Genomic DNA, 132,438 nt, shown 5'->3' with positions numbered 1-132,438 from the left:
TTGAACTTAGGCCACAGCTCCGTGAAGCTCCACTCTTTCACTTAGACCACAGTGGCATTTTGAATCCTAGGAATTAGTGTCAGTGTTTTTCAATCCCTGAAAGGCATTTCCTTTTCTCCAGTGTACAGTTGCTATAGTAAATGGTGAGAAACCCCTTTGGGAAAAGCTGGGTGAAAGATTCACAGTTTGTTCTTAAGGAAGTTCGGCAGGATCTCTTACGCAGGGGAACTTGTCTCTCCTTCAGTCAAAGAGATCTCTGCCTATGAACCGGCTTAGGTGTGGGAAATGGGTGAGAGGCTGTGACTCCTCACCGCAGTGACTCAAGTTATGATCTTGGCTACCAGATCTGGAGTTTTCTGGTTAAATAGATCAACTGAATTTTAGTAGGCTCCCATCTATTTCACCCCTGAAACCTTTTGAGCAAATGTTCCTATGTTTCAAAATACTGTGATTAACTTTTCTCCCCTACTTCCCAATATCTTAAACATCCACCCACCTCCTCTTTTAATTAAGGTTATTGAAGTGTTAGCAGATGCCTTATGGCCTCGACTATTCCAGAATTCCATCATGCCACTGAAGTTAGAAAGCCCAGGTCAATGACAGCATATGCCCTCACTGTACCTGGATAAAAGGAAACAGCCATGCTATAGTTTAGCTCTTGAGCATCCCAAAGGCCCTGTGTTAAAGGCTTGGTTCCTGCAATGGCACTTTTGGGAGGCTGAGGAACCCTTGGGAGGTGGGTCTGTGGGAGGTCTTATAGGTCCTGTCAGAGTGGATGGTGGATCCCTGGTCTCTTCCCTTTCCTCTCTTCGCTTGCAGGGCTCCTGATGTAAGTGATTTTGCTCTGCCACACACTTTGACCATTCTGTGCCGGGCTGCCTACCCACAGGCCTCAAACAATGGAGCCAATCTATCATGGACTCTTACCTCCAAAACTGTGAGCCAAAATAACCCTTTTCTCTTTCTTAGTTAATTATCTCAGGCATTTCTTTACAGTGACAGAAAGGTTTTCAAAGATGCTGGTTCTGTCCTCATTGGTACATTTGTCAGTATCTTAGAGAGTATCCTTTGACTGTCTTAAGGAGTATATTGGAAAAGGCTGATGAACAGGTCACACATAAGTTCAGTCCAATATTTCATCTAGGGATTGTCTCGATTTTTAACATACTTATTTTAAATTCCATCATCCCACTGAAGTTGGAGAGCCCAGGTCAAAGATAGAATATGCCCTCACTATATCTGGTAAGAGAAGACAGCCATGCCATAGTTTGGATCTTGAATGTCTGTTTGGATATGATTCATCCTCCCAAAGTTCATGTGCTGAAGCTTGGTTCCCAATGTAATGGTATTGAACGGTGGTGGGACTTTTAAGAAGTTGAGCCTAGTGGGAGGCAATTGGGTCATGACTGTCCTCAGAAGGGATACATGGTGGTCTCAGAGATTGTTTTGGGTCTCACAGTAGTGGGTTGAGAGATCGTGGGTTGTTATAAAAGAGCAAGTCAGGCTCCTCCCTGCTCTCTTACTTCCTCTGTCGCCATGTAACCTGTTTCTGTCTCATGTTGTGCCATATCAATCCACTAAACCAATCCACTACTGTGAGAACTAACACACTATTGCCATATGATACCATCTATCATGTTGTGACACAGTCGGAGGACCCTAACAGATTCCATGCTGTGGATCCTTTCCAGCCACCAGAATCATGAGCCCAATGAATCCTTTTTCTTTATACTTTACCCAGCATCAAGTATTTTGTTATAGCAACACAAAACAGACTAAAATACGGATAGTTCCAATTTCTGTTCCACATAAGATTTCAGCTTTTATATTGCTTTATCTCTTCAGACTGTGTTTTATCTTGACATTTTATGTGGCTTTGATTTTTTTTGTTGTTGTTGTTGAAAGTTGGAGGTGTTGTATAGGTCAGTAGACAGGGGTAAGTATTTTTATGCTTGGAGATGAGTATATTTTTCCTTCTGCTAGGTAGGTCTATAGTGTGGGTTAACATAGTCAGCAGTTGGATGGTGTTTGAAGCTCACTCCCTGCCTGGTTTTGGGTCTTCCCTTTTGTGCTGCTCTTTTGGGGGAATGGATTTCTTACTCTTCTCTCAGTTGCATTTCAATTATTTTTACATGATGCTTGTAAGCATGGAGGTAGAGAGCAGGGATGCAAAGATTCTTTGTGTATTAATGTAGCCTCCTCTAAGGAGGTCTGGTTGAGTTTGGGCAGTGGCTGCTGTTCCCCTTCCCCAGTGAGCCTTGGGGAGGGAGATTTCTCAAGATTCTTCCCTGTGAGAGCCAGGATAGTCTGAAGGGAGGCTGCGGACTCCCCAATTTATGTGCCTTCCCACTAACCAGGAGCTTTTCTCTTTCAGGCTACCCCAACCGTGTCCTTTATAATTCATTAAACATATCTAGTTGAATCTCCTCACTGGCTTGCATGACATTCAGTGGCATCTAATCCAGGTAAGCAAATACTCTGGACTTGTTATTCCCCATAGGTTGCTGTCTTGCTCAGATATTGGGGCAGTTCTTTGTTCGGTGATTGATTTCAGATCTCTCAGGGATTTAAGAGAAGTCATTAATTTCTCATATAGTGGGAACAATGCTTTCCCGCCTCTCTACGTTTCTAAGCTGAAGCTGGAAATCTCCACTACTTATTTTAACAGAGATAATTTAATGTAAAGAATTGTTAGCCAGGTATTAAGCTGTGAATTAGGTAATGGAAGAGGTTAAAAAAAAAAAAGAACATTCGGGTATCATAGTTAGAGCCATTGCAGGAGGCTGGTGTAACTAGATAGGGCTGGAGGTACAGAGCTAAAAGTCTGGAGGAGAGATTCTGAAAAACTGCAGTTTGGACTTCAAGGAGGGGATTCTGGCTGTTTACTGCAGGTGTTTCTGGGGGGTAAAGCATGTGAAGTTGGTTATTGAAGTGTTAGCAGATGTCAATAGATTGGCCTAAGGATTGGGGAAGGCCCTGCGGCTCAGCACATTATTAAAAGAGCAGAAGTTCCTCATCCTGTGACTCTGCTAGCACACAGGTCAGTGACTGAACAGAAACTCAACAAAACAGGAGACTAAGAAATAGAAGCTTATCTCTCCTTTGCATAAGTTAATTTTGAAGATAGGCAGTCCAGTCCATGCTTGGTGGCTCTATAATCATTGGGGATCTATTTGCCTTGCCAATCCATCATTCTAATCCACAACTTCTATCTCAAATTATATCATTTGCAAGAAAATGAATGGAATTTGAGACCACTTGTGTTGCACAGAATAAGGCAAACTCAGAAGGTCAAAGGTTTCATGTTTTCTCTCATATGTGAAAAATGGAGAGAATGAAGGAAAGTGTGTGGTATGTCACATGAAAGTCAAAGGTTGTCAGAGTAGAGGAAAGGGAGGGGTGCATGAGGAGAGAGGTAAAAGGGAAAATACTGGGGAATGATTTTGGCCAAATTATATTGTTATATCGTGTTCGTGAACGAGTACGTAACAATAGATCCCACCATTATATACAACTATAATGCACCAATAAAGACTATTGGAAAAAAAATCATATGGACATATTGGTGTGGGCCTATTTCTGTTTTTTTTTTTTTTTTAATTTCATTCTTTCAACCTATGTGTTTATTTCTCCATGAATGCTGCACTATCTCAATTACAGCTGTGCAGTAAAATCTTAATATTGAATAGTGATTCTTTCCATTTTTTTTCTTTTTCAAAATTATTTAATCTATTCTGGATCCTGGGCCTTCCCACATAATGTTTAGAATAGGCTTGCCAATATCTACAAAAAGTGTTGCTGAGTTTTTGGCAGAAATTTTATTAAATCTCTGGGTTAATTTAGGGAGAACTAATTATTGAAACTTCCAAACCAAGATTTAATCCATGAATCATCCAATCCATATTTGATTTTATTCATTCATATTTTATAATTTCAGGAAACAGGTTATATATATTGTTAAATTTATGTATTTCTTTTTCTTTGATATAATTCAATAATAGTATTGTGTTTTTAATTTTGATTTCCAAAGACTTGTTGATAATAATATATAAGTCTATTTGAATTTTGTGTCAAACTTGCTTAACTTATTTATTACTTCTAGGAGTTTGTTTATTTTGTGGATTCCTTGTCATTTTCTACTAGACAATCACATCATTACCACCTAGGACTTTCAGTAGTATGTTGAATAAGAGTGGTGAGATTAGACATTCTTCCCTTGTTCCCAATTTTAGGGGGAAAATATTCAATCTTCACCATTAAATATGATGCTAATGGTAGGTTTTTGTAGATACTCTTAATTAAGTTGAAGAAATTCTCTTCTACTCCTCCTAAATTCTTGAGAGGTTTTATCATGAATCGGTGTTGGATTTTTACAAATGCTTTTTCTAAATAAGTCGATACTGTGTTAGTCAGCTTCGTGTTGCTGAGACCAAAATATGGGACAAGAACAACTTACAGGAAGAAAGGTTTATTTTGGCTCATGATTTCAGAGGCTCAATATGTGGTCAACCAGTTCCACTACTTTGAACCCGAGGTGAGGTTGACCAGTGGCAGAGCACTGCTTACCCCATGGCAGTAGAGAAAGAAAGGGGAAGGCCACCCAAAGTGATCCACCTCCTCCAGCCACACCCTATCTACCTACAGTCACCACCCAGTTCGTCCATTCAAACTAAAAGGTCTGATTAAGTTATGGCTCTTACAATCCAGGCATTTTACTCTGAATATTCTTGCATTAACACAGGAGATTTTGGGGGGACATCTTATATCTATATCATAACACATTTGTTGATTTTCAAAAGTTGCAATCATTTTCAAGCCATTTGAATAAACCCCGTTTAGTTATGGTATACAATAATTTTTAAGCATTGCTGGATTCATTTATCAATATTCTGTTGAAGATTATTTCTTTCTAAGCTCCTGAGAGATATTAGTCTCTCTCTCTCTTTTTATTTTTTGTACTTTATTTGTCTGGTTTTGGTATGAGGGTAAGTAATAGCATCTTAAAATGAGTTGGGATGTGCTCCCTCCTCTTTATTTTCTAAAAGATAGTGTAAACATGATTCCTTTGAAAAATCTGTTTGAGCTGTTTGGATTTTCTCTTCTTTGGACTGCCTGTTTGTACTTTTTATCCACTTGTGTATCACATTGTTTGTCTTTTCCTTATATATATTTGTAAGAGTTCTTTTTGTATTTTGGGTATAAAACATTTATTTTCTCTGTGGATTACTCCTGTCTTCTCCCATACTATCTGGATCTTTCTAATCCATTTAGAGATCAGTGAAGGGCAGCATGATGAGGTGGCCAAGTGCACATCCCTCAAGCACTTGACCACCAAGGTTCAAACCCCTTCTCTACCTCTTATTTAGAAATTCTACTTCTTAAAAATTCTAAGTATTATAAAAAAGGAATCAGGAAAATACAATTGAAACACCAATGATTTATCATTTTGTCAGCCTGATAAAAGTTAAAAATTCTGACATTAGTGCAGATGCCAATGTAGGTAAGCAGGAATTGCCCATGCTACTGAGTTTAATTTGGTTTGACCACTCCATATTATTTACAACTGCTAATGTGTAGTATGTACGGTAGGAAAATGTGAAGTATGTGCCCTAGAGAAACTTTCACGTATATGCATGGGTGACTCTTGAGTGTCCATACTGGGTGGATGGGAGGTGAGTGGTACCCTTATAAAGGGGTAAGGGCACTGGAGGCTGGGTAGGGGAAGGGGTATGAGCTGGATATAGTTAGGAGGTGTTGAAGCCAGGTGAGAGTCCTGTGAGTAGGGGTGACTCTGAACTCTTACAATTAAAGATGGTCAGAGGATGGAGCATTCAGAAGAACATGGACAGGAAGCAAAGAAAAGTTTGCTTTCAAGAGAGACAATTGTAGGCAGGGCTTAAGCCCTCCTACCCCTTCCTCAGGGAGAGAGAGGGCCTGGTGTGTCATTCTGCTCCATGAGGAGGCAGCTCTGGAAGTTAGGCATTCACATTCCATATTGCTGGAAGAATTCCAACATAACAGTTTCCAACATACCAGTCCCTCAATAAGTTCCTTTTCTCTCCTAACACTTATAAAGCAGTTTCATTCCCTTTAAACCTCTTGGTGGGCTTCATTAGGGCAGGAGTCTTGATTCCCATTGTATAGTCAACGACAGTTGCTCAGAGAAGTTGTGACACAAGCAACAGAAGCCCTGGAATCAAACTGGGTCATTCCTTCCTCTCATCCAGAGCTTGGTTCAGAGTACCACGTTGCTTAGCGGATGAGTCGAGCATTTCTGTGTGGATCGTTTGCAGACATCTTCAGCCTCCCAGTGGTTCTGGGGCTCCCTGTTCCAACCACAGGATGCATCATTACTCAACAGGCACACACATGCCTTTATACAGCTGGATAATGCAATTAAATCTGAAAGCAGGAAGCAGGAGTGGCCCCGTTTCTAATAACCAAAGAACCCAGTTCTGGTCAGGGGAAAAAAAAAAAGAGTCTTTTTTATGTATAACCCTTCATAATTTTTCATCTCTGTACAGTGAATTATAGCAACTGAGTTTTGTTGTTGTTGTGAGTTCTATTGTCAGAACTGGTGCTTTAAAAGGTCGACGGTAGACGTGAACTTTCAGTGTTATGTCTTTGATGCCCATAGGCAAATCCTGCCTTTTTCCACCTGAACTCATTTGGATGATGACTCAACGGGGGCCCCTCAGGAGGACACACTTCAAATCTATTTCCACTTCAGGGAATGTATGAACAGTTTTCTGGGGGTCAGAGTCCAATGCTGATTTGGGGCTGAAGGAGCATTCATCTGGAAGAAAAGGTCTTGACTTCTCACCGGAGAAACTGGGAGTGGGCATCCCATCCATGTCATGAACATCCTATCTGAATAGGTTTAATGACTCAATCAATTTGCTTGAAGAACTAAAAAAAAAAAAAAAAAAAAAAAAAAAAAAAAAAAAATCAATAGCTTAAGTCTCCATGGAACACATCTTTATATCTAATCTCCCTGACCTTAAATTCAGTCTCTATCTTAACCTGTCACTGCAAACAGAGGGATCTTTATGCAACAGGAATCCAACTATAATTTGTAACATAATGGGGAATTTTTGCTTAGGGGGTCTCTTTCCTCCTCCTTTTGGTGACAATATCTTACTTTTTTTTTTTAAGGGAGCATGGGGGAGCTGTCAATCAAAATTCTCCTGCCTTTCTTCTTTACTGGAGCTAGGCCCACCAAATGTTCTTTTTTGGGAATTTGAATCCCGACTGGACACCCTCAGGGAAAAAGAAAACCTCTCTAACAACTGGTCCTAGCCTCTTGGAAAGACTCTCTAATGGTTTCTGCTACCCAGACACTTGCCCAGCCTTGGCTGCAATCCTCCTGTTTATTCAACATTTACTACCTTTCTGTGAGATTCTCTGTAGCCTTCTGGTAAATTCCTCTTATGCTGGAACTGGTTTGTGTTGTTCCTCTGACTGACACAAAAATTGATAACCGGAAATGGGTGTTACTCTTAACAGATCCTAATATGTGGCATTAGCCAAATTGAAGTGGGGTATAGGACACTGAGACTTTCTTATCCCAAGATCTAAATCTGGAAATTTCTATCATGTTCTTAAATGTAGCCTGTTGTATCTGGTAACCCAGCTTGCCTCTTGCTGCGACAATTTAAGGGACTTAAATTAAGGGACAATCTCTAGGATTTGGAAAGCTATAGGATACTTTTGGCTGGCATAGTAAAGTTACACAAAGAACAACAAACTCTGCCTAAGCTGACCCATATGAAAGCAGAGAGGAAGGTCTTTTTACTGTCTTATAGTCTTGTGCCTTGAAAAACGGAGAAAGATAGATTTCGGTCCTAACCTAATAATAGTGGGAAAGGCAGAAGATCTGGAAGTAGTGGTGTGTTGGCAAGAGGTCTGTTGCCAAAGGCAGCAGCACCCAAGTCCAAGTCTAGATGGAAAGACAATGAGCCAACAAGATCTAACAAATCTAAAATGCAAGAGAAAGAATTCTACTGGGGTTGTACAGGATATGCAATGCCAGAGAAACTTCAGCCAAGGCAAGTAATGACCCGTGATTGATCAAACCTGAAGACTACTTCCAGGGCCACCTGGTGCCAGCACAGGAAGTGAGGAGACTCTTCATTCCAAAGGAGGAGTCTTCCCGGATGTTTCTGTCTATGAGGAAGTAGGCCGTAGAGGAATTCTCCCAGACAGCAGGACTAAGAAAACTCTCCACTGTTAGGACAAGGGGCATATGCTTCAGGACACACTGTGGGTGTATATTTCTGGATGTGGTTTCTCTTTTTAAAAACAAGTTTTAAAAGATAGTGTGTTGATCTGATACTTTTGCATATTGATTGAATTGTTAGCTTTTGGGGACTGTGCTATGAGAGCTACTTCTGCACTGGTCAAGAAGACGGCATCTCACTCATTTGACAAATGTCTTTGGCACTGTTCTTGTGGCTGGGAATATATTAGTGAGCAAATAGAGTTCTTCCCCTCAGAGAGCCAGTTTTCTAGTAGGAAAGACAGACAATAAGCTAGTATATACATGATATTGCAGAGCCTGGAACAGGGTGTAAGTGCTGAGGATATGGCTGGCAATTAGACAGAAATGAGACATGTGCATATTCTGACTGAGGGAAAAGTGAGTTCCAAGGGTTCCTGTGCAGAGGCAAGAGCATGGTTGGTGAGTTTCAGGAATGGTAAGGAGGACGGGGTGGGCCAGACACAGCGAGCCAAGGAGGCTGGAGGGAACGAGAGGTCAGAGAGGAGTGAGGGCCAGATTATGTAAAGCCATTGTAATGACAGCTACTCAGAGCACCAGAGGAGCTGTGGGTGGGTTTTGAGCTCTGGCTGCTGTTTGGGGACAAAAGTAGCAATGAGGCATTGTTTGGAAGATTTGAAATGATGCTTGTATAAGACGATGGTTACTTGGGTAAAACTGAGATCCATTAAGGTGGTGAGGAGTGTTCAAAACTGGCTGTATTTTCTTGTTTATTTATTTATTTATTTTTAACAAGTGAAAAAAGAGGTTTATTCTAATGGCCCACACAAATGGACAGGTCCATGAATCATAGAAGTCACCAGTAAAACGAAAGAAGGAGAAAAATTATAAAACATTTAATTAAAGCCATGGAATACTCAAAGAGGTCTAAGAAAACTCAACATAATTAACTTTTATAGCCTTAATTAGTTCCAGGCACCATGCCCTCTCCTTCCTTTCAAGAAAGTTGCAGATCAGATGGGATAATAGGACACAAGCTAATAAAGGGAGAAAAAAAAAAGCCAAATAGTACCTATTACATGCCAGTAAACAATAAGGAATAATTGCAACAGCACATGAGTGCTACCTCATCTTCTTTGAGAACCAGAGAACCCACTTGTGTCTGGCTATACTGAAAGGCATAAAATAGACTAATAAAATGACATGTTGAAAGAGACTCCTTCAAAATACAGAAATTTCATCTAGTGGTATCTTCATTGAATGATGTTTGCACACCAAGTACACTGGCACTAACAACACTTAAACATAAAATCTAAGCTACCCTCCAGTTTGAAAAAGCAAATCTTTGAAGATGACATATTTGATTGAAAAATGTAAACCTATTCTAATAAAGTCTGCTTGATCCAGTGGCTCACTCACCCAGCCTCGGGCCTCCTCCTGTATTCCAAAAACTGGATGTATTTTTAGAGTTTATGGGATTTTCTGATCTATAGCTGAGACATTCTTGGCTTAAAGCTGGATGTATTGTCTGGCTTTGTCTGCATTGTCTCCCTTTGGGAAGAGGGAACTTGTGGCTTTATGTGGGACAGCTACATTGTGTTGGGTAGGTATTTTTGATATTAGGTGTCTGGAGAGAAGGATGTGTGTTGACGTTGGGCAGCGAAGGGTGGGAAGGTGGTAGACACCTATGGTTTTATCTTGCTCATCCGCTGTTTCCTCTTTTTATGGCAGAACTCTTCTGTTTGGGAACTGCTCTCAGCTTAGCTCCAGATTCCCAGGGTGAACACATTATCTACAAGCTGCCGGTATGCTGGACACAATATGTCTCCCTGGATTTTTGCTGAAATTATTGGGAAAGATTCAAGTTTCTACTCTGACATCAAAGATGTAAATGATTGCAGGCCATCTTTGCCACCACATGTGGAAAATCTGCCTTGGAATGGGGTCAGCATAGAAGAAAGCAGAGTGAAGAGGGAGAAAGAGGATATTCCCCTGGCACCATTTGAGTTCCCGAATCCAGCTACATCTATAGGTTGAAATTATTTTCTTCCTTTTTCCCCACAAGCTAATTTAGGTTGGATTTCTATTATTTGCAACAAAGGTTAAAATCTGGTCCAAGTGCACCTGTATTATTCCTATTCCTGTGCCAATTAGTAAAGCCAGTCTTCTAAGTGGTCTCCAACCTCTCTGTCCCAGCAGTTCTGGTCCTCCCTCCTTTGGGGTCTTTCTCTAGACCTTTCCATAATCCAGCAACCAGAGGGTTAGTACCTCCAGAAGCATGCTTTTGGTAATGTGGTCAGTCCTCACTAATTGGTTGGGTTCCTGTGCTAGGCAGATTGCTTGAGGTTTTAATATCACTCACGACACCATCCAAAGTGATTCAGGGGGATACAAACTTGGTTACCACTGGGAACATTCTACTCACTTCCCCATATCTTGGTTACATTTTGCCAAACTCTTTACCCTCTTGCACATCTCGGGCATCTTGCACATTTGCTATTCCCTTTCCCTAGAATTTCCTTTTAAAATTACCCACCACTAAACTCCTACTCCTCCCTTTACACTCAGCTCAAATAATCCCAGTCCAAGATATAAATGCCATGATCGAGAGGAGAAGACAGTAATTACTTCTGGGAAGAGAGAGAAGAATCTAAGCTGAGCCATTTAAAGTTTTTTTTTTTCTTATTTTTGAAATTGTGAGATACAACATACACACAGAAAAGGAATTAGACAAATGTGTTTAGCTTAACACATAAAGACAACACTTACGACGAAGAGTGTGTAATTAGTACATTGACAACATCCAATCACAAATGACTCCTTCCCTTTGTTGAGACCTGTACCCTGACTTTCATAATGACAGACTCTTGTTTTTCCTTAGGCATTCCTAGACAATACAGTTTAATTTTGCCTGTTTTTGAATCTCATATAATCAATCATATAGTAGATGTAGTTATGTGTCTGGCTTCTTTCATTCGATATTATGCTTGTAAGATTCATTTATAGACTGGTATTAAACTATCTGTCATTTTCATTGTTGCATAAAATTACATTAAAAAAAGATACAACAATTTATTAAATTATTCTACTGCTGATGGACCTTGGTTGTCTCAAATTGGGGTTCATTATGAACAATGTCCATAAGAAATATTGCACATGTCTCCTACATCACGTGTGCACAGGTTTCTCTAGTTTTTGTAGGAATGGAAAACCTGAGACACAAGCTTATGTATCTTCAACTCTTTTAGGTTAAGTTGAACTGTTTTGCAAAGTGCTTGCACCAATTTACACACTCTCCAACAGTGCATGAGAGGTCTTGTTGCTTCTCATTTTTGCCAATTCTTGATGTTCGTTGGTCTCTAAAAGTTGTGCAGATCTGATAGATGTATAAAGGCATTTCACAGTAGATTTCATTTGCATATTTCCATGATTACTAATTAGGTTGTGCACCCTTTTATATGTTTATTAGTTATTCAGATTTCCTCTTTTGTGAAGTACCACTTCAATTCTCTTACCATTTTCTATTGTGTTGTCTATTTCATATTGATTTGTAGAAGTTAAAAAAATCTTTGAATATTAGACTTTTGTTGGATATAAGTGTTGTTTTTTTCCCTCAGTTGTGGGGATCTAATCCAGGGCTTTATGCATTCTCAGCAAGCATTCTATTACTAAGCTATACTCCCAGCCCTTATGAGTGTTTTAAATATTTCCTTTTACTCTATAGCTTGCTTTTTAACTCTTAAGATATATTAGATATTTAACTCTTAAGATAATTAACTGATATTCTAGATTTTAATGTAGTCTAAGTCATTGTCTTTTACTTATTAGCTAGATATGTATGTATTTCTCTTTATTCTAAAATCTTAATAGATTTTCCTTTAACATTTTGATATACCTGGAATTGATTTTTGAGTATGGTTTTGGTAGGAGTCTATTTTTTTTTCCTTTTGAAACACAATTGTCCCAGCATCATTTATACAAAGATCCTCTTCTGCACTGCTAAGTTATCCCATCTTTTCCATATTTTAAGTGTTCATATATACGCTTGGGCCAATTTATTTTTGCTATAGATTCTCAGTAAGGTTGTATTGCAGTCTGAAATGTACACTTTATCCTTTTTGTCTTTTGAAAACTTTTGGAATCTTATTCTTTAGCTAGGCTCATGAACTATTTTTGTAAATGTTCCTTAGGTACTTGAATACGTGTTTTGCACTTAGTTGATAAATATTTGCACAGTATACAATTTCTATTCTTTTATTTTTATCTTTTTGCTAATCTGAGGTTTTAGGTATATCCCTTGGTAAACATCATTTATTTGAATTTTTAGAGTCCTACCTGACATTCTTTTTCTATATTCTGAAGTATTTGGCCCATGCATTTACATTTAATGTAACTATTAATATATTGGTGTACAAATATACTATGTTATTCTGTCTTTTCCACTTGTTATTCTTGTTCTACATTTCATATTTTTATTCCTTTTTACCTTTCTTTTTAAATTGGTGGAGTGTTTCTTAGCTGATTTTCCCCATCCTAGTTTTGAAATTATAGACTCTGTTTCTGTTTTGTTAGTGACAGCTCTAGTAATTAAGTAATGCATTCTTAATTTACCAAAGTCTAACAATAATGAAAACATTTTTTCTATTCTTCCATATAATAAAGTTTATGAACCTTACCCTATTTATGTCCTCCCAACTACCTGATATTATTGTCTGGGATTTATACAGTGCTGTTGATGTTTTTGATGGGATGAGGGATTTAAATAATCTACCCTTATCACTACTGGAAACCTTGGAATTGCTTTTTAATTAATTTATTTTAAAATGTTCAACCTGTGCTCAACTCTAAACTGAGTGTCTGTGTATTTTCATCCCCAGGACTTTGGAAAGTGACTTGACCTTGTTTTAAAGCAAATGCTTTAGTATACCAGCTTCTCCCTCTACTCACTCTCCTAGGTTGACTGAATGTTCTTGAATGGACTTTGCCGTCCATGTCTAAGTGCAACATAGTTTAGTGACATTAAAAAAATCAGGGCAGAGTTTATGATGGTAGCATTTATTAAAGAACCTGAAGGTCAGCACCATTGTTCTGTTTTTTTTCATATTCATATTTTTTTTTGTCTCCATATTCTGGGAAGAAGGGTTCTAGTGCCATCTCTGATGGTGAGGTTGATGATGTACCTTTGGCTTTCCATCTTCCTTGGATATCTCAGGTTTGCTGCCCTGGATATATAATTCCTATCTTGTAATCAAACCCCTGGGTAAACTTTGGGACTGAATCTAGTGAAATTTTCAACAATAATCTAGCATTTGCATTGGATACATTTCCAAAAGCTCCGAGTAATGCAAGATCTATTGTGTCCCTTTTCTAATGGTTCCCATTATAACTTGGGAAATGCATGTGTATGGGAAAAAATTGTAGAGTTTATTAGTTTCCTAGGGTTGCTGTAACAAATTATCACCAACTGGGTGGCTTACAACAGAAATTTATTCTCATATTTCTGGAGGCTAGACATCTAATATCAAGGTATTGTCTGGGCTTTTCTCTCTTTGGAGTCTCCAGGGGCGAATCCTTGCCTTCCTCACCTCCTCCTAGCTTCTGATAGTTACTGGAAATCTTTGCCATTCCTTAGTTTTCAGCTTCATCTGTCTTCACATAGCTGTCTACTTTGTGTGTGTTTCTGTGTTTCACATTGTATTCTTCTCTGACCAAACTTCTCTCATATTATATCACCAGTTATTGGATTAGAGTCCACTCTAATCTAGTATAACCTCATCTTAATTTGATTATGCCCCAGAAGACCATATTTCCAAATTAAATCACATTCACAGGTACCAAGAGTTAAGATTTAAATATATTTTTTTTGGGGGGGACACAATTCTACCTACACCAAAGGGCAAAAGATGTGATAAGTATGCCTTTGAGAATAATATTATCTACTTAGTAAAACTTGTCTGATGGCTGAATACATTTAATGATTGCAGCTAACACTATAAAAATAAACCAGTCCCCAAGCTCTCTGTCTTCCCAGCTGCCTTATAAACACTTGAGCTATTATCATTTCAGTTGATGTTTTAAGTGACCACATGGGATTGAGATGCTGAAGAAGCTGTATGGTCAATACCTGGGCATCCTGGTTCACTGACATTAGGGAGGAAGGGCCATTTGATTGAAATTGTCTTTCACATACAAACCTAATACCAGAGGATAGCTGCTTTGGGATGCTAATCCAGCACCATCTTATTTTGTATATGTAGGTGTTGGCAACCTCCAACAAGCAACTTGATAGCCTTTAGCTTCTAATGGGTCAACTGTGAGAAAAAGTAAACCCCAGAAAATTTGCTTTCAAGAGGCATATCCGATGGATCAACCTCTATGCTTTGTAATTGTACCAATGGAAAATTTCATAAAATGATCAAATATATGTCCAATTAATTGACCTGATGTTTGTTATTGTGGCTGGGAATGTCCCAAGTGTTAATACAAGACAAGATCACAGCTATTGTTAAGGTTCATTATGTCCTATGTAGTCACATGAACTCTTTGTTGTCCTTCATCTGCCTAAATATATACCCTTACTAAATAACTCTTACTCCATTCACTGCATAATTCCAATTCATCTCTTGGGACTTAACTCCTATTTTATCTCATGTCTGCCATATAATAGGACTTTAATAACATTTGCAGATGAATAAAAAGAACTACTGGCCATATCTTTTATTTACCAGATCATCTTTCTCAAAATGTCCCTTTTCTTTTGGTTATACTAATTATGAAGTACTAGTCCCAAGGAAATATAAATACCTTCCTTCTTAAAATCTGATATGAGACATAAAAAGGCTCTGGAATGTATCCAAAAGCTGCCTTGGTAGCCTCATAGCAGAAAGATCTGACCATGGGAATAGAGAGTGTTTTCCCATCTCAAGGGGACAGGGCACCACTGAATTATACAACACAATATTCAAAGGCTGTGCAAAACTAAATGTTTCCCACTCCCACTGATTTTTATATATGGGAAAAAGGTTCATAGGGGAAAGAACTTAGCTCTGGTCAGCCAGGCAATTGGTGGAAGAGTTAAGAATAGAACCAGACCCTCTAGATTCCAGGACAGTGCTCCCTCCTGCCCTCCCCAGCCTCAAACTCATACTACAAAATATCGGGATCCCTGAAAGTGAGGGAAAAATGACTTATAATACATGTCAGTATCACATTAAGAAATCAATCAAGAAAAAGTGATGATTTAACATATGACATCAGTCTTGACATACTTTTAAAAATATTAGTTTTAATGGAGATCTCAAAGGTATTTCATGGCATAGACCACAGGTGTTAGTCTGGGTTGGAGAAGTTGTCCAGCAGCTCTCAACATGCAATCATGCAAAAATCCTAAATAACTGCACATCTCTATGTGGTATTTGCAGGAAGACAACCTTAGACCTTCAGCAGTGCCCTTGCCATATCTTTGAAAGTTCTGGTCCTGAGAAATTTGTCTAGGTAGATAAAATCCCTGGTCACAACTAAAATAAATAGACCAGTGACGTTTTCCTGAAAGTAAGAGAACCCCATCATTGGATATTGAAATTCAGAAGTGAAGTCAAAGTAGAGATACTCTTGGCTTCTGACTATTGTTGTATGGAGACATTTTCAAAGGTAGGTACCAGCTACATTCCCTGCCCAGTTCTGACATTGTGACCAGTGACATGCATTGGTGAGGCTGTAGATGGGGGCCATCTGTAGTGGGAAAGTTATGGCAGCCAAGGAACACATCAGAGCTGGACATGTCCAGCTGGAGTATCCTCACTCAGGGTCAGGTGCCGTCACCTCCTTACTGGTGGCTTCACCTTCATTTTGCATTGAGCTGGATGTGCTCATGTTGACTCTATCACTGAGGCCTCTAGTGACGCTGTCATAGGATGGCGGGAAAGATGTGGCAGATGCAGTTTCAAATTTGTCTGGAAGGACACAATTGTCATTTGCCATAAATTCCACAAAGCCTTCATCTGGGTGTGACAAAGCCTCCTCTTCAGTCCTGGGCACTCCAGAGGGGTTGGAGAGTGTCAAGGAGCGATATAGCACATAACTCCGATAGGCTTTTTGAATGACAGTGGCTGAAATGTCTTCTTGTTTCCACCGGAGAGTGGTTGCTATTGGCTCATAGGATGCTTTTGAAAGATTAGTTGCCATAAACTTCTCCTCCATGTTTGCCTTTAGTGAATCCAACTCTCCAGATTCTCCCAGCACGTTCTTGGTGAAGGCAAAGAGGATGTCCAAACAGTGGATCTTATCTCCAGGGACCAAGGGCATGTCCATCTGGATTAATATTTTCTGATTGGGTTTTGGGATTCTCAAGGGGCCTGAGAGAGTGTCTGCAAAGTCTGAGAGGGCAGAAAAGGTAATGAACTGGGTGGCTTCTGGGTCAAATTTCTCCCAGGTCTCATAGAACATGTCGAAATCGTCCTCACTCAGGGGCTCTGTGCTCTCCTCTGTGGCTACATTGAAGTTCTCCAGAATCACTGCGATGTACATGTTGACCACGATGAGGAAGGAGATGATGATGTAGGTGGTGAAGAAGACGATGCCCACGGCTGGGTTCCCACAGTCTCCTCTAGTGCCATTGCTGTTGGGCAGATTGGGGTCGCAGTAGGGGGGCTCTGTGTTGAGGATGGGGCTGAGGAGGCCATCCCAGCCGGCTGACGTGGTGATCTGGAAGAGGCACAGCATGCTGTTGGCGAAGGTCTGGAAGTTGAACATGTCATCGATCCCGGCTTCCCACTTGACGTAAGCAAAGCTGGACATGCCGAAGATGGAGTAGATGAACATGACGAGGAAGAGCAGCAGCCCGATGTTGAAGAGGGCAGGCAGGGACATCATGAGGGCAAAGAGCAGCGTGCGGATCCCCTTGGCTGCTCGGATCAGTCTGAGGATGCGACCGATTCGGGCCAGGCGGATGACGCGGAAGAGTGTTGGAGAGAAGTAATTTTCTAGTGATGTAAGAATCGCAGAAAACACTAGACCTTTGAAAGAGGGAGGAAATTATCTAATTAGTATCTCAACCATGAGCCCTGACCAAGTTGGATGTAAGCACATTTCCTCATCTCTTCTCAGTCTGAACTTCCTCTCGGTTATCCACATTCGAGGACTCTGGACCCCCGTGAACCCGGCAGTATATGTTCACTGCCTTAATCCTCCCTTCATCAAGTTGATCTTACCCTTCTCACCATGTTCTTATCTTTTTCTCTACTTAGAACAACCTCTTTAAAGTCAGCCTCCAAGGTCGACACCCCATCCTCTGCAGTATTGTGCACATGCCCACAATACTTTATTTCCAATATGACACAGACCTGCTCTCCTCTGAGTTTTCAGCTTTGGCCATCCTCATTCCTCCTTCTCCGTCCTGTGCTGTGGGAAGGCTGGGACCCCCTGTGATTCATCTCCTTATATCCTGCTGTGAAAATTGACTCCATTCCTGGCACATGGTCCCATAGATAATTGTATGGAGCCTGAGGTTAATTATAAGGGGGAGCAGGAGTTGGGCAACTTGCTGACAGCTAAAGCAGAATGGCTTTGAATGCCCAGCTGTCTGCATAATGGTTTTAATTTCTTTCTTTCACTTCCAGCTGTGCTTGAACTCTATGAGAACCTAAGGATGGGCTTTTTAGGGTCAGCTACTGCCCCCAACCCTAACTATGAGAAAGGTTGAAAAGATGATGAATATATATGTCCCCTTACATGATCTTGAACATGAAGATTTTTGAAGCTTGGGTAATTGGGACCAAAGACCTCCACTGGGAATCAAGCAAGGCCTTTAGGGTAAGAGGATTCAAAGGAGGTAGAATCAATTTCTCACTCCTCACAGGATTCCCTTGACCCTCTTCCCTGCTATCCTTTGTTGTATGCAGATGGGTGGCCATGATATTGTGTTGAAGGAAACTGGAGGGAACTTAGGAAATCATGATAATTCTGGATTATAAAAACTTTGCAAAAACTCTTACAGTCCAGTTTAACTGGGGCATTTTTTAAATATAGGTATATTATGTGTCTATATAATCTATTAAAAATTTCTGCCAGACAACTGTCTACATCTTAGTTTTAATTTTTCCAGTACCTTATTTCAGGGTAGAATGAGTCCTCATACTTACAACAGTTTGACACTCAGTATGTGTCTTTATGGTGGGAAGGAAGAAAGGGAGGCAGGAATGAGGACAGAAAAGTTAACAGGTAGATTCTTCACTTGTCTTTTAAGTTCTCTGAGAGATTTCTTCCTAAGGAGCTGCTGTGTTGGCCTCAGAAACTGGTAGCTTAAGGTGTCCTCTTCATAGAACTAAGTATGGTAGGTGTATTTTATTTCTAAATTACTGATATGGGAAGTTACATAAGCAAGCTCCTTTCTCTAATATAAAAGCAAAATGGACTTTCAAATATCTCACTTCAGAAGGCCAACAAAACAAAAAAACAACAACAACAACAAAAAACCCCAAACAACCAACAACAAAACTCCTGTTATTCTAAGTGAGATAAGCCTGAGATGTTATTTAAGAGTATTTAGCAATCAACTACTAACTAAGTAATGTGGGAAAAATTTTTGGAGGCAATGGATATGTTTATGGCATTGATTGTGGTAATGGTCTCATGAGTATATATTTACCTGCAAATGTTTTAGATTATATACATTAAGTATATGTGGCTTTTTTGTATGTCAACAGTACTCAATAAAATGCTTTTGAAGAAACAGCAGCAATAGAAAACAAAACAAAACAAAAATGAATTTAAACCCTCCAAACAAATAAATGCAAACCAAGGCTATATTTCTGTACCAGGGTGGGAAGATTGATGAAATGCTGCCAAGCTGTGTTTAGATGCTATTAGCTCTTGAGGGTAAATCAATGGAAAATTAAGTCTACAGCTATGCCCTGACATGAAAAGCAAGCAGGTCAGAATATAACTGATTGGGATATACTTAAAATGACAAGGGAATCTGGGGAACTGGGATTTGACTTTTATAGCATCAAACTCTGGCTAAACCACAAGAAATCCAGGGATAGTCTCTTGGATGTGGGTGAGAAGCAGCTAGTTTATTAGAGGAACTTAGCCTTGATATTTATCCAAAAGAAATGAAGTCAGCATAGTATGAATATACATGCATGCCCATATTTATAGGAATGCCATTCACAATAATCAAGTTATAAAACCAGCATAGATGCCTGTCAATGAATGAATGGATACAGAAAACATGCAAAAGATGCACAATGGAGTTTTAGGCAGCCATAAAGAAGAAAGCAATTAAGTCATTTGCAGCAAAATCGATGGGACTGGAGAATATCATGTTAAGTGAGTAAGGCAAAATCAAAGTCAAAGGTCATGTGTTTTTTCCCTCATATATGGAAGAGAGAAAAAAAGAGGAGAAAAGACAGATTTTCATCTCAGAAGGGAATAGAGGTTGGGGATTGGAAGGAGGATACAGTGAAAGGAACCAGGGGGTAAACAGGAGGTAATGGGCAATAAAATTGACCAAATTATATGTTATGTGCATATACAAACATACCACAGTGAATCCTACTATTATGAATACTTGTAATGCATCAATAAAAAAAAATAAAAGAACTTAGCCCAGTCAAAATTCAGCTCCATTCCTTACAAGCTCTGTGAATTTGTATAACTTTCTTAATCTCTGAGGCTCAATTTTAAATGTTTCAAATGAGGACAAAAATATCTTTTTTATAGGGTTGCTCTGAAGATTCATGGAGCCCAGCCCAGTGCTGAAGACTCAGTAGGTACTCAGCTGTTGTGGCTCTATCCCCACATTAGCTTCTTACTCTACCAATTTTCTCTGGATACCGTTGGGTCCCCAAATACTGGGTCTTTCATTCAATGGTCCCTAGACTGGACCTTTGCAGCACTGATCTCTTGAAATTGATCACTTGACTTTTCTGACACTCATATTCTCTAAGAGGATAATTACATATAGATTTGACTTCAGACCCTCAATTTAAGAATCTTCTTTGAGGACTTAAAAATCAGCCTACTACAGTGACACAAGCACATCAATGTTTATAGCAGCTCAATTCACAATAGCTAAACAATGGACCCAACCTAGATGCCCTTCAACAGATAGATGGATAAAGAAAATGTGATATATATATATACACAGTGGAATATTAGCCTTAAAGAAGAATGAAATTATGGCATTTGCAGGTAAATGGATGGAACTAGAGAACATCATGCTAAGTGAATTAAGCCAATCCCCAAAAAACAAAGGCTGAATGTTTTCTCTGATAAGTGGATGCTGATCCATAGTTGGGGGTGGGTAAGGGAAGAGTGAAAGAACTTTGGATTGTGCAGATGGGAGTAAGGGGAGGGATGAGGCAGTGAGGATGGGAAGGACAATAGAATGAGACAGACATTATTACCCTATATACATGTATGATTACCCTACTGGTGTGACTGCATCATGCACAGCCAGAGGAATGAGAAGTTGTGCTCCATTTGTGTACAAGGTGTTAAAATGCATTCTACTGTCATGTGTAACTAATTTGAACAAATTAAAAAAAAAAGAAAGAACAAACAAACAAACAAGCAACATCAACAACAAAAAGAATGTCCTTTGAAGGATCTCCTTCTAGTCTTTCCCCACTTTGCTGGCAACCCACTTCCTTTCCCGGAAAGTATTTTACAAATCACTTCACATAACACCATCCACCCCAACTGCTTTGAAAACTATAATGGTAAGTCCCATTGGAAACTTCATCGTCTTAAGACTTAGGTGCTCAGGAGGAGTGATTGTTCCCTTAAGGTTCTGGCAATGGGCTGTGCACATAGTAGGTGACTGCAAACATTTCACCATAGTATGGAGAATACCAATGGAGCCCTTCATTGTCCTGAGAAAGCATCGTAGGGGAATTTCAAATCTGCTGCTCTTGGAAGGCTGCATGAATGGGGCTTTTCTAACACACGACACCTATTTGAAAAATTAGTTGGTTGTCCTCTTGGTTTTAAAAGAGCAGCCAAAACATTCCCAAGCCGAGCTGGGCTTCCCTATCACGTGGCCATACACTTACTCCCGATGGAGAGGATCACGACAATGAAGTCAAACACATTCCAGCCGTTGGTGAAATAGTATTGCCTCAAGGCGAACATCTTCAAGACACACTCGCCCGTGAAGACAGCCACGAAGAACTGATTGATTTTGCCGAGGATTTTGGTCTTTTCTTCGCTCTGCTCATCTGTCTCCACCATCATGGTGATCATGTTGAGGCAAATGAGGACCATAATGGCAATGTCAAAAGCTTGCCTGGTCACGACATCAAAGATGAATCCCTGGTACCTGTTCTGAGGAAACCAAAGGTGGTAGATCAGGACCTTTGTCCCCACATAAATCAAACATCGGGACGGCCTGACTTCTCCAGACATGAGTTTTAAAAGTCTGTCACCTTTGTCCCATTCACATTCCACCTCCAAACAGAAGCCACCTCCTGTTCACAGACTCACCTTTAGTTGATTCCACCTCACTGCCCTGTTCTAGTCCTCATCACCCTCCCCGATGTCCACCATCACCAGGTACCTCTTTTGTCCTCACCCACGATCTTCCCTCCCTTTGGAATGCTCTTCTAATGTCCCCTCTTGCTATCTCAATCCCAATACAGATTAAGCCATCTCTCCTAAGCTCCACTTCCTCCAGGGAGTTTTGCTTTATCACGTTACACCTGTCTCTTTGGCTTCCAGAGCCTTTGTAATCAGTCTTGAGCTAGGATTTCACATATGCCTCTCTTCTCTACCAGACAATGAGCTCTTGGAGGACAGGGGCCACGCTTACTCAAACTTGTGCTCCTGTAGTACCCCGTGCATAGCAACAGTTCAAGAACTGCTTGTAAGATTGTTGATTTGAGCTGCTCTGCTAAGTACAAAGTCAATTGCAATGGTTTGACCCACTCCTGGAAATGTTGCCTGAAGAGAACATTCTTAGGGTTTGTCAGATGTCTAAGCAAATGCAAGTGCAGGGCATGGGGTCAGGTTTCAGTCGTTTGCATTCTTGGAGGAAGGCAGAGTGGCCGGGGTAACCAGTAGATGATTTATATCCAGTTATCTTTATGATGGTTTTTAGAAAGTTCCTAGTGTGGCCCTCTCTACTTCCTGTTGGTGTTAACATTAATGCTCTGGGAGTTCTTGGCCCACTCTCACTCTCCATCCCTCCCCTTTACCCAAGTCCTTCTCCTGACCTCTGTGGTGCTCACAGTCCTCAATCAACAAAAACCATCTTCCACTCAAAGGCAGTCATCCACCCCACCCCACGTGCCCCAGGGTAGGGCTCAGGCCTGGGGTCTTCCTTGTTCCCCACGGTTCCTTCTCTTTGCTCTTCTTGTGTCTTGTAAAAGCCCTTCCTCCCTTGAAGCTCTGTCATCTAGCTGGTCCACCTTTACCTCTTCAAGACTACCACTTACCCACCTCCTGCTCCCTCTGCTCCATTCCTAAGAAATCAAGCTCTTGGCCATCCTTGCCCACTTTGGGCTATTATCCTAGGCATCTTTAACGTTCATGTAAATGACTCTTACTCTTTCTGTTCCTTGGACAATTTCTAATGATTTGGTTTTTCTTAACCTAAAACAAAATCCTCCTGAGCTTCCCACTCCAGGTCTCTCCTCACATGAACAACTGAAGTTTTTGAAACTGTCTCCCACTCACTCCAACAGAGCTTTGGCCCCCTGCCTGCCACCAAAATGGTTCTCACTAAGATCACCAATAACCTTCATAATGTTCAATGCAAGGACAGTTATTTGGCATTGCTCATGTCCCCTGCTCTGGGAAGCTCCCCTTTCTTAGTTTCCATCCATGCCTTACCCTCTTGGTTCTTGCCCTTCACATGGCTCTGTTTCAGTCTCCTTGACCAAATGAAGATATTAGCTCCATCAAGACTCAGTCCTAGACACCCTTTGCCTTTCACCCCATCCTCCCTGGGTTATCTCTTCAGCCTTGTGAATTATCTTATATGTGATTTTTTTCCTAATTATTCACCTTGGTCACAGACTCGTAATTTCCTGCGAGGGCAGGAAATTTGTCCATCTTTCTCACTGTTCTGCTCCTACTGTCTGCATAGTGCGTTGCATAAAATAAATTGGTGAATAAATGGAAGACAGAATGGACAGCTCCACCTTATGAGCTTTGATTAAATTTAATTCTATGCAGTGGGCGCTTACAGAATGGGTCCTATGTGCTGGGTTCTACGTAAGTGGCCATGAGGCAGGAGGAGAAGACCATGTCATAGTCTTGCCAGGAAGCTTCAAGGAGCTTCTAAGCAGGCTGGGGAGTGGATGGGTGGGTGGCTGGGCAGTGCTATGATGAGGCTTCTGCCTCAAGGCAGGGTGGGTTGCTGTCCTGCTTGTTTAGAGCAAAAAATCTGACCCAAGTGGGCCCAGCTCCATGAATAATGGCTGTCTGGCTCATATCTTTCCTGGGGTGAAGGGAAAATTTCTGAGTCACTAACCCTTTATTTAATCATTGAAAATGGTTAAAAAAAAAGAAAGGAAGAAAAATAAAGGCCCATTCATGGTTTCATGATTTCTAATTAAACAAAGCAGGCAATAGCATCTATAAGTGTCTAGGCATCAGGTTTGCCCTGGATATCCCAACTTTAGGGAATGCAGCAGCTTTTGGCTGACCCTGGTTTGGCCTGAGGGCAGAGATCACATCTTTGTGACTCAGTGCTCTCAGAGATGATAAAGTGGTGGGTGATTGATGATGTGATATTCTAGAAACTATTATGTCCCAATGAAGTAGAGCACATGAAACCTGCTTTTAGTGAGTTCTGTAGCAGGGAATGTTATAGAATAAAATATACTATTTGGTGGAACCCTTAGCTGTTGCTATGAGGAAACAAGGTTGAGACCCTGGGCTTTGCCGCAGGTGGGGAGTTGTGTGTGTGTGTGTGCATGTGCATGGTGGGGAGGTGCCTATTTGGTGTCAGTTTAACACTGCCATGAAACCTGGGGTGCAGAATTCCTCTGCCAAGGCTCTGCTTATCTAACCAGCTTTCCCTGTTGGGTCTCCCAAGAGAGAGAAGGAAATGAAAGCGGGGCCTGAGAAGGTGGATTCTCAGGAATGGGAATGCCTTGTTTTTCTTGGGTTTCTTTCTTGGTTCTAGACTTTAAGAAGCGTAGCTGATCAGGCTGGTTAGGGAGTGCCATGATGCTGCCTGCCATCTGGATACCAGACAGGAGTTAGGATGGGCCAACGCCTATGGGCTGTGGAGAGTTTTCATATGCAGTTGCTGCTCGAACCCTGCTCTGCTGGTTTCCCTAAGATTTCAAAATTTAAATGTTCCAGCCTTGCCTCAGCCTTGACAGTCTATGGAACAAAGGAAACAGTGTTTTTACATGCTTAGGCCATGTTATTAAGAAGAGAGCCATGTTCCTGCATTAAGGGTAGCATTGTGTTGGTGCCTCTCCCTGAAAATAGGTGGAGAATCTCAGGAACAGAGTTGGGCTCTGAGATTCCATCCCCCACCCCCATTTGCAGAGCCTCCCCTACTGGAGGAATTGGAGAGCTTTGGTTGTGGCTTAATTAAGGGAAAAGATGAGCAGCCTGGAGTCTCACTTGTGTGTTTTATTGCTTGGAACTCCAGCATCAGGTTCAGACCTTTGTATTTAGATGTCCTATCTAGGGTCCCTTTTTTGAAATGCAGCATACCCTATCCCAGGGACAAGGAGAGGAAGAGGTAGCCTGTGGGATTAATTGATAAGAGGAGAGAAGCTGGGATGTTGATTGGTTGATTGAGTAGTGTGTAAGGGAAGTGCTCCAAGCTTTCAAGATTTTGCCAAAGGTTTCCCTAGCACAGGACTCTGAGGTTCCAATGTGAATTCAGCCTGAATCTGGCCACAAAGAAAGGACTGCAGAGACTCATCCACTTGCTTCTCACTAAGTCTCAGGACTGTCTTCCTAGAGCCCTTGACTTGAGTCTCCTTGGCTGGGCTCAGTCTTTTCATCTACATCTTTTAATTTTGAGCCTCTTCTTGACCATTGGACTTCTTGACAGAGGGACACTCAGTGAACCTTTCACACTTTTACTCAGGCTCATTCAAGCCCAGTTATCTTGATTTTATGAAAGATCTGGGAGAAATTCTCTACCCCTACAGAGGTCTGAATCTTCTACCGCGCCCTATTACAATATTTCTTAGCAGAATCTAAATAGTAATAATTTTATGACCACTATTTCCAAATAAAGTGTGTCAAAAGTCATAACTTGCCAGGCATGGTGGTGCGGAGCTGTAATCCCTGCAGTTTGGGAGGCTGAGGCAGAAGGATTGAAAGTTCAAAGCCAACCTCAGCAACTTAGTGAGGCCCTAAGCAACTCAGTGAGACACTGTCTCTAATAAGATATAAAAAGGGCTGGGGATGTGGCTCAGGGGTTAAGTGCCTTTGGGTTCAGTCTCCAGTATAAAAAAAAATTTCATAACTTTAAAAAAAAATCTTGTAAATGTTTTTGAGACTTTGTGCTCACCAAATTTGGAGGCACTCATGTAAGTACCATTACTTGATTTAGAAATCTTAATGCCTTGGCCAACAAAATGAATGTCTTTTAACTTCCCAATTCCTTTAGGGAAAGACCTGTTTCTTTATTGAAGGTCCTTTGGCTTTGCCCTTGTGTGGGGAAAGGGTTAATGCGATTGTGTCGTAGGAAGTACCTGTAGTTTTCTTCATAAATGCTGTATCTAAGCTACAGAAAGGTTATGCAAAAGGACAAGAGCCAATTCCATTCACTGCAGTGGATGGCTCAGAAATTCTTTGAAGAGGTTTATCTGTAATTCCTAACGTATCAACATCTTCATTCCCAAACCTGTTCATCCACTCCCAACAGGGCTGCCCTCCTGGGGCCACCCAGAGTTTTGATATCTCCATCTTCCGGAGAGGACTGAGAAGAATTTAGGTGATATCATGTATAGTTTGGGTGCTGCTTGTATGTAATAGAGGAATAAAAGGACATGTGTCTTGAGGTCTTTAGGAAAAAAGGAATCAAAGTAGAGTCTGGTCCTAATTTTTCGTCAATCTTTAAATTTCAGAATGGGATATTTTTTTTAGTTCCTGTTGGGCCACTAGACTATGACCATGACTGTATCCTGGGGGGTGGATTTTGGCTATTTCCTCTCCAGTCTACCTATAGGCATGAGGTGGAATGTAAGATTAGTCTGGAGATCCATTACAATCTAGATCATGATGTATAACCACCCAGAGGTTTCAACTCTGGAGTCTAATCATCCTTGTTATCATTCAGCCTAATCTGTTTCCAAACCTGTGCTTGAATCCTAAAATTGCTGGGGAACTCAGTGCTTCCACGAACAGGTCTATTTGTAGCATCTTTAGGAGTTATTTTCACTCCCAAAAAACAGAGTTTCTTCTTCTAAACTTGTCATTCTTGGGGCCTAGGTACCCTCATCACCCTCATCTCTAAACACAGTCCAGATCTCCTCTACAGACAGTACTGGTCAGGCCTCTCCCAGCCCAGGCATAGGCAGTACTCATAAACACACCATGAGAGGGAAGCTGTGTGGCTCACCAGGGGCCGTGGGATGGGCTTCTGGGGCTTCTTGGAGCCCAGCTTCTTCATGGCATTGTAGTATTTCTTCTGTTCCTCTGTCATGAAGATATCCTGGCCCCCTAAGTGCAGGAGGGAGACATACTATTGTTATTAAAGTAACAGGATCCCTCTAGGAAACCAAAGTCAGAGCATTCTATATGAGAACCTTCTCCACTTCATGGTAGAAAGACATGCCCAGCCTAGAATCAAGGAGAGTCTTGCCTGGATGCCACAACCAAAGACAGAGTGGTAGGACGGAGCTCATCTTAGACTTCCTGCCTGGGTTTCTGAAGCCAAGCTTGTTTCTGTTCTCCAGAAACACAGAGATGCTGCATGGACAGGAGGTGGGGAGAGCTTGGGAACAGGACCCAAGGAGAAGATACATGCTGGTTTAATTCTGAGCCTTCATTTCGTTTCAGTCAAACTCAGAGGACTTCTAGAGTCAGTCTCTGCTGGGGGCAAGAATTTCTAAGTGCTTCTGGAGCAAAGATTGAGGACACAGGGCCTCAAGCCCTTTCTTGAGAGGAGTTGCTGAGGATAGTTCATACCTTGTCCTTGGGTTCTTGGTCTTTAAAGGACCTTGAATGGTTTTTTCCAGAGCCTCCGAGTAGCACTGCCCCTGCTGTTAGAGTGTCACATATGGTATTGATTGACTCTGTCTCCCTCCCTGAAGACTGAGTGTTAATTTTCTTTAGGGATCCTCTGGACCACCGTCATTCAATTCCTCACCTTTCAATTCCTATTATAATCTGAAAGCCCACAGCATGCCTGTGTAAATGAGTCTGCAAATGCTGAGAAATTGGGCTGATATCTATGGGATAGGAGAGGAAATATCAAAAGGCTTCTTGGGAAGAACATCTTTGGTGAGGCCAGGACAGGGGCTGGGGCAGTGAGTAGGTGAGCACTGGGTGGGGTCAGACTGAGACTTCTGGGCTAGGAGTCTGTGGTTGAAGTTCTTATCTCAATCTGATCATTGGCTTATCTCACTCTATCACATAACATGGCTAGTTCTGTTCTCTGGACCTCAGTTTCCGAATCTGGAAATAGGAGAAAGCATTGTTTGAATGCTCTCAAATTGCTGGAATGGAGTACTGATGAAGATGGGCACTGCTGACTTGCAGAGCCCCTCTGAGGCTCCTATAGCTCTCTCCTCTCTTTTCTAATACCTAGGACCCTGAGCGAGGATTTTCTGTAGGTGGGATGCCTGCCCCAGTGGATATACATTCTAAATTATAATAGTAACACTTAGTATCTAGTGCCCACTGTGTGTTCAGTTCTTAACTAGATGCTCTTTGTATATGGTTTTATTTTCTTCTCATCACACTCCTGATAAATATTAACTGCATTAAATAGGTAAGAAAACTGAGACCCAGGGAGGTATATGATATTTCCAATATCACCTATTCAGCTGGTGACTGAATCAGGAACACATATCTGGGCATATGTAATACCAAAGGCTATTCTGTGCTATGTGACTCAACCATGTGACCTCTTTTCTCTTCGGATCTCAGTTTATACAAATCTAAAATGGTGCCACATCTAACTCAGGGGTATGGAGAGTCCTTAAGGAAAGCATAGCATGAAAGCATTTTATGCCTTCAATACTCTTATATTTTACTATATTATAAATGCAACAGTTTCCTATTAATCTGAGTCAACATTCATGGAGCCAAGATCCTTCCTCCCCATCCCAAGGATGATTGGAATTCTGCCAAAATCTGGGTCTTGGCCCTTTTCAAGTTTTCCTGACTTAGTCCTCTGTGAGTCAGAGCCCCAAACAGAGCAGCAAATATTGGATCCTATTCCTTCCCTGTAGATGTTTCCCAAGGTGTCACCTATGACAGTCTCAGCACACTTGGTTCCAGCTGGGAAGACTGAGGTCATTTTGAGAAGGAGAATGGGGACCTAGGGAGGGGCATTTTTGACATGGGGTGCATTTCTTGTAGCAGCAGAAGCCCCAGGCACCAGATAGGGGTGAGGCCCACAACCAGAGGGCAAAGGTCAACTTGATGTTAAGTGCCAAAATTAGGTTCCGGGTTAGGCATAGAGGCCTATGAGTAGCGTTGACTTCAGCCATGAGGTCAGGCCAGGGGGCAGCAAGTATAAGCTTCCCAGAAACAATGGAGCTCCACATATCTTTTTTTTCTGTTGATTGAAGTTGTCAATTATGACCCCAACAAAGAGATTCAGTGTGAAGAAGCCACCAAAAATGATGAAGATGACGAAGTACAAGTACATGTACACGTTGTCCTCCCACTTGGGCTGAATGTCGACCTGTGACCAGATAAGAGGGAATAGGAGAAAGAGGTTGGGTGTCTTAGCTTAGGTTTACCCTAAAAGTCAACCTTGGGACAAGAACCTGAGAGCAGGTAATTTTCCCAGGAAGCAGGATTGAGGGAATTGGGGAGAATAAGCAGAAAGTGAAGAAAAGTTAATGAAGCAGGTGTTGTTAGGCAGACCATCATTGTGGGTAACTGATGCTCAATCCTGTTGGGGCCCCCTGAAGACTGTGTAGAACATACCTCAGAATGGAACCACCAAAGGACAGGGAAGCTGGAATATTTATTTATGACTCCCCAAGCTTATCAGTGAGGGTTGTGCCTAGGGATGTTAAATCCCCCGTCCTTGGGGGACAGGCTGCTGAGCACGGAACATGGGTCAGGGCATCACTGGGTCTGTATCTCCCAGGGCTGTACCTTTGGTAGGCCTGGCATACCAAAGCTACTTGGTTATCATTTGTTGACTATTATGGATAAATGGTGGAATGAGTGAACTCGTGGGTAAATACATGACAAATGTATAAGCAATTGTATCAAAACTTGAGTGAAAAGGGGACTGGAACACTGAAGAAAGTCTTGAAACAGAGAATCAGAAAGGCAGAATGCAAGCGAACTTGGAAGTGGGCTGAGGGAACACGGGTCAGGACATCACTGGGTCTGTCCACTAGCATCTCCCCCACCTCCCAATGCACCTGAGATTCTGTCTTATTCCTTCAATGTCCCTTTTTTCTAGCCATTGCCCTGGTTCCTATTCCTGTCTAGGAGTGGCCTCCCATATACCATCCTTCAGAGATTACCTGGTGCTCTCCTGGTGAGCGCAAGAAGAGTATGAGAGGCCTGGGAGTGTACATGGGAGGGGAATGGGCTAGGTGGGCTTAAACACAACCCAGAAGGCCAGCTGGACACTACTGCAGGGAGGGACAGTGCGAGGCTGATGGATGACCACACCTCTTCTGACACCAATGCCATTTTCGTTTCATTTCAATTACAGACCGACATGGACACGATGCTCAGAGGGGAAGGCTGTAGATACAATGAATTGATGAGACTCACCTCTCGGGAATCAACAGCCGCATACATGATGTCCATCCAGCCTTTAAAAGTTGCCTGGAAACAAGGAGCAGAGGCCACTCAGTGCCTGCCAATCTATCTGCACTGGACCCCTGCCAGGCCATGGTGGCCCAGTGAAAGAGCAGGATGCTTAGGAGGCTTGAGGAAGAAAGGGGTTGGGCAGAAAGTGAGAAAGGAAAGAGTCCTTTGGGTGACTCGACCAATCTTATAAGATGATTTAAAGTAATCCACATGTGGCTATTTCAGAATAGAGTGGCATCAAAGACATGGAACCTTCTAGAGTTTGGCATGATTGGCTATCTGGATGCTGTAGTACCATCTGCTGAGACTGCTCTGTGCTCTGGATCAGGCTACCTGTCTTGGGGCTGCCATTTTCTCAATCACTTTCCCACCAATGCACATGACATAAGAATGGGATATAGCCACCTCTGGAATATCCGGAAGTTGGGAGTAGAAGACCTCCACATTTTTGTCTCCAGTTTTATTGTTCTTGAGATCTTGAAATTTGGCATGCCTTTTAACATATGCTGGTCATGAAAGACATCTCAGGTCTTGCACTCCTAGGCCTTTTATAGCGTTAGATGGACTATTCCTATTCATGTATTTGTCTGTTTTTCTCATATAGCCTTGGTGCCTGAAACCAGTTCTGACTGTATCTCCCAGGGCTGTATCTTTGGTAGGCCTGGCATACCAAAGCTACTTGGTTATCATTTGTTGACTATTATGAATAAATGGTGGAATGGGTGAACTCGTGGGTAAATACATGACAAATGTATAAGCAATTGTGTCAAAACTTGAGTGAAAAGGGGACTGAATAAATAAGTGGATGAAAGCGAGGGATGAAGGAATAAATAGAAAGAAAGCATGAATGTGTTTGACTGTCATTATAACAACATCATATATTATAGTAAGAAACTTAATTAGACATGATTTATTACCATCCAGGAGATGATATAAAGTAGAAGACTGAGCACGTGGCTATACAATGGTCATTTTGTATAGGCAGTGTGTTCTAAGTAATCCCTTGTAATCTAAGTAATTCCCTTTATTCTATGCTCTTAACCTAGACTTGTCTAACTGCACCACTGTAAGATGGCACTCATTGGTAATGTCTTCTAGCTTAACGGGTATCATTTGTGTAGTCTATAGGAATGAAGAATGACCTCAGCCCACACTTAGTGATATCCCTAGCAATATCTCTATATAGCATCTTCTGGAAGATTCCAGACTTTCTTCTCTTGTTGGGCATCCAAAGAAAGACAAATGGTTGATCTCATAGTTGACTCACCACCTGAAGAAGTGCGAGGTAACCCATTGCAACATTGTCAAAGTTGACTTTCACGTTGACCCAGAAAAAGTTGTCACTGTTGTTTTGATTCTGACAATCAGAAATGTTATTCACAATTGACCAATGCACAAGAGAAAAGTCTTTGTTGGTATTGTTGATGCACCTCCAAAACTTCCCTGCGAAGAGGTTCACGCCCATGATGCTGAAGATGAGCCAGAAGATGAGGCAGACGAGGAGGACATTCATAATGGATGGGATGGCGCCCACCAAGGCATCGACCACCACCTGGTGGGAAATAGAAAAGGACCTGGGACACTGCAAATGCCCCTCCCTACTGGGTCCCATTTCCTTCTATACTCATTCAAGCTACTTCATGAGCCAGTGGCCTTTGGAAACAGCAAGAGAAGTGTGTTAATTAGTGCAATAATTCACACTCAGAAGATTAAGAGACATTGGGCAGCTGAAGATGGGTTTAGATCTTGTTCCCCTAACCTCACTGGAGGAAGGTGTCAGTATCTTTCCTTAGGACTGAGAATATGGATCATTTTATAAGCATAAGCATACTCATTTAGAGGTACAAGTATATGTGTTGTATTCATATATGCAGGCTTTTCAAACCTTACTTTATTATCCTCAATTTCTGCATTTTAGAGAATTCGTACAAACATCAGTGAAACTAAATCTATACTCACCAACTCACTCATTTGAAAATCAGCAAACAAGAAACTGGGTACAAGCTGGGCACAGTGGTGCATGCCTGTAACCCCAATGGCTCGGGAGGCCGAGGTAGGAGGATTGTGAGTTCAAAGCCAGTCTCAGCAAAAACAAGGCCCTAAGCAACTCAGTGAGACCCTGTCTCTAAATAAAATACAAAATAGGGCTGGTGATGTGGCTCAGTGGTCAAGTGTCTCTGAGTTCAATCCCTGGTACAAAAAAAAAAAAAAAAAAGGAATCTGGGTACAAAAAATTAAAATAAAATTCAAACTATTTCAATCTGTAGTTCCTAGTATTTGTAAAGATATAAATTACTTTTAAAAATCCCAAGTTAATTTTTGAGCCAATGGTGGAGAAAGGGCAAGGTGGAGGCTGATAATAATAGATAGGAGAAGGGTGGATGGAAGGGAGTAATTCACAGGACGTGGAGACTGTGTTAGGTTGGAGAGAAGGTGCGTTCCAGTGCGTGGTGGTTGAGCTGCTGAATTGAAGATGTCACTCTATTTAATTGGACCACCAGAGAAAAGACTCATTCATCAGGGAAAGGTGGAGAGCTTGGGACGTTCTAGAGATGTTGTCAATAAGAACAAGAGGCAGAGTTGGGAGACTGAGATATTAGATGCTGTGGAGCCTTGAGACAAGATCACTTCACAACGGGAGTGAATCCTGGTGGGTGTGATATCTATGAATGAGAAGGAAAGAGGGTCTCACACAGGGTCTTGGGGAAGACCTGGAGAGTTGGGACATGCAGTATCACCAAAGTGGGAGCAGGAAGGGAAGATGCAGAACTGACCTTTGGAGGTGGGGGTCAGTGGTATGAAGGCATGGGTAAGGGTTACCAAGTAAAAGTTTATAAGAGAAGTTCTGAGATAGGTCTTACCCGCATGCCTTCGAAACGCGACAGAGCCCGCAGTGGTCGCAGGGCACGGAGGGTTCGAAGGGCTTTGATGGATTCCATATCAGAATATTCCAGGATCTTCGCTATGAGGCTCGTCAGTGAGATCTGAGTGCAGGCAGAGAGCAAAAGCATCACACTAGGGTTCCAAGAGGGCAACCTGGTGGAAGAAGACAGGAAATCTCTGCCCAGCCTCCCATTTCCTGCTCTGTCTAAGCCACTGTCCTGGCTCCGACCTTATTCTGTATAGCAGTGAGAGGTAGAGAAAGAGCCCAGTCCCTCCTCATTTAGAGAAAATTTTACTCCTTACTTACTTGGACCTGTGAATAACAAAAACACATTCTCCCACATTGCTACACGGGTGGTCAAACTTTGTCTCCTTTCTAGTGTCAGGTAGACCCCCAAACCTTGAAATTTTGATTGACTTTCAGGGATTTGGAGAGATGATGCCCTTTCATGGTGGCAATGCTTATAGTTTATTTTGAGGGATATAAAATGAGTCTTAATTGTATTTGCTCAGAAAAATGCACTGGAAAGAGTCCTGTTCTGGGTGGGATCCAGGTCCCTCTTTTCCTTTTCTTTTCTTTAGTGGTAGTATGGGTCTTGAACTCAGGGCCTTGTACATGCTAGGCAAGCACTTTATCGACCGAGCTATATATATCCCCAGCCCACCTCAAGGTCCCTCTTGATCCCCAATTTTTTGTGACCTGCTAGTCCAGGATACTTTTGCCCTTTGTAAAATGAGGACGACAGACTAAAAGAATCCTACAGTACTTACAGCTCTGCAGTTCTCAACAAGAACGAATGGCAGGGGGTCTAGCTTCAATAGATGTCTGGGATATAATGACTGAGTTGTGAACCCCTGTTGGTCGGTCAGCTATAAGGTTTTTTTTTTTTAATGATAACCCAAGGACTTCAAAAGACACAAACTGACATGGAAAAATGGTTACCCCTTCTAGGAATTTTGAAGGTGCTAGGGAGATACTCTGTGTACAGGCTCAAGCCTGCAGGGGGATGTGACCTAATCCTGTGCTTATTCTGGTAGCCAGGTAGGGTTGTACACAATAATTTTAGAAAGCAAAGGGTTTGCGCTTGGGTTCTTGAGCCTTAAATAATACCCATTCTATGAATAGGTGGCTCATTTCACTAGGACAAAGAACTGGAATGGAAAGGGCCTCTTGTTTCATTTCAGAAACATCCAGACACTACCAGGTAGCACCCAGCTGCCTGGCTGGTTGAGAGAGATGGGAGGTTTGAGGCCAGTTCCATGTTAGTCCTAGTGAGTCTTTTGCTCATCTTTCTGGGAAGCCTGGATCATGTTGAACATTTACAGCTGGGGCACACAGGGGCTGCCACCTCTCCTGCAAATCCCACCCACTCATCCCAGCTCTCTTCCCACTGCTCAGGCCACTAGCCTCCCAACTGGTCTCTAAGCCCCAGTATTTTATCCATCTCATTCATACTCTATTGCCAATCTGATTATGATCACATCTCTCCTATAGGCTCGACCTTTATTGGTCCTTTATCACCCTTAGGGAAAGTTTCTGTCTCCTTAGCCTATGTTACATTACTACAACCTACTCTTCTAGTCATATTTCACTGATATATCCTACCCAAATCAAATTGTTCCCCCAACCACCTTTGTGTCTGTGCCTTTGTTCAAAAGCATCCTTTAGCTAGGATGGGCCTTGTCCAGTAACTCTGTACCTCTCTGCTCTTGCTCATGTGCATGCCTCATATATAATGCCATCTCCTGTATGAAACCTTCACAGCCGCCTCACCTCCTGAGTGAAAGAAAGTTCATGTTCCTGTATCCTGAAGACACTAACTGTCCCCAACAGTGTCCACCACATCCCCATCTTAATACACTAATTTCCTTATGTGTGTCTTAATCTGTTGAAAGACTAAAGCGTAAACTCCTGGAGGTGGGGAGTATTTATCTCTTGCTTTTATTCCTCTATGAGCACTTTGTATAACAATCTTGTATTTGGTAGATTTGAATAAACACTTGATAAATAGATGAAAAGGTCGAAGTATGTTGGGATGGATGAAAGGAATAAAAGAAGAAAGGAAGAACATCTGAATGGAAAGCCGAAAGGCAACTGGATAGAAAGATGGATTAAAGATTACAAAGACAGATAGATTTGGTAGTCAAATGGAAAGATGGAAGGTAGAAATCAAAGGAGAAAGGAAAAAGTATGGAAGCAGAGAAGAGTAGAAGAATGGATGGCTGAAGAATGGATGTAAAATGACTGATGGATGAGTGGAAAGATGCAGAGTTAGAGAGAATGGATGAATGGGAGAAATCAGTGGATGATATGAAGGTTGATTGTGTAGATAGAATAAAGGAGATAAATGGACATGAGTGGATGACTATGGATGGATGGAAGGAAGGAAGGGGAAGAGATGAACGAACAGTGAAACACAGGAAGGACAGTTGGATGGATTGAAGAATAGAAAGGTGGAAGAATGAATGGGCGGAATGAATGGGTAGAAGAATGAATGGATGCTTGGGTGAAAGATGCATGAATAGGTGAATAGAAAGCTAGATGACTGGATATTTGGATAGAAGGGTGAACCAAAAGAGAGAAAGATATAAGGGTTGAGGATCAATGGATGAATGGATAGAAGAAAAGAAGAATGGGAATGGATAGCTAGCAGGAAAAGACTGGTGGAGAAGGATACATGGAGGAAATAAAGATAAATCAATGTTTTGGAGGAGGGAATAAAAAAGGGTGAATATTTGATAGATGAAAGGAGGAATGTAAGGGAGGAAGGGCAGATGGTTAAAAGAAAGGTTCTGTAGGAAGATGGATGGAATTAGGGGGTGACCATTTAAGGTGATTAGGAATGAAACTAGTGAGATCTACATAGGTAAGAGTTACTACACCCCTAAAAGGGTGGGGTCAGAATAAACATTTTCCTTTCATGTATGAATAACTATTTTATATGCACAAATTAGCACCCATGACTCAGATTTTTGCAGCTAGTCCCTGTAGTGCAGGAGCCAGATGATGCTAGCACACTGGCATCAGGAAAGAAGAGAGAAGAGAGTCGTATGCGCTGGCCTGCTGTGGAGGACCTGCCAACATGGGAGGCTGGACAGAATGTTCTGTACTGAACTCCATCCAGTTTTAGGAGGCAAGCACCAAATACAGACACATTTCCTGACACCTCCAATGTGTAGACCTTGATGCTGGTGTCTGCTGGTTGGGGGAGGCTGAGATAAATAGCACTATGCCTCACCCTGCTTACAGGAACCCTCAGCTATGTGGCAAAGCCAAGAGTGGAGAGAGGGTAGGGGGAGGGAGGGAGGGAAGGAGGGAGGGTGAGAGAGAGATAGGGAAAAATGTATTGGTTAAGATACAGGAGAGGTGACTCCAAGGAACCACAAGTCTAATGTATGTGTGGGAAGCACATGGTAAATTCCCTAATGCAGAGGTTAGAGGTGACAGGTTACTGGGAATCTGAACACCTGAGCTCTGGATCATCACCTCTCCAAAGGGACCCTCTTTCCTTTCCAATGGGAGGAGCCAATGGTATCAACTCAGTGGTTTCCAATCATAGTGGCCCTTTGGAAATGCCCAGAAGATTTTACATAATACTGATACCTGGACCCCACCCCAAATTAGAAAGATCAGAATCTCTGGAGTAGTAGTGTATGGCTACTGTATTTTTAAGAGTTCCCCAGGTGATTCAAAAGTAGCTAGGGATGGAGACCATGGAGCTAGCAGGCAGGCAGATTCTCTGTGCTCCCTAGGGTCCAGAGCCCTGGCAGTGGATGCAGGGTCTTAAGACCCTGGATAGCCCCTGAGTCATCTTGCTTTGGATATAAAAATGCAGAGGACTCTGGTAGTCTTTCTGGTTGGAGGTCTAAGAACTGAGGGCTCACTGGAGGGTCACCTTTGTGTTGGAGCTTACCACTCACAGGTATTCTCAGACTCAATTCGGTATTTAAAGATTTTCTTTGGGATTCCTCTGCACTAGCTGTCGTCATTAGTCAGAGGTGAGAACCCCAAGCCCCACATGTTCCCACTGAGCCACTCACATTCACAATGAGGAAGTCCAGCCAGCACCAGGCGTTGGTGAAGTACTTCTTGAAGCCATAGGCCACCCACTTAAGCAGCATCTCAAACACAAAGATAAAGGTGAACACCCTGTCAGAGTATTCCAGCAAAGCCTTCACCTTGGGCTTCTGGTCCAGGTAATAATCTTCAAAGGCCTGGAGGGAAAGGAAGAGAGGGACAGACTGCACAGGGGCCCAGGCAGACAGGGAAGGACCCTGCCAGCCCTACTCACAGTCCCTGGGAGCAGTATAATTTTCTTGCCTCTGTTCCTGGGAGGGGAGGTGGAGACTGGAGGAGGCATTGTGAGATATAAACCAAGACTTCCTCAGCCAACAGGGACATGAAGCCCTGCTGATGCTTTGCAGGGTTGTTGAATGCAAGTGAGAAAGGAAACCTTCTCGAATAGGATTTTGGAAGCAAACCAAAGGGATGCTAACAGTGACTTGGTTTAAAAATAAAAGCATCAAAGGATGTTCGCAGGCAGTTCACAAAAAAAAAAAAAAATGAGAGTAAGAAATGCCAACAAACTTCTGAAAAAAAAAAGCGTTTTATCTCACTGGTAATCAAGGAAATGGAAATTAAAAGAAGATGCCATATTGTTCTTTTATCAGACTGGTGGAGATCAAAAAGAATGGAGGGGAGACCCCAGCACTGGTGTGTGACTGGTGGAAAGGAAAACAAAAATAGTTTTGGGGAAGCCAAATTGGAAACATGACTCCAAGGTTTTAGAAACCCAGTAATTCTGCCTTCAAGGACTTGTCCTAAGGGCACAAATGCCATTAGGACCCTCTTTATGAGCCAGCACCCCACTCACCAGCACTGGGAGTGACTTTGTTGGGCCCACCTTGGGGACTACTTTGCTGATTAGATATCTCTTCTCTACCCAGGGCAGCCAATGAGGATTGACATGTGGGTTTATCAGGTCATCCCCTTTGTTTCAAGGGCACGGCTTCCTGTGGGAAATTCATGGCTGAATTTCAATTTCTCTTGGCTTCTTTCTTTGCTCATTTACTCCCCTCATGGACTTTATCTGAGAGTACCCCAATAAACTGCCAGCACAGGAAAATTGCTTGGGGTTCTGAATCTAGGACCCAACCTGACAGGCAATCATTGATATCTCCAAGGTGGTGCATATGGCTACGTGATGCTTATTAGAAGTAAACACAGGGGTTGGTTGAATAAATATGGCACATTTCTCTAATAGAATATGTTGTAGTCGTTAAGTGAGATAGTATGAGAATAATTCCTAAGAAAATTTCCTGGGAAATCACAGACTCACAGATGTGATTTTAATTTTATAATATGTATTATGTATTCTGTGCATAAGAGAGATGGGAAGGAGATATACCAAAATGTTTTCAAAGTAAGCTTCACTTTGAGTGATAGGAGCATGGGTAATTTTTTCTTTTTGACTTTTGCTATAATTTCCAACTTGGTTTCTCTCTCTCTCTCTCTCTCTCTCTCTCTTTTGCATTTTACTTTGTCAGATGAAAACTCATGTTATATTTTAAAAAGTACTCCAAGTAAAAGCATAAAGACTAAATTTGGTGCAAGCCTGTTTGGCCCCATGGGGAAGGAGATGGGGAGTGAAGGGAAGCTGCTGGGGTGGGGTGGGCTGGGGCAGAGCAGCTGTTGCAGGATCTGAGTCCCTGCTGGAAATGGGGAGGGTGACAGCTGGGGTATGAGGAAGAGCAAGGGAGAATGGAGAAAAATGGAGAGAAATCAGCATTATCATTTTATCCAGGAGATCAGAAGGGAGAGAAGGGAAGGTGTGGAGAAAGCCCTGTCTCACCTCCTTCAGCTCCTGCAATGTGGCCTCAGCATGCTTGCAGCCCAAGTGGACAGTTGGCATCCTGTCCCATTGCAATGGCACTTTCAGAAACTGCCACCTTCTGCAATTGCCATGACAGCAGGCCAGTCCTCTTACCAACACTCTCCCCACTTGGCTTTGTGCCATCCCTGCTGGGTCCTCCTCCACCTCTTAGGGTGGAGCCTCGTCCCTGCCGCTGCTCTATCCCAACGTTGAAACCACACTGAGCAGCTCAGATGCCCTACATGGGAAGTCTGGCATTGAAGTCCAGTGCTCAGATATTCAGTAGATTATTTTCAGGGCATCAATGATAGAGGAGGAACAAGACAAGTGAAAATGCTTCGAGCTGTGGAATCAAGAGAGTGGGTCTCTAGTCCCAGACCTTGAACTAGTTATCTGGGTCTCCATGTAGTTTCCTTCATGTATTTGGGCTTCAACTTCCTCACCTATAAAATATGTACAACTGGGGATGACCAGTCCCTTCCGGTGTTTTTATCATCTATCTTGTTCTGTTGAGATGAGCACTAGAGATTGAACCCTGAGAGAGAAAGGATCCTCCTTCTTGTCTGACAAAGTCTGGCATTCAGTCCAGGGCTTCAGGAGTGTCTTGAACTCTGAGCTTTTATCCCTGAGGCCTTGCGGGTCAGTATGCAATGGTTCATGGATGATAGTATCAGCCTCATCTGAGAGCGTGTTGTAAATACAGGCTCTCAGGCCCTGCCACCAATCTTCCAAAGCAGAACCTGCATTCTAGCTAGCTTCCCAGGTGATTCAGTTTTGAGAAGCACTGCCATAGCAATTTCCAGTTTTGAGGGATGAATAGTAGCATTTGCAAGTGGTTTGATAAGATAAGAAGGATGGTCTCTGTAGGTCTTCAGGGAAAGCCAATATATTTGGGGAGGTCAGAGGGAAGGAAATCAGGGATATGGGACTCAGTTGAGGGCAAAATTAGGTTTTGTTACTGCCAAGTTGGGTGAGCTTGGAAAAGTCCCCCAAACCTTTGTTTCTCCATCCATAAAGTGTGTGTGTGTGTGTGTGTGTGTGTGTGTGTGTGTGTGTTTATGTGTATGTGGTAGGGAGCATGCGCTCACTGTTAACAATGTAATTTTGTAGCAGCCAGGCTGAGCAGGCCATGTTGTTGACCATCTAGAACCTTCCATCCCCTGCTGTTAAGAGGAACATTGACCTACAACTCTCCTTCTCCAGCTTCAGGCTGAGAACTTTAAGGCCAGGATTGAGAGGAGCCCACGGATGCAGCTCCTGGGCTGTTAGATTGCAAGAGATCCCATATGGAGAGCTTAGGGGCAAGGACCCCTACTTCCCCTTACCAGAGACCCACTGCTAAGCAGGATCATGAAGATGATGAAGCTCTCAAACCAGCTGTGCTCCACGATGCGGTAGCAGGTCTTACGCAGCTGCCAGCCCATGTCCCACGGGAACTTGGTGGCATCCACTTTGCAGCAGGGACAGTGTCGCATGCAGCCTGTGGAGAGAGGTGCCTCATAGTGAGTGCTATTCCACTGGGATCACTTCTGCTCCAGCTCTGCAGAGAAACCACTCTTCTGGGAAACCCACTCAATGCACCTTTGGAAAAGAATCCTCTCCCGGAATAAGAGAGAAGGGGTCCCTTCCAGGTGGTCCTTCAATTCAGCCCTTTAGGTGATTCTCTCGAATTTTGTGGTCTAGCCCACTCTGATGTCCTCCTCAACCATCTTCCTTCTTATAGATGATATCAGTGGTCCCTATCTTTATGCTCAATCATCCCTGGAAGCCTGGTTAACCAATGGGCATGGGTCTGGTGGTGTCTGATGGACTATGCTCCGAGCCCACACTAAACTCAGTAGCCACTGCATGGCTAGGTTGTGACCCATCCTAGCCCAGGGTCAAGTGGTACAAGAAACTCAATGAACATGATTTTTGTCCTAGTCCTCAACTTCTACTTCTTTAAAGTTATTGAGGCCACAATAACTGTCATAGTGTGAACTATTTGTTAATTCATTCATTGCATAAATATTGAGAATGTCATATAACTCTGTTTTAAACATGAGGGAAAAGATGAATAAGTTACAGGCTGTGCCTTTAAGGGCCCTAAACCCCTCAGCTTGTGGGGTCTCACTCTTTTCTCACTCTCCCTACAGCCATCCAGGGATGAGGTTCTGTTGATGGTGTGTGAAAGCGGAAATTTACGGATTTGCCAGAGCTTGGCAGGGACTTAAAAATTCCCAGTATGAAAAATGAAGTTATACAAAAGACGGAGGGAAACGGATATGTTGTGGCCATCCTCTGGGTCCTTTATGTCCCCAATCAAGAGTTAAGGTAGTAACGGTTTTGGTAGTATCCACCTATTCTCTTTTCGATCTCAAGAAGGCTGGCTTATAACTCAGTGAGGTGTTCTCAAGGGAGAAGAGAGAGACTCAGCTCCTGTCCTGTGTCCATCTGATGTGGCATGAGGGGCAGTGAGTCATGTCATTTGTATCTGACACCGAAGCCCTTGATCCTGGGATGAGGCTGTGGGGGGCCCAGTTTTTGTGGCCGCTGTGGACCCCAAGCCAAGGCCCTGAACCCACAGGTGCCTAGTGAATATCCACCTGGGTTCAGGCCCTAATGAACGGCAGCATGAGGAGGCCCCAAGCTGCCCCTTTACCTTCTGTGAAGCAGTCCTCTGGTTCTTCCAGGTCATCTGCCAGCTCAGGGATCTTCTTCAGCATCTCCTCGGGGTCTGGGCAGTCCACAGTGCTGCCCTCTGAGGAGCTTGTATCGTCCACTTCCTTCAGGGAAGAGGGCCAGGGTAGTGAGCTCAGTTCTCTGAGGGACCCACACACAGTGTGGCCCCCACAGGGCCAACTGGCCGAGATCCCCAGAGGTGCAGGGCGAGCCCCTCAGGGCCCAGGTCCTGCCGCTGGGCCTGACCGGCATCCTGCATGCATTTGGTGCCTCAGCAGCTGAGGCCCGGAACACTGCTGCTCCCTGTGGAGCCCCCAGGCTTAGCTAAGCGAAGCTGTAAACTTCCAGGCCCTGATGGAGTGCTGGCGATGGCCCGAGACACCATAATTACACCCATAAAGACTCTCAGCTTTCACTGGGCTTGAATATTTAATCGGGGAGCAAGGCTGAGGGGCCTGCTGCCCTCCTGGCAGCTCTGGCCCTATAATGTCTCCAATGAATTCAATTAGGAGTTGAAGCTGCTCTCATATTAGTAAACCTGATAGCTTGGCTAATGGACCCAAATGGTGGGGTGGGTCCCCATCTGTCAGGCCCCTCCCTGCCTGGCCAGGGTCATAGACAAGAAAACAAAAACAAAACAAAACAAAAAAAATAAAACCAACACTCAGATGTTGTGTACTGAAAACATCAAAGAGGGAAAACTAACAGAGTCCTTAGAATGCTTAGAAGGGAACGTGACAGCCAGGTGTAGAATATGACAATCTTCCCCACTGGGGTCCATCTGGCTTGTGTTCACCCACTGCCCCCAAATCCCATCTCAGCCCTCTCTCTTATCTTACCTGCTAGGGTCAGCCTTGCCCAAGGCATGCAGCCAGCAGCTGACAGGCCTCGTGCTGGAGGGCTTGATAACTTTGGGGTGATTTATGTCTGGCTTATCTTTGCCTAGCCCAGTGCCTGTCACACAGTCCACACTCAGGGGCTAGGTGTCACGTTAAATTCTCTAATTCGTTAACCCGGGTAGTGAAGATGCTAAACCTTTAGAGGCACCTCTTTCCCGGTGGATTGTTTTCTTCCAAGATTTGTAAGCCACATTGCAAAGTTTATTTTTAGCTCCTAGAGGACATTCCTAAACCTGAGTCTTCTTCCCGCTCGCTCGGTCCCTGTAAGGCTGTCACTTCACCACTCACCGGCAGACAGCCTCTCTCCAGCACCGATCTGCTTTTGGCTAGGGGAAAAAAAAATAATGTGGACCAAAGAAAGTGGGGGAGCCTCGCAGGGGAGAAAGACCTCCCCATCCACGAGCACCTCTAACTTTTATCTGCTGCCTCTGAAAGGTATTTGATTCTCTTTGTGCAATGTCTTTTGTTTCCCTTTCTCTTAGCTGTCATTTTCTGGGCACTTACTCCATTTCAGGCAGGAGCTAAACACTTGACAAGCAGCGTCTCATTTAAGCCTCAAAATAATCCTGCCAAGGAGGCATCACCCACTTCCCAATGAAGAAACAGGCTCAGAGAGGTTGAGGAATGGCCCTAAACCCCCCAGCTAGTGGGGTCTCACTCTTTTCTCACTCTCCCTTCAGCATCCAGGGGTGAGGTTCTGGTGATGGCGTGTGAAAGCTGAAATTTATGGATTTGCCAGAGGTTGGCAAGGGACTTAAAAAATTCCCAGTATGAAAAATAGAGTCACAAGGTGGAGTGTGGTCTGGAATACCCTCCCCCAGCCCCACCTTCCACTGGTCCACCGGTCAGTACAGAGCTGGCTATCTGGACTCTCCAGGAAGCTCACATACCTACCTCTGCAGGAACCTGAGGAGCAGCTGTGTCTTTCCACTGCTCACCCACATACGGAGTTAGGTCCTCAGAGGAGATACCAGAGCCTGGGCTCCTAGGTGCCAGGTGGTCCTCATACCTCCCGACTTGCTGCAGCTGCTCCTGCTAGTGAGAAAGGGTCCCAACTGGGTACTTGAGTCAGGTTCAGCTGAACACTTCCAAATTTGAAAAGATCTTGCGCACCACAGGCTGACAGAGCTAAGGACTTCGTACATGCAACTGGCACAACATCCATCCATATGTATGTACATTTGTGTGAAATGAGCTCAGACGCTATAGCCAGACAGATCTGCATTTCACGCCTAGTTCCATTGCTTAGAAGCTGTGTGAGGGTAGGCAAATTATTTAACCTCTCTTATCTTCTTTTTTCTCCCTTTGTAAAATTAAAAGGCAGGATCTACATCATTCCATTATTTTGACAACTAAATATGTTAATGCTTACAGAATACTCTGTAGGAAGTGCTTGGCTCGACAGATGTTAGCCATGACCATTAGTGCTTGTGCAGAAGTCAGACGGCTGGTGGACTTGGCCAAGTGGACCCCTCCAAAGAACCCCAACGTAACTGAACATGCCTCTTGGTGGCAGACAGAGTTCACGTCCTTTACTCTGGGGATGGTGACGCCCTGCCCTCGGCTGTCACCCAGACAAAGGCATGTAAAAAATGGCAGCTGATAACAGCAGCTGCTGGAGCACCAAAGAAGTGACAGCTGTTGGGTAAGAAGGCTATGGGAGAGCTGCAGACCCAAAGCACAGCTGTCTGAGGCCACTTAGTGTCCTGGCCAGCAGCCCTCTATGTCCCTAGGGCCCCTACAGGGATCTTGGCCCTCCCACACTGTGCCAGAGGACGTGTCCCGAGTCAGTGAGAAGAGGTTAATAGGGTTGATGCAGCAGCTTGAGGTAGTAAAGCACTGTGCAAAAAAAGTATAGACTATCAAAGGTTTAAATGTGCCTTCAATTTTTTGATGCTGAAAGGAGTGTCATTTCCCGATGACATCACTTGTCAGGAAAGTCTCCTCAAATGAGTCACCTAATAATCAGGACTTCTTAGGGTTGCTGGTGAAGCTTAGATGAGCCTACTCTTGGAAAACATCCTGTTATTGGAGGAATATCATTAGTGTCTCATGTACAAAGTCTGAGCCAGGCAGAGTGAAGTGGCAGCTGTGTGACAGAAAATGCCCAAGCACCTCAGAGTAGCCTGGGATTCATCTGTGGCCCTGCCTGGACATTCGGACCCTTTCTTCCAGGCCCTGCTGATAGGTCACCTCCTCTGGAGAACTTGGTGTGGTTTTAGCTTCTTTATATCAAGGTCTCCTATGCCTGACTCGCCAGCCCTGATGCTGGAAAGCCTATGTACCTTCATTTCCCGTCTGTCCTTTGTCATTCTTACCCTGAGGCCCCTCCCTACCTTGTGAGGATGTCTCCCAGGGAGCACTCTTACCTGTACTTTGGGGAGCACTTCCTGGCAGGAGCTCTGAGCATCCTGCTCACCATCATCCTCCAAGTCATCGAGATCAGATTCACCCTCAGCAATGGGCACAGAGACCCACACATTAGGATTGGTGATGAAGTCACCGTGGTCCTCCCTGGGGTCTCTGAGAGCTGGCAGCCCTCCAGGGCTCCTCATAGAAGTAGCATCGGCAACAATGTGGTTCTCAGCTTTGGAGATAGAGATGGAGGGTTTCATCCATAGTGGGGGCTCTGTCTTGGGCCAGCGGGGCAGGCAGGGCCTGCTGAAGAAGCCGCGAAGTGCCTGCTTGGTGCGACGGCCAAAAGCCTGGATCCGTGCCAGGGCCACCTGCAGGTTGTTCACTTCCCCGTCATCCTCTGGTGCAGTGAGGTTGTCGGCACTGAAAGAGTTCAGCAGCAGGGCAATGAACAGGTTGAGCACCTGGAGAAAAGGAATGGAAGGGAAGATGGCTCCATCAAGCCACCTGGTGGGCAGCAGGATGGTAGGACCACCATAGCTTGACCTCTCTCTCCTTATGTACCCAGGATGCCTTGTTTCTTGGGAGAATGAGCTGCTGAGGGGATGTCCCAGGGTAACCTGACACAGGAGGACAAAGCTTGGAAGGACATTCTCCACCACAGTGGAGGATCACCCTGCTGAGCAAAGGGTCACTCAGGGACAATACAGAGAAGCAGGCAGGGGCTTGCCCTTGGTCACCCACATCTATTGAAGCCCTGCTTTCTGTTCCCCACTCTGGAATCTCAGGCACATCTTGTTGTTTCTGACTTTATGTTCTTTTGTGAGCAGGGAGTTGGAGCTCCCTAATTTTCAGAGTAGATGTGAAGATAGGAGAGATGTCAAAGTGCTCAGAGAGACAAACTTTCTGCTTGAGGGGTAGGTGTTCTCATAGCTCTGCAAGGATGGTGAGTGAGCTGAGCCTGGGAGAAAGGAGTTTCAGGCTGGCCCAATTCAGCGATGCAGGCAGAAAACATCTCTGGCTCAGGGACCAGGCTGGGAAAGATTTGGGGGGTCTGGATATGTTCTTTCATCTCTTTGTTGAGCTTTCTCCTGTCTGTAAAACCTTACACAAAAGGAATCCAAAATGGCGGACTTCCATGGCAATAGGAACATGGCTCTGGGAAGACCATGTCCTCCCTTGCTCACTCCTCCCCCCACAAAAAACCTAGGGCTAGTCAGTTGCTCACAACTAGAGTGGGTGGTGTCAACTGAGGGCAAGGAGCCAGGCTGGGATGGAGAAGGGGTGTTGGTACTAATTGGCAGGAAGGCCTGCAGAGGGATTCCCCCAAAACCTGGGAATAGATTTGAAAAACTATGATCTGCTAGACATGGTCCAATTTTTACTCTCTCCTCTTGTGCCCTGGCTCTTTCCTCTTCTTTCTTGAAGAAATGTATCCTCTGAACACCCCCAGATTGCGGGGGAGGGGATTTTTCCTTCAACAATGAATAGCTACCGTTTATTGAGTTCCCAGACACTGCACTCGGTAATTTGCATATGTCATCTCCTGTCATTTAATTTTCCCAGCAAGCCCATGAGTAAGCACTGTTTTTTTTTTTTCTCTTTTGATTTTTAAGGAAATCAGAGCTCAGGGAGAATTATTAGATTTCTTGCTCTGGGTCGCCCAGCTAGTAAACGGTGGTGGGAAATTTTCCCACAGGATTTTCCTTCCTTGTTCTATGTGCTTGTCCCTACATGTCAGTTGCTCCCTGAGGCATACTTCTTATTGCATGTCCCACATGGCTTTGAAAAGTTTTAAGACTTCTCAACCAGGGGGGGACAATGTAGGCATAAAAATGCACAAGGTCAAGCAAGGTCAAGCAAGGTTTTTTTTTAGAGTGACCCAGAAACCTCCTTCCTTGCCCATGATGTGGGACCCCAATGGGGACTCACCACCAGGTTTCCCAGCACCATGACCGTCAAGAAGAGGATGAGGCATATGGATTTCTGGCTGACTTCCATGCAGGCCCACATGTTCTCGATCCACTCTCCACAGAGGATCCGGAAGACAATGAGGAAGGAATGGAAGAAGTCATGCATGTGCCAGCGAGGCCACTCATCCCCTGGTACAGCGATAACAGAACGGTGATTCCCGTAGTCTTCCCCAAGCAGCTGCTTGCCAACCAGAGCAAAGATGAAGACAATGATGGCGAGGATGATGGTCAGGTTCCCCAGCGCCCCCACCGAGTTCCCGATGATCTTGATGAGCGTGTTCAAGGTGGGCCAGGACTTGGCCAGCTTGAAGACCCGCAGCTGGGGAGAAGCAGAGACTGTCAGGCCCTGGCAGCTCTTCATCACCTCTCATCTAGTCTTGGCTGGAAACCAAAGTTCTGAGAAAAGCGTGAGGCAGCTCATCCCATAAGTTGGGGTGCTCCCTGAAAGTTGCTTTCAGAGACTTCTTTTTATAAATTATTCAAAAAATACCATCAGCCATCTATGGTCCCTAAGTATCGATGTACTTCACTGACTGTCAATCAGGGTCTTATACTGTGGAGGGAGTCTCATGATCTTTGTTCTATTAGCCACAGGCCTGATCCCTCCCGAATGTCACTTGCAAATAATGGGAGTCATTGGGTTCTGATTGATAGAATGGAAATGGAGACAAAAGGAACACACGTTATGTTCAGGCATAGCTATAAATTTTCCTGCACTTTCTCTTCCCCTTTCATGGTCCACAGAGGCTACCTGTTTAAAGCCATGATATCATAAAATGGGATACTCCTGAATCCCTGAGTTACTTCTTGGAGTAAACACGCTCAGGAAAGCTTCCCAGCCAGTATTGGATGTGCTGTGAGACATCGACTTCTGATGCTATCTCACAGACTTAGGGGTTGTCACTGGAGCTAGCTGTATTTATTTTGAGCAAGGTAGAAATTGGTATGATGAAAAGAGAGGTATTGCCATTTCAAAAACATCGACTGTGTGGCACTGGCCTATGATCATGTGGTGGGCAATGAAGAAACAGATGTAGGAAGACTTGGAAAGTGTTGATCTGTGTGATTCACTGGCAAAAATATTCTTTGCAATAATTCTGGGGTAGATCATGTGCCTCATGATCCAGCAGCCCCAGGAGAAGGATTGGCAAAAACCTTAGTATTATGCGTCGCTTGTAATTTGGTTTTACCAAATATTACAAGAAAGAGATGAGGAATCCAGGAAATATTTGGTTGATTTACAAGAAATGAAGGGAATTTTAGTCCAGAATTTTAGGTCCTTGAATATACAGTGCTTCTAGGTCCCAAACAATAAGGGTTAAGTTTCAAAGTGTTGAAGACCTGTCAAAATTTCCAATGAAATGAAGAAACTCTCAGCAAAGATTGCATTAATGTGTAGCCATTAATGTTTTTTTTTCTTTTGAGAGAGAAAGACACGAGGACAAGAAAGCAAAGAAGTTAGGCAGAATTGGGGACTATGTCAAATAATGTGCTTTGAGTGTGTAGCAACAAGAGGTCTGAAGCCATTTACATTTTTGAAGGAATTGTATTGCATAATGATCCCTGAGTGAAAAGCTTTTGACTGTTTAAAAATTAAGGCAAACCTTGGCCTCCCATGTTTCCACAAGCAGGAAGAACTTTTCGGACTGAAAAGGCCATCTTGAGAGGCAGCAGAGTCAGTTCCTGAAGGAGTGCTAGCTATAGATACCTGATTTGCATCAGGCTATGAAATGACTAAGAAATAAACCTTTAAGAGATTCAGCTACTGAGTTTTGGGGATTACTTATACAACAGTTAGCATTATTTGTCACTGATTAATGACAAAGTTTTTGGTCCTGGGTTTATTCCCATATTAGGCATGCACTCTACCACTGAGTTACATCTCCATCTCCCTAATTTTTTTTTAAAGAAGATAAAGTTAAAAAACTTAGTGCAATAATAAGCTGAGAAAGGATAATTGGAATGAAAAATTTTCTGGAGGAAAGTGGAGAGACTTTAGCTAACTTTTGACTTTGGCTAATTTAACTGTTTATGCTGTAGTTTCTAAGGTAACTATTCAAAGAATAAACACTGAGTATTTAGTTTTCAAATCAGTAAAGGGGAAAATAAGACAAGCAAAAATATAAAAATATACAATCTAAAATAAATCAAGAAGTGTGTGTGTGTGTGTGTGTGTGTGTGTGTGTGGCGGTAGGGGGTGGGTGGGAGATTGATCCATCTAATGATAAACGTATATTCAAATATGTCAGTATTTACACTAAAACAGGTAGACTAAATGCTTTGGTTAAAAGACAAAGACTGGACTGTCAGAAATGAATAAGAACACAAACTCTGTCTATATGCTATTGGCATATAAATACACGATTGTCATATAAAGACTATAAGTAGAAGTATGGATAAAAACATATTGGGCAGATTCTAAATCAAAAGAAAGAAGAGTTATGTAATTAATATCAGGCAAAGTCATTTTTTAAAGGCAAAAACATATATAAAGATAAAGAAGGTCAATTTTAATAATATAAGTTTCACTTTACTGGGAAGACATAACAACTTAAAATATGTATGCACTTAATAGTGCAGACTCAAGGCAAAGCCAGATGAGAAACAGACCTGCTATAATCATAGTGGGAGATATTTTTATACACCACCTTCTCTGTAATTGCTAGAACAAGCAGTAGACAATAACAACCAGGGATATAGAATATACTGCACAATAAAATTTCTCTACCCAATGGATATATACAGGGCATTGTACCCTACAGCTAACAGGAAGACACATTTTATTCAAGTACATAAGGAACATTTTTGATATGCTGAGTCAAAGAGAAATTATCAATAATTTCCAAAGCATTAAAATCATACCACATATGTTTCTCCAACTATAATACAATTAAGCTGGAACTCAATAACATAAAGATAACTAGAAAAACCACATATGTTTTGAAATTGAGAATCATACTTCTAATTAACCTTTGAGTCAAAGAATAAATCAAAGTTGAAATTAGGAAATATTTAGAGCCAAACAAGAAGGAAAATTCTACATGTGAAAGCAGTTCTTAGAAGGAAAGTGAAGTCTTAAATATATTGGAAAGGAAAATAGACTGAAAATTGCATCTTAAGAAGTTGGAAAAGAACAAAATATGTAGCATTGAGGATGTAATTAAGATAAGATGCAGGATTAATTGAAATAGGAAAACATCAATGATGTAGAGAGAATCAACAAGATAAAAGCTGGTTCTTTGAGAAAACTAATTAAATTGATGATCTTTGGCAGGACTAATGAAAGGATGAGAGGAAACACGAGTCACTATTATTAAGAAAAAGGTGGCAGAGGTAGAGTTGACAGAGATCCTTGAAACACAGCAGGGGATGTACAAGTCTAGGCCAATAAAACTCGAAAATTTCTATAGGAAGGAAAATTCTTAAATAAATAACAACCAATACCAATTTGAGAAATAAAAAAAACCTGACTAGTTTTCCAACCATTAAGAAACTTAAATCAACAGTGAAAAATCTTGACCTCCATAAGTCTTCACTAGTGAATCCTACCAAACCTACAAGGAAAAAATTATACCACTCTTACATAAATATTGGCTAGAGAAAAAGAGAAATATTCTTCAACTCTTTTTATGGAGATTAGTATAGTCTGGATACCTTGATACTCAACCTACAAGGACAATGTAAGTAAGAAAAATCACAGGCTAACTATTATTCATCAATATGGATATAACAATATGGATATAGTAAGCAAATTATCAACAAACTGAATCTTGCAATGTATTAACAAGATCAAGATCATTTTGGGTGTATCCAGATCAAGTTAGGTGTATCCCAAGAAAGCAAAATTCTTTTAACATTAAAAAAAATCAACTAATAAAATTTGCCACTCTATAGAGTAAAGGAGAAAATCTTCTGATTATCTTAACGTGATTATCTTTACAGGCAGAACAGTGATGTGATAAAATCAAGTGCCTGTTCATGATAAACAGTCTTAGCCAAATAGAACTTCCTAGACTGATAAAGGTTTTTTTTTGTTGTTAAAAAAACCATTTTTTTTAAAAAAGCCTGCCACAAATGTCAGACTTAGTGAAATATTGAAAGCATTCTCTTTGCAATCAGGAAAATAGCAAGGATGCCTGCTATTAATGCGTATTTTCAACCGTGTACTGGATGTCCCAACCAGCACAGTAATACAGTGAAAAAAAAAATCAAATGGTAGAAGGATTAAAAGAGAAGAAACAAAACTCTTCATTTGCACATGACATGCTTGTGTTCAAAAATTTAAAAACTGTATAGATAAATCATCAGAATTAATAAAAGAGGTTTTTGGATTGCAAAATATTAAATGTCAAAATGCTAACAAAAGGCAAGAAAAGAACATTTAAAAAATGTAAGATCCTTATGGGGAAAATCATGAAGACTTTATAGAGACGGCCATAGTGGCACATGCCTCTAATCCCAGTGGCTTGGGAGGCTGAGGCAGGAGGATTGTGAGTTCAAAGCCTGCCTCAACAACTGTAAGGCACTAAGAAACTCAGTGAGACCCTGTCTCTAAATAAAACACAAGTAAGTGGGGCTAGGGATGTGACTCGGTGGCCACTGAGTTCAATGCCTGGTACCCCCCAAAAAACTTTATATAAAAATTATAGAACTTTATTGAGAGATTAGAAATAAATCGATATACTATCTTCATGGATCAGAAGATTACATCTTGTAATGGATACATTTCTTCTCAAATTGCCTTAGAGATTATTGAAGTCCCAATGTGAAAAAAAACACCCAAGAGTTTTGTGTATATGTCAGTATGTAACATGGCAAGCTGATTCTCAGTGAATATGGAAGTGCAGGGGCCAAGATACTCAAGAGTAAAATGAGGTGGAAGACTTACAATGCAGACATATTCAAAGCTGCAGTGTTGGTACAAAGACAGAATTAATGGAGCAATGCCTTGGACACTGTCATGAGAACTGATGCTCTTCTGGAAGGGAGGAAAAAGCAGAAAGACAGACTTGAAACTTTCATTTCTTCCTTCTTTCCTCCTCCCTTCTGACTTTTTTCCTTTGATCAATCAGCAGATGTTTATTGAGTTCTTACTTATGCACTGGGCCTTGGGCTAGGCCCTGGAGATAGAAAGGCAAACAAGAAGACTGTGGTTCTAGCGACATGGGTATTTGAATGTAGTCATCGTATAGCATGAAGGACAGGCTGATTTGATGAGGGAATCCCTTGTTAGATAGCTGGGGTGGGGAAGTTCTCTGTAAGAGGACTTGAGAGTTAAACCCAGAAGGTTGAGAATTACTAAGGTCAGTGACTAGGGAAAAGCATACCAGGTAGAGGAAATAAGTATAAAAGGCCCAAATCTAGGAAAAGTCTTGTTTCTAGTGAGGTCTCTAGAGGAGGTTCTAGTGAGGTTCTAGAAGAGGTCTCTCTGGCTGTTGCAAAGAAGGCAAGAGGAAGTTTCTTGGTAAGACAGGCAGGACCAGATCATGCAGAAATTTTACACCATATTAAGGACTTCAGATTTTATTCTCAGAGCAACAGGAAACCATGAAAAGTTACTTGTAACCAATATACCTTACCAACCTAAGATTTTGGTAATAGGGGAAACCATGTGTATGTGTGTGAGGTTTTGTTTTTTGTCTGGGTCGGGGAAGAAGAGGTGATGGTATAAGGGAACTGTCTGTTCTATCTGCCCATTTTTTTCTAAAATATTTAAAACTTAAATTTAAAAATGAAATCTAGTGATTAAAACTGACCAACTGGACTTTGTTATTCTCTAGTAATTCCCACAGTTCAGGTGCAGGCATGGCAGTGGGAATATTTAACTCCAGAATAATGTCTTGTACAACACGAAGATGCTTGAAGAACAGAGGAGAAGGATGATTGAGTTTGTGGTCAAGGGCATGATAATCTTGATGGACCATGAAATCTAAGCCAAGTCATGTAGGAAGTGGAACAGACCTCAGGTAAGTGTGGTGCAAGGGAAGGGGGAGTTGATCAATGGATTAAGATCAGAAAGTGGGCCAGGTGCTGTGGTGCATGCCTGTAATCCCAGCAGCTCAGGAGGCTGAGGCAGGAGGATCACGAGTTCAAAGCCAGCCCCAGCAAAAGTGAGGCACGAAGCAACTCAGTGAGACTCTGTCTCTAAATAAAATACAAAAGAGGGCTGGGGATATGGCTCAGTGATGGAATGTCCCTGAGTTCAATCCCTGGCTTCCCCCATAAAAAAGAAAAAAAAAAGATCAGAAGGTGGAGGAGACATGTACTTAGAAAGGAGGGGAACATGCACATGGAAAATTCTGTTGGCCCAGGTTGTAAAGTAAATCTGCCTTTTTTTTTTTTTGTCATTACTGACTTGAGACTTTGTGGGATCAGAACAAAGTAGCACATAGACCTTAAAGCACCAAGCTTCTGTTTCCCTAAACACCGTCCAAATATTCCCCGTCTATTAGAAAGCCAGCTTTGGGTCCTCCTGGGACAGAGGAGTATGAAGTCCTGCTTCCATCTGACATTGGGCATTGGCATAGGGGCCTGTCACTTGTCATCATCTTCTACATACTTACAACAACTTGTCCTTCTGAAACTGTGACTAATTATAATCTAAAATCTCCAGGTCATGCAGAAAGAGTCCTGGAGGCTCACTCTGCCCTTCTCCTCCCTGGAATCCAGTGCTAAGGGTGGTGGGAGGGAGGCCCCACCTGCTTAGGTGGATTGCATCAACCAGGGGGTTTAGGACACAAACGTCTCAGGACATTGATCTTTAAGTGTGATTGTTTAAAAATTGAATTAGTAGTCCATATTGATAATATTCACATAGAAATAGAGATTTCTGGTTTCTCATGAAAAATTGGAAACTCTGACAATATTGGGCAGGTCACTTCTTTGGTAAAACTTGCATTGATTTTTCTGTAAACACCCCTCCATGGTGTTGTGAATTGTGCCGGGTCTGCCTAGGTGGAAGTGAGTTGTCCTTACCTGATTACCTGAGGCAAATATCCAGGGCTAGTGCCTCTTCCTTGGCCAGCTTTACTGCATGGTCTGCAGGCATTTGAGTTTGCCATCTCAATTCCAGAACAACTAGGCTCAGGGCTTAGCTCTTTCTAACCCCCATGATAAGGTCCTAAGCAGACTTTCTGTCCTAGGTCTCACTGTTCCCCTGAACCAAGTGACCTCTTCAGCCCATGGATGTCCAACACTTAGCAGAACTTTCTATTCTCACTTCGAGAGATCATTGGTCACTCTCTTCTTCATTTTGTCACTTCTCTCCAAAACTAGACACAGGGTTCCTAGATGGCACCGAGAGAACATGGAGAACAAGGGATTCCTGTGCTAACAAGTCATGTCAGTTCTTCAGGCCTCTTGTCTACTCTCAAGAGTCAGCAAGACATCGAGCTTCCTCCAGATGGTCTGGGGACTTGGGAGACTCCAGTGACCCCAGCCTGGCCTCCTGGGAATCGGACAGATTTGGCTGACAGATGCAGCTCTGCTCAGAGTGGGTGGCCTGCAGGCACTGGGTCAGGAGCGCCTTGAATAGGGGAAGTTCTCCTGCAGAGGGTGTCCTGGGGCTGAGTGTAGAGAAGAGCTGGTACAAGAGCCTAATAGGCAGTTCTTGGCCTGTGTGGTGTGCCAGACATTGGGATATGATTTGGGGAACCAGGGAGTGGGAGGATGCCTTTACTTTTTGAGGCAGGTAACTAGGGAATGAACTCAGGGGTACTTGACCATGCCACACCCCCAAGCCTATGTTGTATTTTATTTAGAGACAGGGTCTCACTGAGTTGCTTAGCGCCTTGCTTTTGCTGAGGCTGGCTTTGAACTCGTGATCCTCTTGCCTCAGCCTCCTGAGACGCTAGGATTACAGGAGTGTGCCACCACTGTCTCAGGTTCGTCGTGTCAAATAAGAGACATAAGGTCAAGAGTATAGCAAGATGCCCCACAAAGCATAAATGCTCAATAAATATTAGCTGCTTCAATTTATTGTCATTATTGCTATTTGATAGGAGAACAGGATGGTGCTTGGAAGGCTTCTGCTGGTGCAGATGACGGGACTGAGGACCAAAGAGGAGAAAATGTGTCCATACTTGGGACCAGAGAACCAAGCTCCAGAGCCATGCCCTTGAAGAAAGGGATGTTGGCTGGTAAAGTCCAAAGGACAGTGCATGTCCCCAGGGGTCAGGTACCTGCACCTGGGTGGCCATTTCCCAAGGGTCCAAGAGAAAACATTACCAAGCGGAAGGTCCGCAGTACAGACAAGCTTCCCTTTTTGGCCACGCTCAGCTCCAGCAGGCTCACAGTGACGATGACACAGTCGAAGATATTCCACCTCTTCTGGAAGTAATAGTAGGGGTCGAAGGCAATGATCTTGAAGACCATTTCAGCAGTAAAAAATATGGTAAAGACCTGCGGATGGAAACAAGTTGTCATCACAGGGGGTCTCTGGGGTCAGGGGATAATGACAAAGGGACAACAGGGAAAATGTCTGGTTTACAGTGTAGTAAATCCTCTTATCTTTGTTTCATTCCGTTTCTGTTTTGTTTGCAGGCTCTTGAGGACGGGGGATGGCAACAATGTGGCAGAACATGGGAATTTTGGGGCTCATGCTTTGGTATGTGCATTAGAATTAGAAGGCAGGCCTCAGTTTTCATGTATGTATGGTGGCAGGGTGGAGCAAGTGGAGAATCGTAAGATAATATAACGATCTTATATAATTATATCAATCCAGAGTCCAGCTTGGTTCAGTAGTTAAAAAGTGTGGGTGGGAAAAACGAAGAATGTCCATTACTTGCCTAACGCCACAGCAATGCAACCATGTGGTACAAAGGGCATTTACCAAGTGCCCTCTGCAGGCAGGTAGATAAAAATCCCAACTCAGCCGGGCACAGGGATGCATGCCTGTAATCCTAGTGGCCCCGGGAGGTTGAGGCAGGAGGACTGCAGGTTCAAAGCCAGCCTCAGAAAAAGCAAGGCACTAAGCGACTCAGTGAAACCCTGTCTCTAAATAAAATACAAAATAAGGCTGGGGATGTGGCTCAGTGATCGAGTGCCCCTGAGTTCAATCCCCAGTTACCAACCCCTCCAAAAAAAAAAAAAAAAGTCCCAATTCATCCATTTCTGGCCGTGTAAGCTTGGAGAGGTAATGCACTCTCTTTTTGTACCTCAATTTCTTCATCTGTGTAATGGGTGCAAAATGAGCTAATGCTTATGCAGTTGTTAGCAAAGGGCCTGGTGGGTTGGTAATTCCCTGATAAACAATAGTAATGAAGAACAATAATACACAGCCTCTTAGATTCTTTTTGGCTCTGTGTTTTCTTAATTGCCTTAAATAGGACAGAATTCTGACTTTGAGAGAGGTCAGTGTCAGGCTCAGGTGGTAGAAGCCAGAAGGGAAGCAGATAATCAAGGAAGAAGGCAACAAAGGGTGCAGTGGCTCCCCTGCACCCCTACCTGTCTATTATCGGGGCTTTGTCTGGCCTGAGAAACCAGGGACCTGGGAAACCAGTGATCACATCCCTGTTCAAGAAGGGAAAAACTTAAGAATGTCCATTACTTGCCTAATGCCACAGCAGTGCAACCATGCAGTACAAAGGGCATTTACCAAGTGCCCTCTGCAGGCAGCACAGTGTGGGGGGTGGTCGTGGAGTGAGGTCCTGTGCCTTGGAGAGACCTGGCCAACTCTGCTTCCACTCTCACCAACTGTGCAACCTTGGGCAGGATACTTTCTCTCTCTGAGTCCTAGAGTTTTCTTTTGTAAGAATGATGAAAACCTCATGGTGTTGTGATGTTGAGTAACATTCCTAAAGCCTGGACTCATCAAAGGCACACCTTCTTTCCTTTTTTCTTCCTTTCTCTCTAAAAAATGATCCCATATCCTGACACATGGGGAAAGGCCTTTTTTCTCTCTTGCCTCAACTTCTCCAATGTAAAATCAGGGTGTGAGTTCACATGTCGACTCCCTAAGGCTCTCTGTGGTCTAATATTGACTTCTTAGGGGGAAAAAAGTGTTTCTTCCATTTCCATTTTCCCTTTTCATTGTCAACTTTAAATAGAATATAACCTCTTTTTTTCATGTGGGGGGGGGGTGGTACTGGGGATTGAATCCAGGGGCACTTAACCACTGAGCCATATCCCCAACACTTTTTTGTATTTTATTTAGAGACAGGGTCTTGCCAAAGTTGCTTAGGGCCTTGCTAAGTTGCTGAGGCTGGCTTTGAACTTGTGATCCTCCTGCCTCAGCCTCCCGAGCTGCTAGGATTACAGGCGTGCAGCACTAGGTTATATTTCAATGTAACCCTTAGCTTAGGTGCTGCTCAAAGAGAGGGCACACACATGCCATAGTCTGCTGAAACCTACTGCAGCCCCCTTTACATCTGGGCTAAGGGGAAGGGACAGGTTTCCAAGGAAGTAGTCACACTCCTTCTGGAACCCCCTCTACCCTTTGGAAGGGTCAGAAGACACCTCAGGTCCTTGTAGACCTGGTAGGCCAACTCCAGGGGGCGGAGCCCAGCATAGACTGGAGGCAGGACCCGAATCCTTCCTACTGTCTGCTCAGCACACACAGTAGCAGGGCCTGCGGGGTGGGTTAGCCCATGGGTTGGGAAGTGTGGGCTTGGGAGCCAATCTGCTGTGTTCAGATCCTGGTGCTGCCACGAACTCACGCCTACATTTTAGGCAAATAATTTAATCTTCCGTGTCTCAGTTTTTTCCATCTGTGAAAGGGGATAATAATAGTACCTACCACAGAGGGTTCTAGTGAGAAAGAAGTTGGATTAGCCTTGAAAAAAGCATCTGAGACCATGTCTTGCCCTGAATAAGTGTTCAAATAAAGTTAGCTATTAATATTCCTGTGAATCAAGCAAGGTCGGGGGCAGCTGTCTCCTTCTGAGTCAGCTACTTTATTCAGCATGCATTGAAACCCAGTACGGATTCTATCTTGTTAAAGCAAATCATGCTAAGGAGGTAATGGAGAAAAATTTAAATTAGCATCATGTCTAAGCTAGCTGCAAGAGCAAAGTTCTGACTCCTTGATGCTTTGGCTACAACAGCACATGTTTTCTGTGTCTCCCCCCCCCCCCACTATCTTTCCCTTCCCTCCTCCACTCTTTCTGTCCCTCATTGACAACACTGAAAATTATAACCATATAACCATGGTTCATAGGAGTCATACAAGTAATCAAAGAGGAAAGAAACTTACAAGTTCATAGATTGTCTTTCAATGAGAAAGTGACATTTGTCCTCATTTGAAGGTAGATCACTGAGATCCAGAGTATTCTAGTGGCTGTTCTATGTGCTACAAAAAGGGAACCAGTTGTTTCTAGCTCAGGACTTTCTCCATCCACTTTCCTGTGTTTGCTCATCCCAAAGCAATTCCCCCTTGTTCACCCTCGCTCCTCCAGATGTGACCTCCGGAAGCCAGTGTCCACACATCTCCTGCACTGCCACTGTGCCCTCAGCTAATGAGATCACCAACTACTGAAGGCATGCTCCCCGACCCCAGCCATGGCAGCCGGCCATCACTCACAATGTTGCCTATGTGGAGCATGGTTTCGAAGGCAGAGCTCATGCCGTGATGCTCCATGGCCATGAAGACTGTGTTCACCACGATGCAGAAAGTGATGGCGAGTTCTGCAAAGGGGTCTGTCACCAGCCCATAGAGCACTGTCTTGAGCTTCACCCATGTCGGGCAGCACTTCCAGATCAGATACTTCTGAGCCAAAGTGGTCAAGCAGGGTGGACACCGCTGTTGAGAGTCCTCAAGTTCTGCATTATGGGTGGGATCAATGATAGCTGTCAGCCAGGGGTCACTTTAGAATCCCATCCTGTGGTCATGCCCTGACATTGCCATACTAATAACTACCACCTCCAAGATCTTGACTTCAGCCCTCCCTCTCCCTGATGATCATTTCCTGCTTATTGAGCTCCTACAGTCCTGTAACCACAACCCAATCACTGCCCTATGGAGTCCTTCAAACAACTGGCCTTACACATTTTTACCGCCTAGTTCCAATGTCATGTTCTTACTCCTTAACTTCTTTTTTTTTTTTAGCTTACAATAAAAGCTTTCTTTTATTGATTGTTCTGCATATATGTATGTTAATAAAACAAAGTTAAAAAAGATACTACAGTATAAACATCAAAAATAATGAGTGATCTTTTTTAGTTCATTAATGTATTTTTAAAACGCTAGATGTACATATTGGTTTGCTGTATAAATGAATAATGTTGGTTTTTAGTTGTAGATGGACATAATAACTTTATTTTATTTTTATTTATTTTTATGTGATGCTGGGGATAGAACCCAATGCCTCACATATGCCAGGCAAGCGCTCTACCACTGAGCCCCAACCCCAGCCCCAGAAATGAATAATGTTACAATTAAATAACAAATAACAACAAGGACAGCAATTAAAGTGAATAAACTTTTAAGGCCAAGACTCAAATCTGTAGAATATTGCAGGGACGAGTGAAAATTTGCCCTTACCAAACAAAAATATTATACCTCATAGTGTTACTATTTTTTATTTGTATTAATTAGTTATACATGACAGTAGAATGCATTTTGACACATCATACATAAATGGAGCATAACTTCTCACTCTTCCAGCTGTACATGGTGTAGAATTACACTGGTCGTGTAATCATATGAGTACATAGGATAATAATGTGTGATTCATTCTACTATCCTCTCTACCCCAAACCCCCTTGCCTCCCTCCACTCCCCTCTGTCTAATCCAAAGTAATTCTATTCGCCCCTAGAACCACCCTGCATTGTGAACCAGCATCTTACTTCTCATCTTACCCAGCTAATTCTATCTCTACCTACTCCCTTATAGACACCCTCAACTGTACCTGCCTGGCAAGCACCAACTCTAAATATAAACAAAATTTGCTGACTATTCTGCACTCACATCCAACCAGCTGAACCTGGTCAGACAAAATATACAGCCTTGCTTACTGGTCACAGTGGAGGTCCTTGACTCCCAGCCTGTCCCTGCCTGGGAGTCCTGCTGTGTCTCTGTGTTTCAGCTCACTCCTCCAGCCTTCTAGGCCACTATTTCTTCCTCTCTCCTCTCTTTCAATCCCTAGCTCCTCACTTTCTGCTCCTGAGCTCCCTTTTATGTCACTCAAAATGCAAAACTGCTTACAGATGAACTTCCTCTTCTTTCTACTACTAGGTCTCCAAGGTCTCAAGTCCACCCCAATTTCTTCCTTCGCATCCCTCTGTGCCTCCTCCTCTCACCTGTGAGGGGCTCCTACCTTTCTTGCCTGCTGAAGCCCTGTGCTGTCCCCTCCTCTCCCTTCTGGACCGGCCCCATCAACACGTAAACATGCTTCAATTATATCTCAGCTTTGAAGAAGGTCTCCCAGGGTCCCATGCTCTCCTTCATCTACTGAGTCCTTAGTAGCTTCTAAGAGTTTTCTCCACCTTCTCACCTGCTCTTCTCTTTACACACCCTGGAATCTGGCTTTTCCTCCCAAACGCAAACTGTTAATTTACAGTGCTCTTCTTATTTCATTACTCATAGCATTTGATAGAATTTGTAATACTCTCCTTGAAACCTGGTGTCCATTTGGCTCCCAGAACATCATGATCTCTTGGTTTTTTCTCCCACGTCAGTGACCACTTCTTCTCAGTTTCTGATCCTGTCTCACTCTTCCTTTCCTGTCTTAAATGTGGGAGAACTCAAGAATTCTGTCGTTAGCCTGTTTTTTAATCCTCTCTCTAGGTAATTTCATTGAATCCTATGGCCTTAAAAAATGTCTATGCTGATCCTCCCAAATTATAATGTCTCTCCTGTGAACCCCAGGCTCATCTCTCTAGCTCCCTCTGTCAAATTTCTACTGGTATATGAAGAAATCAAAGGTCCACCTTTATGAAGGGCAATTTGGGTTAATCTGTAAATTCCACCTTCTGGCACACACCCTGTAGATATACCAGCCCATGTGGGCAAAGAAGATGATGTATTTTATTTATAAAAATCATAAAAAATGAAATAAACAATAAGGTGCATTATGAAAAAGGATGAAGCAGATTTGTGATGATGTAAAAAAAATCTTTATATGATTTTTATGATTCACTCTACTATCTTCCCTACCATATATCCCCTTGCCTCCCTTCACTCCCCTCTGTCTAATCCAAAGTACCTCTGTGTGTGGTGTGTGATGCGTGTGTGCTTGCGCGCGCGCGCGTGTGTGTGTGTGTGTGTGTGCTTATATAAGCATAGAACATTGCCTGAAGGACTCAAGAGAGACTATAAAATGAGTTTATAGAAATAGTTGCATGCTCCCAAATTTTGCTAATGCCTCATTTGTAGTTAAAATTTTTGTGTGTAATTAGATTTATCATGTGTTTCCTCATGTGTTCTTCCTTTGCATATGAAGCCTTTCTCACTGTAAGGTTTAAAAAACACTATCTGTGTTTCCTTCTTTCCTTTGTAGTTTTACTTTTTTTTTCATTTAAATCTTTGGTACATTTTTAGTTTATTTGGGGTAAGGACTAAGATATTGATCCAGTTCATTTTTCCCAATCTCTGCTTATTTGTATCAACAAAGATTCAAAATATCATTTGGTCACAAGTTTTTTTATATATACCCATATATTTTCATAAACGTGTCTATTTTTCTTCCATTGATCAAATTATTCATCTTCACTCTCATGCTGCTTTGATTACCTACTGTAGATTTTTGAAACTACAGATATCAAAACTAGCAGAGAAGAGTTCTGTAAAGAAGTTGGCACAACCTGGGAGCAAAATCAATAATCTCTATTTAGAACAGAAGTGGAGCTTCCCCAGACTATTTTGGCACTAAAAAAGAATCACAGGACATAGTACTGAGTGATGAAGCTTGCTGACATGCCATTTTGTCGGAAAGCAGCCTAACTGTGAGGCATATCAGGAAAAGAGACTCAGATTTGTGAGCAACATTTACATGGCTGATATTGATGCCTGGGAGATACAGAGACTAAAACAACCACATGCTTACTAGCTTGAAGCATGATTCCTTTCCTCTCCAGAAAAATCTTCAGAAAGAATTTCCCCCTGCTACAGTGAAAGAGGTGTCCTCTTCCTGATAATGGCCAATGTCTCTGCTTGTGCATACTCTCCTGGGACCTTAGGAATCTGTTGAACATTCCCTCTTCTCCCTTAATCTTCAGTCTCTCCCTTTCTCTCCGATCCTCCCCATCAACGTGTAAATATGCTCAAAACAAACAAATCCCCCAAATGTCCTTTAACTTTGCCCTCTCCCTAGTGTCACCTTACTGTCTCCTCCCCTTCCCAGGTAAACTTCCTGAAAAAGTTGTCTGTAAACAATATCTCCATTTCTACCCCTCTCACTCATTCTTCAAGCCCCTTCAAGGTGGCCTCTGTGGACTCATTTTCTCTGCCATTTGTTTTGCTCAGGTTGCCAAAGACATCCATGCAACTGAAGACCCAAGATGCCTTTCAGGTTTCATTGTACCTAAATAGCAATGCCTCTGTTCATTTTTCTATTAATCCTGAAGGAATTTAGACTCTTGGCTCTGCATTGTGTTCTGAGGCCTCCCTTATGCTGACCCTTTCCTTCTTAGTCTCCTCTGTTAGCTCCATCTCTCCTGCTTAACTATTAAACATTGTAATTTCTTAGAACTCTGTCCTGGGCTTATTTATCTTCTTACTCGATTCCCCTCTACGGCATCTTATCCTCTGTCTTCTTTTCAAAATTACCATCTTGCTTCAAGCTCTATCAAATATACATCTCTGGGCCACACTCTTCAAGGAATTTCTAGTACCATTTATCACAAAGCCAATTTCCTACTGGACATTTCTACCTGGATGTTCCCAAAACACCTGACAACCAACATGTCCCAGACTCAACTCCTAATCTCCCCAGCTTATCTTTTCCCAGTGAAGCCTCCTCCCTCACAAAGAGCTCCCTCCATGAGCATTTGCACCCGCCACCCTTCCATTGCTTACACCAGAACCATGTGCATTATCAGGACCATTCTGAATCTTGTGCTCCTTAGGTTGGTAAGCCTTCCATTTTCCATTGTCTCTGCTGCCACCACCCAGAGTCTGAGAATTGCAGTCTCCCACTTGGTTCCTCTTAACTGATTTCCCTGCCAATACCCTTCCCCTCCTAATTCCATTTTCTCCAAGTATTCAGAGTAACCTTTATAAATGCAAATGTAGCTCACCTGCCTCCAGTCCTTTAATGGCACCTTGCTGCTCTTAGGATGAAGTCCAATGTCTTTAATAAGGTCTAGGAGGTTCTGTAGACCTGGCACCAGCCCATCTCTAGACTTATTTGAGCCCCTCTCCTCCCTGATAGATGTGTTACAGCTACATTAGGCTTTTTATTTCAGTTTTAGGGTATTTCTGCCTGAAATACTTCCCTGACTCCAGGCTGAACTTATCTCACTTCTCTTTGCATCCTGTGCTTCTCCTTCAAGACTCTCAGTACCCCACTAACAACTTGTTCCATGCCAATCTCTCCCGCCAAGCTCGAGGGCAGCTGTACTCACTGCTGTGATCCTGCTTCTGGTCTTTGGTTTGGACAATTGTCAAATCTCAGCTTGTATGCCAAGCCTAGACAACTCAAGTGCCTTGAGCTCAATGAATTGACAAACTGTTGGCCCAAACTTTCTCAGGTACCATTACTCCCAGAGAGGTGGCTTCTGTAAATCCTATGCTGACTATAACAGCATTCTTCATGAGTATAATGGAAGTAAAATCCAACCAAAGAAGGTCATGTGCCCAATGCTCTAGAATCTTTGACCTAACCTAGAAATGTCATTGCTTCTCCTGCTATTCCTAGCCTACTCTCACAGTCGGAGGCGATGTATATCTTGCTCCAAGATGTCTGACTATTCCTTATTTTGTTTTAGTTTTAGCAGTTCAGATAATTATAAATTGGCACCACTCTCCAAATATCACCTTTGAGTACTACCCTCATTCATTCATTCATTCAACAGTTTTTTGTTGAGTGTCTACGATGCACAATGCGCTGCCTCTCAAGGTACTAGAGATTTCCTGTGAGCAAAATGGGCACATCTCTGCCCTGGAAGAATTTGCGACCCAGTGAAGAGGAACCCACAGCTGAATATTACTATGCACTTGACCTGACTCATTTAATCCTCCCAAAGTACTGCAAAATGAGTGTATTTGCACTTTTTTACTGGTGAGAAAAACTGAAGTACAGAGAAGTTAATGGAGCTCCAAGGTCACTCCATTTTCCATAAATGGCAGGGCCACAATTCAAACCCAGGTGGTCGGGCTCCAAATCTGGGTTTTAAGCTCTGTTGCCTCTCCTTCATCCCAAGAACTTCTTTGGTCTTACTTAAATTGGGATGTGTTTGGGATGCATTTCACTCATGTCTCATTCCTGCTAATAGTATTGGCTGCTGATGACTGAAACTCTCTCCAGGTTCTCACATGGCTGATTCCCTTACTTCTTTCTGATTTCTGGTTTCCTTAGGGAGAATGACCTTCCACAACCACTTATCAAAAATAGCCCCTACTCTTCGTCTCCTTCCTACTCTATTTTTTTCTCCTATTTCTCATCACTACCCAAATATCTATTTGTTTTGCATCTGTGCCTCCCTTACCCCTAGTGTGTGGGCTCCATGAAAGCAGGCTTCTATCTTGTTCACCACTGAATTCCAAGCACCTAGAACAATGCTGGACACATAACAGGTGCTCAACAAATGTGTGTGATGAGTGAGTAAATATTACAGAGAGAGAGAGAAAGGGGATACTTCATAGTTCTGAGGAATAAATGAAAAAGAAAGCTGTTTGCACTTTACATTTGCTTTTTGATGACTAATGGGAAGACAAAGGAAAAAAAATCCACCTGGCCAACAAAAAATTGAAGGCAAAGTAACGTGGTGGAACTCTAAGCAGTCATGAAAAATGGTGGGAGTGCTCAGTATTACAGTAAAAAGTGATTATTAAATAATCATCAACAAGGAAAAATGATTTAAAGTTGGTATTCATTCTTAAAACCAAAGCTCAATTCCATCCATTTACCAGCAAATGCCATAATTTCATTCTTCTTTATATATAGTGTATATATACCATATTTTTGTTATTCATTCATCTGTTGAAGGACACCTAGGTTGGTTCCATAGCTTAGCTATTGTGAATTGAGCTGTTATAAACATTGATGGGGCTGCATCACTGTAATATGCTGATTTTAAGTCCTGTTTTCTCTGATATATGAATGCTAAATTTAAAAAGGGTAGGTAGGGAGGGGAAGAATGGAAGTCCATTGGATTAGACAAAGGGGAATGAAGGAAAGGGAGGGGGAGGGGAATAGGAAGGACAGTAGAATTAATAAAACATAACTTTCCTATCCTTGAATTTGAAATACCTGACTGATACTCTGATGATACTCTGTAACATCTACAACCACAAGAATAGGATCCTAATTAGAATAAATTACACTCCATGTATGTATAATACACCAAAATACACCCTATTGTTATGACTATTAAAAAAAACCCAAATAATTAAAAAGATTTAAAAAAAACCCAAAGCTCAGGCCTTCAAGAAACATGACTTAAAGGTGTCTCCCATCCCAGTAACTGAATCCAACTTAGACTTCAAGCTCCCAACCTGGGAACTTTCTTTTGGCTAATTCAATGCCTGGTGCTATTTCATTATCTCAGGTTGTTCTTGGGCTTTGGGAGTTCAAGTTTGGTGGAACACTGAGCTGTTCCTCAGTCAATGCTAAATGTATTTTAAATGCACTTTACTTGAATTTGAGTTCCAATGTAATCTCTGAGGGGACAATCCCTGCAGGTGGTTCTTTGTTCTTTCCTCTCCACCTTCCCTGTTTGGCTTTCACTTATCCCCTTCCGTAGCCTTCATGGGTGGTGAAGTGACTGTTCCACCACTCTGCTGCCATTCTGGACACCCAGGATGTCCTCTGAAGGCCTGAGGCCTTCTCCACCAGGTATGTTACTCTACAGTTTCCGTGTCATGATGAGCGCATGGATCTGTCTTTAGGCCTTGCCACCTCTGGCTTCACCCAGAAAGTAAAGTGCAGATGGGCTCTGGTTTCAAATCCTTCAAAGAGTTTCTGCTGCTCACTACACTCTACCTTGAAATGAAGCTCTAGCCGAGGGCTGCAAGGAAGTTACACTGGGTCCCTTCTCAGCAGCACATCAACATCAGAGTCCCTTTGCATCCACTAGACCTAAGCAACTTAGTGTTTCTAGGGCAGATACATAAGTGGATATAACTAGAACAATACTCTCCATACCTTGAAGTAAAACAAAGGTTGGATTAAAACAACCTCACACCCAGCATGAGGAAGATGTAGCCATAAATATGGAAACTTGTGTGAACTGGAGTCATGAGCCAATGCCACCCCCGTCTCCTCCTCCTCCCCTTGACTAGGTGTAACCAGCTAGAACTTAGACACATCCCTGAGGATACTGAGTGGATTCACAGTTGATTGGCAGAACCCAGAATTGACAGGGATTTAGAGAAGTGAACCGATTAATTTACTTAAATTATCTTTCAATATTCAGCATAATGGGGACTTGAGACAGAAATCAAGTTACCACTGTGAAAGTTATAGCCATGAAAAGCATGAGGGTAATTTTGCCATGCTAGGAAATTAAAGACTGCTAAATCTTTTGCACACCTGAGAGGTGACTTGAAATTCTCTGGTGCCTGCCCAATTACTTCTTTGAAAATCTAGTTTTGTGAATACATATGAAGGAGAAGCTAATTTGAACAAGAGATGAACGAGGGCATTTCGTTTATTGGATTCTTTTGTTTTGAAAAATTATGCACATAAGAACTACATTAGCAAAGGAAGATGGTCTTGAGGCATAAGAGAGAGTACACAGGTGAGACTTATCATTGCACAGTGGACGTTCGTCCAGAGAGCAACACTTACCCTCGATGACAGAGGTCATGATACTGACCACACTCATTGCTCTTTGGACCCGGAAAGGTTCATTCAAGTATTCTGCTGACAATAAAGTTTTCTTCTGTCCTGCATCGAATGCCTGCTGAGACACAAACAGATAGGATACCCCCCGAGCCTGAAGTCTTCAACAGCAAAGAACATCACCCAAGCCTCCTCCTGCCCAGTCTCCCATGGCTGAGATGCTCTGGGAAACCATAATCCTTTGCAGACAGCCTTGGAGAAACAGGGCTGGCCCTTGAGTTTGGGGGAAGAACTCAGGCATGAACTCAGGCATAGAGGTGGGATGGAACCAGAGTGCAGGTTGGAGGCCATGGGGTGACTTGGATTCACCTGAGACTCTGCAAACTCCTTTTCCTAGGATGGGACTTGGACATCCAAGTGGTGATGGGGTTGCCTCTGAGGTCTCTGAGATTACTATCAAAGGGAGCTAAAAGCTGCAGGGGCAGTGGGCCAGGAAGTGGCCCTCTGGGAACTGCCCTCTGGGCAGTGCATATGACATTTACATGGAACTCTTACTCCACAGTGAAATTTCCTGACCTCCCTTCTAATAGACCCATTTCCTTCCCCAGCACACAACCCACTTCCAATTCCACATAGTCTCTTTCTTTCTTCAGGGAGCATGTGTGTGTCTTGATTGCCTATCTGTTAGTTTTCTTTAATAGACTGAATGTTTGTGCTCTCCTACCCCAAGTTCATATTGAAATGGTATTAGGAGGTGGAGGCTTCAGGAAGTGATTAAGTCCCAAAGGTGGAGCCCACATGAATGGGATTCATGACATTATAAAAGAGACTCCAGAGAGCTCTCTCACTTCTCCCACCCTGTCAGGACACAGCAAGAAAGTGCCATTTATGAGTCAGGAAGGTGGCCCTCACCAGACACGGAATCTGCAGGTGCTTTGACCTTGAACTTCCTGTCCTTCAGAACTGTGAAAAATGAATTTTTGTCACTTATTTGCCACCCATCCTGTTCTAAGAGGCCGAACAGACATTGTCTATCACAGTCTTTTTGACCGTTTCCTCTTTAAATCTTCATTGGAGGTTTCGCCTGTGTTCTCCACCAGAGCCACAACTATAGTCATACACAGACTCTGGACATGGAGAGTTCAAGGTCCACAGCAGCTGACAGCTCTGCACAAACCTTTCAGAGTCCATAGTCAACAAGCATTTATGGAATGCTTATCACAGGTGAAGCCCATAGGTATGTAGTTAACAATAAGTACGAAATTTAAAGTTCCCAATCCTGAGGGCTCGGCAAATGATATTAGCAGCTATGCCTCTTAGTCAGCCATGTATATAAATGTAGACACTTTATTATTTCACTGAACTCTCCAATTCATTAGGAAGCTTTTTACAAGGGGAGATGAGAAGGCAAGAAGAACAGAGGGACTTGCTAAAGGTGATTCAGTTGGTAAATGGCATAGCTGAGACTGCCACCCAGGTCCTTGCAACGTGGAAGGATTTAAAGAGTTAGTCTGGCACTAGCTGAATAATTTAACTAGAATGAATCAAGGTTAGAACACTATTACTCTCCACCTCCCTGCCCTGCTCTGTGTCCAGGGAGGGCAACCTGTACAAAAATGCCTCACCCTTACCCTCTGGTTCTGTTTAGCGTTGGGCAATGGGAGGTACAAATAGGACATTAGAGAATGAAAAGAAAGAGAAGTCAGGTATTTGTCCCCTGACTTCTTCCTGCTGGGCTATGGCTGGGCAGCAGCTGTGATTCTCTCTCTAGGATGGCAGGTTCTATTCCACAGCCTCTGACACACAGCTGCAGCTCTTGATAGGTTCTGATTCTGCTCTTTTCCTTCTCTCTTTCAGCCCAGGTATGTAATAGCTCCCCACTGTTGCTCAGCTCCAGTGCCTTCCTTATCAGTTCCCCGAACCCAGCCCACACCTTTCTACATACTTTTCTAAAATCTTTCCACTTTGCCACTGGAGTGACCGTCTTGCTTCTTGCTGGGACCCTGAATCACATGGCATCTAATCAGACTTAAGTTAACACATCTCAGTTCTTAATACTCACTCAAGTCAGTAGAGCCATATAATGACCTCTTGACAAGTCTGTTTGCAAATTGCTCTGTATCTCTAGCTAGCCACAGAGGGCACATGAAAAACACTAGAAGCATCTTTACTGAAACTGGATGGAGAGCACAAATTAAATCACAGCTCTAATCCAGTAAGTAGTCCCTGATTTACCATTAAATCTGTAATTATTCTATTAAAGAGTGCTAGACATTTAGTCACTGTTGTCTAATTTGTGCATTTTGTTTAGTTATTTCTCCTGTGAGTCAAGCAAGGGACACTTCATTTCTACTGAGGTCTGTCCTGAGAACCTCCCAGAATTTTTCTGGGTCTCATTTGCCAGGTCTTGGGTAATTTGCATATAACCAGAGACAAGTGCAGAAGGGCCCTGGGTTTTTCTCATACCTCATGCCCCTAGCAAGAAAATGGGATGGTCTCCAAAGCAGTGATGGTGAGTGGGGACAGAAACAAAGAGAGGAAATATGAAGACAAATGGAAAATAATTGGTATCACTTCTCTGCACAGTAAGCCAGGAAATTTCTTTGACCTCAGGTAAACTCAGGTAAACTCAGTTGCTCTGAGTTAACCATGTCAAATGGGAGTCAGATGGGAGGCAGAATGGTTCAAGGACCTCTCCACTGGTGGCATTCAGGGCTTCTTGGCCAAAGGCCTCTGGCTTGAGAAAGGCGGTTTTGAGAGAGTCTAGATCATGCACAAACTCACCGGGACTTCTGTGGCTCCAGGGACCAGCTCACTAGTGGTCAGCATTGGGTGTCCCTCTTCTCCATACCCAGAGCCAAGGCTGGGAGTTTGAGACAGTGGGCCTGGCGGTCCAACAACCTTGCTCAGCAGCAGGGAACCCCGTCGGCTCTCATGGTCTCCATGAAAGACTCCATCATCTGTGATCCCATCGTGGAATGAGACATCTTGGCCAGGGGCTCGGAAATGAAACACACTGCCATGGCTAGCCCGACGCCTTCCAGAAGCAAGGCCTAGGAAAGACTGGGCATTGCCCCAGAAGAGCAGGAAAGAAGGTAGGCTGGAGGCTGGTCCTCCAGCAAATCTAGAGCACACTTCCCTCCACCCACTTCCTCTTCCTGACCCTATTCTCATGACCTTCCAGTAGCTAAATAATGACACAGATCTGAAGTGTAGACATGTGGAGTGGACAGGGGAAAGGATATTCTAGACAGACTCAGGGAAAGGCCAGGAGAGAGGGGAGGTTATGAGTGCTGAAGATCAGCTAACAGGTCATTATGGCCAAGATCGGAGGACAACCTTGCATTGGATGGATGGGTCAGCTGTTTGCCAAACTTTGACCATAGAGCTGGACAAAACTGCCTTAAGTTCCCTCCTCTACTTGCAAAGCTGTGATCTAAGAAGACTCTATTTTGCAAACCAGGACGGGGCACATGCTTGGAAAGCGGTTGTTGAATGGACAAGTGCACTCTATTGTCTGGAAATTAGGTTGTACAATTCATTACATCTTGTCTGTAAGAGAGTGAGAGTTTGTATTGCAAAGGAGGAGACAAGAGCTTTATAGCATAATGAGTTTCCAGGATCCCTCGAGGCAAGCTTTGAACAGTCAACAATGGGAGGATTGAAGGAAGAGTTGCAGCCTAATTTCCTGGAAGAATAATGCCATTCTTCCAAATCAATAAACATTTCCCATCAAAATCTCCCGCTGAGAGAACTGTGTGGCTTACAGGTTCCAGAGGAAAAGAGCTAGTTCATAGGCCTGGAAACCCCAGAAAGTTAGTGCGTGAGTTAGCCAGGTCTCATGACCACTGTGGGAACCTGACCACAATAAGCGCTGGGTCCTGTCCTTGGATCATACATAGTATTTCTGAAATCTAAACATTGATTCCCTATTCTGATCATACTGCTCAGCTCCTCCCATCCTTAATTCCTTTTATTTATTTATTTTAATTTTAATTTTTTTTAGTTGTAGATAAACACAATACCTTTTATTTTATTTATTTCTTTGTATGTGGTGCTGAAGATCAAAACCAGTGCCTCACACGTGCTAGGCAAGCGCTCTACCACTAAGCTACAACCCCAACCCTCCTTTTATTTATTAAACCACAAAAGTTGAATATCTTGCCAATTGGTTTTCCTCACATCTCTCCTTATTCCACAAAACTAAAATTTTTCCTTTCTTGATGATTTGGAGCCTGATCTTATTCAACAACCATCATTGCAAGCACAGTATTATAACTTGAACATTCTTTGCTTAGAACACATGGCCAAGGACCCTAGAACTCAAAAAAATCCATGAATCTGTCCCACTTTGAAGGAAAGGTGAACAACTGACCAATTCATATTTAAAAATGGGAAAACTGACTTATTTGTACTCAGACAACAAGTACAAACCAATCAAGAAAGAGAAAACATTTAGATCTAGTATTTGACAGTCAGTGCCTGCTTGGCTACCATTTATTTCAGAATTAACCTATTTGGTAAATTGTGGGCAATGACCTTTGAGTCTAATCATTGGTATTGCCTTAAAGTGCATCAATCAAACAGGTCAACTAGTCTTCTGCATGTTCCTGAAAATCCCTATAATCTCTCCTGCCTTATCCCCAATCCCTATCTCATCACTTCTGGTCAGAAAAATGGCTTTATATAAAAGCTGTCTAAGGTCTATATTCCAGATGTCCATGTCTGGGAAAGGAGGAATGGATGCATTCTTGTAATGGACCCCAAACAACCAGTTTGCATGCAAGAAGGCCCCACATACTTTCTCCCTGTCTTTGTTCATACATGTTCTTTTTGTCTGGAGAATATCCTCCAAGTCCTCCCACACCTTCAATTACTGAAAGAACCCTATACACTCTTTGCTATTCCCCTCACTTTTCCCTCCTCCAGGAGGCCTTTCCTGACACACATCCACCCCCATATGAGAGGAAGTCTCTTTCTTCATTTATGTCTAAAACACCACATATATGCCTCTACTATAGTACTTAACACATAAGCTGTTTTTATATCTGCCTCCTCCACCCAATGGAAGTCCTTGGGAAAGAGGCCATGTTTTATTTCCGTCTGCAAAACTAAATACACCAAACACCCAGTATTCTTGAATGAATAAGACACAGTCTCTTTATTTTTTTCCTTAAGCAGGTAAGTCTAAGTGGAGAGACAAGTGCATACATCAAACAATTCTTGGACATCCAAATGCTAATCTGTGTGGGGCTGAGTGAATGGGAGAAATTAAAGCCCAATTCAGAGTGTCATTGACATTTCCATGGAAGCTGTGATTCATCCTGCTCTGTGATTGTCAGAGCTCTTGTCAAATTTCCTTTGAAACATCATCTGAACTGTGCCCTGTGCATGGCAGGTGCTGCTCAAAAAAGGCAGAGCAAGGAATAAAGGGGCACAGATGCAGATAAATTCTCCAGTGTGGGTATGTCACTAGGGTCAGAGTTCATAAAAGTGTGTCTGTGTATGTATATGTGCACACACATCTCGGGGTTGGAAATGGTGTTACAGAAAAGTAGAACGTCCTATAAATGAGAGAGATCAAGAAGAGAGATTGAGAGGGCAGGATGCCTGAAGAATAGCCATGTTTATCGCCCTTTCCACACTATTAGTGTGGTGACTACCCTTCCATAAAAGAAATATTATGGCTCAGGCCTGTGGAAAGGGAATATTTTTTGTACACTGAATTTTTTTTTAAAGAGAGAGAGAGAGAGAGAGAGAGAGAGAGAGAGAGAGAGAATTTTTAATATTTATTTTTTGGTTCTCGGCAGACACAACATCTTTGTTGGTATGCGGTGCTGAGGATTGAACCCGGACCGCACGCATGCCAGGTGAGCGCGCTACGGCTTGAGCCACATCCCCAGCCCCTGTACACTGGATTTTCAAGGGACAGGGAGGTGGTGGGAGGAAGCCTGGTGAGGACTTAGAGTGGGGGACCTTGGAGTGGGAGCTAAATATTCAAATGGGGGGGGGGGTAGAATTGCTAAAGGGAATAAGGTGAGATTCTGACATTATTCCTGGACTGGACAGTGTCACGGAAATGGGCTCTGGGATCTTCCATGCCAACAACAGGTGACAAGTGTAGCTGCAGGCCCGGAAGTATGAGGTCGGAAAGACAGTTGTGAATGGTTTCAGCACCAAGGACAGAGACCGCCTGCCCCCTCGGGAGCTGCAGATCAGAGCGTCCAGGGAAGCTGACCTTTGATGTTCCCAAACATTTCAAGGTCAGCAGGTCCAACATGGGCTCCCTGCCTTCCTTACAACCCTGGATCCTTCCTCCAGTGCCCCTGCTTTAGAACCACCTCTCAGTTAACCAAAGATGACTCCTGAAACCCTGGAGTGATCTTGGACTCCTCTTTTTCTACATTCCCCAATCTCAATCTTGTTGGTCCCTTCCTTTCAGAAAGATCCCTGTGATTTACCTCTTTCCCTATCTAACATGCCTCTGTCCTCATTTAGGCCACCATTGAGATGGAGTGTCTGGATTACTAAAACATCCTCCTGATCTCTGTGCCTCCGGCTTTCTCCCTGCTACAGACTTTCCCCCATGTCAACCCACTGTCCATAGCAGCTGGCAAGGTGGGGCATCTTTAAGGCACAAACCAGAGCCCCTTACCATCCTGCGCTGGTTGTAAGTCTCAGATTGGGGTGATCTGTTGTCATCTGTGGAGCAGTCCGACACTCTTGATTTCATTCTGTGCTTTCTCTCACTGGCATTTTTGGAGGCTAAAGGTGATCCATTGTGGGAATGGAGAGAGGCTGTGTCAATCCCCAGTGCTGTCAGCACCTGAGGAGAAAGAACAGCAGCTGCACCCAGCAGGATCTGGTGGGCTTAGAATAAATGTGTCCCCCTGACATGGAGTGTCACAGGGATGGGGGATTTGAGACAGAAGAGGTTAAGGGTTAGGATCAAGGCGGTGGTGAGATTGAGACACAAAAGAAACATCCACCTCTGGGTCACCTCCCTCCCTCAGACCCTGCAGTCGACTCTTGGTGCCCCATTCAGTCCTTTTTACAAGGTTTGTATACCTGTCCCTAGCTGTTTGTGGCGGCTGTTAATGCACACACCTACATCATGGAGAAAAACTCCATAGGTTTCCTTCAATGGTGCAGATATGGGGGTACAAAAGGCCCAGCAACTTGCCTCAAGGAGGGGCTAACTTTGTTGTACAAATCATGCTCCAGAGCTCTCCATGGACTCAGACTGAAGCTAGTCTTGGGTTGAGACCACTTCATTGTTTAGTTCTGTTCCCACTCCACCCTGCTTCCTTCATTCCACTTCTCCTGAGAAGACTCCCTGAATAAATTACTTATATAAGAATCCTCATTCAGGTCATCTTTTTGGAGAAAAACTTCACTAAACAATCCCTGAGGTAAGAGGCATCCTCTTGCAGTTACCTAGAATGGCAGCTTATTCTAAGTGAAACTTGGTAATTTGTAAGTGAATCTAATTCAGACTCTATCCAAGAATATACACTGTGCTGTTGTGTTCACAAAGCATTTTTTTGTGTGTGCCAGAGATTGAACTCAGGGGCACTCGACCACTGAGTCACATCCCCAGCCCTCTTCTGTATTTTATTTAGAGACAGGGTCTCACTGAGTTGCTTAGTGCCTTGCTTTCGCTGAGGCTGGCTTTGAACTCGAAATCCTCCTGCCTCAGCCTCTCAAGTCATTGGGATGACAGGCATGTGCCCGGCACTCACAAAGTTTTTGACCCTTACAAACCAACCTCCTGCTCCTTCCGGAGCATCTCCAGGGCCTCCTGGAACTTCTTCTCCTTTGCTTCAATTTCAGCAATTGTTGCTTGGTTCTGTTCCTCGTACGCCATGGTGACCACAGCCAGGATCAAGTTGACTAGGTAGAAAGATCCCAGGAAGATGACCAGCACAAAAAAGACCATATAAATTTTCCCAGAAGCTCTGAGAGTCTGCAGATTCAAGGTAAAGAAGAGAAACCTGTACTCATAGCACGTAGGTCCCTGAGGTTAGGTGAGGATCCTCCAGGAGCAGTATAGCCATGCAGTGTACCCACCAGCCTCCAGCTTAGTCTGTGCGGAGACATGCAGATCAATACCTGCTGGTAGAGGCGTTCCCAGGAATCCTGTGTCATGAGGCGGAACAGTGAGAGGAAAGCCCAAGCAAAGGAATCAAAGCTGGTATAGTTAAAATCTGGGTTTTCAGAAGTTTTAAGGCAGATGGAACCAACAGGGCAGTGGCTGCAGCAAGAACAGAGAAGGTCATTGATTGTGCAGCCCTGCTTCTTGGGGCTGCAGGGAAATCACGGGGTTTGAAGTCAGAGATCAGAGTCAAAGGCCAGGCCTTCTTCTTATTAGCTGGATGACTCTTTTTAAAATGTTATTGGTTCTTTTTAGTTACCCATGATAGTAGAGTCCATTCTGATATAATTATACAATTGTGGAATATACCTTATTCTAATTAGGATGCCAGTCCTATGGTGACATTCACTGTAGTGCATTCATATATGAACCTAGGAAAGTATGCCAGATTCATTCCACTGTCTTTCCTATTCCTATCCCTCTTCCCTTCTTTCTTCATTCTCCCTTGTCTATTCCACTGAATTTCTTTCTTTTTAATTCTTTTTTTGTTATATTTTTATTTTTTAGGTGTAGATGGACACAACACAATGCATTTTATTTTTATGTGGTGCTGAGGATTGAACTCGGGTCCCGCCCGTGCTAGGCGAGCGCTCTACCGCTGAGCCACAACCCCAGCCCCTCCACTGAATTTCTAATCTCCCCCTCCCTAATTGTGGGTTAACTGCCACATAACAGAGAAACTAATCTATCTTTTCTTTTTGTGTGTGTGTGGTGGCAGGGGTGGGGGGCGGATAATTGGCTTATTTCACTTAGCATGGTAGTCTCCAGATCCAAGCTGAATGATTTTGGACACTTAGTACCTTTAGGATTCAGTTTCTCTCATCCCTAAAATGGAGATGCTAGTTCTTTTACTCCAGAATTTTATGTCTAGGGGAGTATCCTGGGAAGGCCAGATGACTGCCCAGACCTGATTCCATAAGGTGTCAAGTTCTTTGCCAGTTCATACCAGGATAAGGAGATTCCGTAATAATAATGCAGAATGTAGTCATGAGCCTGTTGGCATTGTCTGCATGGCTGTCTATCAAAGGAAGACTGACCAATTATAGATAACAATAAAAACAGCACTTTCCATTTGCTTTGCCAACACTGCAATTTGTTCATCTCAATAATCCTTCTTTACAGATGAGGAAGGTGGGGCTCAGAGAAAAATCAGTTGGCTAAATCCACAAAGGTGCCAGCATATTCATTAGAGAGGAGAAATGTAGCCATAAAGGAGCCCAATACTTAAGTCAGCTCAGTCTCCTCCTGAAGATAGAGAGGCTGAAGGCTACTTGGTGAGGGCTGGGGTGGATGTGCTGGACTTTCTCTTATATATATACACAGGTGGATAGATGAAAAGAAGTATCTCTCAGCTCAGTGCATGTGAGTAGCTCCCATCTACCCCAGTGGGGATGGCCTGATCAGGGACACAGTAGCAGAAACCTTGTGTGAACTACAAGATTCTTTTACTCCTAGGTGTCATGCCCAGCACCAACCTCAGGGATTCTCCTTACTTCAGACATCCATGTGAACACATAGCTTCAAGACCCACTGAATTGATTAGAATGCTGGTAAATTAATTACCATCAATTCCAGTTCGATCTCCACTGTGAGATTTGCAAGTTCCCTGACTCTGCAGACCCACATTTAAAGGCAATCTCTTGGGTTGTTCTCCCAAGGAGGTAGTTTTCTAATGGACTCTGAGGACAGGCTTATTTCTAGGTCTTCTGTAGGACCTCACCCTCGTCACTCTACATCGACAGCTTACTGCTCAGTGTAGCAACAGTTAACTGATCTGAGGATTTAACGAGACCATGGTGCACAGTCTCTTGCACAGTGCCTTTCACATATTAAATATTATATTTAAAATGCAAATTAAAATTCTGGCTATTGGGAGCTTCCAAAAGGAGGGACTGGAATAGCACAAGTGAAAGAATGCTGAAACTCCTCAGGTATTGTAGTACTCATTCTTCACCTCGAGACCCCAGATTTTCCTCCCATGGTGCCCTTGATCCATGGAGGACTTTACTCAGGACCCTGGCTCTTCTGTGGCCCAGCATCAGACCCAGGTTTGGTGTTCACAGCAGGCTCCCTTGAGGCTCACTGTGCTATCGTTTGGAGCTGACCTGTCAACTAACTTCCAAGCTGGGTCCATTCCTCCACTGCCTGGTTTGGACCAGCCCAGGAGGAGGTCTGGCTTCTCTGTGAGCTGAGGAGGGAGGCATAGATGGACCCCTTACAACTTTATAATGGGAAAGTACTTGGGTTGCTCTGGAGCTACTGCCTTGAGAAATGCCATCATCTAGACACGAAAGGGACATTGGAGGTGGGGGGTTTGGCTCAAATCCAAAGGAAAATGGAGACTGACATCAAAACAACCTCCCTCCCTGAGCCAGAGACCCAAATGCCAAGTGCATTTGTGAGGACAGAAACCAAGGAATTGGATGTGGACTAAATTCTCTCTCTTGTCCTCTCCCCTCAGCTCTAAATGAGATTATTTTCCTAGTGAGCTGATTAAGGTAGAGCCTTATAGGTCCTGTCCAGCTCCACTTGAGCAATGGGGAGCTGTCAGATGATCAGGGAGTGACGGCACTGTGAGTGTGGATCTTCCAAGCTCACAGATATGGAGGCGGGAGAGAGGGACCTGACCTTTCTGACCTGCTGCTTGAATCTTTTCTGCTCATGTCTCACTCCAGAGGCCCAGAAGCCAAAGCATGAGGCAGAACCGAGGAATGCTCACCCCTTAGCTTCATCTCACTTTCTGTTCTGCCACCTGGAATGGTCCCCATCCAAGCATCTCTTGGAAACCCCACCTGGAAGCATCCTACCTGCCCTTGACTATTCAACCACTGCCTCCAGGAAGCCTTCCCCGCACCTCACTGTTTTTCCCCAGCCCATGGAGCCTGTAGCTCAGCACTTGTTCTCCACAGTGCAACTTTTTTTTGTGTGTGTGCGTGCATGAGAAATAAAACACCACCACCCCCCCGGCAGCTTACAAGCCGAATTTAGCATGTAGACATATTTTATTTGGTCAACACAATATGTAGACATTTTGGGGAACGAGTAACCAAGTTTATAGTCGGGGAATTTCACTTAAAAAATCAAAATTTCCTGTCTTTCTTTAAAAGTGAAGAGAGCTAAAAGCAGTGGGCCCACATTTCCACATGGCAACCACAGGCTAGAGTGAGCAATGACTGTTCCCTTAGATGGGGAATGAACTCCCAGTTGCTATGGTTCCCTCCTGGCTTGCTCTACTCATTTGTTGTTATGTGTCTGACCTCTGAAGAAATTTGAAATTGCAAAGTGTTATGCATGTGTTTCTTCCTCTAGTATGCAAGAATAATGAAACCTATATAATGGAGTTAGCTGTGATAGTTAAATGCAGAGCATTTGATATAAATATACTTAATAAATATTAGTTTCTTCCTGGAGTAGGACATTTTCAAAATGACTATAATTCTCCCCCTTTCACTATCTTACCTCACCCCTTTGCAATATGACTTTGCATCTCTTTCCTTGAGCCATGAAGTCTATTTCCTCACCCCTTGGATCTGTACTGGTTTGTGACTTGCTTTGGTCAATAGAATACAGAAAGTGTGACATCATACCAGTTTTAAGTCTAGACTTCAAGAGGACTTTCACACTTCTACTATTTCTCTTGGAACTCTGGTCCTGCATGAGAACAGGCTCAGGCTAGACTGCTGGGGAATGAAAAAATCACACATAGAGGACAGGTATTCAAGATCAGCTGTCTTGCTATTGATCTGTCCACTGTCTGCAGATGCATGAATGGATCTCTTCAATGCCACCTGATCTTAGCCCAAAATGCTGATGCATAGAATCATGAGCTAAATAAATGGTAACTGTTTTAAGTCATAAAATCTGGGGGTTGTTTGTTACATGTCAAAAGCTAACTTGTACACTTCTCTATTTTTTTCCTCCAAAAAGAAAAAAAAAAGTATTTCCTGCAATTTCAGAATCCTAAGCAATCGCTCCACCTAATTCCTATTCATACTGATTAGGTAGAGTTGATTAGGTAGGTAGTTATTCAGTATAGTTGATCTAGTATAAGCAGTTGGTTCTGATGATTTTTAAAATTTGTTCTAATTAGTTATACATGATAATAGAATGCATTTTGACACATTGTACACAAATGGAGCACAATTTCTCATTAATCTGGCTGGACATGGTGCAGAGTCACACCAGTAGGGTAATCATACATGTATATAGGGTGATGATGTCTGTCTCATTCTACCGCCCTTCCTATCCCCACAATCCCCTGCTCCCCTCACTCCCCTCTACACTATTCCCATGAAGTCTAGGATAGCAAAGACCATGGCTTATCCATCTTCCTCACAACCTGCAACCCAGATTGCTGGGCTTTGGGGCTGTCATGGGAGGGTACTCACCCTGCATCAGATCCATTGCCACACAGTAAAGGATCAGAAGTGCCTGGCTTAATAACATACGATACATCTGCCAAAGAAAGGAAGAAATAAAAGTCTTACATATACGATTCTGAATCTTCTGACATAGGCCTATATAGCAAACACAACACTTTCTAAATAATCTCTCTGAGTGGAGGTGAGCTCCCTCAGCTGCATATACTCAATGGGCACTCAGCTGACATCCTGAGCCATGCAGAAGGTGTAAAGTCCCATCCAAGAAGGGTTGATCAGAGACTTCAGCTCTAAGTCCTCCCCAGCACAGTCAGAATGACTTGCTTCTGGATTTAAAGCTAATTTCCTTGCAAAAGGGATGCTGAGCAACAAGCAATGGTGACCCCAAAGTGAAACAACTCAGAGGAAGCATTTCAGCGGCATTGAGGAATCAAACTATACGTCTACACAGATCTCCAGAGGCCTCCCCCTCTCCCTTGTCCCAATGTCCATATGGTCCTGCTGTCCCAACCAGGCTTGATCTCCATGATAGAAAACCCACTCACGTGTTCTGTGAGATGAGTAATTAGAGGTGTCATCTGGAGCTGTGTCATTCCTGACACACTTGTTCTTGAGGTTGCCCTTGAAGAGCTGCAGGCCCACCAGGGCGAAGACACTCAGGCAGAAGACGGTGAGGATGGTCACATCAGCCAGTTTCCTCACCGAGTGGATCAGGGCTCCTACAATGACCTTCAGCCCTGTAGGAGGATGAACGTGATACTCCCATGTGAATGAGGCACCCCACAGGACACAGGCAAGCATCTGAGCCATCCTCCCCACTCTCTCCTTATAGGTGTGAAGTGTTTATAAATTCCAGGGCAGATCCAAGCCCAGCTTCTCATCTGGACCTTGCAATAGCCATGAGAGACAGGCGAGCAGGGGCTATTATTCTCATTATAAAGATAAGCAATCGAGTACTAGGCAATGCATTTCTTATCATCTCAGGGCTAATAAATTTCTGATACAAGCAATTCCATTTTAAAAATTGCTGAATAACCACTATGTTCTCATGTGAGGTTACTCACTTATCTCCAGTCATGTGGCATCTTTCAGTGCTCATCTTAGTATCTCTGTTCTGGAGAGAGGCAGTTCAAGGCATGGGACTCATGAATCTCAGTGTGTGTGTGTGTGTGTGTGTGTGTGTGTGTGTGTGAGAGAGAGAGAGAGAGAGAGAGAGAGAGATGAACTTAGCAACAGAGTTAGACCATGAAAACCACTGAGAATTACTGAGGTAGAAACCAAGAAACATTGAGGAAGAATATCTCCGAGCCAAGCAGAGCTGGCAGCAAAGGTGTGGGCCGTGCTCATTGAAGAAGGGGTGACTGTTGCTCCGGCAAATGAAATTAACTTCTTTGGTAGGGAAGCCTCACAGGCAGCCGAAAGAGCTTTGTCTAGGGAAGCAGTCAGGGCTGTCTTTATGGTGAACCAGTAATCCATTGAGCACTCCACATGGCAGTCCCTAAGCTGAGAGCTGAGTGACAGCTGGGGCACTGGTGTGCAGTGGGGGGTTTGACAGCGGAAAGGAAACTTCATGGTGCTATCAAGAGGATGAGCACACAGAGGAGAGTTCTTAAACTGAAGTTCACGATGGGAATGGGGTAGCTGGAGTGTGGGGAGGTTGGAAAAGGCCAGGGGGTGTCCTTATCACTATGTTACAAATACTTTGTCCTTGACAGAGCCCTGAGAAATGAGTGTGAGCTGAGTAAGGAAAGGAGGAAGGACATTCCAGCCCCAGGCTAGGAGATGAGCATGGGTTTGGAGTATTTGTGGAATCACGGGTTGGATTCTGGAACATGGTGCAAGGTGGATAGAGGTGAGAGAGGAAGCCACAGAGGGAGATTGGACAGGTCAGGTCTGTGAACAAGACTCAGGATCTTCTGGCTAAGGGTAGGTGAGAGAGACACCAGCAGACACAATTGTAGTTTCTTCATGGACTTTGTCCAGGGGGAGTTGGAAAAAGGGTTTCAAATCTCTCCCTGCAGAGCCAGACATGGACTGGTAGAAAAGGATTTCTGCTCTAGAATTGGTGTTTCTGTTTCCCCAGTGAGGGAAGAGATTCTCAGTGGAGAGGGGACACCATCCTCCAGGCCACAAGGGGGTGAACAGAGGGCTGTTTCAGGGTGTTTACTTTATCTCTGTCTTCACCATCCCCACCATCAAACTAGTGGGGGTTGAGTAGTCACAGAAGGGTGACAATAGAGATCTTGGAGACCCAATAAGATGAGCTTTGGTGGACTACACTTGTTTCTGAATTCTCTATCATCAAGACTTGCTTAGTTTGGAACTGGAGAACATCAGGCTAAGTGAAAAAAAGCCAGATTCAGAAAGCCCCAGGCCCCATGTTTTCTCTCAGACGTGGAAGCTACAGAGAAAAAAAGGAATAAAAAGGGGGACCTTGCAAACATTGAAGGAGGATAAGGAGTAGAAGAGAGGGACCAATGGGGAGGGAGGAGGAAAGGGAAAAGAAAAGATCTGGGGAATGAAGTTGACCAATTATGCCATATGCATGTATGAAATTATCACAATGCATTCCAATTTTACATATAACTATAACACACCAACTAAAAAATAAATAAATGGAAGGAAGATCAATAGAGTGAAGGAAGGGGATCAGGGAAGAGAGTTGGGAAGGGAAAGTGAAAGATTGGGAATTGAGATGGAGAAAACTGTTAGCCACATCCCCAGCCCTGTTTTGTATTTTATTTAGAGACAGGGTCTCACTGAATTGCTTAGCTCCTCACCATTGCTGAGTCTGGCTTTGAACTTGTGATTCTCCTGCCTTAGCCTCCAGAGCTGCTGGGATTACAGGCATGAGCCACTGCACCTGGACTCCAGCTCACACTTTGCTCTTACTAGTAGTGACAAGGCCTAGAGATTGTGTTTTCTATATTAAGAGCCTTGGTTTCTTTTTCTCTTAAATAAGGACAGTAGTCCTTACAGGGTTTTTGTGAAAACCAAAGAAGGGCATTAGGCTGTGAAGACTAACATTTGCTCTGTGAATACATGTGCTGGTTAAAGCAGCTCACCTGGGATCACAGAAACTGTTTTTAAAGCTCTAAGAACTCTGAACGTCCTCAGGCCAGAGATTCCTCGGAGATCTATTGCTGCACCAACATATCTGTAAGATCAGAAGTCAGTCAGCATTTCTGCACGGAGACGGCCCCAGGAATTCATGCAACATAAGTAAGGATAACGTCCGATAGCGTGAACTTAGGAAAACTCAGGACAGAGACTTAGAACCTGGTGGCACTACCATCTGTAGACACAAGCACTGATTTAATCATCACATTCTCTTTTGGAAAAGACCATTTTAGAAGATGCACCATGATCTAGAGGCTCTGTGCACCACACAGATGATGAATATTCAAGCACGCAGCCTTGGCCAATCTATCTGCTCAGACATGGTTCCTCTGGAGATGCCTCCATGTTGGCTAGTTACCCAATATGGGCAGGATGAACTTTGCCTCATCATTATCAGCTCAGAGCTGAGGTCTTTGACTTGTTCCTGTGGATATGGGACTAACCTGAGTGACTTCAAAAGCAACACTCTATGGCAAGAAAACCCCAAGCCAGATAAGGAAGCTGAAATCAGGCGAGGAAACATGTCCAGAGCCTGAGCCTGAACACACAGGGACAAACACAAATCAGTGTGGGCAAGTACTCACGCCAGGGTGATGACGCTAAAGTCCAGCCAGTTCCAAGGATCTCGCAGGTAAGTGAACTCATTTAGACAAAATCCCCTTGCCAGTATCTTGATCAAAGCTTCAAAGGTGTAAATGACCGTGAAGATGTACCTGGGGAGGAGGGTGGAAAGGGACATTAATGGGGCCGCGGAGAGAGCTCAGGTGGTTCCTTCTGCGTCCGGGAGGGGAGATGAGCTGCTGTGGTTGTTCCAGGGCAGCACATGCAGAGAACATCATCAAGATGAGGAAGGGGAAGAAATCGAGGGAAGGAGACAAGACACAGAGTGAGGAATATCAAGAGTTGCACAAATGGGTGGGGTGGGGTGCCGTGGTGAGGGGCTTGTGTGGCTGAGATGCCAGCAGCCTCCGAAGGTAGGCAAAGGGCAGTGAACAACGATCCTCCTGTTCCAGGAGCCTTCCAGAGGCTGCTGTCTTATGGATCTAGAGGCTCCTTTTCCAACCTGTTGGTAGTGGAAGAAGTAGAAGAGGGATGAGGCTCTGCTACATCCCTCCTCCCCAGACTTCTCTACTTCCAACTCTCATTCCTTCTCCCACCTTGTCTAGTCTGCCTGGGTTCCTGGTCTAAGTGCTGTGAAAGAAAAAGGCATCTAAATCCACAAGTGTTTTCTCAGGAGGATAGATCCAAGCAGAGGAAGTTATCTCTAAACAGCCTCTTTATTTGGCTGGGTGCCCCGTTGGGTTTGGATTTGAAGAGATGACTGTGGAGTTCATGTTGGGATTTAGGTTTCTCAAGCGTTTGGAGTCCCTCCATCACCTGTGGCAGGATGTCACATTCTAGCAAGCATCGGAGCCACCTGAAAGTCTTGCTCATTTCTAGACTCTGTCTTGAGGGTGTCTGAATCTGATCCAGTAGGTCTGGGGTGGGACCCAAGAATGTAAATTTCCCAACACATTCCCAGCTGAGGTTAATGCACTGGCTCAGAGAACCACTCTTTGATAACCACTAACTCGAAGAATTTAGTTGCACGCAAAAATTGCACATAATTCTGGATATACTGAAAAAAAATTAAATTATAAACATTTTCCTCTTAAAAATAGGAAAGGTTTTGATTAGATATGGCAGATAGAACACATGTATTTACCTTCATCCTTCCTGACCCTTCTCAGATGACAGCTAAAGGATTATTTAAAAAGGCATGAACCTACTAGGACAAACACAATGGAGAGTACAACCTAGCCTTCTCAAAACTAGAGAATAAACTGATGAGTTTATTCTGGCAGAGCAGACCTCAGAAAACTGATAACTAGCTACAAGTAGGATGCACCCGAGCAAGCCAAGCTCTCTGCAGAACCTCCAACAGCCCAGGCCTTAGAGATGCTCAATGGTTCCAAGAGTGGACTTTGGGACAAGAGTCAGGGGGAGCTGAGAGGACTGTTTGAAAGTCTCTACAAGAAGCAATAGGATTGTCTAGACCTCACTGTACCCTCCACTTGGTGATGAACGCTCTCCTCTGTCCCAGAGGTGGAGTGGATGTTCATTCTCAAGGGCTGAACAAGAGGAAGAGAGCCGCATGCTGAAACATGGTTATAAAGAAGAGTTTGTGTACTAAAAGGCAGACATCCCTCTTCTGCCCCTCATTAAGTTCCAGAAGGCAGCCAGGTTTATGACTCATGAAGATGATGCACTTTACCACTCTAGAAAGCAGCATGGAGATTTCTCAGAAAACTTGGAATGGAAACACTCATTTGACCCAGTTATCCCACTCCTTGGCATATACCCAAAGGACTTAAAATCAGCATACTGTAGTGATATGGCCACATCAATGTTTATAGCAGCTCAATTCACAATAGCTAAGCTATGGAACCAATCTAGGTGCTCTTTAACAGATGAGTGGGTGAAGAAAATTCGGTATATATATATATATATATATATATATATATATATATATATATATATATACGCACACACATATACATACATACATACAATGGAGTATTTCCCAGCCATAAAGAAGAATAGAATTATAGCATTTGCTGGTAAATGGATGGAACTAGAGACTACCATGCTAAGTGAAATAAGCCAATCCAAAATAAAACAAAACAAAAAAACCAAAGGCTGAATGTTCTCTTTGATATGCAGATTCTGACACACAATAGTTGGGGGGGATAGAATTTCATTGGATTAAAGGAGTCTGAAGGTAAGGGAGTGGGGTGGGGATAGAAAAGACAGTAGAATGAATTGGACATAATTTTCCTATGTTCATATACGAATACATGACCAGTGTAACTCCACATCATGTACAACCACACAGTTATACCCTGTGTATGTACGATATGTCAAAAAAATTCTATTGTCATTCATAACAAATAAAAAAATCAGAAAAGTTAAAAAAAACAAACAAAAAACAAGACAACAACAAAGAAAGATGTTGAACTCTGAGTAAGAACAGCCAGGCAAGGAGAGTCGAGAATTTCCTGTTGAAAACATTTATATTCAGTGCACAAAAATTCAAATACATCTTACATCTTATAATCCAAACGTTTTACCCGAAATGAAATAAAAGCAAACCTACAAGCAAACCTATATATGTTTACCTGCTAGTTCACTGTACCTGAAATATCGAATAAAAAGAAGAGAAAACCCAGAGTCCCCCAAATGGCTCTCAGAATGCTTTTCTACATCTTGTCTGTGTGTGACACCTTCTCTGTGACTTGATTAGGCGGGGAATGATCAGGGTGGTGTTTTGTAGCTCCAAATAACTCTTGAATTCCAGTTCTATTCAGCCTCCACTTGTTCTTTTGACTTCTGATATGTTTTCTCAGGGGGAAAATACAAGATATTTTCACAAATTGCTGATAGCTAAAAAAAAAAAAAAAAGTACTAGAGTCTGAGAAGGGCTGTCTTTGAACAGTCGGCATGTCTGCTGCTCTCTAGAAGGGGTTTGCAGGAGGGCAATCTGATGGGCTAGGCAACTGGGGACTAGTGAAGACCTGGCCCTCCAGAGCCTCTTCAAGGGGCATCAGGAATCTGAGGGACACTTCTAACTCTCAAACCCAAAGCAACCAAAGTGGGGGAGAGGGAAGACAGTAGAAAAAAATTTAGAGAGAATGAAAGTTTTTAGAGAATTAAGAGGTGAAATTAACACTTAGTAAAACAAGATTAGAAGGCTATTAAAAAAAAAACCTCTCAAGAATAAAATAAAAAATTGAAAACAAAAATATAACAGCAAAAGTAAAACATTAATAGAAGGACTGGAAATAATGTTTAAGAAATCTCATCGAAAGCAGAACAAAAAGCAGAAATGGAGGAGGTGATAAAAAAGTAGGAAAATTAGAGAATCAGACTGGAAGGTGCAATGTCTCCCTCATAAGAGGTTGAGAAAGAAATAGAGAAAGAATAGATTGGAGAAAGTTATCAAAAAATAATTCAAGAAACAACTTCCAAACTGACGGATCTAAGTCATAGACACACCCACCAACATTCAGGAAAATCAGTGGGAAAAAAAAGCCATATCTAGGCATAACATCACGAAGTTTCAGAGATTTGTGTACAAACAGAAACGCTCAAAACTTTTTTGAGAGAAGAAACAAAACAGGCCATGGAAAGGGTTAAGAATTAAACTCTTATCGGATTTCTCAGAAGTAGCCTTGGATGTTAGAAGACAATGAACAATGATTTCAAGATTTTGAAGAAAATAACTTCTACTACAGAATATCATCCCCATCCAAACTGTCAAAGATGAGGGTAGAAGAAACACAATTACAGACAGGCAAAGTCTCTGAAAATTGACTTCCCAGATACCTACCTATGAAAATTGCTAGAAGATGTGCTCCAACACCAACACCAAGAAAGTAAAGAGGAGGGGTGTGCAATGCAGGAGAGAGACAAAGGGAATCAAAAAGGATGGAAAAATCTCCAGGAAAGAATTTGGCATCAGATTCAGAGAACACGTAGGTCAGGATGAGGCAGGAGATGAAGCACCGCAGAAATGATTTCCCCAAGAACAACTGAAACTGATGGATCACTGGATGGGTTCACATGGATTGAAGAAAGGATTAAAGCTCCGGAAAAGAGTTTTGAAACAAATGAGGGATAAAGATAACGAAAACCGAGCCAAGGAGGAAATGAAATCCTTTTGAAGTCCAGAGAGAGCGAAAACACTGTACAAAAAGGAAATGTAGTCAAAGGACACTGTATTACACAGCAGTCCCGTTGTGTAATCACATGGGTGGTCGGCCAATGTGCATGTTATGTGATGACTTAATAAAAAAAAAATTATGATATAATGGGAAGATGTGGATAAAGGAAATGAGTGTGTGCCTATGGTCCTGATTCCTATTTTTTCAATTGTAGGACGCTCAGAGGAAGTCACCTGAATGGAAAAAAAAATAGTACTGTGAGCATATTATTGGAAATAGGGGAGACACCAGAAAAAAAGAAGTGAAAAAGAAGGTGATTTCTTCTGGAAAGGTGGGATTAAGGGTAAGGAGCTGAAGAACATGAAATTGCTTGCTGTTTTTTGTTAGAATCCTCATAGAACTATGCGATCTTTAAAACCATGAACGTGCTTATCTTAAAGAAAAGTGGAAATCAAATTAAAAAGTGAATAATAGAAATGTATGTGTTTTATTGTTTTTTGTTTTGGCATCTCTAAGAGGAGAAAGTGTTTGAAACTGTTCATGAAGGAATCTATATCTGGCTACAAAGCCTCTTGAGCTGTCGGCATCAACCACAACGGTTGGTCCCCCCTCCCCCCCGCCCCCACTTTTTATGTTTTCTAAATTAGAAAATCTTAACTCGGAATTATAGGTTGTTGGGAAGCATTGACAGATATTTCCGGCTTTTCAGATCAAACACAGACCCAGAAATTACGGAGAGGGTTCTGTTGAAAGACTATTTTCAGTGTTTCTCCAGAGGATGAGGGCCCCAGCTCAGTGCAGCTGAGAGCTGCCAGGTTGACTGTCTCTGGACACAGGGGCTAATGGGGGCGTGTACCTCTTTGGTGGCATTTGGCTCTGGATGCTCTTTCTTGATGTCCAGTTGCAGCATTTGGATGTAATTTTTAAGATGCCCAATATGTGTTTCCCTAAGTGTGTTTTTTTTTCCTAGTGAATGAAAAATATCACTGTGGTATTGGGAAAAAAGTCAAACTGCAATTTACACTGCTTTTCTGTTTTAAGAAATCATGATGTTTAATTATTAGATAACCTGACATTTAGGCCCTGCAGTTAAAGATCCATACTATTCAAAATCCTGAATGGATCACTGAACTATACTGCTTGTATTCATTAAAAAAAGATCACTTAAAAATTTCCTTCTGCAATTCTGAAACATGATGGAAGATGTATTTTGTTTGCCAGACAGAGTTATTGTTGTTGTGGTGGTGGTGGTGGGGGGGAGCACAGTGTCTTGGCCTCACTTTTTGTCTCTGCCTAGTAGGTGGAGGTGACGTGCACTAAGTGGCCACAAGCAGTTTGTATTCACAATTTCCACCATGTCCCTCAACAGCAAATCAGGGTCTGGAGGCTGTTGGGAGTCATCCTGGCTCCAAAGACTAACTTCCCCATCCCCCAAGAAGAGGCATCCAATGGTGAGCCCTTCTGGCTCACAATATCCTTACCCACCAATCAGAGCTCTGCTGGCTCACCTGATCCTTACCCACCAATAAGAGCCCTGCTGGCTCACCTGATCCTTACCCTCCAATCAAAAATCACCCCATGCCAACTGTCAAACCACCCCTGGCTCTATCAATATGCAGAGCTGTTCCTCAATAAATGGGCTCCGACGACAAGCCTTGTTCATTCTTTCATTGGTGCCGAAACCCGGGAGGGGGAATGCCTCCTTGCTGTTCGTTCTTTCAGGACCCCAGCTGTTTTCCAGGAATAAGGTGTGTGCTGGCATCTGGAAGCAGCCTCTTGCCTTTGGATAGCATAAAATTTGCCTCTTTAACCATTTTTAAGTATACAATTCGGTGGTATTAAATGCAATTACAATGCTGTAGACTCTTCACTTTTTCATCTTCTCAAACAGAAATGTACCTATGAAACAACAACTCCTCATTCCCCACTCCTTGGGAACCTCTACACTCTGTCCTTATAATTTTTCCTACTCTAAGTCCTTTATATAAACAGAATTGTGCATTTGTTCTCTTAGTTTGGCTTAGTTTACTTGGCATAATGTTTTTTTTCAAGGGTTCATCCATGTTGGGACATATTGGCATTCATTTTAAGGCTGAATAATAGTCCATCCTTTCTGTATAAACTACATGTTGTTTGTCAATTCATCTATTAATGAAAATTTGAGTTATTTCCACCTTTTGGCTCTTATGAATAATACTGCTACAAATACTGGTGTATAAGCCAACTTACCTTCTTTTGTTTTTTGGTACCAGGGACTGAATGCAGGGTCACTTAATCACTGAGCCATGTCCACAGCCTTTTTTATTTTTTATTTTGGGACAGGGTCTTGCTAAGTTGCTTAGGGCCTTGCTAAGTTGCTGAGGTTGGCCTCAAACTTTTGATCCTCCTACTTTGGCTCCGGAGTCGCTGGGATTACAGGGATGTGCTACCCCACTCAGTAAAACCAAATTACTTTTTAAAGTGTGTTTCATAGTTTAAAACTAATCTTTAATTAAAAAAAGAAAAATCTCTTCTTTTAAAATCAGCTTCACAGTAAGTAGAACAAAGCGTCATTAAGCACTTCTCTCACATATAGATCGAACATATGCTGACAACTGATTAAGTCAGTTTTGTTCAATGATAAAGTAAAATGTCTTTGTTCACATACATAACAGTCATTGATTTTAAATGCCAGTCACATTATAAGTAATACAGTGGTTCTGCTGAAAGAATTCTACCAATTGTTTTTCTTGCTTCCTTTCCAACCACAATATCTATCATTGATTTTGAAGCTGGTTTCCTGTCTTAGCAAGAGTGTGCTTGTTTTTGATATGAAGATGAACAGGTCACTCTATAGTTATGGTGTCTTTTCAAACTTTAACATTGATTCTGACAATTTTGTATAGGAAAAGCCTTATTTTGTGCTTGTAGAGATAGCCAATTGTTTTAAAAGTGGGGAAAATAATATAGAAGTTTTGGTAGTTTAATATCACTATTTGATAAAAATGATAAGAGATAATAAACTGGGTTCCAGGGAAAAACGATCCAATAAAATTCAGTGATGATTATACATTGTCATGATTTATATATTTTTTGCATATTTTGTGAAGTTATTGACATCCATTCTCCACTTGTCTTGTGGTGGATTGATGCTTTATATTTATATATAACATAATTATAGACCCACCTCATTTACCAAAATAAATCAAATATACTGGCAAACTGCATCTGGCAGAAATATCAGCTGCATGAAAAACAGGTTAGCAGATCCATTAATGTAGACTTCCATATTAACAGATGAAAGACTTTCTGTGGATCTTAATTAATATAAAGATATTGATAAAAATCCAACACATATTTATAACAAAAATCTTAAAAAACTATAAATGGAAAGAACTGTCCACAACTTGTAATTATGAGAATTCATGGACATCATGACAATCATGAAACCTTAGAAGCACACTCTTTGAAAACCAGGAAGAAAAGAATCTGCTCATGATTACAACTTAGACTCAGCATTGCGCTGAAGGTCCTGGCCAATTTAATATGACAAGAAAAATAAACAAGAGACATAAAGACCATAGAGGAAAGAAACAAGTTCAACACTGCTTGCAGATGATATCGTTGACCATGTAATAAGTCTGAGAGCATCTATAGAGAAATATAACTTGTCAAGGATCTCAGCAAATTTGCTGGATGCAAAACCTGGACATATTTAATAATAAAAATAAATATTCAAAAGAGCAATCAAAATTGTAATGTATGTAGGGACAAGACATTATAAAAATCTCCTGGAGGAATATAAAAGAAGTCCTGTAAAAATTAAGAGATATGACAGGCTGATATGTGGGCAGGCTGTATATTGTAAATATGGTGATTCTTCTTGTGATGATAGATAAATTTTCAACAGCATTATCAGGATACAGCTTGAAAATATGACCCTTAAATTGATATGTGCTATAGAAATGAGAAAAAAGAAACAAGATCATTTTCAATAAGACAAATAAGCAGGTACACAAGCATCAACCCTCCATGTCTTATTATAAAGCATTAAATCTGTGTGATGCTGATGCAGGAAATGAATGACAGATTCCTGGGAGAAACAGATTCAAGTGGGAGTAGGAATCTGGTATGTGACAGACTCAATTGTAGGAATCACTTGGGAATTGATGGTCCATTAAAAATGAGGTTGGGATGATTTATATGAAGAATTATTGGAAACCTGTCTCATACAACACACATGCAAAAGTAAATTCTAGAAGGATGAAATATCTAAATGTGGAAAGAAAAATTATGACCTTTAGAAGAAAATACAGAATATCTTTATGGAATATTATCTAACAGTGAAAATTAATCAATGAGGTCTACAGTTGTCCATTTAGATAAATAACCAAAGCACAATATTGATTTTTTAAAAAGCATCAGATAAAACATGCATACGATATGATAGCTTTCTCATAAATTTGAAAAGAAAAAAACTATATGTATGCAGTGCCAGGGACATAATTCCATTTGCCATTAGGCTCAGCTTCACTTCACATGTTTGTTTGGTTTCCCCCCAGATGATAAAACACTTCTCTTTTCACTATGGTTTTCTCTGCAACCAAACTGCTGCAATTTGTGAGTTGTCTTTCCAGAGTCTCAGTATGGTTAGTGATGAGTGTCCTAAAATTATTAAAGTACTCTTTCCATGATTCTGTGTGAGTCTCAGGCATGAGAATAGTGGGAAAGTCCTACTCTAGTCTACTTTGCACCTTTTGCTTCCTCCTGAATGTCAATCTGTCATATTCTTCTCTATTTTAGCCCTACTGGATCTCTTGTTACTTTGTGAGCACAAGAAGTGATTTTAAAATGGAATACGTATCTCTATCTTCCTTCAGGCAAACAGATAGTCAGGGAGGTAGGGAGCTATGATTATCAGCAGGTAATAGTGCAAAGTTAGTGTTTCAGGGAGGGTTAATGAAAGAGAGGGAAGATAAATGCAGGGAACCACTTGGGTCCACAAGATTGTATCAAGAACACAGAGATAGGATTTGCTTCTGATTCTTCACTGGCTACAATTTATTTTTCCCTTAAAAATACACAGCATGATCCTTGGAGCTCCAGTCTATCCCGAGGATATTTATTTTCTTCTTCTGGACTCCCAGCAATGTAGCAAACAACTAATGGTTGTTATCAGTTTGCATTTCAAAAGTAAAATCCACAAGGCCAAGGACGCTCAGCATCACCAAATACTGTCACAGGAGTTTCCAGGACTAGCATCAGAAAGGAAGATTTTTTTATATTTTATGTTTTTTTCAAAGTGTGTTTATAAAGGAAATTCTGTCAATAATTCAGTTAATGCAAAGTCTGATAAAGAATGGATTTAATAATCACTAGGAATGGATATTGATATAACTGTGGAAGACAATTGGACAATATCTCAAAAATTAAAATGGTACATGCCTTGGTCCAGGTAATTCCACTTCTAGAAATTTATTCCTTAAATTGACCCACATTATGTGTATAAAGATATGTGCATAAAGCTATTCATCAGAGAATTAACTATAATGGCAAAATAGGAGGATTACATTGATTAGAATCAACATGAATGCCTACCAACAGGGTAATCATTAAGTAAATTTTCCTTCATCCATGCAAGTAAAAGCTATTTATCCAATTTCTGCAAAACTATCGCTACTGAGAGTTTAATTGACATTTCACTGAATCTATAGATTAATTTAGATACCATTAACATTTTAATAGTAGTGAGGCTTCTAATCCATTAACCTGAGATATCCTGAGTTTATTTAAGTGGTTCGAAATTTTTCTCAATAATATTTTATCACTTTTCAGTATAAAGGTTTTGGGCATTAAAAAAAAAAAACAGCAGCTTTTGTATGTATTAATTCTCTTGTTTTGCTTTCCAATTTTTTCTCTTTTGTAATTATTTTTTCTTTCTGTTTTCTTCTCATTTATTTTATCATTTTTTGTCTAGTTTTATGTTAGGTACTTAAATATTTTTTTTCAACTTTTACTAATATAAATATGATATGATGAATGCTGTAAATTATCCTGAACATATTTTTACATTTTAAGGTTCCAATTAAATTGGTTTTTAAAACATTTTGCTTTCCTAGAAATTCTGTAGTTTAAATTTATAAGTCTTTTATGTAAGAGTTTCTTAAGAGAAGATTTTAAAATTATCAAGTGAAAAGACTTCCCATTTTTTCTGATTTTACTACTATTTTCTAATTGTATTGCATTGAAATCAGATAATTTTTTATTATGTTAATTTATGTTATTTCTGGAACTTATTGAGGTTTTTGGATGATTTACTATTTGGTCAATTTGTATGGTCTTTTGAAAAGGAGACATAATCTCTATTTTCAGGGAATATAGTTTGCAATATAATAATCAGATATATCATATTTATATAGCTTAAGTCATATTTTTCTTTATTTTTTTAATTTACCTGATCTGGTATAGGCTGAAAGAAATAAATTAATCTTTCCTAGTCCTCAATGTTTGTGTCTATTAACACACTTTTTTGATTTATAAATAGTGTTGCCATAATATTTGTTAAAAAGATATGAATTGTCAGGTGTGCCTCAGCTGGGGAGGCTGAGGCAGGAGGATTGCAAGTTCAAAGTCAGCCTCTGCAATGTCGAGGCACTGAGCAACTCAGTGAGACTCTGTCTCTAAATAAAATTCAAAATAGGGCTGGGGATGTGGCTCAGTGATCGAGTTCCCTGATTTCAATGTCCACTACCAAAAAAAAAAAAAAAGGTGAATTACCATTATGAATAAACTTTAAAACATGTCATTTTTGTTATGTTCAATGTTTTTTAGCCTAACTTCCGCTTTCTCTGATACAGATCATAACTTGCTTTCTTTGCCTTTGGGGGCATCTTTGTCAATTCTTTAATTTTAGTCTTTTGTGTCATTCTGAAGAACATCTTTCTTAGGTAATACTATATGAATTTTTTGATTAAGTGAGTCAAATCCATTTATACTTGCTGACATGACAGATTTGCTTGTATTATGTATTTTATGGCCTTTAAAATACTTGATTACCTGTCATGTTTTATTTCCTTTTATTTTTTGTGTACAATTCTTCTGATGGTTAGAAGAGTTTGTAATTTTGCTGTAGTGTTTAGCTTTGTAAGTACAAACATCACCGTAAATATATCATCATAATTAAAACTATGTAATACATTACCCTTAAAAATGCTATTTCCTGAAACAGAATCTCTTATTTACATTTGACAATTCTGTTTCCTCTTTGGTTTATCCATCCATTGCATTAAATAACAACTTTCTTAGGCTTACCCTTGTGCTGTTGAACATGACTTTCCCCCCACCTTCCTTGATTTATCAACCCTAAAGAAGATTTTTTAAACTTCACTATTATAGAAACAACAATAAGTGAACATATTCTCTGCTCCCACATTTTTTTTTTCTTTCTGCTCCCATTTTTTTTTTTTTTTTTTGCTATTTGTATCCTGTCACTATTTCCAGTACCTCTGGAGCTTGCAGGGGGTAAAATGCCTGATCCTCATTTTTATTCCCCTCTGCAGGCGCCGTGGCTTACCAAGCCCTGATCAGCTAAGTGATTTACCACTCTCCCACCCACTCTTGGTCTCCCAAGATTGTTTTGACAGCCTTTGTCCTCTGTGATTTCCGTTCTCTTCTCTTTGTTCTTGTGTATTTATACTGCTTTTATTTCCATGCTGTCATTTTATTGGCATTTTGAGAGAGTGGGCTAAAATATATGCATGTTACCATCCATATTTAACCAGAAACCCTGGATAACTCCCAAATAACTCGTTTTGAGAAGAAGTGCTTTGTATGAAAAGTTCAAAAGAAGGATAAAAGTTTTACATGCTATGTGATTTTAGTGATATACAACAGGATTTTCTAATTTTGTAATTTCTCTCCTTAATTACTGTCTTCTGATTTGTATTTTACTTATTCAATGCAATTATTTTTAAAAATTTGTTTTTAAAACATTTTGTTAGAATATGCAATATTAATAAAAATGCACATGAGATGTAAACTTCTATGTTTTTATGTGGTTTTCAAATGAATGCTTGTGTATTAGTCAGCTCTGGATGCCATAACAAAACACTATAGAACAGAAAAATTGAACAAAAGAAATTCTCTCATAGTTCAGGGACTGGAAGTGTGAGATCAGAGTGCCAGGAGGATCCAGGGCTAACAAAAATCCCCTTCCTGGCTTGTAGATGGCTATCTTCTCCCAGGTATTCACAGGGCTCTTACAGGAACACCAGTTTTATAAGATAAGTTTCACCCTGGTGACCTCATTTGACCTCACTCATCACCTTAAATGCTGTATGTCCAACACAGTAATCTGGGAGGTTAGAGTTTCAATGTATGAATTTTCAGTTCATAGCAGCTTGTGTGACAACTACCTGCTTCACAAAATGGAACATTACAAGCACTTTGCAGCCTCTTCCCAACCTCTCTCTTCTGTCTTGGGGGTTTTTATTCTCCTAATTTGTAGCAATTTCTCTTGCCTTTATAATAATAATAATAATAATAATAATAATAATAATAATAATAATAAATACTCCCCATAGCCTTCCCCATGCAGTAGCCTCTACCCTTGGTATAACAGACAGGGCCTAGAAGCAGCTACATCTTACAGTAGGCATCCCAAAGCCAGTATAAGGCCTACCCTTTCAGCCCCATCTCTGAAAGAAGTTGCCTCCCTCTTGGGCACCTCCACTGCTATCTCAATTACCTCCTGCTATTGCCACCACCACCTATAGTTGCAGTAGCATCCATCCTGGGACATGGCAGGGTCTGGAAGCCTAACACCAAGGTGAGATACAGATAATCTGCACAGATTATGGATAGAAACTGTAATACCTCAGATTGACACTCCAAGTAAAGAAATCACATAGACAACATGAAAAACCAAAGGAGGAAAGTGCCCCAAACAAACCAGGATATGATAATAACAGAACCGATGGTAGCACAGTTGATGAAATGTCAGAGAAGGGGTTCAGAATGTTCATAATTAAAATGATCTGTTAATTAAAGAATACCTAAATGAGAAAATACAGGCAAAAATTAATCATTCTAACGAAGAGATAGGAGAGAAAATATAGGCAACCATTGATCACACCAACAAAGAGATAAGGGAGAAAAGATAGGTAGCAAAAGATTACTTCAAGAAAGCAATAGAGAGTCTGAAAAAAGAACAATCAGAAATCCTTGAAATGAAGGATACAATAAACCAAATAAAAAAACTCAATATAAAGCATCATCAACAGACAGAACATAAGATAATGAAGACAAGGTATACAATCTGGAAAATAAAATTGACCACACAGTGAAGATGGTAAGGAACCATGATCAGAACATCCAATAATTATGGAATAACACCAAAAGACCAAATCTAAGAGTTATTGGGATAGAGGAAGGCACAGAGTTTCAAACCAAAGGAAGGAACAATCTCTTCAATGAGGTAATATCAGAGAATTTCCTAAACCTGAAGAATGAATTGGAAAATCAAATACAAGAAGCTTACAGGACACCAAATGTACAAAATTACAACAGATCTACACCAAGGCACATTATAATGAAAATGCCTAGCATACAGAATAAGGAGAGAATCTTAAAGGCTGCAAGAGAGAGGATTCAGATCACAAAAAGGGGGAGACCAATTTGGATCTCAGCAGATTTTTCAACCCACACCTCCAAACCAGGAGATCCTGGAAGAGCATATACCAAGCTCTAAAAGAAAATGGACGCCAGCCAAGAATTTTATATCCAGAAAAATTAAGCTATAGATTTGATGATGAAATAAAAACCTTCCATGATAAACAAAAGTTTTAAAGAATTTACAAATAGAAAGCCTGCACTACAGAACATCCTTGGCAAAATATTCCATGAAGAGGAATTCAAAAACAACAATGAAAATCAGCAAAGGGAGGAATTACACTAAAGGAAAAACTAATCAAAGGAGAAACAAAGTCAAGTTAAATACCAAAAATAAGCAAAGTGGCTGGAAATACAAATAATGTCTCAATAATAACCCTGAATGTTAATGGCCTAAACTCACCAATGAAAAGACATAGACTGGCAAGATTCTCTTTTAAAAATTATGTAACAATATGCTGTCTCCAAGAGACTCATCTCACAGGAAAAGACATCCACAGACTGAAGGTGAAAGGTTGGGAAAAATCATACCACTCTCATGGACTGTGGAAACAAGCAGGAGTTTCCAGCCTCATATCAAATAAAGTAGATTTCAAGCCAAAATTAATCAAAAGGGATAAAGAAGGTTATTTCATACTGCTGAAGGGAACCATTCATCAACAAGACATAACAATAATAAATTTATATGCCCGAGTGTCTATATTCATCAAACTTAGGTTCAAGAGTCAAATAGACCACAACACAATAATTCTGGGTGACTTTAACACACCTCTTTCACCCCTGGATAGATCTTCCAAATAAAAGCTGAACAAAGACACTATAGAACTCAATGATATACTCAATAACTTAGACTTAGCTGACATATATAGAATATTTCATTCTTCAATAAGCAAATACACTTTCTTCTCAGCAGCACATGGATCCTTTTCTAAAATAGATCATACATTATGGCCCAAAGCAACTCTTAGCAAATATAAAAAAGTAGAGAGACTACCCTGCATTCTACCAGATCATGATGGAATGAAATTAGAAATCAATGATAAAATTTAAAAAGAAAAGATACTCCAACACCTGGAGACTAAATAATATGCTACTGAATGAACAATGGGTTGCAAAAGACATCAAGGAGGAGATTAAAAAATTCTTAGAGGTGAATAAGAACACAGATAAATGTATCAAAATGTATCAAAATCTCTGGGACATTGTGAAGGCAGTACTAAGAGGACAGTTCATTGCATGCAGTTCATTCCTTAAAAGAAGGAAAAAAATCAACAAATAAATGACCTAACATTACATCTCAAAACCCTAGAAAAAGAAAAACAAAATCAACACCAAAAGTAGTAGAAGACCTACAGAAGGCTAAAGAAATTACAAAAGACCTTAGAAGATGGAAAGATTTACCTTGTTCTTGGATAGGCAGAATTAATATTGTCAACATGACCATACTACAAAAAGTACTATACAGATTTAATGCAATTCCAGTCAAAATATCAATGACATTCCTCATAGAAATAGAAAAAGCAGACATGAAATTCATCTGGAAAAACAAGAGACCCAGAGTAGCTAAAGCAATCCTCAGCAAAAGGAGTGAAGCAGGCGGCATCACTATACCAGATTATACTATAGAGCAATAGTAACAAAAGCAGTATGGTATTTGTACCAAAATAGACTTGTAGACCAATGGTACAGAATAGAGGACACAGAGACTAACCCACATAAATACAGTTAACTTATACTAGACAAAGGCACTAAAAATGTACATTGGAGAAAAGATAGCCTCTTCAACAAATGGTGCTGGGAAAACTGGAAATTCATATGCAACACAATGAAATTAAATTCCTATCTCTCACCATGCACAAAACTCAACTCAAAGTGGATCAAGGACCTAGGAATAAAACCAGAGACACTGCATCTATTAGATGAAAAAGGAGGCCCAAATCTCCATTATGTCAGATAGGCCCCAACTTCCTTAATAAGACTCCTATAGTGCAAGAATAGGAGTCAAGAATCAGTAAATGGGATGGATTCAAATTAAAAGGCTTCTTCTCAGCAAAAGAAACAATCAGTGAGTTGGATAGACAGCCTACATTTTTGGAGCAAATTTTTACCATATACACATTGGATGGCACACTAACCTCTAGGATATATAAAGAACTCAAAAATCTTCACATCAAAAAAGCAAATAACCCAATCAATAAGTGGGCCAAGGAGCTGAACAGACACTTCTCAGAAGATATACAATCAGTCAACAAATATATGAAAAAATGTTCAACATCTGTAGCAATTAGAGAAATGCAAATCAAAACTACTCTAAGATATCATCTCACTCCAGTCAGAATGGCAATCATCAAGAATATAAACAATAAGTGTTGGTGAGGATGTGGGGAAAAAAGTACACTCATACATTGCTGGAGGGACTGCAAATTGGTGCAGCCAATATGGAAAGCTGTATAGAGATTCCTTGGAAAACTTGGACTGGAACCACCATTTGACTCAGCTATCCCACTCCTTGGTCTATACCCAAAGGAGTACTTTAGTAACACAGCCACATCAATGTTTATAGGAGCACACTTCACAATAGCTAAACTGTGGAAGCAACCTAGATGCCCTTCAGTAGATGAATGGATAAAGAAAATGTGGTATATATACACAATGAAATATTATTCAGCATTAAAAGAGAATAAAATCATGGCATTTTCAGGTAAATGGATGGAGGTGGAGAATATAATGCTAAGTGAAGTAAGCCAATCCCCAAAACCAAATGCTGAATATTTTCTCTGATTTAAGGATGCTGATTCATAATGTGCTGGTGGGGGCAGGGGAGGATTAGATGAACTCTAGATAGGCAAAGAGGAAAGGGGGATGGAGGGGAAGGGAGGGGGTATGGGGGTAAGAAAGACTGTGGAATGAGATGGACATCATTACCCTAAGTACATGTATGAAGACAGGAATGGTGTGATTCTCCTTTGTGTACAACCAGAGATATGAAAAATTGTGCTCTATATGTGTAATATCATTTGTAATGCTTTCCGTTGTCATATATAACCAATTAAAATTTAAAAAAATGAAGAAAAGAAAAAGAATACACCAGAAAAACCAGTTGTCCTCTGATGAACAGAAAGGCTTAATTTTAGTATATTGAAATGTACTGGTCTTTCCCTTCTATGGTTAGTGCCCTGCGTCATATGTGATAAAACTTACCCTTCTTATGTGAATACATGACCAGTGTAACTCCACATCATGTACAACCACATGAATGGGAATTTATACTCCAAGTATATAGAATATGTCAAAATACACTCTACTCTCATGTATATCTAAAAAGATTTTAAAAAAATCTTTCCCTATCCTGAGATCATATTCTTTAATTTTTTTCCTTCCAAAAGCTTTACATCTTGGTGTTATACAAAGAAAGTTAGGTATCAATTCCCCTAGAGTAACTCTTGTGTGTGCTGTGAAGTTGGATGTTCAATGTCATTATTCTTCCGGGATTCCTGATTATCCTGCATCATTTACTGAAGATTATCCTTTTCCTGCTGTTCTGTGGTGTCACCTTGATCACAAATCAGATGCCTATTCATTGGTCTGTTTATGGTCTGACTGATCTTACACCAGTGACATACTACTCCATTATTACAGCTTTAGGATATCTTCACACCCAGTAGAGTGAGTTCTCCTGCCTTGATTTTCTTCCTCAAAAGTGTCTCGGTTATGATTTGCTCTGTGCATTTTCATACAAATTTAGTCACTTTGTCAAGTAATGCAATAAAAGCCTGATGGAATTTCTCTTGGGAATCATATTCAGCTGACTAGTCATTTGGGGAGTTTTTCCAATATTGAGAGACTTTGAGTCCAACAACATAATATCGTCTCCCCCATTTATTGGATTTTATTTAATTTTACTTAATAGATTTTATAATTTTATGTGTAGAAATCTTACTCATACTTTGATAATCCTATTCCTAGGTACTTGATATTTTTAAATACCAATGTAAGTGGTATTTTAAAATTTTCTAGTCTGTTGTTAGATGTGTAATTGATTTATGTATATTAATTCAGATTCAGCTATTACATTATGCTGTCTTACTAATTTTAATAGTTTGTAGATCATGTTGGATATGTTGTATACATAATATGATACTAAATCACTACACTTTGGTACTTATTCTTGAACCCTTCATTTCTTTTTCTTGCCTTTATATACTCCTTTACAAAGTTGGAGAGGTGAAAATAGACATCTTTTTGTTGTTGTTGTTGATCTGAAAGGGAAAGACTCTCTGTTCATAATTATGTATGATGGTGGCTACCTTTTGAAGAAGGAGCACCCTCTCTCAGACCAAGGTGATTCCATTCTACTCCAACTTTTTCTAAGAGTTTTTAAAACATAACTGGAAATGGAACTTTATCAAATGGTTTTTCAGCATCAATCAAGGTGACCACAAGATCTTTTCCCTGTTAATCTATAAATAGAAATAGAACACATTCTCTATTGTGGGGTGCATTACTGCTATGGTTGGCAAAAAAAAAAAAAGAAAAAGAAAAAGAAAAAAACGAAGGAAAGAAAAAAGAAAGAAAGAAAGAGAAAATCCAAACAAACAAACAAGCTGGGGGAAAAAAGAAAGCTTTGCAGTTCAATTCACAATAGCTAAGCTATGGAACCAACCTAGGTGCCCTTCAACAGATGAACGGATAAAGAAAATGTGGTACATATACACAATAGATTATTACTCAGCCATAAAGAAGAATGAAATTATGGTACTTGCCAGTAAATGGATGGAACTGGAGACTATCATGCTATCCAGCCAATCCCCCCCAAACCAAAGGCTGAATGTTCTCTCTGATGTGTGGATGCTACCACACAATAGGGGGGAGAGAATAAAAGTTCATTGGATTAGATAAAGGGAAATGAAGGGAAGGGAGGGAGGATGGAAATAGAAAAGACCGTGGAATGAATTGGACATAACTTTCCTGTGTTCCTATATGAATACAAGACCAGTGAAACTCCACTTCATGTACAACTGCAAGAATGGGATCCTAATTAGGAGAAGTTATATTCCATGTATGTAGAATATGTCCAAATACACTCTACTACTATCATGTATGTCTAAAGAGAACAAATAAAAATATTTTTTAAAAAAGCTTTGCAGAGATCCTGTTGTTATACCTGAAGGAACATAAGGTACAAACTGAGGTAGGGGCTTCTGTCCCAGATGTGGTGGTGCAGGTGTTTGGGGAAAGGACTCCTTTTGAACTTACAGAGGCTTTGCCTGCTAACCCACGGAGACAGAATAAGCTCAGGAATATTAAGGTCAATTTGAAGGATGTGAGTCATGACAACCTAAATATCTACATTCATGAGTTATTTTGTGAATATCTTCCCCCCTCCATTTGTTTTTAACTTTGTTATAACTTTACTCCTGCCTCTCTTTCAGAGTAGGTCCTCCCTCAACTTCATTCACGTGCACACTTAGCAATGAGTGTGTGTTGGCAGGGTGTGGAGAGGACTCTTCTGCTCAGGGCACCCTGTCCAATGAATTCAGACCCTCTGGGCAACAGGATTTTAAAATCTCTTTCTGGGAAATTTCAATGTGCAACTTAGGTTGAGAGCCACGAATCTATACCTTTTTGAAATTGAAGATTATATGTGAAACACAGTCTGTTTCACAAAGGAGAAGTCTAATCATTACAAAGTCAAATAGATAACAGAATTTGTCTCCCAATGGAGACATGACAGGACAAATGAAAGGAAAAAGCCACCAAGAAAAAAAATTTTTTAAAAAGCAAGAGGACAAAGAACGAAAGCAGCACAATGATTATAGTCAATCTACTCACTCGATTTTCTCTGGAAGATCGGTTCGGGTCATGCACACACAATTGACCACAATGGTGACAGTAATAAATACAGTGAACCACCTGAGAGGCCAATGTTAAGGAAGAGCTGAGTGTCACCTTGTCTCCTTGATGTCATCTAGGATCATCTTGATGCTGAAGATGTTCATAACTCTTAGCTAATATTAGCATCATGGTCTTGTCAAATAATAACCACTCGTATTTACTGAATCCCTCACCTGGGCTGAAAACCCTGCCCACTAACTTCTAGCAGCACACAACAATCTATGGCTGGATATTATTATTGATATTTTTGATGGGAGCAAACTGATCTCAAAGCTTAAATAAATTTTCTGAGATCTTGCAGCCAGTTAAACATGGTGTGGAGATGTGGGCTCAGCTCTGTCTATAACAGACCCTTTGGAAAAAGAAAAGAAAATAGAGTCCCTTTTCCAAAATGTCCTTCTGTCCTGAGACTTTCATTTCACCAGACAAGGTGACCTGAAATTCCAACCAGCAAAAGTCTCTTTTATTCTTTTTTTTTTTTTGGTGGGGGGCGGGTTAGGGGATTACCAGGGACTCAGGGGTACTCAACCACTGAGACACATCCCCAGCCTTATTTTGTATTTTTTTTTTAATTTAGAGATAAGATCTCACTGAGTTGCTTAGCACCTCACTTTTGCTGAGGCTGGCTTTGAACTTACAATCCTCCTATCTCAGCCTCCCAAGCTACTGGGATTACAGGTGTGTGCTACCTCACCCACCTAAAAGTCTCTTTTATTCTAAAAGCCAAAGAGAAGTTAGGAAGTTGGAGATAAGTGGAAGGGTACCAGCCTTTATGGGATTGTTTTAGTCAGATCATTTTCCTAATGTAGCTGAGATCAGTCTTATTGAGGAAACAGACTTCTGGGTAGGAATGGAGGAGTCAGGCACCAGGAAGGGACTTACTCACTTGGGAAGAAAATCCTAAATAGAATTAGCTATGCATTGCCACAGAGGAAAATGCCAGGAGCAAGGGAATAGGCAAAGGTATTCTGGAAGTGGAAGGAGACTTTGAAAGGTGAGTGGAAGAGGGTAAACGTGGAAGAAAGGGTGGTTGGGAGGATCCAAAGACAACTTTCTCCCATTTGGACATTTCCTCAGAGCTAGATGGCCTCCTAACAAGATTTTCTACAGGAAAGCAAAGACAGGAAAGGAGAGAGAGAGAGAGAGAGAGAGAGAGAGAGAGAGAGAGAGAGAGCGCACTACTCATCTTTCATCATTTCAATTTGAGCAGAAATATTTAAATTGGCTTTAGTTTTCTGTAAGTGCCTTTAGTGACCCTTGTTTTATGGTTACTTAGGAACACATCTATTTTGAACAGGGAAATTCTATTAATTAAACCACATTTTCTTGCTGATTTACAATTAAATTAAGAAATATGTCCACAGAGGGGGAAACGTTAACCCGGGTTTAAATTAAAGTCATATCTCTACTTCTACAAAACCTTTAAAATGTTATATATTTTGTGCATAAGATTACAAATAAAAATATTCACAGAACGTGTATTTGGAATTGTAATTTTGAGTGAAATATTAATTATAGACCCTGAGGATTCCACACCTTGAAGAATATCTTTTGGGGCTACAGTCACCAAATTGATGAGATTCAAATATATAACTGCTCTATAACATAGACTTTTGTGAGAAAGAGACCCCTCAACAGGTGTCCTATGTAGCTTGTGACTCCACTGAGGAATTATTTACTTCTCAAATCTCAAGATGAAAAGAATATTTACCGGTCACTTGGTTCTTTAAAGGGATCTTATTTCCAATTAGCTGTTTCTTATTTACCTAGACCAAAATCCATGAAGAGGAGTTTATGTATGTGTTATTTCTCTTTGTTTGTAATTTCTGTGTAGATATATATGTAGATATACATGTTTTTAAAGCAACAACTGCCCAAGTAGAGACGACACACTGAGAGAATAATTACTCTAATTTATATCCATTAACTACCTACTTCCTCACTGTAGGTACTACCCTAAGAAGAATGGAGGCTGGACCTCATAACTATCTGTGAGACCTTGAGCAATTTACTAAATACCTCTGTTTCATTATCTGTAAAATGAGGATGCTAATCTCAGGTTCCAAGACTTCTGTACCTAGGACAGAGTTGACATTTAGAAAGTATTTAGGAAAAGGGAGCTTTGCTTTTGAAGAATCTGGAAATCCAATATTCAATTCAGAAAATATAACTTCTACAGGTTAACCATAAAGATAAAACATGAAAACAGAAAATGGAATGCACCTTCATCAAGCAGTGCAGTTTCTTGTTGAGTGTGCAGATGATTCTATGGGATGCTTACTCAGTGAGAACTGTGCAGAGATCCCACAAGCTGTTCCCCCCATGGCAGAGGGTGGGGTGAGGTGGGAGCTCCTTTGTACTGGAGTTTCCTAAGAAGCAGCAGGCCACCATCTGCCAGGCAAGGCTGCTCTTGCATATCAACTTTCTGGAAGTCAGGGCTGAATTAGTCATTGGGAATTTCCAATTTGGACAGTCACCAGGGAAGATCTTTGGAAGCCAAGCCAAAGTCTCTTTTGTCTACTAGCTTGGCTTGCCTTGAAAACAAAATAAAACAAAACAAAAAACAAAACTAAAGACGGCTTCTGCTGCTACCTAAAGCAACTCATGTAATATAGACGTTTGACCAATGAATCCCTAGTCATTATTTTCCCCCATGGCAGGAAACTCAGACTACAGATATTGTAACCTGCTAGTAGTTTTGGAGTGACCTGTAATATTGGCAGTGCCTCATGTCCAGTGAGGTCCCATTGAGGCAATCTTGGAACTGTTTTGGGATATTGGGCATATTGAAGCCACAAATAACTTTATTAATTTAATCTCCTCATTGTCTCAGGATTCCATTGTAAGAAGCTCTACTTTTAACCTCTAAAGAAGGTACTGGACAGAACCAGATTCTAACAAACAGAAGAAGCAACCGTGCAAAGGATACGAGTGGACAGACATTTTGATGGCCGTTCTTCTGATCAGGTTGAAGGGACTGAATATCCAAAGGGCTCGAGTGGCACTAAACCGGGAAATGGTCCTGCCTTTGTTCAGCACCATAAATGTCTAAAACAAAACAGAGCAGAGGTGGATCTCCAGTGAGAAGCAGAAATCCTGACACAGCCATGTTTTTTGAGCATGAGTTGTGTAGGGCCAGGCATGTGAGCAAGAAGGGGCCTGGGAGCCACAAGTCATGAGAGCCAGAGGGAGGTGCAGAGAGTTAGGAGGATCATGGACTCAAAGCCATATCCTCACTCTCCCAGAAAAAGTCCTGTTTTGTGGCTCACGGAGAGTGCCTGATGGACAGACAGCTGTCTGGGGGCTGGTAAGATGCGCCTTGCCCAGGGGAAGATTCTGGCAGCATCATTGTGGAGTTCTGGTTGCATTTAATTCTGCTTCTGATTTGAGGACCGTTCCTGGTCCTGTGATGCTCCTTCTGTTGTCTACTTCCTCCTAAACTCTCTCCTGATTCCTTCCTTTAAGCATTTAGGAGAGTGTAGGCTCTTGGCAAGAGAGAGGAGAGAAAGATATTCTGGTGCCTTTTTATTTTCTCTACAGACCATATCGAGGTAACTGATTCCTGACCTTTGTGACTACCAAACATGTACTCACCATTTTCTTGACTGTGTAGAGCACCTACAGTATGATACAGGTGATGTAACTGACTCAGAGCACCTCTTGTTTAGACTAGTAGTTCTCAAACTTCTTGATTTAAAAAAAAAAATCATTATTTCCCCAAAGTGTTGAGAACTCTAGAGTTTTTGTTTATGTTTATAATTTTTGATTATACCCAAATGTGCATGTGTATATGTGTGTCATTATGGTTTGGACCTTAGATGTCCCTCAGAGGACACGTGTTGAAGTCTTGGTCATCAGCCTGTAGCACTATTGGGAAGTGGTTGGCTCTTTAAGAGGGAGAACTAAGTGAGAGGAAGTTAGGTCACCAGTGATATACCCTTGAAGGGGATATTGGGATCCCAGCCCCTTCCTCTCTCCTCTTGGTTTTGCTTCTTGGCTACCATGAGGTGAGCACTTTTCTTCTACCATGAATTTCTTCCATGATGGTCTACCTCACCATAGGCCCAGAGTAATGGGCCAAGTAGCCATGGACTGAAACCTCTGAGACCATGAGCCAAAATAAACCTTTCCTCCTTTTTAAGTTGATTTTCTTGGATATTTTGTTGAAGCAAAGGAAAGCTGACTAATATATAAGTATATAAATATATAAGTATATACATACAATATGTATGTACATATGTTTATGTATGTGTATATATATCATATTAAAAATGGAGAACTTAGGAAATTTTCAAACACAGGAATGTACAGACACACATACATTCCAGTAGCTGTTCGAGTGATGATGTTATTCCCCAACAACAGCTTCCATGTTTACCACTGTATGCTCAAAAAAACATGCACAAAAAGGACAAATGATATCAAAGTATTACTACAAAAGAGTTTCAACTTCACATATCCACTGAATGAGTTAAAAGACCCTAGGGTTTCCAAGATCATTCTTGGAGGATTACTGGCTCAAATCATTCTGTTTTTTGTTCTCCTTTCCCACGTCCCTTCTCCCAACCTCAAGATCTCTGTCCTCCACCTGCAAAGAAAGCCAACACCTCTGGGGGTCTACGCCAGAGCTCACCCCAGAAGCTGCCAACTTTTCCTGCAAGTTCTGCAGCAGTTGTGTGCTTTTTGAGGATTTGGGTTTAATTAGCTCTTATCATAAATTTCATAAAGATTCAAAGAAACCATCAAGGTAGTGAGTTAACTATATCTCCCACGGACTGAGTCTTTTAGCAGACTGTCATATCACCCAGGGTTCAGGAAGACTCCCTAGGCCAGGTGGAACTGAGACTTCCTCTCCAAGAGCTGAGGGCAGACATACCTACTGGTAGCTCTTACCCGGTGTGTGCTGTAGAAGGGGTCTAGATCCTCCAGGGGCTCCCCGACCAGTTCTGCTGGGAGCTCACCATAGAACTTGGGCAGCTGGTTGCAGGCTTTCAAGTCCAGCTGGGGCCGTGGCTTCTCTTCTTGGTCCTTCTTCTCTCTAGGCTTATCTTTGACTTTCTTTTCTGCCTGATGGGCAGCAATTCGCTTCTCAATCTCCGCCAGTGACTCTGGAGTGAACCGACGGAAGTTGGTCGTTTCCAGGGACCCCAAGGGGAATTCCATTTTTTCATTCTTCTTCAGGAAGAATTTAAACTCTTATGAGAGTAAAAATAAGCACAGAAAGGTGACAGCTTGCTCACTCACCCTTTCCCTCCCATCCATCATGCCCTGATGGCTAGAACATCTTCCCCGCCCTCTTCTTCACCTGCTCCCTTAACTCACAGTAGGCTCCTCCCAGGAACCCATCCCCTGCAGTGCTCATATGTTTATGGGAGACTGTTTATTCATCCTATTCCAGGTACCTCAGGTCTTGTCTTTGCTCCCCAAGCACTAAGTCATTTCTTCTTCACCAGCCTGAAACGCATACCCCTGCCCCAGCTTTGGCCATTTTGCCCTCTTTGCTCATTTTAGGACTGAAGAGTTCCAGGCACTCCCCTACATTCGTTGAACACTTGGGTTCATGATCGACTTTATCTTAAGTCTCATCCTACTTTCTGAACACAATGTTTGATTTATTGACATTTTCAGGATTCCTTCCTTTGAACTTCATTAGGATCTCCTGGTTTCCTGCTCTTTGTTCATGGCTGAACAATTTTCTTCATAACCAGATGAGATCTGAGGTATGCCGTGTTAGCTATGCCCTCATTCTTGTCCTAAATCCCAATCCCAGGTCCATCTAGGGCAGTCTAATTCAGGTTTCTTTGAACCTTGGACAGCTGAGGGATGCTGCTGGGGAACATCAGTGTAATCTAGGAATCATATTTTCCCTAGTCAGCAGTTTCTTCTAGACTGAGATTGCAAGTACACTCCATCGTTCCTGACTCCTCTCTCTCTCTCTCTCTCTCTTCTCTCTCTCTCTCTCTCTCTCTCTCTCTCTCTCTCTCTCTCTCTCTCTCTCTCTCTCTCTTAGTTCTGGGGATGGCACCCAGGGACTCATGAATGCTAAGCAAGTGAACTACCACTGAGGCGCAAACCCACCCCCATCTGTTTCTCTTCTCGCTATAAGCCAATGACCATGTTACCTAGTTAATGGAGACAAAGAGACTCCCTCCACTTTATGCCACCAAACCTCAGCTTACCTTTATACACCCTATCATCCGTGGCTCAGATCAATTCTTTCCTTTGACATAGAATCTTATCCCTTTAACATTACATTTTTGTTTCTCTTCTTGTCTCCTGGCTCATTCCTATCAGCATTTTGAGATACTTAACTCTTTTACAATTTTAAGAATATCCATTTGAGGCATAGCCCATCTAGATCTTCCCTTCTCCCTGTTCCTGTTCTCTGCTGGATTTCATAATTCCTACACACTCTTGCAGGCCTTGCAGCTTGGTTTCTTTCTTTCTTTTTTAATCTGTTCTTTTAGATATACATGATTGTAAAATGTGTTTTGACATATTATACATACATAGAGTATAACTTCCCATTCTTGTGGTTGTATATGATGTGGAGTTAACCTGGCTGTGTATTCATAGATGAACATAGGAAAGTTATGTCTGATTCATTCTACTGTCTTTCATATTCCCATCCCCCTCCCTTCCCTTCATTCCCTTTGTCTAATCCAATTAAATTCTATTCTTCCTTCTCCCCAGTCTGCAACTTGGCTCTGCCCCCACCACACTAAAATATTTCCTTGCAAGGACATCAGAGAACTTTGGGGAGCTCAATTCAGGGGACTCTTCTTGATTCTTATCTTGATGGTCCCACTGGCTATTTTAAACCACTATCTTCTTGAAATACTCTCTTGCCTTGGCTGCTATGACATTCTCTTGGTTTTCTTACTTTCTGTCTGCACCTTCGAAATTTCCTCTTCCTCAGCTTCTCCTGCTGTGCTTCTTTGGGTTCTATGTTAGGCTCTTATTGTGTTTCAATAATAGCAACAGGAACAACATCAACAGCACTAATAATGGCTTAGCATTTACTGAGATTCCATTATGTTCCAGACTCTGGATGAAGTAATTTACACTCTTCATCATATTAAACATCACTGTACCCTAGGAAATATTATTTTCAATGTATAAATGATAAACCAGAGCGGCAATATTAAATTTTCCAAGGATGCATTACTAAGTGGTAGAACCAGTACTTAAACTCAGACACAATCTCCCGAGGCCATTTTCTCCATTCCAGCGTTGCCCATTTTCATTCATATACAGATGAGTCCTGAGTCTTTATCTTGGCCTCTCATGGGTCCTTGGGGACCACACCCTCATTTGGCATCTCACTTAAGTGTCTCATGGGCACCTCAAAATTCAGCCTGCCTCAAACTCATTGTCATCTCCACACCCCTTTCTAGTACCTTCCTCTCCTCTATGGCTCTCTCTCTTTGTGAATGGCCCCACATAGCCTAGTCTTTGCCTGCCCACAGACTGGGTATCACCATAATGTCCTTTTCATTTAATTTCCATCTACAATAAGATACCAGTGCTGTTAATTATTGCTCCTCAGGATCTGCTCTCCATGTGTCTCCGGCCTCTCCGTCACACACTGGCCCAGCCCCTGACATTCTCATGGCTGCCTGTGTGTCCTCTTGCTTCCTCTTTAGCTCTTTCTGACCCATTCTTTAACTGTAAGCAAATATTTCTGAAGTGCAAACCTCATTCTTTGTCATCTTGAGGCCTTTCCAGGTTCCATTGCTCCTCCCTGAAATTATCCTACCACTTTGCTTTTCAGGAAAACCCTTTCTCATTCTTTAACTTTTGGGTGTGAAACAACTTCCTACACCCTACACGAAGTCTGTGTTAGGATTCCCATTTCATGCTTCCATATCTTTCTTCCCTTTCTCAGGAAATCTCAGATTTGTCATTTCTGATTGCTTTTTGATTTCTCCTACTGAATTGTAAGCTCAGTGAGAGCTGGGAACACATCTATTCTGTTTAGCATTGATTCCCTAGAGCCTAGCCCAATGCTCAGCATTTAGAATCTGTTGGCATTGATAGATATTTCTTGAATGAGAAGCAGTAATTCCAAAACTCATAAGTTGAAAAAAAAAACTAAAAAATATTTCCTTTGGAAAAGTGCAGCAAAATCACAGATGCAATTATAAGAATGTTCAGAATGAAAGAAATGATTTTTTAAAATCCATTTTTATTTTTAAATTTAGACAGCATCCCCCAAAGTCAAGTAGAGGGTGGTAGAGGTAGCATTTGAATCTAACACCTCTATAATGAAGACTCTGTTTCCTTCCACCAGATCTAAAGAAAGCTCTCGATCAGTCCCCTATGATGAAGATTCTACCAGCTGAGCCAGTCCTAGAAGAAGTTCGTGTATCCAGCACCCACACTGGGAAACCCTGTTTGCTGTTGCTGGTCCTTCCATGTTCTGTGGTCCTGCGACAAGACCCCATTCCTCTGATACTGTTTCTCTTCCTTAATGCCTTTCAAGATTTTAGCCTGGAAAATTTTCCTCCCTCTCTCCCTCTCTTCCTGCCCACTTGTACATGGTTTTACACTTGGAAAATTCTTCAAAATCAACCTACATTATAGGACTGAACATCTGTCTTGCAATTCTGTCTCTCCTAAAGGTCTATGTGCTGTATGCCCATGTCTTGATGAACAAGGCGTATTTATGCAGTGGTCATTCAAACATTGTTGACTTGATTGGATCCCATGAGTGTCTTTAATTCTTTCCTTTTGAGTGACAAGAACTACTTTGTCTTCCTTGTCTTAGGCAAAAAGAATTACTTTTGGGACAAAATTTGAGTCTCAGGCCTTAGTTACAGAGGAACAATGTAGGACCTTTCTCAGTGATACAGAAATGCAGTGCTAAGGATTAAAAACAGGATCAAACCAGAAATTCAGGCGCTAGAGCAGGGACTTCATTGAAGTTAAAGTGGTCTCAGCCCTGAGACTGACCTTGATGCCAAGTGTCCATAACTCTACTGGGCCACCATAAATTTCTCTGGTCAAGGTCAAGGCTATTCTGAGAGTCGTGGTGAGACTGTGCTCACAGGTGGGATGTTATAGAGTGTGTTATAGGTACAAGGGCCCAGTACTTTCCTCAAGACTTTACAATTAGGAAAGATCAACCAACAGGACTATTCTATTTCTTTTGCCTTCTCAATATCAAGTGGGAGAAGGAATTTAAGAAAAAAGATTGACTTCCTTTAAAGACCTGGGGAAGGTTAAGACTCATTAAAAATAACCTGAGTCCTGGGTAGGGCAGATTAACTACAGGGTGAGTTCTACTCTCTCTGCTCCAGCTCTCAGGGGCCAGACCCAGACCTGTAGAAATTCCTCAGCCCTCCTTACTCATGCTAAGTGATCACTCATAAGGATTGTGGCTCATAGCTCTTAGAGTAGTTCTACCCCTGCATTTCCTCCAATTTGCTTTCCAGAAATGTAGTGTGCTATGAACAAGTGTTCTGTGGGAAAAAACAATGTTGATGAAAATTCTTCCCATTAAAATGCACTTGCTAAAAACTATGAAAGATGTTAACACTTTTGATTGTCCTTTTTATCATGTAATGGTATGCTTTTAAGAAGTTACATCTATTCTTTTTTAAAAAAATTTTACTTTCTGAGTTTGATTTATTTTACTTTATTTCATTATTTCATAATGTTCTCAAGTTCCATCCATGTTCCTGCAAATGACATATTTCATTCTTCTTTATGACTGAATAAAACTTTGTTGTCTATATAGACCACATTTTCTTTACCCACTCAACCATTGATGGTAGGCTGGTTTACAGATTGGCTGTAGTAAATTGTGCTGCTATAAACAGGGGTATGTACGTGTCACTATAGTATGCTGACTTTAATTTTTTAGGATAAATTCTGAGGAGTAGTATAGCTAGGTCATATGGGGGTTCTGTTCCTAGTCTGTTAAGTACTCTCCACACTGATTTCTATAGTGGTTGTACTAATTTACAATCCTACATTGTAAAAGTGTTACTTTCTCTCCATATCCTCTCCAGTATTTATTATTGCTTGTATTCTTGATGACTGCCATTCTGACTGGGGTTAAGATGAAATCTCAGTATAGTTTTGATTTTCATGTCCCTAATTGCTAATTATGTTGAACATTTTTCATAAATTTATTGGTCATTTGGGTTTCTTCTTTTGAGAAATGTCTGTTTAACTCATGTTCATTTATTAATTGGATTATTTGATTTTTTGATGTAAAGATTTTTTTTAGTTATTTATATGTTCTGGATATTAATCCTCTATCAGAGGAATAGCTAGAAAAGATTTCTCTCCCATTCTGTAGGTTCTTTCTTCACATTGCTAATTGTTTCCTTTGCTGTGCAGAAGCTTTTTAATTTGATGCCATCCCATTTACTAACTCTTGGCATTATTTCCTGAGCTTAGGGGTCCTACTGAGAGAGTCCTTGCTAGCACCCATATGTTAGAGTTGTTGACACTATATTTTCTTCTAGGAGTTGCACAGTTTCTGGTCTAATTCTTAGGTTCTTGGTCCATTTTGAGCTGACTTTTGTGCAGGGTAAGGGATAAGGATCTAGTCTAATTTTTCTACATATGGATAACCAGTTTTCCCAGCCCCATTTGTTTAAAAGTCTGTATTTTGCTCAGTGTGTGTTTTTTTTTAAATTTTATTTGTTCTTATTCGTTGTACATGACAATAGAATGTATTTTGACATATTATAAATTCATAGAGTATAAGAAGTTATAGCTATTTTTGAAGAAGGTAGCAGGAAGGTGGGAAAGGGGTCAAGTCCTTGAGAACATAGCTGTACTTGAAACTTGAGTGTTATAATATATAATTTTATTTTAAAAAATTGGTACTGGGGATCGAGCCCAGGACCTTGAACATGCTAGGCAAGCACTCTACCATTGAGCTACACCAGTAACCCTCTATATAAATAATTTTCTATTATTTCTTCAGGCAATTAAATTATAAGTCAATTTGGGGTGTATACTTTAATCCATGTCTACCTTACAGCTCCTGAGAGATCATTGATGACTTAGTAGTACATGATTATTTTCAAGTTGTTATGATCTCATAAGTTTACCCAATCCTGGTCTAACACATGTTCTCTAATGCTGCCAGGAAGGTCTCTGGGACCTGGTTCACCATGGCCAGTGAAAACCCTGAAAGGCACTTTAATGACTGTCTACGTTTTCCATGGGCCTCAGTGCTCTCAGGAAGCCTGTTACCTGTAGGGTTAGTCTGGAGGTAAACAGAATGACTCGTGGGTTGAATAGTATCTATGTGGTATTTTCCCTGCTTGCTCTAGAGAAGTAGATTGAAGCTTTTACAATAGCCTCCATTCTCCTAGTTTACTAATCTAATACCTTAGGACATATCACCTTAATGGGCTCCATAGACACCTCAAAATTATTACCTCCCATGATCTCATCATCATCTCCCCTCAAAACCCAGCTGCTTCTCCTCTTGTGTTTCCTGTCTTAATAAATTGTGCATTTTTCTAACAGCAACGGAGAGGTCCTCCTTCATGCCTCTTCCTCTCTCAAAGCTTCTTCCCTTTTATCAGATGCTATTTTAGACTCTCGAGTATAACAGTAAATAAGCTTGAGGTTTATAACTTTCGGGAACTTAAATGTACCTGTGGGCCTCAGCCAACTTATCTGGACAGCTTCCTGGGACCCTTAATTCCCAACGTAGAAGACTGCAGCTCTGGTGGTAGTATAAGTAGTCTGGAGCCACATCCAAAACACAGATCTAGCTCTCATCTTTTTTTTTTTTTTTTTTTTTTTGCACCACGGATTGAACCCAGAGGCACTTTACCACTGAGTCATATCCCTAGCCCTTTTTTATACTTTATTTTGAGACAGGGTCTCACTAAGTTGGCCAGAGTGGCTTGGAACTCACAATCTTCCTGCCTCAGCGTCCTGAGCCTCTGGGATTATAGGTGTGTACCACTGCACCTGGCTAAATTGGCATCTTTAACCCAGGTCTATCATCTGCATTCCAAATTTCTTGTATCCAACCATCCACTCACCAACCCCCCGCCCCCACACACACACATCCCTGACAATGTATAAAGTCCAACCATCACCTTCATTTTAAGCACACTCTTCCTTTAGTCTCCCCACTCCTTTTAATACATCAAAAGTTCACCCTTCCAGTAGCTCAGGGTCCAAACCTTGAAACTGTAGTTATCCATTACTTTTCTCTCTCAGCTCTTACGTTCAGTGTCTCAGAAAGCCCCCTCCGGAAGAATGGCTGTCTACTTCTCACCACAGCCACTGCCAGCGGTCAAATCCTTGGCCACCCACCTCTGCTGCTACTGCCAGTCCAGTCCACCATCTTCTCTTGCCTGGACTGCTGATGTATCTTCTCAATTTATCTCACCACTAGCGTTTCTTCAACCCCCAAGGTCTGTACTCTTTGCAGCAATCAGAATGATTCTTTTAAAAATACCCTGTAGTGTGTTCCCATAAATATCACCTCTGGAATTTATGTCATTTTCTCCCTTGCTCACTGGCCCCCAGTCCCACAGACTGCTTTGCTCTTTCTGGAATGTACCAAGAACACTTTTGCCTTAGTATCTTTGAACTTGCTATTCCTCTGCGTAATATTTGCTTTTCATTTATAACCACATGGTGCATTTCAAATATTTCCTTGCTAGGGATGAACCACTAACCATTCTTCCCAAAACAATAGTACCTGACCACCACTATATATCCCTTTACCTTTCTTGATTTTTATACCATTTTTCTATTTTTATTTGCTCATAACTTATCTCCTTCAACTATATTTTTTTCTCCATGAAAATATGAACTGTTTGCTTAATTGTTTGAACCCTTAACATTGATAATGGTGCTTGAGATTGTAAGCAATCAACAAATATCTGTTGTTAGTAGGAGTGAAGGAACCACTCCTGGCTCTTTTTAGTGAAGTAGGGTAATTATCAGGCAAGACAACTAGAATATACTTCAGAACAACTAGAAGAGAAGAGTATAAAATTCTTGGCATATATAAAGATCAATGGTTGAAGAGATAGAAATGCTTATTACCCTGATATGTATATAATATACATATTATATACATATATTGAATTGTCATGATATACCCCATAAAGATATACAAATTGAAAATAAATACTTATTGAATAAATGAATAAATATTTAAGGGATATGAATGATGTGAATCAAATATTTATGAAACAGAGCTTCTTATCTGACCTCAGAATGAAATTTGGGGAAAATTGGGAAGAAAAAGTACAAGTATTTAACTCTCACTCCAGGGCAGGTAGAAACTGACCATATCTTATGTTCTTGAAAAGCAGTGGCTTGTGTTCCATAAAAGTTGCTGAAATCCATCCTGCTGTGGATTAAAGCAGCTCTCTGAGGAGGGAAGAGAAAATGAATGCTGGAACTAGGAGGGCCATGGGAGGTGGAGAGGCACTGAACATCCCCTGTATGAGATAGCCTAAAATAAGGGTGTCCATTTCATAAAAAGAGCAGGCAAAGAGCTTTTAAGCACAGAAGAGTTTTGTTCATGAGACAGTAATTTTAGTCTTGGAGGGACTCGGGGGAGGTGTGATCAAGTATACTGGAGTAGAAAGGATATGACTAGATAGCTTGAGCTGCAGAAAAGGGAATAGTTGGAATGTTGGTGCAGCTGCACACATGGCCAGGCTGGTTATAAGAGGCACACAAAAAAAAGTCAGTTTTAATTTCCACTGGTATGACTTAGATGTCTGGTGAAACAGCAAGAATATTGTCAGGGTGTTACTAGGACTGTGGCTGAACCTACCATGGCACTGAGTGAAGAGTGTGACTGAGCTGGTACTGAGAAATAGTAACTGAACTATTTGTATATTTGCATGAAACTCTTGTGCATGGTGCCGAGAATGGAGCTCAGTTCTCTAATTCATGGAACAAATAACCAAGCTGGCTCCCGCACTGGGAATATTGCTGTGATCTCCATGGCAACGGGAGAATGGGATTAAATGTCCTACGTTTGGGGATGTGGTCAGAGTGGTCAAGCTTAGAGAAGATTTTTTTTTTCCTGAGATTTCAACTTTTTATGTAGTCAGTGATACCAATACGTATCTAGCTAAGCTGTCCATTATTCTTAAAATTTTTATCTTTAGATGTTTTATTGGAGTAATAGGGTTTTGGAACATGTGAGTAAGCTGTCCAGAATTGAAGTAGGCATGCGAAAAGGGAAACACAATGAGCTGTTTGGGGTGATAAAAGGGAGACCACAACTAGCCATGATCCTGCCGAGTGGTTAGAGATGAAGCCTCAGTTCTCTGTGGCACCAGAAAAATAGCACCGGGCCATCTTCAAAACTGAATAGTCCCGAGTTATCCCAGAGGCTATGGGAATGGGGCTGGGGGAATCCTTGCTGATCATGACAACCTCTGAGTGATGCAGAGATGACATCTGTCACAGTGCTGAGGAAAATGCATATGCTCTCCATGGTGCTGCAAGAACAAGGAAGCCCCTAGGCTGTGCTTGAGCTGTCCATGGTACTGAACGATCGAGGCCAGGCTGGGGGAGAGCTGCGTGGAGATGGGTTTCTGTGAGGCTTGGAGAGTAACCGTTTATTGTGCTGAATGAGTGTGCCAAGCTGAAGTGATGAGAAAAGCTGTGCTTCTGTAGGAGCAAAAAGGGAAAGAGAAAATAATTGAGAGAAGAAAGGTGGGTGTTTGGGGGGAGAAAGTGCCTAATCAGGTATTTAATCAAAATACCTCCAGAATGGAGGTCCAAATGAAGTTGAAGAGGAGGAATATTTCTTTCTCAAGAGTCCTTGAATTACCAACCAAAAAATGAATAGGAGGGAGACCAGTGGATGAGAGGAAGGAGACACTGTGAATGGAGGAAGGGAAGAAATATGGAAGTATTGGGGAATGAAATGGAGCAGATCACATTATGTGCACATACAGATATGTCACAATGGCCCCTACTATTGTGTATAATTATAATGCACTAATAAAACATTTTAAAGGGTCTCTGCCTCCCTGCTATCTCACCTAGTACATTGAAAATAGGGTCAGAAGGAGAGAAAAGTTTGTTTCCCCAAGGAAGAATTTAAGTTCCATATCACATGATCTGGAAATATTGTTACCCCAGAAACTCAGGTGACAGAGAGCCAGAGACTCTGAGTTGCCATTACTCAAACTACCCAGAAGAAGTAGTGTAGTTTTATTGAAGTAGGCAGTAGGCCTGGCGACAGAAAGCACGGATTCTGATACTGACTGAGTTTTCTGAATTCTATAACCCTCACTTCTGTGATTCATAAACTAGACATGATTACCTCTGCCCTACTCATCTGATGTTATTGGGAGAATCAAATGTATGTGAAAGCACTTTGTAAGCTAAGTGCTGGACAAATGCACAACACAGACATTAATATTCCCATTACACACATGATTTAATAGCCAATAGCCACTTAGTCTGTTTCAATCCCACACCACTAGCTTTCAGCATATAAACTAAACAAACACGTGAGATCATTTGCAATTAAATTCAATATAAAGAACTTACAATGTTCCACTTTACTTCTCTATACACCATCTTTAGTGTGTGAATACTTTTGAATATGATTCAGCTGCCCAAAATAAAAGCATTCATTTAATGAAGTAATTTAAATTACAATAGGCCCAAGAAACTGAAGGAGATTCATGCTGTGGATAAGAGTTTTTATTTTTTAAAAATACAGAATTTACTTCTTTTCTCTTATTCCTAATCCCCCCCTCCCATAATTCCTATTCTATTCAATAGGAATGTAATAGAATATATCACTAAGAGACTTTTGGAATTCTTAGGAGGGGACCTGGCAAGAATAGTGAATTCTTATTATTTTAAAAGTGATGGATTAACATTGCCAGGTATATTTAAGTAAGCCAAAGAATTTGTAAGGATGAAATGGAAGCTTGATTTCAGTTTCATGTCAAAATCACCAACGCAAACAGTTCTTCACCATTTGTTAAGTTCAGGTGAGTTGTCAATTTCATAAGTGATGTAGGCTTTCGAGGGATGCTAACATCCAGGTTCAAGTAGGAGGCGCACACTTCAGAGAACATACAGGAGAAACACATCAGTACTTGTCATTCAATCCACTCTACTATGCTCTCTCAGCCCCTTTCACCAAAGTTTTCACTAAGTTGCAAATGACCTTGAGGGCACCAATTTCAGACAAACTTTCAAACCTCTGCTTTTACTTGACTTAGCAGGATTTGATGCAATTGATGACCCTATTTTTTTTTTCTTGAAATCCTCTCTCTTTGTCCATTCCATCTGCAACTTCCTTGAAAGCTTCTTTTCTATCAAGTCATTAACTATTGGAGCTTCTTGGGATTCTGTCCTACCCGTCATTTTATCTGCCTTTTATAGAAACCAAATCTTTTCTCCCAACTTCCCCTCAAACTTCTCTTCTTGGCCAGACCTGACTACATACTATTCTTTTTTAATACATCCCCCTCTAAATTGGCCTCTTCTTTATCTTCTCTTTTTTAAATGGCACCATCAGAAACTCAGTTGATCTCATAATAAATCTACAGACATTCTTCTCTACTCCAATCACAAAGTCACAACTGTCTCTTATCTGACTATGTTCATAGCAACCAGCATGATCTTTTAAAATGCAAACCTGATCATATCACTCCTCTGGTAATACCTTTCCAAGACTTCCCAACTCCTTCAGATGTGCTTAAATTCATTCACATGTTACAAAAGGCCTGGTACAATCTGTTCCCTGTCCCTCCTTCCATACCACTCTTTCCCTGTTTCTGTACTGTTATACTCGCCTCTCCTCTTTCAGTTACAAGGGTTCACCAACTGCCTTTCTGCTTCGGTCTTGGTAGTGGTTTTTCCATCTTTCCCCAGGCTGATTTCTGTTGCTCTTTCCGTTTAGTTTAAATGTCACTTCTTTAGAACAGCCCTTCCTGACCCTCCAGACTAAACTAGATTTCTTAGTTATTCTTTTGCATAGCATCCTGCACTGTCATGGTAGTTACTTCAGTAATTACCTGTTCACATGTCTACTCCTATCCGAGAAAATAAGGTTCTTAATGCCATGGGTCATATCCATCTTTCCCCTGCCCCAGATCTGAAATAATCTATGTTCAGTCTTCGGGCATCTTCTCTCTCTGGATCCTAATCTTCTCATCTGTGTAAGAGGATTGGTCTATATGTCTATATGTCTACAACGGCCTTTCTATATTGACAAGAAGCCATTTCATTTGAATTCCCTCAGAGGCCTTTGAATATGCTCAGGGAGAAAAGAAGCCCTTTCAATCATAACATAATTAGAAAAATATATAGGGTTTAGAAATATATGTGGCTCTGAACATGGAAGTAAGAGGGTTTGGTTTGTTTGTTTGGTTTTGGTAATGGGGACTGATATTGGGGTATTTTTCCCAGCCCTTTTTATTTGAGACAGGGTCTTGGCTAAGTTGCTGAGGCTGGCCTTGAACTTGCAGTTCTCCTGCCTCACTCTCCCAAGTTGCTGAGATTATAGGCAGTGACACTCAGCCAAACATGGAGTTTTAAGCAGCAAAGGTAAGTGCCTCAAGGTGTTGAGAAGGGACAGAGCAACATGGATGAGAGAAGCTGGCGAACGGATACTGCAGGGGGCTTTTGGCAGAGTGTTTTTATGACTGGATATGTCACAAAATGAATGCCACGTCCAGTGCTCTCTGATCTCTGGGACCCTGAAAAACATGCAAACTCCCACCCAGTCTGCCCCCCCGCCCCCCACACTGGGGACTTTTTATGTGTTTGGTTTGATTGGTCACATCCTGAAAGCATTGGCCTCTAAATGGGACCCCCATCCATGAGGCAATTCTCTGATTGTTAATCTTCTTAAACACTAATTATTTTAGAAGCAAATACATTTCTCATGAACAATAATTCCTTTTTTTCTTTGCTAAGTTTCTAAAGAAGAAAATATGCAAATTCTAATAAAAATTGATGGGTAGAAATTGGTTTTGGACAAGGTTCTGAGGCAAGAGCACTGTGAACATTATGTAAATGCCAACCAACATAATGCAACTCATCGATTTATCCCAGGGAGGCACAGGGACTCAGAAAAATCCCGTGTTGCTGCACAGCTCCTGACGTGACATTGAAGGAATCCGTCTTTTGTTCACAAATCACATTCTGATTCGGTCCTTCAGTTCTGCTTCCCAGTGGCAAATTCTGACAAAAATTGTGCATCTCCTTTTTTGACTGAAGCTTCAAATGTGGCTTCTTTAGAGAGACCTTTCTTGATCTCGCCTGTCTAAATTCAGTGTCCCCTAGATGACCTCCCAAAGTATTCTGTTTTTTATCTTTCCTGGCACTTATCACAGTTGACAATTATATTTATTTATTTGTGTGTTTGTTTAGTGTTGATATGCTCCGTTAGACTGTAAATTCTAGGAAAGCAGAAATGACATTTGTTCTGTTCATGGCTCTGTGTCCTCAATGCTTGGCACAGCGAACAGCGTGTAGCAGATGCTGCATGTGGGTTTGTTGAATATTTGCATGAAATATTGTCATTAAGTAAAAATGGGGTCTCGGTGAGATCGTCACATTCTAAAAAACTTTGTAGCATATGCTTAGTGTTTCAGATTTTTCAAAATGCATTAGATTGAATCAAATGTTTGCATCCTCTATTTTTTTAAACACATTTTAAAAGATTTATCACATTTCTCCCCCAGTGCAGAAAAATCTTTTCATTGGTTAAGAATGCCATTGGTTTAGAGAGGCATCATGGTGCAATGGTTAGGTTCTTGGATTCTGGATCCATACTATCTGAGTTTAAATCCCCACTCTATAAATTACTAGCTCTGGGATTATGGAACAGTCAGTTAACTTCTTTGGGCCTCAGTTTTCTCACTTGTGAGATAGTCATATTAATAGTAGTATGAGGGAGTCATGAAAATTAAATGAGTGCATGTAAATATATGGCTTAGAACATAGAAATCATTTATGTTGATTGTGTTATTAATATTATTATTCTCCAAGGTAAAATCATTAAGAAGAGGATCTTAAAGTGCTAACTCAATCTATTTGATTTCACATCAAACCATGCAATCTCCATGGAATACCATTATCCCCAATGAACAGGGGAAGAATGTGAGACACAGAGAGGTAAAGAATCTTGCTCAAGGGTTCCAGTCAGAGCTGCACCATCAATCAAGATGTTCCAGTGTTTATTATACCCCAGCACCAGCATAATCCATTTCCTTAGGATTCCCTTTCTCTTACCCACATACTGGTTTCCCACACAAGCAGGACTGGAATAGATTGGAACAGGAGATCCAGTGGAATGCCCTCAGTCAGCCACTGAGCCAGTAGTCTGATTGAGATGTTCTAAGTCCTTTGAGGGGACATTTTGTTCCTCACTTGTCTTACAGAGGGGCAATGAGTCAAGAATCAGCTGATAGCTTTTGCATGCTGCTGACCTATGATTGGCCTATGATCAGACAGGGATCCAGCTAGCACTTTTTTGGGATGGGTGGGTGGGTACTGGGGATTGAATTCAGGGGCACTCGACCACAGAGCCACATCCCGCAGCCCTATTTTGTACTTTATTTAGAGATAGGGTCTCACAGAGTTGCTTAGCACCTTGATTTTGCTGAGGCTGGCTTTGAACTAGCCATCCTCCTGCCTCAGCCTACTGAGCCACTGGAATTTACAGGTGTGCACTACTGCTCCCAGCACCTAGCACTTTTTTAAAAAAAATTAAATCTTAGCTTTATTAATTTAGAAATCAAACAAAAATAATGATTGCTTTACCTCTTTGTTAGTACACTGGGTACAGCACTGGAATCTCATGCACATTGGCTCATTGAATCCTCATACGATCATATGAAACAGCGCCCCCCCCCATCAACCCTTTTCCACAGGTAAGGTACTTAAGTCATGAGGCTGTCTTAGCTAAGGTTGAAGTTAGCTAAGCTAAGTTAGCTACTGGAGATCTAAGTTATTATTCTTTTTTTTTAACTTCTGCCAGTCAGTAATGAAAAAAAAATAATACTAATACTGCTTACTCTTGGGGTGTAGTAATAAAGTTTACTAATCCTAAATTTACAAGTTCATGCTTTTTTGAACATATGCAAACATCTGTGTTTCCACCATCATGACCAAGACAGAGAACATTTCCTGCACCTGAGAAGATGTCCCTGTGTCCCTTCCCAGTGGCTACCCCTCTCCCTCTGGAGGTAACTATTATTTGGGCCTGTCATCAGTCAGCACTTTCTCCAAGTTTCTGGTTCTTTGCTTGTCATTGAACACTGAGCACAGTAACCTCCCCCACTATTTTCTATCTATCTAAATTTGGCCTACTATTCTAGGCCCCTCACTTCCCCTTTCCCGGAAGCATAATCTGATTTGTGCTGCTGGTCAACCCTGTGAGTCCCATGAAATAACAACAACAACAACAACAGTAATAATAATATACAGCTTATTCCACTCTCTCTCTCTCTGAGGACTGTGTCTGACGCAAGGTCAAGCTCATACCTGCTGATGCACTTATGCTGGGCTTCCAAAGCCTTGGTTCCTCCCTACAGAGTGTGAACAAAGGATCGGAGCCAGGCAGTGCCAAACCATTTCAGGGGCATGCTGTGGGCAAGAAACTGGGTTCCTGAGACCTGGAATAAGTCACTGGAACTGAAACTTCAGGTTTCAACTTCTGTATCTATAAAATGAGGGCATCAGACTAAATATAATAGGAATAGGAGCTAATAGGAGGCCAAGAGCTCTTAACATACATCAACCTGTTTAATCTTTAGAGTAGTCTTGTGACACAGATATTATTATGCCCATTTCACAACTGAAGAAACAAAAAGAAGCAGAGTACCACGCCTAAGGTGCTAATAATAGCAAAGCTAGGACCCTAACCGAGCCTTGGCTCAGTGCACAAGGCCCGTGCTCTTAATCCTTGTGTTGAATACCAGGCCATGGTCACTCTGACCTCTTTCTGCTCTTACAGTCAGGTTCACAAAACATGGCCCTGGTTATCTTTGGAGAACCAGAGAGAAGCACAAGTGAATCGCAAGGTAAGAAGAGTGACCATGAGATCTAATGAGCAAGATGGACCAGAATGACATCCTCCCAGGGGACAAATAGTTCTTCTAAGCCTCTCAGAACTGATGCTGGCGTGCAAGGGAGAGAACATATTTGCTTGAGTGGGGAGGGTGAGAGAAGGTGCTGTCCCATATGGTCCAAGACACCAAACCGTGATTTTTATTCAGTAAGTACTCACTGAGCTGCTAATGTGTACAAGGTTTTGATGTTGGTATAAAAACCAGAGAGACTGATATCCTGCCCCTGATAACCTCACTCTGGTGGAAGAGAAAAAAATATATATACACACAGCTTCTCAATTTGAGACAAATAAACATAAATGAAGAAGGGAGGTGGAATCAGAGAAAGGGAGGGAGTGCACTATGCCTTGTGGGAGAATGAGGTCCACCTGGGACTTGAAAGACAGGTAAGATGGGGGTGAAGAAAGGGTGAACTCCGTGAATGCAGAATGAGTGAGAAAGGACCCAGCAATCAGAGAGAATAGTGTTTCTCTCCTGACCTCAGTTATGGACTTCAGGGTCAAATTAATGCTTCCTATCTGAGGATCCTCAGGTCAGTCTGTTTTCTGAGAGAGGAGGAGATACAAGGAAGCTTGAGGCCTAAAGCTGAGCCCTCCTGACTTGACTGGGCTCTGACACAAGGGAATCCGTGACCGCATGTGCTCAGAGTCAGAGATTACCATTTTTCTCCTCCTGGAATAGCACTTCCTTGGTATTATTTGTTTGTGGAAAACTCTTTGTCACCATTTACCATTACAGACCATTCTCAGGTTTCTTTTCCATTTCCTTCTCATGATCTCAAAAATCATCCTTGTAGATATAGGCTCTTTCATAAGCCTGGGGGAAAATATGCTGTTTCCGTTTATATGCTTGTTTATCATTATTATTATTACCGTTATTGGACGGCTAAGTGAATGGACAGAGGACTGGGAAATTACTTTTTAAGACCACTCTAAAATCTTCCTAACATTTTAAACCAACTTCATGCCATTTCAAAACAAATTTTTCCATCAGTCTAAAAGCAATTCATTTCTCTGTGTCATTTCAACCTTCCTCCCACACCATGTGGCTAGAAAGCCCAGCCTTTGGCTTCTGTTACTCAAAATATGTATGGGTGGTTCTTTCTACCTGCTTCATTTTGCAAGTCCAGTAAAGCTTACCCAAACTACATTTTAAAAATCATAGCGGACGTTTCTCTTTCTCTGCCGCCAATCCAATCAGGTAATCTCAAAAAAGCAAAGTCATGAGCAAGAATCAAATTTACATTAAGTGCACTAGAGCTATGTAAAAAAAAAAAAAGTCAAATAAAGCCAGAGCCACAGAAATGCCTGAATGAGCCATTCTTCTTCTAGATGTAGGGCTAAGAACAAAGTATAAGTGTCTTTGTTTGTAGCTGTTGTCACTTCTCTGAATGTGCATAAATGCGTCACAGCAGGTTGGAAAACCCCCTGGGCCACCTGGTCTGTCTTTTTCATTACAATATCTTAAAAACAGGAATTCCTCTAGTGTTGTCTATCAGACTTCTCTGCAGAGCGTTGAAAAATACATGTTCTCGGCTTTCAGAAGAAAGCCTAGGCATTCAGATAAAGTAGGCCTAGAGCAATGTCCAGGTGTTTCTAAAAAGTTCTCCAGCTTATTTCTACCAAGAGTAGAAATCACTCGTTGGACCCTTACCCAGACCTTTCTATCAAGAGTATTTTTTTCCTTGAGTTCGAGGCAAAAATCATCTATCAAAGACCAGGACTCTCTGTTTTCTATGCCTATGTCTATTTTTATTTAGTTTTAACAACCTCATCAATACTCCCAGGATATTTGGCCTCTGTTATCACAGTTTTAGTAAAAATTTCTGAAACCACACCTGTTAATAAAAGAGCTTTCTCTATCGATGTGGCTCTATGAAAAGCATACTCTTGACATAGAAGGGGCATGTAGAAATGAAAAGTTTTGAGATTTAACTTTAATTTTCCCCCCTTATCCTTCAGAGGAAAAGAAGCAGTCGTGGGAATCTTCTGTACAAATAGATTAATCTTTACATATTTTTTTAAACAGCCATGGATGCTTTGTGAAGCCCATTAATCTAAAAAGCCCTCAAAACATGTTTTAATTTTTGGTTAATGAACATAATCTACAATTCTCCTACTTACCCCAAGCATATATCTTTACACTGTCAGCCCTGGTCTGGCCCCTGAGCCCCACAACCAAACCTTTGCTGCTCAGTCTTGCTTTCTTCTAGATAAGTGTTCCTCTCTTCTATCCCAGACTGCCTCCTCTGGAAACCATGAGCTCGTGAACATACGCTCAGCTTAACATTCAAACCTGACAAGAAGAAACTCCATCTGATGTCTGCTCTCCAGCCCAAAGGTCAGGGGGTGTCTCTAGTAGGGCAAGCAAGTCTGAGACCCTCCCCCTGCCAGATTTGCAAAGACTTACACTTGTTCGTCTTCCTCAAGGAAGGTAGTTTGCCTTGTTTGATGGAACCTCGCTGTCACTCAGGAATCTACAAGGAAGCATGCCTTCTTGGGTGCCATTCCCATTTCCCGTCACGAGTTCCACCCTGGTTGCTGGTGCTCCAGAAAGTGCACTCTTTGGATGAAAGCAGGGCGGGGGAGTGTGGGGAGAGGCTTATGTGTGATTAGATGGTAAAGTAGCAAATGTGATTTTAAATGATCTCATGGGACATGCTGAAACCTAAGGAAGCAAAGAAGCTGCACTTAGATAACGATGCTCCCAGCATCCAGGATGGACTTCCAGCCTGGATGAGGCTGTCTTGGTAACAGGGCAGGCTGTCTCCTACCGTTGACCCCCAGAGAGCAGAGCTGCCCTCAATCACTGGTGCCTTCCTTGTCTCTAGGCCCCTGTTCCAGAATTAACAGTTACCTTTACTGAAATGTTTTTGTTTCTCTTATTCAATTAAAACCTAAAATTTTATTTTTTGTGTCTTGGAAGAATTTAATTGAAAAAGAAATTGGGAGTAATTTTCATATTCTTTTTGCCTACATCAGTAATAAAACAGGTCTTATAAAGCAGTAGCTTGAAATGAAATTACAAATTAAAAAAAAAAAAAGACTCAAACCCCATATGAGATTTCTTTAAAGAGCAAGAGAAAAATAACTTGTCCACAGTGCCATGGGACCAAAAGGAGGTGGGGAGGTGATTCCAACCCAAACCGACTCTGGTGCTGCTGCTTGATTCTCTTTCTGATTGGACTGAAGGTTGTCACTCCATGTCACTTGATAGTGCCGGAAACTGGCTCCGTGCTTTATGACATTACAACTCTATTTATTCAGACTCTCCAAATCAACCCAAAGCAGCTTCTCTGGATCCGAGTTCTGCTCTGATAAAGCCTGGGCTTCTCCCTACAGAGGCCAACACTTGTGAAGGGACAGCCAAAGAGAACCAACACCCCCACTCCAAGGTACCACTCAACCGAAAGCATGAAGGTCTGAGGTCCTAGGCACCAGAACAGCTCCATGGGGACAGGGGAAGAAGAGGAGGATGGTGCTGCCTCCACCTCTAGAAGCTTCTTTAGGGTGCTTCTGTTGGTGGCCCACCCAGGAAATGGCATCTGGGGTGCCTGACAAGAGGATGGTTCTGAAATATTTATGAGTGGAAAGTGTGATATCTGGGATTTGTTGCAAAATAATCTAAAGGGGAGTGGAGTGGAAATGAAGCAAGATTGGTTCTGAGTAGAAAATTGTGGGATTGGAGCAGGTGAAGATTTATTAGATCATTTTTTTCCTACCTTTGGAATATACTTGAAATGTTCTCTAATAAAACGTTTCCTGGGAGAAAAGGCTCCCAAAATTTGAGTGTTTGTGTGTGTCTGGTAAGAATCATGGGTAATCCAAATTACCTTTCCTTTTAAACTTTTCTCCATATAAATATTTTTTCTCTGACAAATGCTGTAATTGAAGACAGTGTTTACAGAGCATGGTGAGGGCTCCATCTCTTAAATCTCCACTTTCAGAGTCTTGGTCTGGTCAGAGGGAGAGACTGCAGGGAGAGGGTGTTACTGGGAGAAGGGAATCCTTTCACTGTGGGATGTTCCTGGAGATTCTGCTTGATTCACTTTCTGATTGGACTAAGGGTTGTCGCTCCATGTCACTTGACAGTGCGGGAAACTGGCTCCGTGCTTTATGACATTACAACTCTATTTATTCAGACTCTCCAAATCAACCCAAAGCAGCTTCTTTGGATCCAAGTTCTGCTCTGATAAAGCCTGGGCTTCTCCCTACAGAGGCCAACACTTGTGAAGGGACAGCCAAAGAGAACCACCTGAATGAATCACCTGAATGAATCTGCACAGCTAGAGAAGGGCTGTTCTCTGCTTTTAGAAGCCCCTCTTTTTTGCCTGCTCCCTCTTTCCATGTCTAGACCCAGGGCTTTGGAGCCCTCAGAGGAAGCCTTGTTAGGGGAAAATAGCCCTGGATATGATGTCAGTGAGAGTTTGCTCTGGCACCGTCAGTTTTGTGTTTTGGACAAATTGGAAATTGCCACCTCATTTCTCTGGGTATCATTTTCCTTTACCTGTGACCTGAACAAGTCAGGTTGAGGGGAGCTCTTCACGGCCTTCTGGTTCTCTAGTTCTGTATGAACTTAGAAATGTCATAAAAATCATTGACCACCTCTTTCCTTGCAGATGCTCCAAGGCTCACCACATGATTAGGATGGTGTGATCTTTCCCCTCCTGTAACTCATTACCACATCCAGGGTTCATTTCAATAGACTCGCAGATTGATGTTTTGGGAGAAGCTGCCAGTTTTTTAATCTGGCTGTTTTTACGGTGGTTCCATTAGGTTGGAAGCACTTTTGCTCTTTGGTGTGCCAGATCTCTGCCAAATGCCTTCACTCTTTGAGGTAAAGTGGAAGCTGAGGGGACCGAGAGTGAAGGCATGTGGGGAGACACAAATGGCACATGTTGTACCATTCAATTTATATGAAATGTTCAGAATTAGGTAAATTCATAAGGACAGAGAATGGATTGGTGGTTGCCAGGGAAGGGGAGGGTGAGGAGTGACTGCTAATGGACATGAGCTTTCTTTTTAGAGTGAGACCATCTAGAAGTAGACAGTGACAATGGTTAGACTACTTAGTGACTACATTTATAAAACATCAAAGTGTACACCTAAAAGGGGCGAATTCTATGAAATTTGAACTATATCTTCATTTTAAAAACACAAAAGCTTAGTTGTGCTAAAATGTTATGCAACTTCACACCAAAAGAAGAAGATGGAGAAGATGAAGAGGAGGAGGAGGAGGAGAAAGAGGAGGAGGAGGAAGAGGAAGATGCATGTAAAAGCTAGTGTACTCCACATAAGATTTGCGCCTAAGTTAGTAGTATTGTACCAAAATCAGTTTCCTGGTTTTGACACTTGACTATGATTGTGGAAGATGATATCGTTGATGGATACAAGGAAGCTTTTTTGCAACCTTTTTGAGTGTCCATGTGTGTTTTTAATCTGACGTCATTTTTTATTACACACAGAGTTAGACACCCCCCCCCCAACACTTCAAAAGACACCCCAACCATGTTATAAAAACCATGGAACAAAACAAAATACCACAGCTCAAGCTGAACCGTGAACAAAGAGCGGCTCTAATAACGATAAGACAAACACAAGGCACAACATCTCTGCATATTGATATAAAAATTGTCACGGCCCACAGGAAAGTCGTTGTAGCCATTGTCAATAAGGACCCTGCAAACTCAGGGGGCACTGGGAGGGCCAAGGCAGCTGTCACTTCCAGCCATAACTCCTGGGCTTTGCTGCAGGAACTGGGGATGCCAAGTCTGGAAGTTCAGGCCACTGGCTGGGTGTGCTTTCTGTTGGGGAAAAGGCTTTCAGGGTAAGAGGGACTCAGAGAGAGCTTTTGGGGTAAGAACCCCAAAAGCCTCTAGGGGCCCAAGAAAGGGAAGCCAATCAAGAGATTGCCCCTCTCCATAAAGAAGGTCCCAGTGGACAGAGTTCACTGCCCTGCAGGTCAGCGTGATTGCATTCTCATGGCATGAAACCCCATGGCAACTGTGACCACCAGAGAGCTGAACAGTAAGGACCCTTCTGATTAGCAGAGACTGGAAGAGGCTATTGATTTGGGGCTTCCCTCCAGGAATCTCTGCAGGGGTGGAGCTTTGCACCCAGCTGCTGGCACGGTTGGTGGTGAAACTTTGGTCCCTGCAAGGGGCTTTGGTCCTTGGTCAGCAGCTCCTCAAAAGGCAGAATGTTGAGCAGGAATGCAGTCTTGGCCTCTTCGATGACCCTCTGCCTGACCTCAGGGGTCATCATCTGAGGGTTCATGCAGGAGCCGTAGAGCTGCTTGAACTTGGTGGTGAGGGCAATGTTGGGGAAGGTGAAGAAAGCCAGGCCCTTACGGGAGCTGGGAAGGCCCTGTGCCTTCTGAGCAATCTTCTTTAGGATCTGGTCCTTGGACAGGTTTCCCAGGTAACATACTTCGGCATGTATCACCAGCTGGTCAGGGTCTGTGTGCCCCCGACCTCCTGGAGTCGCCCCACATAGCACTGTTGCTGGCATGCAGGGAGTGGCCTCCTGTCAGTGCGGTCTGTACTAGAAGGCCATGTCCTTCTCTAGGCCCTGCAGTGCAGTTCCTCTGGGAAGTAGGTGGGCATAGACAGAGTCCCTATTTCACTCGATCTCCTCTTCAAGGCCACATAGAGGTCATACAAGGAAGCCATCACCAGATTAAAGCCATTTCGGGTCACTCAGTCCTTCTGGAAGTTCCTCATGAACTTGGCATTCTCTATCTGGGTGTACACCTCCTTGGTGGCCTCCTTCAAGGCCTTGGACGGATCCTGGGGCATGCTGTAGTGCTGGGGGAGGTCCATGGCCAGGACTGCTCAGGCTGGTTCTCAGATGAGGCAGAGGAGCAGGAGGTGGTGGTGGTCCTTTTGTGAATTTTAAATTATTTCAAAAATGTAAAAAAGCATGCATTTAAAAATTAGTAGGGGGTTGGGATTGTGGCTCAGCTATAGAGCGCTTGCCTAACATGCACAGGGCCCTGGGTTCGATCCTTAGCACCACATAAAAATAAATGATGGAATAAAGGTATTGTGTCCAAACTACAACTAAAAAAACACAAAATAGTAGGGACAAGAGTGGTGGTGCATGGCTTTAATTTCAGCAGCAAAAGAAGCTGAGGTAGGAGGATTGTGAGTTCAAAGCCAGCTTCTGCAGTTTAAGGAGGCCCTAAGCAATTTAGAGAGACCCAGTCTCAAAATAAAATAGAAAAAAAAAAGGATAGGCAATGTGGCTCAGTGGTTAAGCACCCCTGGATTCAATCCCTGGTACAAAAAAAGAAAAGAAATAAAAAGTATTAAGGCAAACTGATCACAGAAGGAAGGGTAGTGGAACAGAGAGAAAGTGGGTAAGTCCTGGATTCATGGAACAAATGACTGAATTGCTTTCAGTACCAGTTATTCATGTTGACATTTAGGGTTCTGTCGTAGGTTCTAAGGCTCTGTTGTTTGTAAACTGTAACTGGTAGCCCTGATCAGACCTTCATTCTTAGTGATCCCCTCCCTGCTGGCTGAGAGGCCAAACCTTTTTTTTTGTTTTTGTTTTTTTTTGGTACCAGGGATTAAACCTAAGGACACTTAACCACTGCACTACATCTCCAGCCCTTTTTAATATTTTATTTAGAGACAGGGTCTCACTGAGTTGCTTAGGGCCTCGCTGAATTGCTGAGGCTGGCTTTGAACTCACCATCCTCCTGCCTCAGCCTCCTGAGCTGCTGGGATTACAGGCATTTGCCATCGTGCCCGGCTGAGAGGCCAAATCTTAAATGGTCAATCTTGTTAAGCTATCCAGAAGCCATTCATTTAAGGGAGAAAAGAGCAAAGGAAGTAAGCATTCAGTGCACTCATGATATCTGGGCTGGGAGGTATTTGGGGGGTATCAGCGAGCCTGTTGGAAGCTGGAAGAGGCCCAATTTTGGAGAGTCTAGGCTGCCACTGTTGAGATTGTGTATCTACAGGAGGGTAATGATGATGACTAAACGTGATGAAGATTATTCCAGAGGATTTTTCAATGTGTCACTAGCTACTTGTTCCTCTCACCAGCCTCCAAACTCTAGCTAAAGGGAAAAATGAACTGGATCTTGAATCCCATCCAGAGAGAGCAAACTGGAGGAGGTGGGAATGGATATATCCAAGTAAGGAAGAGGCTTTGATAGTGGACTCAGCCCTGAGGACACCAGAATCACCAGAATCTATTTTATTCCCCTGTGGACACAAGAATTTTTTCTCTTCTCCCATCATGTATTCAACATGACTGGCCACATTCTCTTTGCAGAAGCACTATCCTCCCTGGGCTTCGAATGCCAGAGGAGCCCCCTCTGCTGGCTCCCCATTCTCTACCTGACTAGTCATCATGGTATTACTTAAGATTCTGTCCTAGGCCTCTTTCTGGTGATTTCCTTCTTTCTGATGACTTCAATCATCTCCTACTTGAGAAGGCACCTGAATCTTTATCTCCAACATAAATCTTTTCCCTGCAGTCCAGATTCAAATATCCACTAATAGTAGAGTCTCCGTTCATGGATACCTCACAAACATTCCAGAATAAATCATGTTTAGAAATCAAGCTAATTTTAAAATGGTCCCTGTGCCCCACTCAAAATGATCCTCGTCCAGAATTTCCTATCCAATCGTGTCACCATTCACTAGGACACTCAAACCAGAAATCCAGAGATTAATCAGGAGTCTCTCCTCTCCCTCACCCTCACATCCTTCATTTTCCAAGTCCTTTAACTCTAACTCCTAGAAGTTCCCTGATTCCTTCAGCTTCTCTTCATCTCT

General features: G+C 41.9%; 1 protein-coding gene and 1 pseudogene across 2 annotated transcripts; both read right to left on the bottom strand.

Moving 5' to 3' along the window:
* Window positions 1-16,015: 16,015 nt before the first annotated feature.
* Window positions 16,016-107,739, bottom strand: SCN10A (sodium voltage-gated channel alpha subunit 10; the record flags this gene model as incomplete). Its single annotated transcript, XM_081283225.1, has 27 exons — window positions 16,016-17,226; window positions 21,268-21,544; window positions 26,760-26,860; window positions 28,913-29,054; window positions 30,113-30,166; window positions 31,419-31,703; window positions 33,013-33,135; window positions 37,076-37,249; window positions 40,233-40,387; window positions 41,549-41,672; window positions 43,362-43,502; window positions 44,837-45,286; window positions 46,755-47,114; window positions 55,022-55,195; window positions 58,314-58,552; window positions 66,683-66,794; window positions 69,461-69,739; window positions 73,332-73,502; window positions 74,445-74,642; window positions 74,789-74,930; window positions 79,220-79,286; window positions 79,756-79,947; window positions 82,276-82,367; window positions 82,915-83,043; window positions 102,514-102,594; window positions 105,506-105,624; window positions 107,470-107,739. 27 exons carry the CDS (start codon window positions 107,737-107,739, stop codon window positions 16,016-16,018), a joined length of 5,862 nt encoding a protein of 1,953 aa, XP_081139351.1.
* A 21,970-nt stretch (window positions 107,740-129,709) lies between these two features.
* Window positions 129,710-130,443, bottom strand: LOC308643325 (heme oxygenase 1-like; annotated as a pseudogene). Its single transcript has one exon. The product of its transcript is annotated as a heme oxygenase 1-like (transcript).
* Window positions 130,444-132,438: the final 1,995 nt, after the last annotated feature.

The sequence above is a fragment of the Spermophilus citellus genome (assembly GCF_964194105.1).
Source record: "Spermophilus citellus genome assembly, chromosome: 3".
NCBI lineage: Eukaryota > Metazoa > Chordata > Mammalia > Rodentia > Sciuridae > Spermophilus > Spermophilus citellus.
This window is presented reverse-complemented; position numbering and strand designations above follow the sequence as displayed.